Source organism: Acomys minous (assembly GCF_964271855.1).
Source record: "Acomys minous genome assembly, chromosome: 1".
Classification (NCBI taxonomy): domain Eukaryota; kingdom Metazoa; phylum Chordata; class Mammalia; order Rodentia; family Muridae; genus Acomys; species Acomys minous.
The window spans coordinates 125,712,131-125,856,309 of record NC_140483.1 but is presented as its reverse complement, the minus strand read 5'-3'; positions in this window follow the sequence as shown (position 1 = coordinate 125,856,309).

Here is a 144,179-nt window from a genome sequence, read left to right as displayed (position 1 = left end):
AAGTGTTGATGAGGTGATGAATACGTTTAAGTAATTGGTGAATATCTTGCCTGAGAATAGGGTAAATAGAAATACTATATAGTTAGATAGAAAAGATAGTTAGAACGGGGAAATACTGGAGAAAGATCAAGTTGCAGACTAAGAGTATACATCTAGGAGGAGACATAAAATTAATCATTGTACCTATATGCAAGTTTCTGGCCTAAAGGATCATGTTTCAAAGGTTTTTACATAGAAGGAGATACTTCAGTCTTAAACAGAGGAGGAAGTGAAAGAGAAAGTCAGAAGGTCAGAACACTCAGCAGTCGAAGAGCAAATGAGAGCAGGGAACTCTGACACTATGAGGAAGACTAGATTACTGAGCATTCCTCAAAGCCAATGAAAAACATGACAAAAAGAAAGAATTACAAATTATGTCACATTCTGGGAGAACACAAGAAAGAAATTGAAAGCAAGATTACCACATATTTGGTAGGTAGATATATCTTTGTTGATCTTGAGAGGAGCAACTGGTGGAGTATTGTGAATTGAAGTTGATTGAAATGAATCTAAGGCAAGAATGTGAGGTGACAGAGAGAATATTCCCATCACATGTCCCTCTTTTTAAAAGATTACTTTAACAACAAGCATGTGGGGTGCTGATTCGTTTTGTTCTGTATAAAAGGAAAGAAGCCAGAGTCTGCCTGTGCACTAGCAAGCTGATGATCACAATTGTACGGAACTGTTCAAACACCCCTAGTAGAATAAAAGGACCAGCAGGATTGAAGTGGACAAATACAGATAAGCAATGAGGCACACGGGTCCTGGCAGAAGCAAGACTACATCTTTCCTAGGTCTGAGGAAAGATGAAACATGAGGAAAAGAGATCTGCAAAGGACAGATATTTCTATCGATAAAGAGAGTAGAAGATCCTTCATGCTAATCTTTGGTGTGTGAGTTTGTGGCTTTGTGAATTTTTCTTTGCCTCAAGGTATTTCTCTGGAAGCAAAGTAGTGCTTAGTTCTATAAGGAAAAACCTAGACGTGGTCTAGCACCCTTCCTAAATCAAGAACCAAATTTCTCCCAACAGTCACTGGCCCTTTTTACCTAGCTACTCTACATGAGCAAGACACATAGGATTGGCTCTTAGATTTATAACAATGGAAAGGCAGAGAAAATAAAAAGGGTTTACTTTGACATGAGAGAAGATTTCTGAATGACAATGCTAGTAAAACTAATTAAAAGGGCTGTACTTTAAAGGGAGAGAGACACTTGTTTACTGCTTTAAGAAAATCCACAAGTGTTTAGGGATTGTGCAATTCAGGGAGACATATTTTGGAGATAAAAATTTAGGATGATAAGAGTCTCATGGACCCTTCCAATTCTAGATATTGAAATTCTATGTCACTGTGTATATGCAGATTCCTCTGGGGACAACAGTAGTAGGACAACATAACAATAATTTTAACTACCAAATTTATACCTTAAGGATATTGTATGAAGAAAATATATTATACATTATGATATTCTTTACAAAGGATTTTGAAATGTTAGTGAAATATAATTGTATTGGGGTATGATAACTATTTTTTATTGGTTGCCTAACTGTTACCAAGCATTAACATGGTGGAGCTATGATATTTTGTGGCATGTACTATTCTGCTTATTTCATTAATTAGAGAGTAAACATTTTCGGCAAGTTCAGAAATACATAGTAGGAAAACTAAACTCATAATATTTTGTTGTTGATTGGATACAGACATCTAATTTTGTTAATTTTATGTTGAAGGCCTCAGGACATGTAGAAAGAAGAATTGAAATGCCTTTATTTTCCTCCTCCCTCTAACCTTTGGAGGGTTAGTTTCTGGATAGTAAAATAATGGTGAGACAAATCCTCTTTAAAATTTCAAGATTTAATGGTTGGTTATTCTAATTACAAAGAGTTGTTTTAAAAATAATAAAATACACCTTAAAACTTATACAAATATTGAACAAACTTATAACTGAATAGGAGCAATAAACACTTTATTTTCTGTAACTAAAGAGAATAATCTTAACTCTGCTTGAGTTTTTTTTTGTGAGACCTTTTTAAATTTTTACTTATTTATTTATCTTTTTTATTTTTAATCATACATTCATATTATTAGACATATATATAAAATAAACTACCTATAGCAAGAAGAACCATGACACAATCAGAATTATGTAAATGTTACATTCTTAGTGTTTTGGCTATTTGTAGTTGTCATCCTTGAAGAAACATCTTTCCTGTCTTGGTGCATCTAAAATTCTGAATGTAGATCAATATCTATCATAGCCCTTCATTATCAATGTAAAACATCTATCTAGACCTAAAAACATCTTAACTAAAAACATAAAAAACTAAGCTTAATTATGAAACTAAATTATCTGGTCTTTAACCTCATCAGAGACTTAAGAAGGAATAAACTTGATTAACTGAGTATGCCGGGAGTGCAAGTTGGTAGCTTTCCAAATGAGAAGACAGCAGAGACATTTCACTACCTGAATAGTAACCCACAGCTCTCTATAACATTGGAGCATCATCTTCAGCCTTCTGGCCCAATATATCTGACAGACACATTTGTGAGGCAGGAATTATTGAATATTTGCTTACCCTGTCCTGGGAGAGTTTGGCCAAAGACTCTGCCTATATCCAAGCTTACCCTTTTTTAGTCAGATTTCTGTCTGTAGTAGAAATGAGGACATTTGCTCAGTTTGCCACAATTGAAGCCATCTCAATAAGGAGGTTCTTTTATGCTCATCATCCTCTTTGTGGTAGGCTGAGTGCTGCCAGGAGTTAGCCTGTCTCATTGTCAGTGAATCATTAAAATAATAAAAACATTTTAAACTGCCATATTCTGTATGTCTCTGAGATTTTTGAAGACCTTATCTAACTATTTTACCTTATTTTTCTGAAGAATCATACCTAGGATGTATATTCTTGATATAAAAATAGACTAGTTATTGATATGACCATGATTTGATCAACTTACAATTAAGAAACCTTTAATCCTTGACTAATACCTTTTGTCGTTTTTCCTGCTCTGATTGTTCCATTTCCTCACAATTCTCTTGACAAGAATGAACGACAGGACAGAGTCTAATCTAGGCTGTTTTAAGATTTCCTTTGCCAATGCACATCTCCTCACCTTAGCCTCCAGCAAACTCTTTGAATAAGGGCAAAAAGAAGCTACAGTCTTCATAAAAATATCACAAAGAATGAAAGGTAACCTACTCAAATTATTCTCTGAATCTTATTGAACAAGACCGTCCCAGGTCCATCACTCTCAGCGCCACTAACTTCCATTCTTCTACCAGTATGGCCAATGAACCTACACTTAACCATTCCTCTGGTTTCCTTATCCAAATTCCCCAGATCCATGTTGTTCCAAAAAAAAAGCATGGTCACATCTATCACAGCAATACCCCAGTTCCTGGTACCAACTTCTGTCTTCAGAAGGGTTTTATTGCTGGGACAAGACACGATGACTAAGGAAACTCCTATGAAAGAAAGTATTTAATTGGGGATGGCTTACAGTTTTATAGGTTTAGTCCACTATCATCATGGTGGGAAGCATGGCAGCGTGTAGGCAGACATCATGCTGGAGAAGGAGCTGAGAGTTCCTAGCCACTGGCATCAGAATATGACTGTATGACATATGGAATATAGCCTGAGTGTGTGAGAGGTCTCAAAGCCCATTCTCACAGTGACATATGTATTCTAACAAGGCCAGGCCATCTGATATTTCTACTCTTTATGGATCAAGCATTCACACACAAGTCTATGAGGGCAATACCTATTCAAACCACCACACTTATTTTAAAATATCTGTTAGTTGTAGTCACTTTAAAAAGTTTTACCATAAGAGTGTTATATTTACCATGATTGTACTGTAACTCAATTCAGTGATTTATCACTGTTCTGTATAACAAAACTTCTAGAGAAGTGATTCAACTAGTTAATTCAAAAACTAAGATTGTTTCACTAAATACATTGTGACTTTGTTATAGAAGAAGATGGATATAAATAAGAAAATGCATTTGAATAATGTGGATAGTATATATGGTTTTGATCAGTTGTTCAAAAATATACCAGGAAAAAACATGCCATCCATTATTAGATAAAAGGAAGATAAACCCAAGAATGATCAGGAAAAAAGAGTCTAATAAATTTATGTTGCTTTTTTAAATTAATGTGATTTCCAATATCTTGTATTTTCCCAGATCCAAGAAAATATAAGCATGAAGCTGTTGAAAATACAATTAGAGTAGTAGTTCCATTAAGCATGCCTGCTTACTGAACCACTTAAAGGTCTTTATTAGGTTTCAGAGTTATAGGCTACTTTGTTTAAAATTTAGGATAAAAATTAAATATTAGGTAGGGAAACTAATGATCTACAATATACTATAAAACTATTAAATTTTAAGGTGAATCAGATGAATTCATGAGCATATATCATGGTACATTTAATATTAAGAGGAAGAAAGAAAATAAATTCATAATGTCTTAGAAATAATATTAGCTTCAAATTCTCTGGCAAAACCATATACTCTGTTTGCATAATAAAGACCCTAAGGGAACTTCAGAGACATTTTTTTCTAAATGGCCTTTACCCTATAAAACTTTAATATCATATGTACATATATGTGTGTGTGTCCTGTATTATATAAATAGTAAGATTTATTTTTTCTTGTTTAAAACTAAGTTTTGCCTCCTTGGTTCATGTGGATGAGGAACAAGAATATACTGATGAGAATTTATGTCCCAAGCCCTTTAAGTTAATGGGATTTTTGACTTGAGAAAATAGTAGAGAATGAGCTCTGAAAAGGCTTGAGAAAACTTTACAAAAATAGCATATGAAAAAAAAAAAGAGTCAGCAAAGAAAGAAGCTAGAACTCTCTAACCAAAGCCAGATAAAACCATTTTGCACCATTGACCAGGGCACACAGGTGTTGCAGAACACCTGAGTGTAAATATGGTGCCTTATTACAATACAAAAAAAGTATACCCTTGTGTAGAGATTTAAGAAGTTAATTGTCATACAACACATGAAGTGTGTAAAATAACATGTAATAGAATAAGAAAAGGAAAACCAAGGTTGTAAAAATGAGGCAAAAAGCCCATGCATTGTAAATAAGCTTAGAAGCCCATGATAAGGCAACTTAAACCCCTCCCCCCACTTTGTTCAACAAGGTCACTGCACTAGGAAGCTTTATCCATATTCTACCCTTCTCTTGAATCATTTCTTTTTCTTTTAGTGATAAGACATTTTCAGTTTTTAATTATGTAATTTTATTTTATTTAAGTAATTTATTCAGATTACATCTCGACTGTTATCCCCTCACTTGTATCTTTCAGTTCCCCTCTCCCTCCCTTTTGCACCCTATTCTCCTCCCCAAGGACTGTGACTGAGGAGACCTCCTCCCCCACCATATGATCACAGCTTATCAGGTCTCATCCTGCTAGCCTGCTTACCCTTCCTCTGAGTGCCAGCAAGCTTCCCCACCAAGGGGAAGTGTTCAAATAGGGGGCATCAGAGGTCATGTCAGAGTCAGTCCCCACTCTCCACACAACTATGGAGAATGTGCTGTCCATTGGCTAGATCTGAATAGGGCTTCTAGATTTACTGCATGCATTGTCCTTGGTTGGTAGAGTAGTTTGAACTGAATGACCTAGATCTAGATCCGCCAGCCTTCTTGTAGGTTCTAGGACCATCTAGATCCTTCTATTTCCCTATTCTCCCTTACCTGTCTCACCTGAATTCCCAATAGAAAGTCCACCCCTTCTAACTCCTTCGTCTTTCAGTCATATAAATATATTTGAAAAAGAAAGCAACTTGCATATGAAAGATGGAGATACTAGTGTCCTATTGTTATCCACACCTGTGTCTCAGATAGCAAAGAAAAAAGGAAAACATGCTATGTAAAATCTCTTCTGTCAAATCTAGAAGAATTTGTAGCGAAACACACAAAAGCACCTGAAAAACAACACAAGATGAGAGAGAATGTTCAACTTTCCACAGAAAAACAAATGGCAGTTTTGAAAGATATTTTAAACTACTTTGGATGTGGTACTTGTCATTTAATGGAGGTTTTTTCAATAGTATTATTTGTTTTTAATAGACTTTCTTAAGACTGCAACCTAATGAAATAACTCAGAAAAATTCATATATTTATAATAAAGTTTAATCTCATAACTAGGGGTGATATTCTATTACTTTCATATTAAAAAATAGCTTTCAAAATGAGATAAGAACAGTCGCTCTCAATTGACAATACATTATTAGCTAAATTATTTTGCAAATATGGACTCTTCTAACATTAGAAAATCATGTCAATCAGAATTCCCCGAACTTCATATACTGCATTAGAACTATTCAAGCTGCACAAGAATAATTCCCACTTACGAATTTATTTTACATTTTAATATATCTGGCTGATCACCTAGGTAGTAAAGCCGACAGACACCATAAAATGCATGAATAGATATATTATGAGGAACAGGGTGCTAATTTTGGCACAAATCAAAGCCATTCAGAATGTAACTGAAATGTTCCAGCCATTTTGTACAGTCATTAAAGAAATCTGTGATTGATCGGAAGGCTAGCAGTGAGCCCAGTGTCAGATCACTGGGCAAGTTGATCCCTAGCTGGTTCTTAATGAGAAAGGAAAAGATGTTTCTATTTCTTTGCTGCTTTGAAAATGTCACATGTAAATGTCTTTGAGAATAGTAGTCGAAGACATTTGATACAATTTCTGGCATTTGTTTGATCAGAAACCTTGCTTATGAGATAGCAGAAAAGGGCAAAGCCTCTACTACACTGCTTCTGGGGATTGTTTTACTTTCTTGTTGACATTTGTCATTGTAAACTTGGAGATTGTTCCTCTGGACCTTTGTTTTCTTTGTTTCTTTTGATGTTTATGGCCAGCTTTAATGCATGCTGTTTTGATGGGATGGAGGAGGTTATTTACCTTTTCTGGTACTAACTGAGACTTGCTTTGTTTCAGTGTACGTGTTCCATTTTGGAGAAAGTTCCATGAAGAGCTGGGAAAGAGATACATTATTTTATTAGTCCATTATTTTTGTTATTAAACATTAGATAATATTTTATGTGCCTATATTAATTATTTTCCATAATATGTTAAAATTCTAAAGAAAACTTGAAATACATATTAAAATCTCAATTTTATAGGATGAATTAATTGAAATTAAAAGGATATATGAAACTTAAATCAAAGATTAATGAGTGGTTCTGACATGGTTCAAACACAAGTGAATGCACTGTTACCTTGATTATTCAACAATTCAACTCTTTTTAAAATTCCCTTTGATAATACACATTCATGTTAACTTTCTAGCAACTTTACAAAAAAAAGGAAAAACAAATACTTTTTTGTATTAAATATTCTTCTATACCATATTTAGGTCATACTATTTCTTCATAGTAATACAAAATTCTAGTTTGTACATAAATATAATTGGAAAATTCATTGATGTTTTAAATTTTAAACTCCATTTCATAGGTTGTGGCTCCCACCTGTAGCCAAGCTAACACAAAAGAATACCAAGAGTTCTTTGTCAGATTAGTTTATATAGTTAAGGCAACCCTTAAACTATAGTCAGAATTTCAGAAAAGTAAAGGCACAAAGATCAGGAAATCATGAGACCCAGTATCAACCCTATTTAACAAATTATAATAATACATATTTAGTAAATTTAAATATATAAATACTGGAAAATCTACTCTCCTAATAAAAATTAGAAAGCCTATTCCCCTTAAAGTACATTATTTAAGACAAATCATTTTATTTATTAATTTATTTAGCAAATAACTTTGAGTTCATATAAAAGCACAACTCCTGGGAATATATTGATAAACAAACACGAATACTAAACAGTTTTTGCCTATAATGCTTATATTGACTTTGGGCAAAAGATATAAATAAGCAAGCTAAATCATGATTTTAGAAGATAAAGTACTATAAAATTTTATATTTTATAACAAACATCTTGCAGATTCTCTTGTGTCTGATATGGTAGATACAAAAATTAAAAATACACAAAGACTCAGAGAGTTTCAAGGTGCTTCCTAAAATAACTTTCAATTTATTAAAAACAAGCTTATTTTATTTTATTTTCTAACAGATATATTTTAATGTTTTCTTAGAATATTAAAAGATCATAGTCTAGTAAAAGCCTTTATAAAACAAACAAAATAGGTATTCAAACTTTTTTTGGCTTCATATTCAAGATATTAATATAACTTAAGCTTTTTATTTTATATTTCATTTATATAATATAAAGAGATCATACTGTATCTCTGAGCTCCTCCAAGATATTGTATCAAAAAAAAAACTTCACTAAGATTTGGGAAAATCATTCTAAGATTACAAAATAAATAAGCTAATTCTTTGAGTGTTTACTTTATTAGATTGTACATAATCTAGGTTTTTAAACATATCTAATGCTAAGATACAACCTTTATATCTATGGTTCCATAATAAAATAGTATAATATTGATACCAGCAAGAAAATTCAAAGCTCAAATATAGAAAATAACAAAGGGACTATTTCTCACTTTTTATTTCTTTCCAATAAATAAATCACTGTTGTAATCTGAATAGTCTAATAAGGTACTTACTGTCATTGGCAAACCTGGCAGACATCTTAAGGTTATTTTCATGTTGTAGAACATAAAAAAAATTCCAGGTAGTAAATTCTTAGTCCTCAGACTAGAAAGAAAGAAAAAAGTAAAAAGAAAAACAAAATGGTTATTTTCAATAAACTTTATCTCATGAAGACTTTAGAAATAAAATCTAAACCATAACACTCTGTAACATATGGATTTAATCAGAGAGGTTGTTAGTCTTTTTAAAGGAGGAATTTATTCTTTGAACCAATCTTGTGTCATTAGAAAATTGTACATACATTACATAGTTGCCATTTACATTTATTTTTACCTAAGTAATAAATAAATTTTATATAATTTTCTATATTTACTAAATAATAAATATAATAGAATTTTAAATGCTTCATTTTCTTCTGAAGATAGATAGTATAAATATCAGAAATTTTGTAGATTTCTCTTTCAAATCATTTTAGTATCTAGTTATTAAAAATACTTTAAAAATTCTAGGTTCTTAAATATAACCACGAGAGACATCTGCCACAGCACATGTATATAACACCAGCTCTTGAAACTTAAAGCAAAAGATAAGAGAGATACAGGTTAGCATGGGACTCCTAGAAAGACTTTTTCCCTAAAACCAGACAAGCAAACAGAATGTTCCCCCCAAAACCCACAATGTTTATAATCAATGAACTTAGCATTAGTAGTGGAAATAAAAAAATTCAAAAACAGTAAGAAAACCTTTAAAATTTACAGATTTGGACTAGGTTTAAGACTTCTGGGGTCAGATTATCTGAGGGCAAAACACAAAAATCCATAATGTAATGTTAGGCTATGTAGTAAATACATTATTTGAAAATTATGCAGTTGGATAAGCAGTTGGTATCCATGTTCAGTACTGGATCAAAAGCATAACAATAATCCAGGCCTGGTCACACAAGCCTGTTATCCCAGCACTCAGGGAGGCAGAGGCAGGTGGTTCACTGTGAGTTCAAGACTACTTTGTTCTACAAATCTAGTCCAGGACAGCTCAACTACACAGAGAAACCCTCTTTCAAAAACTAAAAAAAGCTAAAAAGAAAAGAAAAAAAAAGGCGGAAACAATAGATTCCAGCAGTTCAAAAGAGTCTAAGAAAGATAGATGAAATGGAAGCAGTTGCTAGTCACTGTGTAGCCAAACTCTTCACATTGAAAGAAAAAGAAAGACAGTCAGAAAACAAAAACATCCGAACAATTTGGACAATGAACTTTGAATGTTTTACTTTCACTTAAACCACTGCGAGTCCCTAGGATTAGATTTTGAAAAAGTAATTTAAAATTAAAAACCTAGAATTACATATTCATAGAAGGCATACTTTGAACTGAGCACAATATAAGTAAATAAATAGACCAGTAAAAGCGAAGAAGCATGTCACAGGCAGGCATGCACTGCAAAGTCTGTTAACAGAACATCCTGTGAAGATGAATGATAGCAGGAGGGAGGAAACCTACTTGAAAAACTACATTCTTGACTTGGCATAAAAGATGAGACACCACAAGGTACAATTGTGGCAAAAATGTTTTAGGAGCAGACAAATGTCTTCGTATACGATTATAGCCCACTCCATAAGCACCTTTATCAAGGCCAAAACCCTATAGCCAGGTAAGTCATACTCCCAAGTGGAGGATCTATAACTATTAATTTGCTAAATGGATATTTTATTAAAACTATTCTAATGACTTTTCAATATACTCCTAAATTATCGAATTTCTTAACTTGCTTGAAGCAGATGGCAGTAAACAAAAAGACACACACCTGCTTGAGGTGCAGAGAACAAGAGACGGCAAAGTCACATATTTCACACCTATATCTGAAAACCTCAGAGGTCCATCGTAGAAGAACGGCCAGAAAGACTTGATTATGTAAAAGAACATTCGAAGTCATTGTTTAACAACTTAAACAGGATGATAGTGATTCTTAAAATATGTAATTTATAACTCAATGTGCTTGACTTTTAAAGAAGAACAATTGAAACAATGATAAATTATAATGTGCTGTTCATGAATGAGATTAAAATGAGGCTCATGAGGCTATAAGAGCTCAGGGCCATGGTTGCCATCATCTTGTAGTTGGAGCACAGCATCAGTCAGCCCATCAGTAAGCTCCGTGCCCTGGAGGGAGTCTACACAAACTATTATCTGGACAGTGGTATTTTCTTGACCAAGGCATAATACATTTGCAAGATATTTAGTATAATGTGATTTTCAGCTCTAGTGAAAGATATGCTTATGAACACTTTAGGGAAACATTTAGAAACCAAAGAGCAATTTGTCCAGAAAGTTGTTTATCATTTCAAGCAGAGTAAAATTGTTTGTGTTCATCTTTTAGTAACAAATGATATGAATTCATTCACATATCACAGAGATAGCAATATGATCAATAGAAGATACTGAATTGTGTAATAAAGTAAAGTGATTAATTATAAATTGTTAACATTGTAGAACAAAAGAACAAATATAAAGTCATTATAAAACAATGCAAAAAGCAAACAAAATAAAATATAATTAATTAAATTTAAAACTGTAAACATTTTCACTAATAGTCTGAAAGCTTCAAATGAGACAAACGTTAAATCACAACTTTACAAAATTGATTAAGGAAATACTTTAAATAGCAGGTAAAGATAATGGGAATATGTATTAAGAGAAAATCCATAGAAAAAAAATGTCATGGAAATACAATTCATAAGAAAATCAGTGTTTCTAAGAGATACTGTATGCTTTGTGATGGTAAATAACTGACAAGATGACTAAGCAATTAAAGGTACTTGCTACAAAATTCCAAAACCTGATTTTGATTCCAAAACCTCACAATATAAGGAAAGAGTAGACTATTTAAAATTGTCATTTGACTTCTCCATGTGCACTGTGGCACATATGCATTAAGTCAACCCTGACATACATACACACCCACACACCCACACACCCACACCCACACCCACACACACACACACACACACACACACACTTTCTTAATAAAGATAAGTAAATAATGAAGATAATGAAGCACATTTCAAAATTATAAGAATCAAATCCAGTTACTCTCGAAAACCCAGGAGTTGAAAATATGCATTTAACATAAGAATATCAATACAAAGAAACTGAAAAAGTTAAATGAATATAACAAATGCCTCACTATTACCTGAGCCTTGAAAAACTTCATAGTGAATAATTTGCAAGCAATACATCCCTATATACCTAACATATATAGAGTACTAGAAAACTCCTACTATCAGTTCAGTTTTATTTTAGTCAGTCAATATCTCATTGGGAATACACTGAAGACAGTGGTGTGTTAAGGAATAAGTTGCAATGAGGAATGATACTGAAGCAAATTTCCATACACAATATGCAGAGGTAAACAAAAATTTTAATAAAATATGATTCTATTTATATTAGTAAGTGAAGCAAGTTTTAATGGGTTGTACTGAGGTGACAGAGCCAAATGTCAACATCCTCGTTATAGGGACAAGCTGCCGTACAGATGAAGACAGTTCTGAAAGCCTTCAGGCTAGAAGTACAGAGATTAATTGTCTTCTAATTGATGGTGAAAGATCTTATTTTTGAGTTGCAACACAGACCTTAAGAAAGTTGTTATTAATGAACCACTAAAATCTGTAAATTGTCTAAAGAAGGTCTACATCTATCTCTAATAAAATTCCCTCTCGATTTTTTTCATGGGTGTTAATAAACAGTTTTACAGCTGAGATCTTAGAAATTATAAAAGACTCTAGATATACTTATTAAACTCTGAATTATATTCAATTGTTGCTTGATATTTGTTTCCTAGCCTCAACAGTCAGTGACACAAAATCCAATTTTGCAAATGTAACATTAGTAATAGCTCGTATATCCTCATGAACTGTATCCTGTTTATATTTTTGCAGCTATTACTTTTGTTCTCATTAATCTCACCTCAATTTATAATACATTGTTCTTCTTTACAGATAAATGAGTACATCATCAATAACACTTTCATTCATTTAGAATTGGCCTCAATATATTTCTCATGTATAAAATGTAAAAGCATTGTCCCAAATTTATTATGATCACTTATTTTCTATTTATAACTTACTGTCTTCTTACAATGCTGCTTGAAATTCTTTGGCTTTGTTTTCTGGAAAATATGAGAAATACCATATGGTTTGGGTGTCACTTATAAGATTACTAGGGGTATTTTATTCACTAAAATCAAGGATAATCAGGAAATCAGGCCATAAAATAATTTTAAAAAACAGTAGACTAGTTTGAGCGGGACCCCTGGGCTCAAACTAAGGCACCAGCCAAGGACAATACAGGCGGTAAACTTTAAACCCTTACCCAGATCTAGCCAATGGACAGAACACTCTCCACAGTAGAGTGGAGAGTGGGATATGACTTTCTCACATACTCTGGTGCCTCACCTTTGACCATTTTCCCTGGAGGGGGAGACCTGGTGGCACTCAGAGGAAGGACAGCAGGTTACCAAGAAGAGACTTGATACCCTATGAGCATATACAGGGGGAGGAAATCCCCCTCAGGAATTGTCATAGGTGAGGGGAATAAGGGGAAAATGGGAGGGAAGGAAGAATGAGAGGATACAAGGGATGCAATAACCATTGAGATGTAACAAGAATAAATTAATAAAATAATATATATCTTGGAAAAAATAGTAGACTAATCTTAAAATAGAAAATACTAAAAATATTTGGCACAGGAGAATTACACGAGGTATATATTTTGAGCATGCTTTTTCAGGCATTTGGTCCCATTGCTCTATTGTCAGAGGCAGGGATATCAACTAAAGACAGCACAAGATACATAAGACTGGTCATAATTCCTCTAATCAAGGAGGGACCGGCAAACTAGTAGGAGGAAAAGGGTCCCAAGAGCTGTTAAAAGGGAACTGGAAGATAAGAGCGAGTGAGCAAAGGGAAAACAATTCAGATGTAATTTGTGTAAATTATGATAAATTTAAAAATCAATTTAGAACAAAAAGAGATGGCTCAGCTGTTAAAGGTTAGACTCACAGCTAAAAATAAAAATGTAGTGTTTCTTAATGCAATTAATGATTATATCACATTATTATACTTCTTTCCATATATATATAAAACTTTGTAGATCAGGATGGCCTAGAACTCCCAGTGATCTGCCTGCCTCTGCCTTCTGAGTGCTGGGATTAAAGGCGAGCCACCACAGCCAGCTACTACTATTTTTGTACTGTACTTGACTGCAGAATTCCATTGTCTTAATATGAAACAAAGAGTTTGTGTTCATTTTTAATTTAGGAAGAAGTACTTGAGTTACTGAATGAATTGAACAAATATAGCTTTTTGAGTTCCACAGCTACATGTTTTCTTGGTTATGAAGAAGTGTTCTGTTGTTTTGCATTAAGTAAGTACAGGTTGCCTGCTCCCCGTCCTTGCCTTATTTTAAATGAACATTTTCTTTCTTTCTGGTTTTCTAAGCCATTCTCCACTTGCCCTTTGCTGACATTTTACTGCAAGTTCTGTAATAAAGAATTTTGTGGGTCAAAGGTTACAGCATTTATGTAACTCTCCCTCAACATTTCCAATTTTCTTGCATCCTTCTCATTCATACTTATTTGTGACCCTAGGTAGCCTCATGCCAAATTGCCTGTTAGTTTGGTTGGCTTATCTCCATAAATGAGGCTCAATACTTTGGCGGGTAAAAGCCTCTCAATAGCTTTCCAGTCTCACCATGTCTTTTTCAAAACTGGATTTGACATAATCATAAAGGTATCTGTTATATCTCATCTCCTTTGAAGATAGTACGGATATTTACTTAGTGGTATGAAGATGTCTTTGGAATTTTGATCTATTATACTAATTATACAGCCTACATTTATATATGGATTAATCATCCTTGTTATTGCTAATATAACTATGCATTTTTGTTTTCATTTGAAGCATTTCAAGGAAATAGAACTTTTGTTTCAGATGTTTTTACTTACAAGGGATCCTAAGTTCATGATCTGTAAACTCTGTCTGAAGGTTGGTTATTATTGCTTTTATGGGCCTATTTCCATGGGAGATACTTTTTATATTTATATTGATAGGATAGCCATATAATCGATAATTATTTGGACATGAACACCAGTTCTAAAAGTTTATTGCTCAGCAGTGTTTTTAACTCTTTGATCACTAGTTTCTTCTTTATTGTACTGACCTTTCACTTACATGGAAGGACATAGCATGTTTTTACTTTTAATCATGTACAAATGGCAGACTTTACCTTTTTAAGATTTTAAAAGTAGGTTGGTTATGTCCCTCAGTCGAAGAATGGATAAAGAAACTGTGGTGCATTTACACTATGGAATACTACTGAGCTATTAAAAACAAGAAAATCCTGAGATAATTGGGCAAATGGATGGAACTAGAAATGATCATGTTAAGTTAGTTAACACAGACTCAGGAAGAATCATATGGTATATACTCACTTATAATTGAGCACTAGCCCAACAGGGATGTCCCCTGAAAGTTCTCACTTACCAGGAGTTTAGAATAGGTGTGGAGACTTCCTACTGGGACTCTAGGTGAGAGAAGTATGGGAGAACAGAGAAATAGAAGGATCCAGAGGGTCCTAGAAACCTACAAGAAGGACATCATGATGGTAGGATCTGGACCCAGTGTGGTCTGCTCAAGCTACTGCAACAACCAAAGACAACACATGCAGTATATATTGAACCCCTACTCTGATCTAGCCAAATGACAGGATATTATTCACAATCATTTGGATAACAGGGACTGACACTGACATGAACTCTGGTGCCCCATATTTGACCACTTCCTCTTGGTGGGGAGACCTGGTAACATTCAGAGAAAAAGAATAGAAAGGCTGCCTATTCTTGATAGGCTGTAGACCATACGGTGGGAAAGGAGGTCCTCCTCTGTCACAGACCTAGGGGAGGGGAACAGTGTGATGGAGGGAGGGGGGAATGGGAAGAGACAAGCAAGGGGATAAAAACCAATATGTAATCTGAATAAATTAATAAAAAATGAAAAAAACATTGAAAAAGTAAATTCGTACATTTGATTAAGTGATTTTTTTTTAGGCTCAGGTTTTTCTCTCAATTTTGATAATAGTCTGTCATTTTGTCTGTTCTTATGTTGTAAAAGAATACCATTTACTTTGCAATCGGTATTTCTTAATAGAAAATTTTTTGCTCCCTCGAGCATTATTATATTTTAATTTTGCTTGTATTTATTTTCGCCACTAATTATGTATTTATTTCCCAAATATACTTTTTCTTATTTTGATGACTGAGCTCTTTGCTCTTATATTTTTGGTTGTGAGCTTAGCCTTTAAAGACTGAGCCATCTTTACAGCCGATGGTTGAGCACTTTGGATAGTAAATTACAGTATTGCATCATGTATATAATATTATGGATTATTAATTCTCATTAGCAAGTTTTATTTTCTAAGTGCAAGTAAATACAGGGGAAAATAACTTTTTTCTAATGTAATTTCTATCATTCTAAAATGTGTGGCCAAAGTAAAAGGAGATACATGTTTGGTATGACTGGGTCATTAAGCATATTCTCTCTTGTTAGTATATGATTCAATGATCTGCATTTTTTCTGTTTGTGTCTGGGATTGAACTCGGGGTTTTGTTTATGCTATGCAAGCATGCTACCATGGAAATAATTCCCTTGACAGTTCACTTTTATATTTAAGTAAGCACAGTTTAATAATGAGAATGTTATTCTCTGTTTAACATGGTTCTCTTGTAAAAAAAAATAGCATGTTTTCTCTTATATTTGTGAAGTAATTCTTTCTATGTTTATAATTTATTTGTTTGAAATTGGAAATTTCAAACAAAAATTGAAATAAAACTTCTTTATATAAACTCAATTTCCAAATTGTATATTGAATTTTTTTCTGAGGTGCTTTGTTTTTCTTTTTTTGATATACTAATAAATATTTTGTGCTCTTTAGTTTTCTGTTGTGTATCTATATACGTATGGTTGGTCTTAGGGGGGGGCCACTTTGATCCAACATAACTCAAACCCCAAGTCACCTAAAACTGAATCTTTCACTGACTGTCATATTTAGTAATCATCTTGTCTAGATACACAATATTTTAGTATATATTGCCATTGAATGAGCCTCCCTTTGCCATATACATGTTCACATGTCTCTATGTGTCTGTCTTCCGTCTCTTCCTCCTCTGTCTATTATGTTGATTTGAAGTGTGTCACAATGTACTTTTATTCCCTTTCTCCTCTCATATACACCTTAAGGATTGTTGAAAGTAAACTCCGTTCAGCAGTTATTACAGAGCACTGTTTGCTAAGCTTTTCCTGTGGCAAATGTCTCAGCAGTTTTGCATGAACACAGAGCTCATGCTGCCCCAGTTGTAGAAGATTTTCAATTAATTATCCTGCTACTGCCCTAAGGCCTACTCCTGTTTCCAGCTTGCTGACTCTGAGATTGGATTTTCCCCCCTAGTTTTCTTTTGGGTTAAACATTAACACTCCTTCTTTTCTCCAGTAGCCTGATTCTACACAGGATTGCTATTTGCATTATCCACCTGTTTTCAGTGTCATTCCCCTGGACTTACTTTAAATGATCTATAAAAACTTCAAACAATATTTTCTATCATATACTTATTTACTTTCAAACATTCCTATAGTTTTGCTATTATTTTTGTTGCCTTTTAATATAATTTAAAGATTGAAAGAGCATGTTTGAACAAAGGGATTAAGATTTTGGCCCTGAAATCCCAGTAACTGTCCTACCTGTGACATAACAAATGCTGAATATTCATTTAAATTTAGCATATTATAGGTACTATGTTTGTAATGCATAGGAGTTAGTTCATTTTACTCAAATTGAATTGTGATTGTTAAGCAGCCTTTCTTTTCCTTGCTATGTCATATTTAACATTATTAAGGTTCACAACTAATGAAATCACTTAAAGTTACTTCAAAGCATTACTTTCTGAAGCATGAGGCTTAACATAGTTTTTTTTTTTATTTTGATGTAATTAACTCAAAATAGAAAACTCTATGCAAGAAAAGGAGAAGATAGAAAAGAGGAATAAGAAGGAGGGAGGGATAGCAAAGCTACTGATATATGAGACAGTTCTCTTATTTTATTATTTTTTCTCCTTTATTAATTTATTCTTGTTACATCTCAATGGTTATCCCATCCCTTGTATCCTCCCATTCTTCCCTCCCTCCCATTTTCCCCTTATTCCCCTCCCCTATGACTGTTCCTGAGGGGGATTACCTCCCCCTGTATATGTTCATAGGGTATCAAGTCTCTTCTTGGTAACCTGCTGTCCTTCCTCTGAGTGCCACCAGGTCTCCCCCTCCAGGGGACATGGTCAAATATGAGGCACCAGAGTACGTGTGAAAGTCATACTCCAATCTCCACTCAACTGTGGAGAATGTTCTGCCCATTGGCAAGTTCTCTTATTTTATAAGCATAATATAATACAATATTTCAAAAGGGGCAGTTTAATTGGAGATACCCTCCATAAATGGATAACTTTTTTCAGATGACATATGTGATCACTCATAAGTCTGTGCTTTTCCAGTCATTATTAGAGAGTCATAGAGGCTTCCTCTGGAATCAGGTAGGAGCATGTGTATAGATTTACATCCGGACATTGTACAGAGAGAGGGAAAGGGGAAGAGAGAGAGAGAGAGAGAGAGAGAGAGAGAGAGAGAGAGAGAGAGAGAGAGAGAGAGAGAGAGACAGAGAGAGAGAGAGAGAGAGAGAGAGAGAGAGAGAGAGAGAGAGAGAGAGAGAGAGAGAGACAGAGAGAGAGGAGTTACAGCTAGCCATCATACAAAGACAGAGAGGGGTGGGGTGAGCCAGAGTCTTAATTGGAGGTCTTCCTTGGGTTCCTCCCCTGGAAGATGAGGGAACCAACTGGAAGAGGGAGAAGAAATGTTGTAGAAGTCAGAGGGAATGGAGGACACCAGAAGAACCTGGCCCAGAAAGAACTGAGAGGAGTGCGATGAACTCACAGAGACTGAAACAGTCTTAAGCATAGATCTGCACCAGGCTGTCTGTATCTATGTTGTAGCTGTTTTTATGGGACTCCTAAGAGTGAGAATGGATGTGTTGCTGACTTTTTTGTCTGATCTTGAGAATCTTTTTCTCTTATTCAGCTGCCTTTTTCCATCCTGGCCACGAACCCTATGAGGGCTTTTGCCTTGTCTTATTGTATCATGTATTGTTGTGTTTGGTTTTTGTCTCTTAGAAGGCTGCCGCTTTCTGAAGGGAAACAGAGCACGGGTGGATGTGGGGGAGTAGGTAGGTGGGGTGAGGGACTTGGGAGGAGTGTAGGGAGAGAAAACTCTAGTCGAGATGTATTGTACGAGAGAATAATTTATTTTCAACTAGAAAAATACAATTCCAGTGGCAGGTGTGCGATAGCTTCCCGAAAGCTGCTGGCCAGGGAGATCCCAGAAGCTCCTCCAAGCTCGCCAGTCCTTTGCCACCACTCCTGGGTTCCCAGAGCTCGATGACAACACCTTATGATTCTTTTGATAGTAGACCCAAAACAGTTGACAGTGCTTAAATTGGAACGATAGTTATTTTGTTTTTCTTAGCTTCTCATTAACTTTTCTTAGTAGCTCGTCCTTAAAACAGATAAGACACTTTTTTAATTAACAAAATGTGCTTTATGTCCACAGAAAAGTGCTGTACTATGAGACATGTAATAAAATAGTAAAGAAAAACTCATATTAAAAGTTACAATGCATATCTAGAAAAGCCCCATGCCAGTGGTAAGGCTGCCTTCCAAGCACATTTGTTCTAATACTGAAGTGTTTTCAATGTATAAAATGAGCTTAATGCCAGAAAAACATAATCATCGAAATGGAAGAGAGCTGAGAAGTCTATTTTCAACCAGTTTAGGCTGTCCATCACAGATACACATGAGTGGATTTTACATTCAGATGTCCATAGCTTGGGAAATGTCATGCTTTCTCCAGGCGGCCCACTTCATGATCTTATTTTGTGAACTTTTCCAAACCTTAAGAATAGGGCAATAATTGGTATTCTAGTTGAAACTGTGGCTTATTTTTCTTTTGTTTAAAACACATTTCATTGAAATTACATGTTGTACATTCAAGCTAATATTGTGCATTCTAAAACAATACCTTGTGGTCTGTTTGAATAGATTTCACACACATTACTAGTGTTATCTTCTTTTTCTCACACTTATATAATTCACACTTGGTCCATTTTCCAGAAAATGGGAATCTCAATCTGAAAGTTATGATTTTAATAACAATCCCCTCTGGTTGAAGTACACTCTTACCATAACTGAATATTGGTAAAATTCAGCTCACAGGTTTTTGGTAGCACTAGTGACTCTCTTCCTCATCTAAAACCCATGCCCTAGGAACACACACACACACACACACACACACACACACACACACACACACACACACACACACACACTTCTCCCTTGGGACTTAACCTGCACACAATTTCTTTGTTTCTCATGGTTGGCTCATAATTCTATGACAAAATATCTTTGTATGGCATACAAAATGTTTTATGACACTTCACAGTTTATCTTTCTCTACCTTGTTTAATAGTGCATCCACTAAATATATATTGATCAAATTTTATCAAATTCTCTGTCAAAAAGCAAACTGTGCAAACATCTCACATCTTCTATTTTTTACTATATGACCCCTTTCATGTACATTTCTTTATTCTTTTTAACTAATGGTGCACTAATGGAAAGGCTTAGTATATACATTAATTTCATGAAGAATTCCCTGACATTCTGTTTACTCATCTGTTAAATACAGCCTCTCTGTATACATAATTTCAGTAATTTATATCTTTTTTTAACACTTACATTTTTCATGGATTCTAAATCTTATAGCAGGAATACAGTTACTTAGAGATAATACTGCATTGCTTTGTACACAATGAAAACCTAATGTAATATATTCAACTATTGCTTTTTTATTGAAAACATATTTCTCATATAACTTATTATGATATGGTTTCGACTCCCTACCTTCTCAAATCCTACTCATTTTTCTCTCTCCCATTAGAATATAAAAAGGCATATAACAAGCAATAAAATAAGATAAAATGAAATAAAAACTTAACTGGATTTTTAAAAAGCCAAAGAAAAAGTACAAGAAACACACAGACTCTGAGACATGCATATTTGTCCATGCAGAAAATCCATAAAAACAAAATTGGAACCTTTAGTATGTAAGAAGTAGATCTGTACATTAAAAAAAAATAAAGTTGATTTCATTTTGAGTTGACCACCTACTGTTAGGCATGGGAACTACTGTTAAATGTGGTTTGTATAACAAGTATTGGAGAAAAGTATTACCTTGGGACCATTTATCAGGTGGAAACAGCTTCTGTTTAGAGTTGGTACTTGTATCTACACCCTCTCTCAACACCAGAATCCTATCTGAACTTGTGTCAGTTATGTTTAACAGATAATTGTATTGTCACAGGCAGCAGCATCCATATGCACAACAGCCATATTTTTAACTAGAAACAATGTATAATGAAAGAGAAGAAAATTCCAACCAAATCAGGAAAGTTGCTTTTCTGTTTTTGTTTTGTTTTGTTTTGTTTTTTGTCATGTGGGGAAGAGTGAAAAGAAAGAAGCCAGATTTGGGGGAGCATAGTAAAAATTCTGTAACTACAAGTACAGGCAGGTAGAGACTACCAGGATAGTAAGATTTAAACTAGGAAAATGTGGGGAATAGGGACAAAAAGAAAGCAGGGTAAAGGATGACTAAAATATGGATGTAGGAATACATGTGTAAACCTATATGCTATAAGTTAATTAAAAATAGTTTTTAAAGGGTTTAATGGAGCTGGGCTTGGTGGAGCACACTTATAATCCTAGCACACAGGAGGCAGAGGCAGGAGAATCTCTGTGAGTTTGAGGCCAACCTGGTCTACAAAGTGAGTCCAGGACAGCCAAGGCTACACAGAGAAACCCTGTCTTGAAAAACAGAACAACAAAATTTTGAATGGAGGTAACCTACATATGTGCATAATGCTAATTGCAGAAGCCACAGATAATCAAATTGCAATCCCTATACTAAATATGAGATACTAATCTCTGAATTATAAGTTGGGGAAGGCCACATTCACCCCAAAATAATACAGACAAGATGTTAAAGCCTACTGCTAAAGACACTATATACTTGTGTTTCCAAGTATAGAGAAATTGACCTGGGAGGGACTGTAAATGCCCTCCCTACTTGTTAGTATAGACAGTCTAAAAAGGGGTTGTTCAAGTTACAAGAGGAGGAAAGCTATTAACAGTCGTATGCAACTATGAGCCTTGCAAGCTATAATCTCTACCTCCAAACAAACAAACAAAAACCCAACAAAACAAAACAAAAAACCCAAAACAAACAAAAGCCAAACCAGACATGCCTGCTGGAACAATAACAGCCTTTCTGGTACTCGAGTAACTGCCAACAAACTACTCTCTGGTTTGATTAAGGTTTGCTCCACAGTAGGTAAAACATGCCTGATAGAATAGACTTTGTCTTAAAGCCATGGCTAGGGATACAGTAGTTCCTAGGAGAAAACCCACCATTTTTATTTTACTAATTTGACATGGTGTCAAATTGTCTACTAACTATTCATGTTTATACACATATTCAATTCCTTGTCTTCGGCCTTCATTGGAGAAGCTTCTCTTTGCAATAAGTAGTGATATCCGAGGAGAGTTATGGATATGCAAATAGCTGAGAAGTAGTGACATTTGAGTGTTCAGCACTAATCAGAACTTTTATACCACCCTCTTTTTTAAATTTAAATAACTTATTCAGATTACATCCTGATTGTAATCCCCTCACTTGTAACTTCCCATTCCCCCTTCCCTCCCTCTTTCACCCAATAGCCCTGCCCTATACCAGTAAGGGAAGGGGACTGCCTCCCCCATCACATGATCACAGCCCATCAGGTCACTTCCAGATAGCCTGCTTCCTCTTCCTCTGAGTGCAACCATGCCTCCCCATCACAGGGAAGTGGTCAAATAGGCAGCACAAAAGTTCATGACAGAGTCAGTCCCAGCTTTCCACACAACTGTGGAGAATGCTCTGTCCATTGGCTAGATCTGAATAGGGGGTGTAGTTTACTGCATGTATTGTCCTTGCTTGGTACAGTAGTTTATGCAGGAACCCCTGAGTCCAGATCTACCAGCCCTGATGGTCTTTTTGTAGGGCTCCAGAACCCTCTGAGTCTTTCTATTTCCCCATTCTCCCTTACCTTTTTCATCTATTATACTACACTCTTTTTCCCTTTTTAAAAAAAAGTATATTAGGGAAGAATGGGAGGATACAAGGGAGGGGATAACCATTGAGATGTAACAAGAATAATTAATAAAGGAGAAAAAAAAGAATTAAAAGACCATATGTCACTAAATGACTAAAGGGGTAACTGTTTAAACATTCATCATCCTAGAATACTTTCTCTTCTACAGAAAATAAAATTACAGTGTAACCTAGATTTATATAAAAAGTATATTTTATTAATTTATTCATATCACATCTCAATTGTTATCCTATCCCTTGTATCCTCCCATTTCTCCCTCGCTCCCATTTCCCCTTACTCCCCTCCCCTATGACTGTGACTGAGAGGAACCTCCTCCCCCTGTATATGCTCATAGTATACCACTCTTTAAGCTTCTGAAATTTGTAAAAAGTTGACAGGAAGAAGTCCTAAAGAAAAAGGAGAAGAAAAGTTCTATTGTATGTGTATGACACAGTCATTGCAATTATAGACTCATAGCCGGTCCAGTTGCTTGTACTGGACCTGCACAATATTACATCTATCAATATTTAGTCATGGATGCAGAGATATTCAAGGAATTCTCCCAGTACCCATACCTGGGGAACTACTCACTATGTATGGTTGTTATGCAAGGAGAAGCATTGTCTTCAGCTTTGAACCCAGGGGTAAGCCCACCAAACTCCAATTAATATCCTCAACAAAAGAAACAACAGAAAGTTTACAAATTCATGTAAAATAAACAACTCTTTGCTTAATTAAAAAAATGGTGAAAAGAAAAATTAAAGAATTGATAGAATTTAATGAAAATGAATACACAGCATATCCAAATTTATGGAACACAATACAGGTTTATCTAGGAGGCAAGTTCATAACAATAAGTGTGTACAATTAAAAATAATGGAGTGATTTAATACTAACAACTTAAAATTGCATCTAAAGCACTAGAACAAAAAGAAAAACCACAGGAAAAAGGACTAGCTGGCAAGAAGAAATCAAAATCAGAACTGAAATCAACAAAATAGAAACAAAACAAAACAACACAACAACAACAAAAGAGAAAAAATGGCATAAAGAAGCAATGAAACAGAGTTACGTCTTTGAAAAAAATCAACAAGAGTGACAAACTCTTATCCAAATTAAGAGATTGATGTTAGGATTAAAAATTTGATATCACACAACCTATATGAATATGGAGAAATTAATTTGGGGAAGGGGAGAGGAGTTAGATTCTGAGTGGGCCCTGAGCAGAGAGAGAAGGGGTTGGAGGGAGGGAGAGAGAGAGAGAGAGAGAGAGAGAGAGAGAGAGAGAGAGAGAGAGAGAGAGAGAGAGAGAGAGAGAGAGAGAGAGAGAGAGAGAGAGAGAGAGAGAGTCCAATAGAGAGAGGGAGAGAGGTAAGAGAATAAGGGAGGTAAAAGGTAAAAGGGTGGTTGGCTTTTCTTTTCATAGTCTGGCACACGCCTGGCAGGTAGGCAATGAAATCATAGGTTGCTAACTAGCCTAGATAGGCAGGCTAGTGAAGCTATCCACATGCCAACAAAGATAAAGAGAGAAGATCCAAATCAACAAGATTAAAAATGAAAAGAATGACATAAAAACAGATACCAAAGAAATCCAAAGAATCATAGGACCTCTGCTTCACCAATGTGGAAAATGAATATTTTTCTTGATACATACCACTTAATAAACTTAAATCAAGATAAGATAAGCAAGTTAACAAGTCTATAATTCCTAATACAATAGAAATAGAAGCAGTAATTAAAAGTATCCCAACCAAAAAGTAAAGAAAAATACAAAAAATTAAACAACAACAAAGAAACAAAAACAAAAAGACAAAAAACAACCAACCACAGAGTCCGATGGTTTTAGTTTATAATTCTACCAGACTGTCAAAGAAAAGTTGGTGATTATACTCCTTAATTTATTACACAAAATAGAAACAGATGGAACATTACCAAATTCATTTTAAGATGCCACAATTACTCTGATACCCAAACTACATAAAGACCCAATAAAAAATAAGAATAACAAATAATTTTCCCTTCAGAGCATAGATGCAAATATACACATTAAAATACTTGCAAGCTGAATCCAAGTAACCACCCCAAAGATCATGCAGCATGATCTAGACAGCTTAATCCCAGAGACGCAGCAATGGTTCAACACAAGTAAATCAATGAATACAAAACAAACTTAAATACAAAAAGGTCTCATAGCCACCTCACATTAGATGCAGAAAAGGCCCCTGACAAGCTCCAACATCTCTCTGTGATAAAACTCCTGGAGAGTGTGGGGATACCAAAACAAACTTCAAAATAATAAAGACAGTTTATAGCAAGCCCATTATCAACATTAGAAAAAAAGGTTGTTGTCTCCATATCTTCTCAATGTAGTTCTTGAGTTCTTAGGTAAAGGAATTTAATGATTGAAAGAACTCAGGGGAATAAAAATTTAAAAGGAAGAAGTCAAAGTGTCTTTATTCGCAGATGATATGGTAAGATATATAATGAACACAAAATCTCCACCAGGAAAACCCTAGAGTTGATAAAAGATTTTAGCAAAGTAGCTGGATAAAAAAATTAACTCACAGAAATCAGTAGCCCTCTATGTACAAATGACAAATGGACTACTAAAAAAAAAATCAGGGAAACCGTACCCTTTACAACATCCTCAAATAATATAAAATATCTTGGGGTGATTCCCAGTAAGCAAGTGAAGTACTTGTCTGACAAAACCTTAAGATATTGAAGAAAAAAATTGAAGAGTATAATAGAAGATAGAAATATCTGCTATGCTCATTGATTGCAGGCATTAGCATAGTAAATATTGTCATTCTACCCAAAACAGTTTCAGTGCAACTTTCATAAAAATTCCAACAAAATTCTTCACATATCATGAAAGAACAATTTTCAGCTTCACATGGAAAGACAAAAAACACAGAGTAGCTATAACAATCCTGAATAATAAAATAACCTCAAGAAGTATCACATCTTTATTATACTACAATGCTGTAGTAATGAAAAGATTATTATACTTGCCACAAAAATACTCACCTTAATCAATGGAATAAGTGAAGACTCAAGCATAAATCCAAATACTTAGGGACAGCTGGTTTTTTGATACTCACTGGAAATAAGACAGCATTTTTAACAAATAGTGCTAGTCAAACTGGATGGCTGTGTGTAGAAGAATCCAAATAGCTCACTATGCTCAAAACTCAATTCCAAATGGATCAAAGACCTCAACATAAAATGACATACATTATACCTGATATAAGAGAAAACAAGGAGCTTTGAACTAATTGTCAATAGAAAAGATTTTTTTGTAGAACTTTGTTAGCACAGGAACTAATATCATCTGTTAGTAAGTAGGACTTTATGAGGCTATTAAATAAATTCTGTGTGCAAAGGACACTGGCATATGAATGAAGTGGCAGCTTATAGAATATAATAAGATTTTTTTAAAACAACTACACATCCAAAAGAGGGCTAATATCCAAATATGGCTGATAAACAATTAAATGTTCAACACCTTAAGACATCAGGGAAATACATATCAATGCTATTTTGAAATTTTCTCTTACACCTTTTTTGAATGGCCAGAATTAACACAAAACAAAACAAAACATAAGACAGCTCATGCTAGTGAGGGTATGCAGTAAGACAAACACTCATACATTGTTCACATAAATGCAAACTCTTACAGCCATTATAGAAAACAGTGTTTTCCTCAGGAAGATCAGAATCAGTCTACATCAAGGTCCAGCAGCACCACTCTTAGGCATATACCCAAAAGATGTTTTATCCTATCACAGAGATACTTACTCAAAACATATTCATTGGTGCTCTAGTCATAGTAGAAGAAACTGGAAATAACCTAGATATCCTGCAAGAAAACAATGATTTTTCTAAATTTGGCACATATAATGTAGTATAACCCAGCTATTTTTTAAAAATGGCATTATAACATTTGCTGGCAAGTGAATGGAACTAGAAAAAAGTCATACTGTGTGAGTTATTTCAGGACCAGAAAGACAAATATGGCATGTATTCACTTATATACAGATATTAGCTCTTATGCTAATGATAACCGACTATAATCCATAGAACCACAGAGGATGAGAATATGGAAAGGCCCTAGAGGGAACAAATAGTTCTCCTTAGAACAGAGAAATAGAATAGACACTTATGAATGGATCAAGGAGGGACGAAGAATGAAGGTTCATGTGGGGAAAGAGAGGGGAGAGAGGGGACTGATGGAAGGAAGACTGGAAGAAACAGCAAACATTAAAGGGCATTTAAGGGGTGGTATGGAAACCCAATACAGTAGAAACTTCTTAAAATATATACATATATGAAGACAATCTAAACAAAATTGCCAAATAATGGGGGAGACAGAGTCCTAACTGGCCATCTTTTGTTGCCGAATGAAGCTTAGAGTACAAGTATTAGGTTACACCTACTTGAATTGTTGACCAAACTGGCCCCAAGTGAATTTGCAAATGATCCAAGCTGTTGTCAAACTATATGTTGTTCTCCACAAACTAACAGCAAGGTCCCATTCCTGAACTCAACACCTACACAACTCATCGAAGGTGGAGATGTCAAGCTGGTCCCTACATGGACCCTACATGGTCCCTACATGGTCCCTACATGTCTCCTTGGTACAGGAAGATATTCTGCATGCTATCAAAAAAGAAATATAACCACCAAGCGAGCGATAAACCCTTTATCAACAATAATGCCATGCCCACAAAATATGCTAGGGCAGCACTGACGTAAAGTTTGATGGAAGTAACCTATTGAGACGCTAATTGTTCCTGGAAATGTTTACACAGCTTTAATAAGAGGACTCAAATATCTTAAATTCTCCCATTGTGTTGCTATTTTAAAAATGATTTAAAATATATAGTTCTTATTACTCTAAACACTCAGCAGAGAATTAAGTACACTTATCTAACAAGGATAATGAGTATCATACTAAACAATCTGAATATTCTTTCTTCTCCCTTAAAAATGATGAGTTAGACGGGGAGATATGTTCAGTATAAAGGCGCTCGCTCCTTGTCAACTTTTTTTAGCCAATCTGTGCAGATCTTACTTCACTTTAAGTCTGCTGTTATACATGAATTTAACAAAAAAAAAAGCAATGATCTAAGGAAAGTTGTTTGAGTACAGAAATTATGTAAATAAATGCCAGTGAGCACATACTAAATATTAACAGAGCAGCCCCTTCTTAGACTTTTCAAAGGGCAGACCATTTTAAACATAATTGACTGACAGATAAATACTATAGATCATATCTGGGAAAGAACGAAAGCAAGGCAGAAAGCTTCTGCCTAGTTTCAGGGTATAGACCAGATTGGGCTCTATGGCTATGCTTTGACATGCAAAAAGAATAAACATGTCTTATAAGTTGAATGTAAAAGTCTGTCACAGGAGGTGGGAAATCAAATCCAAAAGTAATCCAGGGAACAAAAAACACCTGAAGGAAAATGCCCTTCGCCTTTTTGCCAGAAGCCTCTCTCAGAGTTTCCCTAGGCATTGCTCATCATGAGTCATTCTTTTGACCAAGTTCCTATAATAACCAACCAGTACCTGATTTGATTTAAGTCCCACTCTACATAATGGAACCCATACCCAACATGGTTTGGGTGACCAAGAACCTGAAACCAGATAGTCCAAGGACCTAGGGTAAAAACAAATAATACTGGTCTAATGAAAAAAATATGTATATCTAATGGTCAAATGTCTCCTAATGACATTCTGCTATACTGTCAGGTCAATACCTTCCTCAGGTGTCTTCAGATAACATTCTCCTGCTGCAGATTGAACAAATAGAGATCCATAGCCAGACATTGTACTGAGAGAGTGAGAGATCTTGAGATTCAGCCAAAATTTTATGGCTCTATCAAAGCCTTCCCCTCAGATCTCAGGGATCCCCACAGAAGAGAAGACAAGGCAAAAGGAGTGTAAAAGCAGGAGGGGATGGAGGACATCAAGAAAACAAGACCCTCTAAATCAACATGAGCAAAGATCATACATAAGAATTCACAGTGACTAAAGTAGCATGCACAGGGAGGGCCTCCTGGGTTCTGCATCAGGTTTAGTGCCTACTGGGGATGTAACACCACCACTGGCCAGGTGGGCCCAGATGGTATAAGAGAGAAACTGGAGCAAGCCACAAAGAAAGCAGTCAGCAGGATCATTTCTCTGTGGTCTTTGATTCAGTACCTGCTTCTAGGTTCTTTCTTGATTTAAACTGGTGTTAACTTCCCAACTGTAAGCTGTAATAAACCCTTTCTTTGCCAAGTTGATTTTGGCCATAGTGGAAATGATTTATCGCATCAGTGGAACACAAGTAGAAGAACAAGAGAAAAGAATATATTCAAGTTAGCAAAATCCAAATATCCTTTAAGAAGAGGAATAATCAAATGTAAGTTAATTCACCTTAGTAATTTATTTACATCTGAGGGTTTTAGTCAGTAACTAATGTAATTCAAACAATAGTGTATGTTAGATTAATTTTTAGCTCCCATGTCTAGCATAATGACATGTACAGGATTAATACAGAAGTAAGAATAATCTACACACTGTTAGATAAGAAAAAACTATAGTTGTATTAGAGACGTTTTTGACTAATAAAAGTACTCTAAGAAGAAGTATAATGATACTCATAGTTCCTGTGTTAGAGGCAAAGCATGGCTTAAAACACTAGAAGAAAATAATAGAACTGAATATAGAAATTGAGAAACTAGGATGAGTACAAAAGGATAATAGGGTTTTTAAAATGCAGCTCTTGGCTAGATCTGGGTAGGGGTTTAAAGTTTACCACCTGTATTGTCCTTGGCTGGTGCCTTAGTTTGAGCGGGACCTCTGGGCCCAAATCTGCCTATCATAATGTAAGAACATTCTCCACAGTTGAGTGGAGAGTGGCATATGACTTTCACACGTACTCTGGTGCCTCACCTTTGACCATGTCCCCTGGAGGGGGAGACCTGGTGGCACTCAGAGGAAGGATAGCAAGTTACCAAGAAGAGACTTGATACCCTATGAGCATATACAGGGGGAGGAAATCCCCCTCAGGAACAGTCATAGGGGAGGGGAATAAGGGGAAAATGGGAGTGAGGGAAGAATGGGAGGATACAAGGGATGGGATAACCATTGAGATGTAACAAGAATAAATTAATTAAAAAATTAAAAAAAAATAAAATACAGCTCTTTTGAGCTATGTAATTGTCAGAGTTAGGATTTCTAATTCTGTGATAAAACACCATGGCCAAAAGCAGTTTTGAGAGGAAAGATTTTATTTCATTTTGCAACTCTGAGTTCATACTCAATCACTGAGGAAAGTCACAAACTCAGGGCAGAAACCTGGAAGGAGGAGCTGAGACACAGGTCATAGAAAAGTTCTGTTTACTGCCTTTCTTCCCAAGGCATGCTCAGCCTGTTTTCTGTTCTATCTTATTACAAATGTTTATAGTAATTCTATATATTCTTTCCTTTAATGGACAATCATGATTTGAACTTTTACATACCAACGTTAAGAAGTGCTTTTATGTATGAAAGTTAGTCAGTAGACTGCTTCAAGGTTATTTGCAGGTTTCCTGATGAGAAAGGGGGTTTCTTCCTCTGTGTTTGTGCATGTACACATGTGTGTTTCATAGATTTCAACTAGGTAGAAATGGTAGTTTTGTCAAAAGCAACAGTAGTCGTTTTCTTTAAATACCTTGTTCAAAAGTGTTGATGTCGATTTCTCCACCATAACTGTAAGAAAGGAAGTTATGAGGAATGTACTTGAATTTAACATCATTTTACTTTCTACATCCTAAGTGGACATTTAAAAAGAGCAGCACAAAGACAGAGTTCTATTAGAGAGAACTGATTATTAAAGGTATATACTAAATATTGTACAAGTATCATCTTATAGGACAGAAGAAAATAGGAAAAGTTTGCATTTCTACGTTAATCATAAAGGTCTGTGATAATAACTTGAAATTATTTTAAAAGATTATAATTGAGTCTTCAGATATAATTTTTATTAAGTGATACTGGAAATATGTGAGTATACATATGTGAGCCTATAATGCACATTTAAAATGCATGTGTCTCTTAGCTTTGCCTTTTTTTTTAACTTCACTACAAACTGCCATGCATGTAACTATTTTCTTTCTGTTTTGTTTTTATTCTTTTCCAGGTTTCATATGTTTTGCTATGAGGTCTCACACAGCCCTGGTTTGCCTCAAATTCATTAGATAGACAAATCTACCTTTGTACTGTTTGTCATCTTGTTTCCATTTCCAAAGCGCTGGGATTACAGGTCTGTATCTCCACACCTGTTTTAATTTTTATTTTTGTTGTTGTGGTTTTCAGGGCAGGAAACTGGAAACAGGAGCTGAGGCAGAAGTCGTAGAAAATTCCTGCTTACTGGCTTTCACCCCAAGGCGTGCTCACCTACCTTGTTCAGTGCCCTTCTCCACCCATCACTATGAAAATGCACCACAGGAGTGTGTGCTGACCAATCTGGCCGGAGCTGTTTTTCAATTGATTACCTCGTCCCAACTGACTTTTTGTTGTATCAAGTTGACATAAAACTATCCAATCCAGTAAGAAATTTAGGTTCTAAACTTGAGGTGAGTAGAACTATTTATAACACTTGTTAAGTTGGGAGTGATTTTGAAATAATTATGGAGATTTTTATTTGGAAAAGAAACAGGAGAAAGGAAAAAATGCACTTAAGAGTTACTGTTGTAGTTGGGATAGAGATCATATCTGGGAGAGCCTGAAGGAAGATCTGACTAATGGGAGGGAAGGGAAAGGCAAAGGGAGCAGCATTTCCAGATGTTTGGCTTGTGTATCTTGGGATATGGTTTTTTATTCATTGGAAATGATATCAGAGGAAGGAAGACTGGAAACAATGATCTGTATTAAAATGTTAACCTTGAGACAGCTGTGTGAGAAACAAGAACAGTTTAGGTGAAGTGTGGATGTCCCATGCCAACAAAGAGCAGACAAAGTAAATGATCTCACAAGCAAGGCTGAAAATGGAGGAAAAGAAGAGACATACTGTAAGGCTCAGAGGAGTTGTCTTATTCTTATAAAATGTCTATCCATTACACAATCGAGATCACTGGCTAGCTGTGATGCCAAGAATAATCAGGAAAAAGCTTCTGAACATACACTGTTTCCAGTAGAGCTTCAGGATAAACAGAAGTTTTGTTTTGTTTTTCTTATTTATAATGAAAAACATCATAATTCCAAGGAAGATAGAAAATAGTGTATTGTCATATAAATATAAGATGACAGACAGAATACCCAGAAATCTCTGCCTTCGGCATATGAATAATTTCAAATGTTTTATGACACCAAGTATATACAGGTAGAACCTATATATAAATGGCTTTGTTGAGCAAGTAAGATTTTATGTTTCTGAAGATAATAGCAAGCTAGTGATATATTCCTAGCAAAGATGAAATTAAATTTGCATTTCAGGAAAAATGGCGAGCATAAAAGTTGAAGATAAATTCAGTTATTTTTCTTAAACCATGTTTCTGGAAGCATCATATTAGTAAGAACATAATAATTGCATGTGTAATGAAATACTTCTGTGTTCACGTGAATTTGGAGAACACTGACTTAAGTAAAGGTATCCGTGCCACAAGACTTCTCTGAGACTACAACGTGTTTAATATTCAGGATGGAGATGCGGACGTGATTATTTCTCAAAGCAATTAAGGCAAAACCATTTCCTCCCATGGAAACCTGACAGTTCGGCAATAACATCTTTTAGGGAGAAAAGCCCAAAAGCTGAACTCTTCAGCATTTCATGTTTTGGTAGCATTGCTACTTTCTCCTGAAGTTTTACAGCTTTACAAAGTAACGTTGAAATCTTATAGGAATAGAAAACTTGGAGAAGGAGAGAGGATGCAGAGTCAGTATAATAAGTCAACTGCTAAGTCTGCATTAAAGAGTCTGGCCTTCAATGGCACACTGCTAATATTTGACATAAATTAGAATAGAGAAATAACAAAAAACACAATTTTATTAATATATGTACTAGTATATGTAACTATGTTTATGTCAGGATATTTCCTAGGTGCATTTGCTATGCATAAGGGCTTATAGTGAGAGTGAGAGGCTCTCCATAGTCCAAATGTAATGTTTTAGCATCGACCAAATAAAAGCATAAACAACCAGCCACAGAGGGATGTCAAACATCAGTATAAAGTAAGGCATGGACAAATAAAACAAATAAACAGAAAACATATTTTATTGAGATAGTGTGACTTCTACTTCCTGTCAGGTAATGAATAATTTAATTTTCCTCAGGGATCTGCCTAGTCTTTCCGTTCACACTCATTTTTTTCCCTTAGTGAAGGCTCCATGTTGTTTTTTTTTTTTAATTAAGACATCCAAAATAATAAAAAATAAACATGAGACACAATCTTCATTTAGCCTACTCCTTAAGTACTTGCCAAGTCTAAGGAGTGATCTGATACAGTCATCTGGCCAACTGGGACATGAGACACATACTGGTAAATAACGGCTAGTTTTACCTTTGGGATTCCCTGAAGCACTGAAGGGCCCTGAGACTGTGTCAGTTATGATACTGTTCACACCCAAACCCCTTCCACCACGATGAGTCACCATGACCTTTGTACCTCTCAATTCACCACTCATCCTAATTCACCTCAGCAGTAAATTGACCAGCATTTAGAGGAAGGGCATCTGTTCTCTGTCCTATGTGTAACAGTCTGCTGCTTGCTAAAGGGCAATTCTTTGAAAATGGTTATTTATGTGACTGTTCATGGAGCGAGTACTTCTAGGAATGATTTCATTCATAGAATCACTTGAAGAAGGGGAACTTACTATGTTGAAACAAGTGTTCCAAATACATTCTTGAAATGTTCATTTGGAACTGTTCACTGTACCATGTCCTGGAAGACTCCTCCCATGATTGTGAGGCTTTAATTCATCTGGGCACTATATGAAAAGACATAGCGACCTCCAGTAGTTCAGAGAACAAAGAAAGTATTTCATGTGAGACTGGCCAGTGCACAGCAGCCTAGTCAGTGCTTTTAGCAAATATACTACAACAATAAGGGATATATTTAAAGAGACTTGGCAATTATACGCATGTTGTTAGAATGTGTGCATCCCTGACAGAGATATTTACAGAGTTGCCTCTTTTAATATACATTTGAAATTGCCTTTACAGCATGACTATCAGTACTATAAAAGGTTGACTATTACTTTTGTTAGCCTATAGTTAATGAGGACACACAATAAAGTTGTTCTGTGATTCAGAGGTATGAGAAAGCATTTCAAAAGAACACAGTCACCAGAGTATGTGTGAAAGTCATACCCCTGGTGCCCCATAATTGACCACGTCCCCTGGATGGGGAGGCCTGGTGGCACTCAAAGGAAGGATAACAGGCTACCAAGAAGAGATGTGATACCCTATGAGCATATAAAGGGGGAGGAAGTCCCCCTCAGTCACAGTCATAGGGGAGGGGAGTAAGGGGAAAATGGGAGGGAGGGAGGAATGGGATTATACAAGGGATGGGATAACGATTGAGATGTAGTACGAATAAATTAATAAAATAAAATTTAAAAAAAGAACACAATAAAGAAGGGTCTGTGAAAGATGTACATTTCAGAGGCTGGAGAGATGGCTCAGCAGTTAAGAGGTCTTCCAGAGGTCCTGAGTTCAATTCCCAGCAACTACGTGGTGGCTCACAACCATCTATTATGTAATCTAATGTGCACTGTACATGTAATAAAAAAATAAATCTTAAAAGAGAAAGATGTACAATTCAGCTGAGTCATACATACAAATAAGATTTGGATATGCGCATGGAGAAGGAGAGCACTGTATAGAGACAGACATGTGACAAAGGCAATGCAGGACCCTGAAAGCTCTGTGAAAGAATAAATATGTGTGATTTAAAGATTACAGAACAGATTACTAGCATCCCTTTTCCTGGAAGACATCATCAAATATCTATTCTCCCAGATCATTCACCAAAGCAAGTCAAAGAATCAGTTCTTTCCAAGTGTAGTGTTGTGGATTACTGAATTTATTGAGGTTACTTACAAGAACAGGCACAAAGGGTTATGAATATGGAAATAGGTGACTCAGGCTGCCACACCTTCAAAAATCCCAGCATGGAGGACACATTACAGCTGCATCTCTAAATGCATCCTTTCCCTAGGCAACATTTTATAGCTTATATGAGTTCAGGGAGCATTCTTATGAGCCTTGCAGCCTATTCCATATATTTTGTAACAATCTAACTACATTGCTTTCTAGGATAGTTTTATTCTAAGGGAAACCATTATACAAGAGTACCAATTTGTGGAGAGATCTGTAGTAATATGATGCTACGCCCAGAATTATAATTTTACTCCATTAAATGTTCTTGTTAACAGTTATACTTAGTATTCATGTGAATTCCATTAGCTAAGTAGAGAAAGATGCCAATTAATATTTCCCCTTCCCACTGGCACATTATTTATTAAGTATTCATGGTTAAACATATTTGGTTAGTGTTTGTTACTTTTGGGAAAATAATTATATAAGAAGTATATAACAAGTGACTTACTTCATTAAAATGTTTTATTTTTTCTGATAGTGTAATATATTTAATGATTATGGCTTTTTGACAACAAACATAGCAAACTAAAATATATATGGACTCATAGAGACTGACACAGCAATTATGGTACCAACATGAATCTGAACCCAGTCCCCTATAGATATACAATGCTTACTTTAAAATCAAAATATAACATATGGAAGTAAAGAAATATCCAAGATATCTAGCTTTTATTTTAAAAATGGGTTTAATGATTTTGGACTCAAATGAGGTCGATAATGCAAGTGTAAAATCTTAAACAAACAAATCTTTTTTTCATGGAAGTTAGAAAGTTTGTTTCACAATATGATAACCTGTTTTGTTACTTTATTTGTTTTTAATCTCTAAGTGTATCTTTCTATTATAAACCTTTACCCTAACTTTCATAATCCTTCACCTACAACAGCAATGCTTAGACCATTTTATAACGAGGAAGAAGTGCCTTTTATCTTGAAAATTCCTGTGTGCACATGTCAAAGGTCTTTGGACTTGTAGTACCTTCCTCATTACTGATCATTTATGTTCATGACATCAAACGAACTACTGAATACTCATAATAACTATAATAGATTAAGATAGCAAATTATAGAATTCTCTAGATAAGTAAATGAGTATTAGACAGAAATCATTATAAGTCTCCCACAAAGTAGAATAGAACTTTGGGCAGTGAGTCCAAAAAAAATATCTAAAATACCAAGGCAAAGGGTAGAATTCAATGAATCCTAGCAAATGGCATAGAATAGAAAATTGCTCAGAAGAGAACAAGTTGCACGTAATTCGGGTGACTTCACACAGATGTGGCTGGAATATTGAATTTAAGATATGGTGAGTGGCAGTGAATGAGGGTAGAGATGGAAAGGTCTTAGACACCACACCATTGATGCGTTTTGTCACGAACGTCCACAAAATGATGCCAATGTTAAGTTTTAAGAATGGGGTATATTGAAAATTATGAAAGTTTTAGCAACTTATCTCTAGCTATAAAGTGGGAAAATTATTAACGTAAATAACTAGAATTAAAGGATTTGGCTCAGAAGATATTTTTATTATCACTTGGAGATGATGAGGACTGAACCGGAAATGTGGCAAAGAGAGTGAAGGAGCAATGCTTACCATAATCAGATAGGCTCTTTCTAAATTTATTTTGTTTTTGCGGTGTGCAGCTTAGGCTAAAATAAGATACAATATATTTATTTAAAAACAATCTATGAAACATTATTGATAGAAATAGTTTGTTCTTTGTTACAGGAATAGAATTTCTTAGCATGTAAAACTTTCTCCCTCAAAGGCTAAAGAGTGTACAGAATGGTCTTGTAATTAGCAGAATGTCTACAATAGCCTATGTTAATTGTCTTTATCCAGTATCACTCATCAGGCAATGGCTTTCACAGTTTGATAACCCATTTGTTACTTTGTAGTGCTGGAGAGTTTCCTTGTGTAATTACTTTCAGGTTATTTATCAGGTGGTAATAGGATATATTTTATGGTAATGGGGATCCACTTTGAAGGCCGGTTCCTCCTTACGTGATAGTGAACCATCTACCTCTCCTTCCAGCAACTATGCATCAGTATTCAGGGTAAAGAGATTTTTGGTTTTGTTGTTGTTGTTGTTGTTGTTGTTGTTGTTGTTGTTATTGTTGTTGTTGTTGGTGGTGGTGGTGATCGTGGTGGTGGTTTGGGTTTTTAATTTGTAGATAAGGTTTCTCTATGTAACCATGGCTTTCCTGGAACTCACTCTGTAGACCAGGCTTGCCTGGAATTCAAAGGCAACCTGACCTGTCTCTAGGCAGGTTATTTTAAACATCCTGCATAGTGGGCTATATAACTGATATAGTAACAATATCTTAGTAAGAGAAACAAGCAGAGAATTTTATTTTATTTTTTTAATTAAAAACCACAGTTTCCTCTCCCTCCAGTCTTCCCAGATACCCCTGCCTTCCACTCCCCTCCTCCTGTTTTCCTTCTGAAAGGAGCAGGCCTCCAAGAGACAACAATCAAACACAACAAAACAAGATACAATAAGATAAGGCAAAAGCTCTAATCTTCAGCCTGGACAAGGCACTTCTCTAGGAGGAAAAGAATTCCAGACACGGGAAAAAAAAAAAAGTAGAGATATATCCATTCCCACAAAATACCAAAGCTAACAGCCATAGCATGTACATAGAGGACCTGGTGTAGATCCATACAGGCTCTGTGCTTGCTGCTTCAGTCTCTGTGAGTTCATATGCGCCCTGCTTATTTGATTTAGTGGGCCATGTTCTCCTGGTGTTCTTTATCCCCTCTGATTTATATAGTCTTTCCTTCCCCTCTTCCTGGGTTTCCATGAACTCCTATGAGAGGGAACAAATAGCAATTTCCTATTTAGATTCTCTCTCTCTCTGTATAATGTCTGGCTGTGGGTTTCTGCACTTCTTCTATCTGCTGATGTAGGAAGCCTCTCTGATAATGACAGCTATCTTGAGTATAGCAGAATATCATTAGAAATTGTAACAGGGCCCCCAGATCTTGGCACAACTGACTCCATGATGGAAGTATCAATCAGACTGTAAAATTTAGCATGTAGACAACACCACCTGCCAAAAATGACCCAACCCATCAAATTCCAAAGTTATGATAATGTCTCTAAATGTACTAACCTTGCATTTTGGCTTCTAAAGTTTTGCTTCTGGATAACTTTTCTTATTAACCGAAGTCTGTCAGCTATAACATTGTTGTTTGCTAAAAAGCTTACTCTTAAGACTTGGCTGCTACACTGGGATCCGAAGCACCCAATGGCTGGCTAATCAGGACTTTCTGTTGGCTTAAGCCATGTCTGAGCTGTCTTCTCTTGTAAATATCCCATATTTCTGTAAGTTACACTGAGATCCCAGAGACAAGACCTTGAGATACCAGGGGTCTCAGTGCCTCTTGGAGCAAGGAGGGTGCAATGGTCAGGGTGCCCAGCCTGAGATAGTCCTAGTGCCCAGGGCTCCCTTTGATCAATCACTGTCTAATACTTCTGATGGGTATGGCAGGCATCTATACCCACAAAGGAAACAAATTATAAAGTCAGCAGGTCTGTCACCTCTGGAGCTAAGTCTGGTTAAGACACTTTCTGTTTGGTCACAGAAATAGGTTGGACAAGGCTGCATCTGAAAAGTCACTGGATTCCCTTTGTTGGTTCAGTTGTGTGAATGTGTGGTGGCTAACCCTGGTGATTCTCTCTCTCTCTCTCTCTCTCTCTCTCTCTCTCTCTCTCTCTCTCTCTCTCTCTCTCTCGCTCTATCTCTATCTCTCTCTTTCTCTCTGTCTCTCTCTGTGTCTCTGTCTCTGTCTCTGTCTCTCTCTCTCTCTCTCTCTCTCTCTCTCTCTCTCTCTCGCTCTATCTCTATCTCTCTCTCTCTCTCTCTCTCCCCTTCTTTCTCTCTCTCTCCTCACTCCTCTCTCCTTATTACTTTCTTTCTAAGTTTCTGACAAGTTTGTTTCCCTGTATTGACCAGTGGATTTTTTGGTGTGAGGCTCTCCCTCTACCTGGTTTAAAGACTCATACCCTACTACTTTTGGGAAACAAAATTTGTTTATGCCATATCACACAGAGAAACCCCCATCCAACCTCCCAAAAGCCCTCCACCTATGCCACTCAGGGAGCAGGAGCACTTGCTTCTTTCGTTGTTTGACTCATGTTCACAATCTATGTTGGTACTTGGCCGGAGGTGGTCAGGGACCTGGCTTCTCACGGTCTTTCATCCAGAGCCCCCTGCATTGAAGCAGAATGTATTCAGGAAGGAGGAAATACTTTGCCCAGGGTGGGCATTGTCTCTGCCTTAAGCCACCCCAGAGAAGTGAAACATTTCCCTTGGGCATAGAGCTAAGATCCACTCCATCTCTGCCATAATTTATGCCTCTTTCTCAAACAGTGATTCCTAAAAACCAGCATTCTCTGAAGAAAAGTTAAAAAACTCTCCCTGGGCCAGGAACACACTGTTCCTGCTCCCAGGCAACACAACCTGGACAGAATTGATTTTCCCTGTTGCTCAGCATTGGCCAAGGAGACTTTAAGCCATTCTCCACTAGGTACTTTTTGGAAAGATTAAAGACAGCTGGTAAAACGATTCCCTTTGTCACTTACTTGGCCTTAGACATTAGGAAAAGTGTATAAAAGTTAAAAAATTAAAAGTATAAGCAGGTCCACGATGCAGGAGGTAGGTCAATGGTGTTTAACAGCAGAGAACTAACAAGAGTGAGACTCTTGGCATAAATGGAAAGCTGTGTTACCTTCTCTGATGGTTAAACTCAGACTTACAGATGCTCAGCAAAATGTTGTTGCCTTACCCTCTATCAGAAGAATGTCTCCTAGATGAGAGTTCTGCTTCTAATAGGAAGATGGAGGTGGGGTGTCTCTCAGATTGACAACAAAGATTCTCAGGGTTATGGAGAGAAAACAACCCCACAGGACTGGCCCAACATCAAGTTCCTACAATTTCACAACTAACTCGTTCAGACACTCTGTCTAGATTAATCAATACCCAATGACCCTAGAAAGAAAAAAGGAAATTGCAGTCCATATTGCCTTTCTCTTCAGAGACAGGTATGCTGACACCATGTCCATCACCCTGGAATATAGATACCTCACCAGTCTATGAAGAAACTGTTCTCAAGGGTCTGATTCTTCAAAAGAAATGACTGTGTACCATCTTGAACCTAAAATATGTATCTTCAGCTTCCCACTGGCAGAAGTGAGTCAACCCATCTTTTCTTGGAACACACAGACCCAAGGGAGATTACAGTGGGCAACATGCCTGGATCAGGTCGTGTGGCAATTTAAAAGACACTAAATACAGACTTCCTGTCCTTCCATCAGAGTTCTCCTGGGAAAATAGACAAAATGAATTTTAACCCAAATTTTGGAGCCATGGAAAGGCCTTGTGACATACCCAAGTGGACTGTGAAGCCAGAGGTTGGCCTCCTTGTCTAAGAGTTGTAGAGGCTACATCTAGTTTAATGGAAGATAGGTTAACCCTAGGTCAAGATCTTGTACTCACAGGACTCCATGATGTGGTTGAGGCCCTCCTCCAAGGAGTTCCAGAATGCTGGCTGTCTAATGGCTGTTTGACACAGTATCAAGATGTGCTGTTGGCCTGCCCTTTTGTCTGGTTTGAGAAGCCTACCACCATCAATTCGCTCCTGCCTGATAATGCAGGTGCTCATGCATGAACATCATGGGAAGAAATATGAAACCAGGTTTGTGGAAGCTGCACAGTTACTTCAACAAAAATGATATGGGCCCAAGACCAGAGTGCAGAACTGACTGATCTGACCCATGCTCTCAGATGGGGAAAAGAAATAATCCACCAAGAAAGTCAGTTCGTATACTTTTCCTACTGGGCATGCTCATGATATAATCCTCAGAGAAGGAATGATTCGCTGCTGTGGAAAAGAACATTAAAAACAAAACAAAACAACAACCACACACACACACACAAAACTCAGCTTCATTATCCTAGATACTATTTGGCTTCTTTTTCTAATTGCTGTCATTCACTGGCAGCCAGTATTGATCTGGTGGTCTGACAAATTGCCTATCCGTGGATCCTACTAATATTCTGAAATTCTGATATTCTGATAACATCCCCTGACCCAATGCTACCTGAGACTCCATGATAAAGGAATAAAATGGGCAGCTTAAACCTACAGGCTAATGGAGGACACCTAAGGAAAAGGTTATTCTCCCAGAAACAACTGACAGCATTACCTGTAACTGAACTTCAGCAGGTTACTCATCACCAGGATGCTGTGGTCCACAAAATGTACTAAGTTGCTCAGACCAAGGAATGCTGTTCCTAGAATGAACAGCCTGGTGCACGATGTTTCATCCAGATGACAGGTTTGTGCTCAAGTGGATAAAGCAGAGCTCCCACCACCAGTTTCCTTTCGTTTATTCCAGTGATCCTCTCTGGGTCAAACAAATAGCCAAAGGGGCATGGAAGAAAACCTGGAAAGAACCCTATGGTGCAATTCTCTCTACTTCCCAGTGGTGAAGGTAGCTGGCATTATATTATGGATCCACCACACCCAATCCAAGAAAGCAAAAGCCACAAATGCTGCTGCCAAATGCACTGTTTCTGACTATGCATCCACTGAAATTAAGGTTTCATTGGGCCCAGGGCCCTTCATAGCCTACTCCTCTACCTCCTCTTGAGTCTTCTATTTTTGACTGTGGGTAGTAATGCAGGGTCATGGTCTAACCCTGACCACCTCCAAGACTAGACTGAAAACAGAGGAAGACAGATAAAAGAAAATAATTAGCTAGTATGACTGCAGACAAGCAACCCACATTCCATCTTGAGCTTTACATTGTGATGTCTAATGACTACTATATAGTATTTACAGTTCTATTCATGCCCAGTGGCTGAGCCCCGTAGTTTCCAGGACCAAGGGAGTTCAGATTACAAGAACTGGGTTTATTAAGATGAGGCTTCCTGAAAAATTCCTTAGAAAAATTCTGACCTTGAAAAATTCCCAGGGATAGAATTAATCAGTTTTAGCCTGAAATCATACAGGGTTGCTAATTATGCTTTGATGTCTGGTCTTTGTACTACATAGGGATAGGAACTAAGAAAAATGTCAGCCCAATCACGGAAAAAAAAAAAACTCACAGTGACTGGGGAGTGGTCCAAATTGATGTTAGAAGACTTATAAGAGGCTGAAACTTTTCTAATAATCAAATTTTTAACCCAGGCCATATTCCTGATGCCTGCTATTCTGCCTTATGGGTTTTTCAGAGATAACAACAATATTCCATAGCCCCTGAGATTACTTAGTGATCATGTACCAATGGTTTAACTAAATACGCCTCTTATTGATCTTTCTAAACTAAACTGACAAGTTAGACAGGACCTAGAAATATTAAAACAGTGGTTCAATTCCCTTGCCAAAATGACCCCCCAAAGTGTCAAGACTTAGATTTTACTTCTCATAGGAAACTACACATGGCTTTGGAAGAAACCTGTTGTCTCTATGCTAATTGAGAAAATGCTGCCATGGTTGGGAAAATAATTGATATCAGTGTCTGTTCTCCTAGACTTCCTCGCTAACTACTCTGCTAGTAGCGCGGACTGAACCTTTATTTCTCATTTAGATTGGATTAACCCCAGAGCCCTACATCTTAAACTAAAGCAGAATGAGTCTGTGATTTGACTCACTTACTAAAATTGGTAGGGACTATAACAGAGTCCCTGACTGTGAGACAACTGACTCCATGATGGGAGCACCACTCAGGCTCTAAAACTCAGCATGAGACAGCACCACCTGCCAAAAAGAAAAACAAAGATCAAATCCATCAAAGGCCATAATTCCCTTTTGTGGTTTTGTTTGTTTTTGCACTTTTGTTTGTTTGTTTGTATGCTTTGAGAACCATTGAATTTAACAAAGATTATGTCTGTAACAATGACTGCCCTCCCCACGGATGTATCTCTAGTCAATAGTGAGCAGGGGGGGAGGGGGAAGCTATGTTCTCCTAAGCACTTTCCTATCCATGATTGACCATTGGTTGCCCAATCTTATGAAAACTTATTGCAGGTGGCACCCACAGCTATTGTGAGATGATGACAATGCTGATTAGGCCACGGCTTAAAGGTAATATTTCACAGTCCTTTATCCTATCTTCCAGATCTAAAATTCTGTCTATTCATGTGTTCCCAGAAACTTAGAAAGAATAGTATAAATGTGGGTCTTAGCTCTCAATCACTAGTTGGTTTTTGTGACATGAAGACCTATGGGTCTCTGAATTTACCACTTTTCATTTTCAAAGAAAGACTTCTCTGACTAAGGCCAACAGCAGCATTTATGCGTGGGTTATAAATATAAATATTTAGGAGGCAGATTGGCACCATGAAATTTATATGAACAACAGTTCTAAGTTTCCCCATAGGGCTTATGAGCTCCTTATCCGTGGAGATTTTGAAGTAATTTACAGTTCTACTCCCCGTGCAGAGCAAAGGAGATCTCATTTTTATCAGTTAGTGAAAAGTTTTAAATTTAAATGAGTTTTCCAAAGTCTTCATTTTTTATATTAAAATTAACATTTTCCATATTATGCCTTTACTTTGAAAAAAAAAAGTGTTAACCCACAATTTGAATATATCCAGTGCTTGGCACAATGAATATTAAATGCTTTTTCCTGGAAAATGTGTTTGCTCATTAAATTTGACAGTCATTGCTTATGTGGTAAGTGTTGTCAGTGCCAAGAACTATCTGGCAAGGCTGCCAGCAACAGGTCCATTATTTTAATTGTCTTTAACCTATAATCAATATTTACTGCTTTCCATGGAAAGAGACTGCAGAGCTAAGCAGTATGAAAAGTGAGTTTACTATTCTGCATCTTAGTTTCAGTTTCTCCGTAAAAGAGAATATGAAACACTACCCCTGGGTAGCACTTTCTTATCAAAAGAGCTCCCTCACACCCATTTTGTGAGATGCTCATATCCGCTATACCATGCCTATTTCAAATGAAACAGTTTAAGCACATGGCAAAATGAGACTCAATTTCTGCTTCATCATAAAGTTATCTATATTTATTGCCATTGGAAGATTTGAATTTGAAAAGCATTTAGCAAGAAATGAATTATTTCAAGCATAAAATCTCTAGATTTTTCTCTGAGAAATGGTGACGAGCTAACCGTGCAGCTTAAAACCAAATCAGCATAAGTTGGAGGAGGCTGAATGTAAAAGGTAGGGTGATGATGATAACCATTGTGCTCATGGTTATCAGCACTTTTGATTTACCAGAGTGTGTGAGTTGGATGCCCAGCATGAATGGATATGTCTCCACCACAACTCCTATACTTAAGTAAGGCTCAGGAACAGCACAGAAGAGTGGTCAGAGAGGTGATAACAGCCAGAAGACCAAGATATCTGCTGTGAAATAGCTCCCTAGAAATAGCATCGTATATATATATATCTGCAACAATACAGCTGCCTAAACAAAACCCGCAAAAGAATAACATCAATACATATGCTAACAAGAAAGGGCAAAAATATCTCATGGTATCTACTACAATACCACACAAAGAGACAAGGTTAGTGGATCTCGACACAGGAGTGCCTGTACAAACTGCTGTACCAAGCAAGGACAATGTATGCAGTAAATCTAGACCCCTTGTTCTGATCTAGCCAATGGATAGCACATTATCCATGATAGTGGCAGAGCAGGGACTGTCTTGTGCATGCATGCAACAATAAAGACTAAAAGGCCATGAATTTGAGAGGGATAGAAGGCATTATGAGTAGGAAAGGAAGATAAAAATAAACCAGGGTGGCCACTTTGGAAATCTATCTGGCACTTTTTCAGAAAACTGGGAATAGGGCTTCCTCAAGACCCAGCTATTCCATTCCTTGGAATATACCCAGAAGATGCTCCAGCACACAACAAGAAAATTTGCTCAACCATGTTCATAGCAGCCTTATTCATAATAGCCAGAACATGGAAACAGCCTAAGTGTCCCTCAGTAGAAGAATGGATAAAGAAACTGTGGTACATATACACTATGGAATACTACTCAGCTATTAAAAACAAGGAATTCCCGAAATTTGTGGACAAATGGATTGAGCTAGAAATGATCATAATGAGTGAGTTAACCCAGAAGCAGAAAGGCTCAAATGGTATATACTCACTTATATCTGTACACTAGCCCAAGGGGCATGTCCCATGAAAGTCTTCACTTACCAGGAAAGTGGGTCAGAGGGGAAGACATCCTATTAGGACTCTAGTTGAGAGAATCATGGGAGAGTGGGGAAATATAAAGACTCAGAGGGTCCTAGAAACCTATAAGAAGAATATTACGATGGGTGGATCTGGGCCCAGGGGTCCTGCACAAATTATGGCACTAGCCAAGGACAATACGTGCAGTAAACTTCAAACTCCTACCCAGATCTAGCCAATGGACAGGACATTCTTCACAGTTGAGTGGAGAGTAGGGTCTGACTTTCACACGAACTCGGGTGCCCCATATTTGACCACATCGCCTGGATGGGGTGGCCTGGTGGCACTCAGAGGAAGGATAGCAGGCTACCAAAAAGAGGCTTGATAACGTATGAGCATATACAGGGGGAGGAGGTCCCCCTCAATCACAGTCATAGGTGAGGGCAGAAAGGGGAAAATGGGAGGGAGGGAGGAATGGGAGGATACAAGGGAAGGGATAAGAATTGAGATTTAATATGAATAAATTAATAAAATATATTTTTTAAAACTACATTTTATTTTGAAATAATATTTAAATAATTATTTATTTATAAATTAGATATACATATGTCGATCATTTGAAATGTATTAAGAATCCTAAAGAGAGTCTAAAAATATGTTTATATTAATTTTAAAAATTAAATATATCATTACCATTAAACAGTGGATAACATTAGGCAAATAAGCTTGCTAAAAAGATAACTCCAATGGTAATGTGAAGAGAAACTATAGTGCTGCATTAGGCGATAGGAAATAGGGTTTAATATAGAGAAACACAGGAGCAAAAGGAATCACAGCAATATGGTATATGCAGAATGTTAAAATAGAACATGTGTTTCTCTGTGTGCATAGAATAAGATACATGAGTCCTCTTCAAGAATTTCTTCAGGATAATAAATATTTGCAAAAAAGTGATGTCATAAATCAGGTATTGGTAAAATAAATTCACTATGTGTCAGTCTTATGAACCACTACATATGGCTCTTTGAACTGTAGTTAACAAAAAAATATTTGGGACAAAAAACTGATAAAATAATGTTCACAACCCATTGCTAAGTGCAAACGTATGTGTGTGAATTATTCATTAAGTTTATATTTAAAATAATACATCTAGAAGACAACAGTAAACATTAATCTGTTCATTTTTATTTTCTTGTTTACTTGTCACATTATCTAAATGTTTACAATTTAGCATTGTGTGTATAATTTCTACAGTTGTTCACATAATAAAAATTATAGCACAGATAGAGTTAAGGAATTTGAGAAAAGACAGAATTTGGGGAGTTAAAATTTTAGTTAAGTAGCATTTTTATGACTGTTTTAGATTCTTAACAAATTTCAAATGAATGATTAAAATATTGTCACAAAAAAGCCCTGTGGTGTCATCATTGCTGAATTTAATTTATATTTTCCTTTTATATAATTTATATGTTTCCTCTTTAGAAAAAATGAGTGTATAAATAAACATGGCAATATTAGAGTTATAGATGGTAAGCATGTAATTTATTATGTTGTAGCTTCTAGCCAATGGCTACCTAACATATTACATAGAACAAGAAGAACATGAAACCAAAACACCATTCACTTTTTAGCTACAATGAAATTAATATCTCTTTATCAAATAGTACTAAAATCTTGATTTTTTCTGTACAAATTAGATCAAGAAGTAAGCAAAAATTGTCTAATATCAGGGCATCGGAAAAACATCATGTATGTTTGATATAAAAAGTTATTTTTAACCACAAACAATATGTCCCAAATAATGTTTTATGATATAGCTTAGGGAAAAATATTCTATGTGCATCATATACAAGTAACTATGTGAAATTCTGAATAACACTATGAAATTACAAAATGTACTCTGATCACAAGTAACTAGGATGAGCTGACATAACTGGCTAACTGATGGAAATTAAAGCATGTTTAATAGAAAAGAAAGATACTTAGCTGCATATTAGAACTTCTGTCTTAGGTTTTCAGAGGCAAAAAGAACAAGTCAACATTGTGTTATTTGAATGTTTGCTTCCTACTAAAATGTCATGGAAAGAAATTATGATTGTAGCAGTATTGATAGCTGATACATATCAAGATCTTTTGACCATGATGGGGGACAAAATTATTGTTAAAGAATGAATTCCTTTGCCTTTCCATCTTCCATCTCATGCACTTTCCATCCATGCAATAATAAGATTCTAGCTAGATGCCAGCAACAAAAACCTGGAGTTTTCCAATTGCCTGAACAAAGGAAATAAATTTCATCCTAAATCATCCAATAATGCATTCTCCTATAGCAGTTAAAAAGACAGGAAGGCACAACAGGTACTAAGAAGCATATTATCCAAAGTTGAAAAATGAATCATGTCTCAGAACAAGACAGGAAACCATAACATCTATTATGCCATCATTAATCTGTCATGTGTCTGAAGACAAAATGGAACCCACTTTATTGAATGACAGTTTTTCAGATCAAAAAAGTGGTATAAGGAAAGATTTGTAGAATATAATGTAGTAGATTACATTCATATTGAATATATAGGTAGCTAGCACCTGATAACAATGCAAAAAGAAATCATGTAATCTCAGAACATGTGAGATGACCACTTCTGCAGTGACCTATTCAATCATCTAATTCTTAGGAAAAATAATGTAGATTTATATTTTATTTTCATTGGGAAGTAAACATAAAGTATTTTTTCTTGTTGTTGTTGTTTTTGTTTGTTTTTTTAATTTTTAAATTTTTAATTTGTTCACTTTACATCCCAAATATAGCACCCTCCCTTGTCTCCTCCCAGTCCCACCCTTCCTTCCTTATCCCTATTTCCCCTTCCCTAGTCCTCAAAAAGTGAAAGCCCTCCTCTCCTATCATCTGACCTCAGCCTAACAAGTCTCATCTGGAGCACCTGAATCCTCTACCTCTGTAACCTTGCAAGTCCGCCCCTCCTGTGAGACGTGATAAACTGTGGGCACCAGAGTCCATATCAGTGGTAGTCCTACTCCCCATATTAGGAGTACCCACAAGGAGACTGTGTTACCTATCAAATACATATGAGCCAAAACCACACAATAGAAAAAAGATAGCCTCTTAAACAAATGGTACTGGTCTAACTGAATTCCTATGTGTAGAAAAATCCAAATAGACCTTTGTTTATCTCCATGAACAAAAGTAAAGTCCAAGTGGATTGAACACCTCAACATAAAGCTAGACACACTATACCTGTTAGAAGAGAAAGTGGGGAAGAGCCTTGATTCATTAGCGCAGGAGACAACCTCCTGAAGAGAACACCAACAGCATAGGCCCTAGGATTAATAATTAAATAAAACAAGATCTCATGAAATTGAAAAGCTTCTGTAAGGCAAAGGACATGATCAACAGAACAAAACGACAGCCTACAGACTGGGAAAAGATCTTCACTAACTACATCTAACAAGGGGTTAACATCCAAAATATATGAAGAACTCAAGAAACGAAACACCACCAAACCAAATAATCAAATTAAAAATGGGGTACAGAACTAAACAGAGTTCTCAACAAAGAAACATGGAATGGCCAGGAAACATGTAATAAAATGCTCAATATTACTAGTCATCAGAGAAATGCTAACCAAAACAACTCCGTGACTCTACCTTAGGCCCCTCAGAATGGCTAAGATCAAAAGTTCATGTTGAGGAGGAGGTGGAGAAAGTGCAATACTCCTCCATTGCTGGTTGGTGCACAAATTATATAACCACTTTAGAAATCAATCTGGTGCTTTCTCATAAAGTTTGGATCAAACTACCATAATACCCAGCTATGCTACTCTCCTGAGCTTATACCCAAAGGTCACTCCAACCTACCACAATTACTCTTACTCAATAATTTTCATAGAATCTTTGTTCATAATAACCAGAATCTGGAAACAACCTAGATGTCCCTCAACCAAAGAATGGATAAAGAATACTACTCAGCTCTTAAAAACAAGGAAATCTTGAAATTTGCAGGCAAATGGATAGAACTAGAAAAGATCATCTTGAATAAGATAACCAAGTCCCAGAAAGATATACAGATATACTCAATTATAAGCAGATATTAGCCACATAGTACAGGATAACTACACTACAACACAAATATCATAAGAAGCTAAATAGCCAGGAGTACTCTAGGAAGAATGCTTAATTCTCATTCAGAAGGGCAAATAGAATAGACACCGGAAGGGGTTGAAGAGAAGGAACAGGAAGGGAGACTACTGAAAGACTCCACCCGGTGGGAGACTGAAGATGCTGAGACTCACAGACAAACTTTGGAGTTGATGGCAGGGAGTCTTATGGTAGAGTTGGGGCATAGAAGGACCTGGAGGAGACAGGAGCTCCACAAGGAGACCAATGTTTTGGTATTTTGTGAGAAAAACTGAGTGACTGGTAGTAGGCTAAAGATACTGCTTCATTCAGCAGATAAATGTTATGCCATATGATTCAGATTGTAATTTCTCAAGAGTTCAAAGATCATGGTAACAATACTATTTACTTTTGTTTTCAATTTTTTATTATTGACAGATGTGCACTATTAGGTTATCTTTTTCAAACCCCTGAAAAACATAATTTGTTTTGAACCTATTAAAATACTTTATCATATTAAGTAATTATAGAACCTTAATGAGAACTCTTTCAGTTTTTACATCATGGTATAAAAAAGCCAGCTGTGTGCATTTAAAGATGGAGCAGAAGAAAGAGAATTAAAAATGTTTGGGGGAAGAACACACAGGGAAGGGAAAGAAAGAAATAGGTAAGCAAAGGAATATAGAGAAAACTAAAATCACGGAACATTTGAGGGTCATGTGAAACCTAATAGAGTAGAACCTTCTTAAAATATACAAATGTAGAATAAGTATAAATGGAACAAACAATAACATGACATCGCTTACCGCTAAATGAAACTTTAGGGTCAGGAATTGGTTAAATATAACTGAGTTGTTGGACAAAGGGCCACCTGGAAATCTTGAACAAAAGAGACAAGGACCAATGTTATTGGTTGCTCTCCACAAATTGATTGTAAGGTTGAAGATAACTCCTAAATAACTCATGGAACACAGACAAGTCAAGAAGCTGCCTACTAAGAGCTTTCACTTTTACTGACTAGTGGTCATGCTACTGGGAAGTAATTTGAATGCTACCAGAAAAGAAATGTGGACACAAACCCAACTACAATCCTTTGGTATATATAATGGTAACCTGCCAACAAAATGTGATGAAGCAATAGTGGCATGAAATTTGGGAGTGTATATAATTACTATCTCTTTGGAAAGAAGGTCCACTCTACACAGTGGAACCCATGCCCAATACTGTTCAAATAGCCAAAAACATGAGACTAGATAGGTCACCTACCTAGATGAAAACCAAAAACTACTATTCTGCTAAAGGAACGTAGCAACAAAATGACTCATCACAATATCCTCCTAACTCAGAGATAATGTCTTGCTCAGCCATCATCTGAGAAGCTTCTTCCTTCTGTAGACGGGAATCAATACAGAGACTAACAACTTGACAATGTTCCCAGTGAGATACCGTGGAACACTTACTCCCAAGTGGGATGTCCCCATTAAATCCAGACACACAGGGCACAGGTAAATCTATGGAATGGAAGTCATAAAGACTTTAAGAGATAGTGAGATGGGAGAAACAACCAAACAAGGCTTCTAGACACAACAGGACTGATACACATATCAACTCACAAGACTGGCACCATGCACAGGACCTGCAAAAGACTAAACCAAATAAGGTCCAGTACTGGGAAGAGAAGTAGGTATGAACCCTACCCCTAATCCAGAAGCTATCTTTAGTTGATAATCCTGTGAAAATAAACATTAGTATTTTCCTGTGGAGTCATACTAGGTATACAAACCACAGGATAGGCCCGCTGTCCATTGGTAAACAGAACACACAAAATGAACTCAGTAGCCACTTTGAAGGGTCTTTGTCTTATAATGATTTGTCTAGGCACTTAAAAAATATTACAGATCATTTGTTTATGCATTATGGTTTCTGATTATGTTTGTGAATGTGAATGTCTGTGTCTTTGTGATATATGTGTCTCTTGTACTTTTTCCTTTGGATTTTTTTTTCTACTCATGTACTTGTTTTGTCCTATTCTGGTTTGTTTGATTTTATTTAATATTATTTTGTCATAATTTTTCTTTTTTTAGAAGTCTCCTTTTTTCTAATTATGAGGATATATAAAGGATGTCAATTTGAGGTAAGTGGAAAGGTTGGAAAAATCTAGGAGATGGGGAAATGGAACTGTAATCAGAATATATTTTCTGAAAAAAACTATTTTAGTAGAAATAAAAAATAAATATTTTGGTAAAATTGTTGAATATTTAAATAAAATGAGAACAGATATATCCTTCTCGAATTTTGTATACCATTTAAATTATTCCATTGAAACAATAGTTATGTATGAAATAATATCAGAAGCCTTTTTACTTTAAAAATTTTAAAGCTTTGAAGAATCAAGAAATCCTGAATATGCCATGAAGTTCAGATAGTATACATGCTAATCTAACATGACATCCATATTTAAAGGGAATATTGGTCATGACATATATTTTTGGATTAAAATCTAAATCCACATTATTAGACTTTAAAAGTCAACATTAAAAACAGAATGCACTCTACTTATAAAATAGAAAATACAAATGAAACAGAAATATGTATATGTGGAAATTATTCCACAAAGCCACAGCCAAGCTACCAATTTCCAGATGCACCACAGTGCTCCCATTTCCTGAGACAGCTGTAGCTACCAAGAATACATTGTTTCCTGAAGAATTTACAAGAACTGGACAGCCAAGATTCAGGCTGGGGAAATGCAAATAAATGTTAGATAAGATAGTGAGAGTGACTAGGCTTCTGTAGAAAAGGCACTAGAGAGAGAAGTATAGTATGGAAACATGGAACTGAGACTAGGAGATATTTATCAGAGAATCCCTGCTCTCCACTGCTTGAGTAAGCTGTACAAAGTCATGGGGTTGTGAGGTAGGGCATGGTTATTATATTTTGATAGTCCTGACACAGGCAAGCTCAGTTGTAGGACCTCTTTAGTCTGATAGAATCTAGATCTTAGAAAGTCATGTTCCATTTAGGGCTGAGCATCCAACAGTCTCTTATTTTCATTTTTTTATTATTTAATTAATTTATTCAGATTACATCTCAATCGTTATCTCATCACTTGTATCCTCCTGTTCCTCCCTCCCTCCTGCTTTCACCCTATTCCCTTCCCTTATGTCTGTGACTGAGGAGGACCTCCTCCCCCACTATATGGTTATAGGATATAAGTCTCATTTTGGTAGCCTGCTTATTCTTTCTCTGAGTGCCACCAGGTCTCCCCAGCATGGGGAAGTGCTCAAATATGGGGCCCCAGAGTTCACGCCTGAGTCAGTCCCTGCTCTCCACTCACTGTGTAGAATGTCTTGTTCAATGGCTAGATCTGAGAAGGGGTTCAATGTTTACTGCAAGTATTGTCCTTGGTAGCTGCAGTAGTTTGAGCTGAACACCGGGGTCCAGATCTGCCCGTCATGATTTTCTTCTTGTATATTTCTAGGACCTTCTTTATTCTTCTATTTCCTCATTTTCCCATACTTCTCTCACCTAGAGTCCCAGTAGGATGTCTTCACAACTATCCCAATCTCCTGATAAGTGAAGACTTTCATGTGACATGCCTCGTAGGCTAGTGTCCAATTATAAGTGAATATATACCATGTGCATCTTTCTCCTTCTGGGTTAACTCACTCAGTATGATCATTTCTAGTTAACTGGCCAGTCCACAGAAAGTTTATTTTCATTTTTAATAGCTTTATTTTAATTTTTATTTACATTTTGAACCTTAACTGTTGGACTTTTGTGTGTATGTTTCAACTTGTATCTCACCAAGAAAGTCTGCAATAACTGCTTTTCCTTAGCTCTTTACTGGAGATATTTTCTGTATACTTATATCTCTATCTTTATACATTTTCATATCTCTAACCCAATAGTTTTACTCTCATGCTCACACTCTTCATTACTTATACATTGGTCCTTTCCTCCTAAAACTAAATTATATTTTTTCAACCAATACCTAATGCCAATATATATATATATATATATATATATATATATATATATATATATATTACATGTATGTATATATATTACATGTATGTATATATATTACATGTATGTATATATAATACATGTATATATAATGATATATATAATTTTCTTAGGGACACAAATTCAAAATAATATTCTCCATATCACAATTAATAAATCCTGGAAACTAAAATCAAGAATGTAGCTAAAATGATACACATACAAACAAATTTCAGAGCTCTATATTTAAAGAGGGTCAATTCTTACCTCTCTTTCTGCACTTGTAGGTGCAAGCACCATTAAGCTAATCTTTCTTATATACATGCTGTAGATACAAGCCAAGGTCCTCATCTTTTCACAACTATTTTACCTACTGAAATATATCCCATGTCATGGTCAATAAGTATATTTTTAAGTCTTGACATTTTCATATATGTACAATATATTTTGATCAAATCAAACATACTACCTCCTCCCAGCTATCTTCTAACTTAATGTACTCTTTTCATAAAAATTAACAATACATTAAGTATGATGAGAATTTATGTTGGCCCATTGACTGGGCATGGGCAACATACCTGTGACACACTCACTGTTAAAGTGACTTTCCCTACCTCAGAGGGCAAAAACTGTAAGTAGCTCCTCAGATATACTTGGTTTGGGTTTCAAGAGTTGTTCCTCATTCATGACTAAATCTTAACAGTTCAATCTTCTACAGATAACCAGGGAATTGTTGAAAGTTCATCTCCACATTTGCCCTGTCATGTCCAGAAGACAGCAGTTCACAGCTTTCTTTCCCATGATCTGGCTCTTACATTCTTTCCACCACCTTTCTATCTGATGATGCTTGATCCTTTGAGGAATGGAGAAGCATGAAATAGATGTCCTGTCTATGACTAGGCAGTCTAAGTAGTTTAGACTAAGACTTGGTAATTTAGAATAAATTCTAAACCCTTAGAACATATTCATTAGAAGAAATCTATGAATTAAATATTACCTACCAAAAAGAATTTCTGACCAAGGCCAAGAGCATCACAAATCTATAGTTATAAATATGTAGAAGGCAGTTTGACTAGAAGACCACTTGAAAAACTATAATTAGTTTTCCATAATGCCTATGACCTCTCATAAATAGGTTTGTGATGGTTTACAGTACTGGGCATGAAATACCCATTTAGCTTTGGCCTCAAATCTAATCAGTAAGTAGTTGATTATACCCATAATATTCATGCAACTTTTGTAACTGTAGGAACACCCTACCTGGAACATCAGTATTGTACCATGCAAGATACAGTGCTGGGTAATATTATTGGTGTGTTTTGTTCCACAACAGCCTGATTAGTACCTCCAGGCATTGTGAGAGCTAGCTGCTGGTAGAGTTCTTGGTCACTTCAAGACTGATTTATCTATATCCTTCAGCCAAAGTGCAAGGTGTCTTTGTCAACAAGTTCTTATAATCGAGTTATTGTGTGCAACCAAAAACCAAAAACAGTTTCAGTAGGCTGTCATGTTTTGGATTCCTCCAGGGTCTCCCTGACTAATAGCTTGTAGAGATGTATTCCATTTTTGCCATTGGGATTATCATTTAATAAACTACACCTTTGGGAAGCATAATTATCCTCCCATGTATGGCTCTTTAAGCACTGAGAGTATTTCTGTAAGGTTTCTTCAGACATCTTCAGTTTTGGTTAACCCATATCTTACCTCCTCTTCTCTTCCATGCAACTTCCCTGATTAATCCTGTTATCTCAGTATTCCCCCTTCCCCAGATTCTTCCATGTCACATGGGTTATACAATATCACTTAGAGTATTTCCTTGGATTTCAAGAAAAATGGTTCCCAAATAACTCTTTCTTACAACCCTCATTGTATTAAAAGGGTTTAGAGGGTTTGGTATTCTTTGATACTGCATGCCACTCAAGTCAGAATGGTTAACATCAGGAAGCTAAAATCAAGTGCTTGCAAAGATGTAGGTATAAAAACTCCTGTATATGACTATTTGTCATGTCCTGTATAGTTTTAGGGATTTCACCTAACTGAGGTGGTGAAGAATGAAGAAAGAATGACAGTGAAGAAATGACACACAGAAAAGCTGGGTAGCCTTCACCCTCTCTGATGTAGGCCTTCAACTATGAAAAAATAAAAGTCATCACTTTTCTTATGTACAGCATATAAAGGAGAGATTAGCTGGTCTGCTTTGGAAGTCTCTATAGGAGAGCAGTTTCAGGTGCAGTCAGCTAGGATGCAGAAGCTTCATTTGGTTTTATTGTACACACTGGTTCTTAGTAAACACTCATACTTGGACCACAGAAAGACTTTCCATTTCTCATAGCCTTACCCTGGGAGAACTTTGTCATTCATTGGAGTGCTTAAAATAACACAAATTCACTCATGTTTTCATCTCCTCCCCAAAATTATCAACTAGTACAACAAAATAAATCAGTAAATATGATTCTTATAAAGCTAAAAATATAACTACTATATGACTCAGCTATCCATTTCCAGTGTATTCACTTAAATTACTATAAAGCCTGCCATAGACATATTTGAAGATCCATGTTTGTGACAGCACTATTTGTGTTGGTCAGAAAATAGAACAAATCATAATGTCCACCAACAGAAGAACAGACACAGAAAATATGGTATATACACAAAATTGAACATTATTCACTTTCCAAAATGAAATCCTGATACTTGCAGGAAAATGGATAGAATTGAAAATTATTGTGATGGATAGTGTAATGTAATGCAAAAAAATTCCCAAGTTTTATCCCAATTGGACAGCCTAGATTTTAATTTGTATGTGTGTAAATATAATGTGATTGGATGTGGGTATATAGTTTGGGAAATTATGAAACATGTTAGAGTATACAGAAACCTCTATCATGTAGGGATAAGTAACAAAGTTCATAACAGACTCGGTATGTCATGAAAGCCATATAAAAATATTGGAATGAGGATGAATACCATCAACAGGAAGAAACAGGAATATCAAGAAAAATAAAGTATATATGAAAATGCCATACTGAAACCCATTATTTTGAAAGTTAATTAAAAAAAAACAGAAAAGTAGCAAACTAAAAAGCATCTTCATGGCCACATACACATTATAAATTATGTAAAAGTCTGTCTTTCACTCCTCATTGGAAAGACAGGTCTTGAAGTGGCTGTTATGACCCACAACCTTATTTACTTCTCTATCCTTTAATATAGGTTTATCAAGTTAGTTACAAGTTTCTATCAAATTAAAAAAAATAAAAATGATGTGTTTTGCTTCTATGATCAGGTTACAGAATGGTTTTGGCTTCATCTCTATAATTTTCTGTGACTTTCTATCCCATGACCTACAAGCTGCCATGTCATGAACAGATGCAAATTGACAATAGAGAAGCGCATTTGGACTAGGGAAAAGATTGTCAGAAAGATTGTGAGTTTGAAGTCTGACCTTGATGTGGTTAAGCCTAACATTACTGCCTTCCTCTATCACAGAGTAACAGACCTTCATGAAGACTTCAACTCAGCTGCATCTGTTTTATCCACCTGCTTACATAGAGACTGTGAGACGTTATGTGTGTTATGTTTCACTGCTAAAAAATATGGATAATTTATAGCACATCAAAGGATAGCTTAAGAGTCTCATAATTCTTCCACTATAAATTACAGCTTTTGGAGGAAATTATTCATACATCATATTGACAGGATTGAAGTTTAATGATGCCTATTCATGATAATGGAAGTTGGTAGTAAAGAGAGATCCTTGCTATTGCTTGTAATGTGTAAATTGATTCAGTATTAAAGCAAAGATAATTTATCAGTGTATCTAAGTTGGTAAATGTTTATTTATACTCACTGGCTCAGCAATTTAATCTGCACATCACTAGAGGAGTGATTGTATTAATTATAGTTCTCACATATAATGAAATATTCTGTTATTCCTATAAAGGATATATAATGTGTCCTCACATAAAATTATATAAAAATATTTGCTAATTTATAATATTTACTATACTATTTTAATAAAAAATTTTAAATATTTACATGTTGACCCTTGCAGAGTTTCCCACCATATTTTTTCTTGTGTTTAGTAGGATAAATTTAAAGTTAATCTGTTAATTCATAAGGAAAAGTACTCGGGTTCAATCTCTCTGCTGCAACTTCTGGAATGTCCTTACTTACACTCTGGCTAAACTTCCTCCTAAATCACTTAATTTCTGATGGAAACTAATGTTGAAAAATCCAAAAAGTAAATATAAGCTAAGATGAAAGTATTGTGTAGAATATAGGACAAAGTCCCTGGTGTTTATTTCTCTCTAAAATATTATTCACATTTGAACCCGAGCAAGTTAACAAATCTCATGAATACTCCTAGCTTCGCAACCATTGAAAAAAGGATGAGACAATTGGATTAAAGATAGAATCTGTTATTCAGTATGCAGATTGTATATTTATAGATTATTCCTAATTAATCCTAGTCCTACAGGGCTGTAAGTCCACCAGAACACCTGTACATGCATTGGCTTTGATACAGGAGAAGAAACTAAGCATAGGAAGCTCAAGTATTTTATTATAAACAATAATACAAATTCCATAAACTTGACAGAAGATATTATCTTTATAATCTCACACAGTAAACATACCTCTTTTGGGGTTCTGGAGAAACTTCTACTTCTATTAATATGGCTTTTTATATCAAACCATTAAAAAAGAGAGTCTATACAAATAGTAATTAGTTATTCCCTTAAACTTCATGAAAAACTATAAGAGATAATGAAAATCATTCTTCGACAAAGCTTTGGTAAAACCAAAGTTCAGAATGACATTTCCACATTTACAAGTGCTCCTCTAGTTTAATTAAAATCCCTAGTAATGAGTATAGTCGCTATTTAAACATAAGAGTTTGGTTCTGACAAATACATTAAATTAAAAAGCAATATTCTACTTTACTAGTATCAGTTTGATATAACTATTTGACATACTAAAATTAAAAGTTTTGCTTATAACTATCATATTAAACATAATAAAATTCAGCAAGTATTAACTTACAAGTTTACAAACATAGAAAATTATTTTCAAATAAGTAGGCAAAAATGGCATAAGCATGAGACATAGAAGGTGATATTACAAATGAAATATAGCACTTATTTCAAGCCATAGAAAAATTCTACACATTTTAAGCCATTTTAGGAAGGAAGCAAAAGTGCATTACTGAAATTACATAGATTTGCTCAGGTATCTCTGGAGATGCCTTGCTTATTTTAACAGTCCAGCTGGTATAATTGCATACAATTTTTAGCACCTTGCTGTGAAAAGATCTTAAATCACACATTCACCATCCTCCTTTCACAAAAGGCACAGTATTGTTACAAAGTGGCTCACAATTTTAAAGACTTATGTACTTAAGACACTGTGTTTATGTCAATTTGTGGTTAAAGCAAGATATGTACAAATCAAGAAAGTTATCTTTAAAGACTTTTTATTTGTCAATAAAATTTCTTATAAATATTTTAAAATGCCACTCAAAAAGAAAATAATTGAGAAATTGTAACCTATCTGTCATTTAATCAGTAATTCCTACTGTTTTATTATATACCTTCTGTAGAGATGATTTTTTAAAGTAATATACTAAAGGTTATTTTTAATGTAGTATGCCTGCTTCACTGTGCTTTTTCAAGTACAACTTCAGAAACAATACTTCTGGAAGAAATGTCTTCCTTTGGCATGGTTTTAAAACCTCTGTAGTATGTTACCTGCTCAGTTTTTTTCAATCCAGATATCAGTTTCTATCACAGGATGTACATATTATTTAGTAATAATCAATGTTTTATTTTAAAAACAATTTTTGGTCAGGAAAGAAGAAGGTAGCAAAAATTGGAGATCTGCCTGTTTTAAGTAATCATATGTGACAATTAATTGGAAATTTTCTATAGCTTCCTGCTAATAATGCTTCTTTTAAAAGATTATTTAACCTCTCTGATGGTATCATTTAATTTCATTAACTACTTTGCTAACAATAGACTTGCATTTAATTTTACAATCTATATTTGGTTTAGTTTTGATGTTTAACATTTAAATATGTACACATTTTGGATGTTAGTTATTTTTAAATGTAGCCCATGGCTGAGATCCAGACACCTTAGGTCATATTCAAACTCTGTAGCATCACTCAATTCATATAAACATGTCAAAATTGGATGCCATGATGAAAATCCAGACTTTAGAATTAATCCTCTTTTATGACTTTTTCCATTAAATGCCCTAGGCCTTGTGGCAGGCAGCTGGAACACTAGCTTATTCTAGTTTGTACAATGATATTAAGGACTTAAAAACGGGACAATCTTTACATCACCAGAGAAAAACCACATGATGCATAAACTTGATTAAAAATTTAAAGATCACAAATTTCAAGTCTCTAATTTTTCTGATTGGTAAACTGAGGCACAGGAAGGTAAATTAATGTTCAAAATCAGATATCAGATACATTTCAGAGCAGTAGCTTGGCATTACTTTTAGACCCATGCATTTCTGTGTAAAGGGATGTCTTCCTTCCTTAATAATTTTACTTGCTATCCACCATAGTGTACTATCTATCTATCACTCTGTTCACATTATCTACTGATGTATCTATGTATCATTCTACCTACCATCTATCTATTTATTCATTATCATCATCATCTATTATTTATCAATCTATCACCTAATCTAGTGTAATTATTATAGCCACCTTTTCACAGTGAAAGATTTTTCTTTATTTTAGGTATCATATTTTGATTTCTCTGTACAATGAAAACTACTATGATAACATAGCAAATGCTACTACAATGAAACATGAAACCCATTTAAACCACTGGGCATTATTTTCACACATCTTATAAAAGCAAGATTGCAATACTAATGTTTTCACTACGGTAAAATCATCTTATTCTCCCAGGAGTTAGTTCTTTTAGTGTTGCTATGGCCAAGTTACATGATATAGAAATCATAGGTGAAGTGCAGTAGGCTCACAGTTTCAAAGTCTGGTCTTTATTTCCATGTGCCTAAGCAGAATGTCATATAAGAGTAGTGAGGTTGTGGCTCTCAGAAAAAGGTCACACATACTATACAGAAAACAGAGAAGAAAGACTAGGATAAATTGATAAAAGACAATATATGAAGAGGCTATGGAGCAATGCCGCTCTCAAAAATATACCTTTAGTGGATTATTGTCTCAATCATGTCTTTCTTCACAATAGCAATATATTATTATTCCATAAAGAGAGCAATCCAATCATTGGTTTAGATCACTCATGATCCTATTGTTTCCAAAAACACTTCTCTGATGTATCCAGGCATGTCTCTACTATTAGCCACCTTTTAATCCAATCAAATTGAAAAGTTTATTCATCACATTTTACTGTGTCTACAAATTACACAAATATTATACTATTTAGTCCACTATAATATAGAAACATTATATATACAAACATATACCAACTAGGGAGGTTGAGAAATGATTCAGTCTTCAGGATACTGGCTGTTCTTCTGTAGTATGGAAATATAATTCTCAACACCCATATAGCATGTCACAATTATTTATAACTCTTCTGGGTGCCCTCCATGAGCATCAGAGACATGTCATGTATATGGTGTACATATATACATATACATATATATATGCCATATATATATATATATATATATATATATATGCAAAACATACCTACATACAAAGTAATAGAAACAAAACAACAAAAATATATGATATTTAGTTAGTGATAGCTAAGGAAATAAATGCATGGGAGGAATAGGAGTGTACTATCACCTGCATATATCTAGTAATTCTTACTTTCTGTGAACTGCATATAAATTGCACAGATTTTAAGAGATGAGAGACTTATATGGTATAAGAGCACAATATTCTCATTTGAGTATCGTGATATATAATTAATATGCACGATAAAGTTGGCTTTATCATCTCAGAGACAAAGAATGTCTATTTCTATATCCTTATATTAATAGCAAAAGTCAGGACTATAGAGATCTAGTGTCAGATATTCTTGAGTTTAAACATAATTTTGATAAATTTACATGCTTGGAAACTATATCAACTTATTTAATATCTTAAAATATTAATAATCATCAGTCTTTAACAATCTTGCTTGGGAATAGTGTAAGCAAGTATATGTAAGCAACTGAAAATTCTTTATTATCTCAATTGTTACCCTGTAATATTTCATAATTATTTTATTTCTTCACAGTTTTACTTAATAAAAAAAGAATCTCTTCTACTGAACAGCTTTCCCAATATCTCATTAAATTGAGTGCACTCATTATTAATAATTGGCCAGTTTTTATAGCAATAAATTAATTTATAAGTATTAATCCTGTGAACAATTTTATGACTGTAAATTCTTCTGAACTTCCAATTTTTATCCTTTTACTACCAGCACACCACTTTTAATCAATATATATATTGATTATATATATATATATATATATATATATATATATATACATATATATACATATATACATTATGTATACAATACACACACACACACACACACACATATATATATATATATATATAATATATATATATATATATATATATAATATATATATATATATATTGGTAAACAAAATGACAACTGATTCAGTACTTCACGGCCAGGTTAATAAAGTTTTTGAAGATAATACCTTTATTTAGCAATCACAGTTTATATGACTCTTTCTCTGTGGAATTCTTTTTTTTAATATATTTTATTAATTTATTCATATTACATCTAAATTGTTATTCCATCCCTTATATCCTTCCATTACTCCCATTTTCCCTTTACTACCCTCCCCTATAACTGTGACTAAGGGGGACCTTCATTCTCTGTATATGCTCATAGGGTATCAAGTCTCTTCTTCCTCTGAGTGTCATCAGGCCTCCTCATCTAGGGGACATGGTCAAATATGGCACCAGCCAAGGAGAATACATGCAGAAAACTTTGAACCTCTACCCAGCTACTGGACAGGACAATCTTCACAGTTGAGTTTTTATCACATATTTAAAGAATTATTTTCAGGCATGGTGTGTGTGTGTGTGTGTGTTTTTTGTGTGTGTGTGTGCATGTGCGTATGTTACTGTATACAGCCTTTATTATGTTGAAGTATGTGCCTTGTATCCTTGATCTCTCCAAAACTTTAAACAAAAAGAGGTATTGAATTTTATCAAATGCTCTCTCTGCATCTAAGAAGATGATCATTTTTTTCCATTTGTTTACATAGTGGATTACATTGATGCATTTCCATATATAAAACCATCCCTGCAAGTCTAGAATGAAACCTACCTGGTCATGGTGAATGAAATCTTTGATATGTTCTTGTATTTGTTTTGCAAGGATTTTATTGAATATTTTGCATCAACGTTCATAAAAGAAATTGGTCTGAAATTCTATTTCTTTGTTGAGTCTTTGTGAGGTTTAGGTATCAATGTGACTATGGCCTCATAGAATGAATTTGGTAATGTTCCATCCATTTCTATCTTTTGGAGTAGCTTGAAGAGTATTGGTATTAGCACATCCTTCAAGGTCTGGTAGAATTCTGCACTGAAACCATCTGGCCCTGGGCTTTTTTGTTTTGTTTTGTTTTTTGTTTTTTGTTTTTTGTTTTTGTTTTTGTTTTTGTTTTATTTGGAGACTCTCAACGATTGCTTCTATTTCTATAGGGGGAAATGGGACTATTCAGCTTGTTTATCTGTTCTTCACTCAATTTTGGCAAGTGGAATTGATCAAGAAAATTGTCCATTTCCCTTAGATTTTCAAATTTTGTGGCATATATGCCTTTGAAGTAGGATCTTATGATTCTTTGTATTTCTTCAGTGTCTGTTGTTATGTCTCCCTTTTCATTTCTGATTTTGTTGATAATCTGTCTCTGTATTTTAGTTAGTTTGGCTAATGGTTTGTCTATCTTGTCTCAAAGAACCAGCTCTTGGTTTTGTTGATTCTTTGGACTGTTCGTTTTGTTTCTAATTTATTAATTTCAGCCCTGAGTTGATTATTTCCAGACGTCTACTCCTCTTGGGTGTTTCTGCTGCTTTTTTTTCTATGGCTTGCAGCTTTGGCCTTAAGTTGCTTATGTGGGATGTTTCTAATTTCTTTTTAAAGGCACTTAGTGCTATGAACTTTTCCTCTTAGCACTTCCTTTAAAGTATCCCACAAATGTGGGTATGTTTTTCCTTCATTTTCATTGAATTTCAGTAAGTCTTCAATTTCTTTCTTTATTTCTTCCCTGACCCAGGTGTCATTAAGTAGAGAGTTGTTTAGTTTCCATGTATGTGTAGGCTTTTTGTTATTTCTGTTGTTGTTGAAGGGCAGCCTAAAACTATGGTGATCTGATAGGAAACAAGGCATTATTTCAATATTCTTGTAGCTGCTGAGGCTTGCTTTATGACCAATGATGTGATCAACTTTGGAGAAGATTTAATGGGGTGCAGAGAAGAAGGTATATTCCTTTTTGTTTGGATGAAAGGTTCTACAGATATCTGTTAGACCCATTTGATTCATGAATTGGTTAATGATGTTATTTCTTGGCTTAGTTTCTGTTTCAGTGACCTATCCTTCAGTGAGAGTGGAGTGTTGAATTTTCCCACTATTATTGTATGGGGATTAATGCGTGATTTAAGCTTTGTTAGTAGATCTTTTACAAATGTGTGTGCCATTGTATTGGGAGCATAGATGTTCAGAATTGTGATGTCATCTTGGTTGACTTTACCTTTGATGAGTATGAAGTGTCCTTTGTTAGATATTAAAATGGCTACGCAAGCTTGCTTCTTGTGACCATTTGCTTGGTATATTTTTTTCTCAGCCTTTTACCCTGAAGTAATGTCTATCTTTATGGGTGAGATGTGTTTCTTGAATGTAGAAGAATGTTGGATCTTGTTTTTGCATCCATTCAGTTAATCTTTCTCTTTTTATGGCATAATTGAGACCATTGATGCTGAGAGATATTAATGACAAATGACTGTTAAGAGTCTTAATTTTGATGTTGTTTTCAGTAAAGCATTTGTGTGGTTGTGTTTTTTTTTTTGATGGTGTAGTTATCTATGTCCTGTGTAGTTTTGGTTGTAGCTTGTCCCTTTGGGGTGGAATTTTCTTTCTAGTACCTTCTGCAAAGTTGGATTTGTGAATAGGTACTGTTTGAATTTGTTTTTGTCATAGAATATTTTGTTTTCTCTGTCAATGGTTATTGATAGTTTTGCTGGGTAAAGTAGTCTGGCCTGGCATCTGTGGTCTCTTAGGGTTTACAGGATCTCTGTCCAGGCCCTTCTGGCTTTTATGGTCTCTGCTGAGAAGTCAGGTGTAATTCTGATAGTTTGCCACTAAATGTTATTTGGCCCTTTTCTCTTGTAACTTTTAATATTTTTTCTTTGTTCTATATATTTTGTGTTTTGATTATTATGTGATAGGAAGATTTTCTTTTCTGATCTATTCTATTTGGTGTTCTGTAGGCCTCTTGTATATTTATAGGCATCACTTTCGTTTTATGGGGGAAGTTTTCTTCTATTATTTTGTTGGGAATATTTTCTGGGCCTTGGAGTCTGGCATCTTCTGCTTCCTCAGATTTCTTTTCTTCATAATCCTTGATTTCTTGGATGTTTTGTGGCAGGATTTTTCCAGACATAGCATTTTCTTTAATGGTTGCTTCAAGATCTACAATTGTGTCTTCTAGACCTGAGATTCATTCCTCCATCTCTTGAATTCTTTTAGAAAAGCTCACCTCTGTGTTTTTCACCTTCCTCTCTGAGCTCTCACATTCTCGTTTTTCTTCTGTCTGTATGTTTCCATGGAATCAATTTTCATCTTCAGATCTTGAACTGTTATATTGATTTCTATCAACTGATTGTGCATTGCTGAGTTTCTTCCATTGCCTCTTCATAGGCCTTCAGAGCTTGAACAGTTTTATTGATTTCCTTCATCTGGTTATTTGTATGTTCCTGAATTTTTTCCAGTTCCTCTTTATAGGCCTCTTTTATGTCTTCCACCTGTTTGGTTGTGTCTTCCTGAATTTGTTTATGAATTTTATTTATTTCCTCCATTATCATCCTCATTACTAAAGATTTGAGGTCATTTTCTTGTATTTCCATTGTGTTTGAGTTCTCTGAGCTGTTTCCTTTGGGATAGCTGGAATCTGGAGATGCTATATTGTTTTGGGGTTTTTTGCATATGATTTTACACTGTCCTTTAGTCATCCTGCTGTCTCTGTTTTTAGGAGATAGCTTCCGGAGTTGAGTGCAGGGAGTCTGAGGATAGATTAAAATGTTTTCTCGAATTTCCCTAGGCTAGAAGTTCTGATGTTTCACTGATCTGGAGGTCAGGAGGCCAGCCCTGTAGTTTGGATTTCTCACCAAAAGTGATCCCCAGCTCCCCTGTACTGTGGGTCCTGTAATCGTCCTAGGTCTGAGAATGTGTGCTGGGTCAGGGCAAAGTGTCCACAGCCTTCTGAGTCTCCTTTTGGCACCAGAGCTCTCCAGAGACTGAAGCAGGCTGGGCAGGAGAGGCCACTCCACTCTCTGTCTCCCGGAGATTTTCTTAGTCCTGGAGCTCTGGTGGTACCCAGTAGCGTTTTGGGACCCAGACCACTCACAGAGTCCAGATTATTGTCACGGAGCCAAAAGTGCACACACACACTGAGTCCAGTTAGCATCTATGGATCCAGCCTGAACATTGAGTCCAGTTCACATCTCTGGACCCAAACTGGTCTCCAGACATAATCCATGCACTTAGTACAGTTAGCAATGAGTCCAGTCAGGGTCTCGGGCCCAAACCACACACTCTGCTTGTCGAGTTCAGCTAGTCTCAGGGACTGGACAGCACACCAAGCTCAGCTAGACTTTCTGGGCCCAAACTGTCTGCCAAGTTCAACTAGGTTTTCTGAACCCAAACTGCGTGCAGAATTCAGCTAGGGACTCTGGGTCCAAACTGCGCACTGAGCCCACCTAGAGTCTCAGGACCCGAACTGCACGCCAAGTTCAGCTAGAGTCTCTGGGCCCAAACTTCCTGCCAAGTTCAGCCATGGACTCTGGGCCCATACCACTCACCAAGCCCTCTGTGGAATTCTTGTCTCGAATTAAGTAGTTGTACAACCTGTTGATTAATTGCAAAACATTCATTTCCCTGGGTGACATAGTCTAATGTTGATTCTAAGTAGATTCCAATAATCATTATGACTGAAGCACAAATGCAAATGGATATTTATTTTCATGATGTCCTAAAGTGGTACCTAACTAGCTGTGAATAAAATTCATATTTGATACTCTCTCCTCAGATTACCAATTGCATAATAAATCATTTGGACTTTCTCAGCTGCTTCCCTCATTCAAATTTGCGCATCTCATGGCAGAACAACTGTATTACATTGCTGTGTTTTAATGCATTTCATCCACTCTTATAAGATCTAGCGATAACTGCATATAGTCAGTGGAAACAAGATATTGCTTAGACATATGGTGATTGATTTCAAATCATTTTGGTACTCAGTATTTCACAGTAATTAGTAAATACCCTTCTATGTCTTTTTCATTTGAAAGCTCTGAAATTTGGGTAAAATATGATCCCATCTGACCCAGAACATGCATATTACTTTTAGTACCCAAATTCTATCACTGTGATTCATTTTCATTCTTTTAAAAATATTAAACTCCTTATGTAGCTAAAAATTACTTTGAATTCCTGACCCATGTCTCTATCTCCAAAGTGCTGGCATTACAGTTGTGGAGCAAGCCACTCATTTTCTATGATTCTGAAAATTGAACCCTGGGCTCTGTCTGTGCACACTGGGTACTACTAGCTAAGCTGTTGTTTATCCTTTAAAACACCAAATCTAACCATCATTTATGTCAAGGCAAAGTTTCTTTTCTGTCTTTACTTCACACATTTCGAGACATTTCTTATTTCTGTAATTTTCATTGCTGGTATAACAAAGGGTTCAAGCTTTAAAAAAAGAAAAAAAAAACCCTGCTAATTAGTCCATGGCCAAACTCTGCCAAGACAGGGTAAGCACGTTCTCAATAGTTCCTGTCTCACAGTTGTGTCTGTCAAATATATTGGGCCAGAACGTTGAAGATGATATTCCAATGTAATAGAGAGTTTTAGGTGACTGTTCATGCAGCAAACTGTCTCTGTCATTTTCTCATTGTGCAAGTGGCTACCTGCACTTCCTGTCTACTCAGGTAATTAATTTTATTCTTTCTCAAGTCTCTGATTGGGTTAAAGACCAGATAGTTTAGTCTTACAACTAAGCTTTGTTGGTTAGGTGTTAAGATGTTTTTAGATCTAGACAGATGTTTTAAGTTAATAGAGATGAGATGCAATGGATATTGATTTTTATTCAGATTTTTAGACTCAACAAGATAGGAAAGATGTTTACTTCAAGTTTGCCAAATACAAATAGCCAAATCACTATGAATGTAACATTTATATAATTCTTGATTGTTTCATGGTTGTTTCTGCAGTATGTAGTTTATTTTATTTATGTGTAATAATATAAATGTATCTCTTTAAAAAAGAAATATAATAAAAAATGAAAACAAACAAAAATCCCCCTAATTAGGTTTTGACTAGCCTGGCAGATTTCATTTATGTATGGTATAGTCTGAATATTGGGATTCTTAATCTTTTACTAAGAAATTCTGTTATTCAACAACACTTAACAGCGACAGCCTTTTACAGTCCAAGCATACCCTACCTGTACTGTTCCTCAAGGAGTGTAAAAAGGTTCATATCAACTTTGTGCTGTCTTTGTAATGTTTTTTCAGATCCAATGAAACTCATTAGCTTTTGTATGAATGTTTGTATATTAATGACCTATTAGTAACACATGTAGAATTATTGCATATTATTCCCACTATACAATATAAGTATAAATTTACTTTTGAATTTAGTCACAGGTAAAATAAAGCTTTAAAAGATTGTTTAAATATTTTTATTTATTGCCTATACATTTATATTATTACACATATATAGAATAAACTTCCTATAGCAAGAAGAGCCATGATACAATCAGAAATTATATAAAAGTTACATCCTTAGTGTTCTGGCTTTGTATTTGACATTCTTGAAGAAAACCTCTTTCCTATCTTGGCAAGTCTAAAATTCTGTATGTAAGTGAATATCGATAGCATTTTGTCAATATCAACTTAAAATATCTATCTAGTCCTGAAGACATCTTAATCCCTAAACAACTGGTCATTAACCCCATCAGAGTCTTGAGAAGGAATAAAATTGATTACCTGAGTATGCCAGGAGTGCAGGTTAGTAGATTCCAAAATTAGATGGCAGAGACAATTTGCTGCCTGAACAGTAACGCAAATTCTTTATAACTTTGGAGTATCATCTTCAGCCTTCTGTCCCAATATATCTTACAGACATTTGTGAGGCAGGAACTATTGAGGAATTACTTACCCCGTCTTGGCAGAATTTATCCATCAACTCAGGCTGCATCCAAGCTTGCCATTTTTAGGCAGAATTCTATCTGTGGTAGAAATGAGGAAATTTTGCTCAATGGCTTTTTTGCCACATTTGAAGCCATCTCCATAAAGAGGTTCTTTGATGCTCATCATCCTCTTTGAGGTAGGCTAGGTAAATATGAAATTATGCAAAGTAAAACCCATACCCATAATTTTCAGTTTATTTTCAATTATTTTAGTCATTATCAACAATTTATTACAAAGGATTCATATGTATATGTATATGTATAAGGTATAATTACAATAGTTAAAATATTTTATATTTCTCAAATTTACTGTTTTAACATTACAATAAATATTTTCAGTAGGTAAACATTTTTATTGCTGTTGTTGTTGGATATTTTGCCCAAAATGACAATATTGTAATGTAAAAGGCACTGAGTGGTCTCTAAAATCTCACTTCAAGTAGCAGTATTACTCTTTCTCTAGTTTACTGGCTTCCTGTGTCTGTATTGTGTTCTTCCATGGATTATATCACTATTAAACACTCAAAATACAATCTCAATCCTAGAAAGTTTTAATGTATTATCTGATTTAATCATCAAAATAATGTTATGCTGGGAATATCGTAATTTTTTATTGTTTTTTGAACTCTGGGTAGAAATAGTACATAATGTACCAAGAAATAAAAAGAAATACAAACCGTAGCAAAAGAATGTAGTATGAAAGCAAATTGATCCACATTGAGTGTTATATATGTTTAGAAGTTAATCATAAAAACAACTAATTCTTTGTTTTTGAAACTTTGAGTAACTGAGTCAGTAGGTGACAGTGCACAGCTATGATGGTGGTCAAATTAGTGTTGAATTTAGTTGAAATTTTTCTATTTTCTATCAATTTCCTAGCTATTGTAATATTGAATGATTGACCTATAGTTTCTCTGTCTGTATATGTGCAGTCTGCCTAACAACAAAATCACCCAATAATGTTTTTCTCAGAATATACTCCCATAATTAAGAGATATGTGATAATATTGTAAAATTAAAGTTCTTGTAAAGGCAGCAAAACAGGTAGAAACAATTCTCCACTAAATAAATCAACAGCAGTAAAGCCTTGATAATAAGAAGAAAAGCTTTCAGAGGCATTGCCATGATTCATTCATCAATGTAACTCAAATGTAAGTCTTAATATTTATTTATGCTTTATGCTTACCTATGAACACCTCTTTCTTGTCTGTAATAAAAGATGAAAATATGCTTGAATATGGATTTAATGAATAAAACGTTATGGAATGCAGAGAATCTGCTATATAATAGATTTTTAATAAATGTCAACAGTTGAGAGAATATAATGAAAAAGAATTTGAGAGTAAGGAAGGATGAGAGTGTTTACAAATCCCTGGTGAAGAAAAGGGGATGTAAACAAGATCACACAGATGGTCTACATATTGCTAATGGCTCCAGGTGTCTAAGATGCTTGTTAAATAAACCTGTTTGTAATCCATCAATAATATTGTTTAGGTTCCCTCATCTAATTCTTTTTGCAACTACCATTAGTCTAAATTATTGTACGTCTCCAAGCATTATAAATCAGGCATACTTGAACCAGGTGAACATAAATGTCCATATGGCTCTGAGTTTTGAGCCAAGGCTGGAATTATACATGTGATAAGTAGTGAAAGACACAGACATGGAGGTAAACACATCAGCTAACTGAACATCATCAAACAACAAGAAGGCACAGTCCCTAATCTGATTAGAAGAAACTTGTGGCAAATGCCACCGGTCACTACTCTGAGTGTGCTGATTTTAGAAATGCTTGCTTTAACTATGAAAGTATTGATTAGCTTTCCTATACAGTTTTCTAATAAATGCCACACATATATTATAAAATGTTAGAATATTGGGGGTGCTTCCTCATGAAAGACATTCAGTAGCATCATAATCATCAAATATGATAATGGAAAATGTATTTCACCACCAATTGCTATTTAAAAAACAGCTTAGTATTTCCCAGCTGGAATCCACAAAATGCTAATATGATGGTACTTAGCTTTCTTGTGGCAATTATATCATTTGTCTTTCTTCTGAGACACACGGAGTACTTTTACTAGAGCCCTGTCCCAGAGAAACCATGCTGTGATCAACCAGTGTGAAATATGCCAAGCTTTAGAAGCAGCAATAACAGGGAAACTTATGGTGTCTGGCCCTGCCTAGAGTGGGCTGTCTGGTACTAGCTTCCCTTCTGTTGTAGGCTGTGGCAGCTGGAGACTTCCTCCAATGGGCCAACTCTCTGAGTAAACCTACCATGTTCTTCCGTTTGGTCTCATGGTGGCTTTCATGCCAAAATTACTAGAGATGACATTAGCTTTCCAGAATTGCTCATTTCATCTTTGCTTCATAAATAATAGCTTCTCAAGCTTACCAGCTTTTCTTTTACCTGTGCAACAGACTCTTTAAAATATAACCCTAACATTTAGGGGTTCTACTTTCATAATTACTTCTTGACTTATAATAATGAAAAAAATAGTGTTTAAATTGCTGTGTCAAAAAAAAATCTTGATTTAAAAACACCTCAGAGAGAGATGTCTCTGCAAACATGTCTTTTCTACAGCAATTGCTAAAATCTCTAGTATACAGGGCTTGTGTCCAGCAAGGAAGTGTGTGCAGTGCTTCCTAACTCATTATTCCAATGAGCTATTTTCTTTGTGTGCTTTGTCTTGTATTACATGAAATATCTATGGATACCTTTGAAAAGAAAAGTTATACAAAACATTATTTAAAATATCATCAGAGTAAATATTCCTCTGAAAATTCTGTAACTATAGCGGATGAGGTACCAGCTTTATGCTTTGTATCCATGGTCATTTGATATATTTCTAGCTGTGATACCAGAAACAGACATCTGACATATTAAGGTAAAGGTAGACTGTCACAGGACATGGCTATCATCACCTTCATTTTAAGCATTTTGCAATATCATGGTGGACAACAGCAAGTTATTTCTGAAGCACCTTCTTCCTACTTGGTAATTGAATCCAGTTTGTGGAGTTTGCATCCTGGAAATGCCATTGCATTTCATTTCTAATCAAACCAATGTGGTTTGAAATGATTAAATGTTCCAGATTGAGGGGTAGCAAAAGTCCAAATGGATTCGTACAGAAATGTTATTAACTTGGAAATGGTTCAGTGGTCACTTGGCATTTTCACATTGGTGGGTTTAATTTGTGGAGTGAGAAGAGTGAACTGGAGAGACACAGAGCTCAGTATTTTTGCCACTTTAACATTTATGTCTGGCGTTTATGAACCTGAGCTGAAAATTAATTAAATTTCCGCATTGTAGCTCTTAAGTTTTATAAAATATAGAAACTTGTCTACAGTCACACACTTCTTTTGTATAATATCAGTTTTAAATATAGCCCCTGCACATGGGTATTTTGTCTTATGCAACAATAAGAAAAATAAGAACAGTAAAGATACAGCCTTGTACAAATAAACTCATGTTCCACACTTAAGTGTTCTGAAAGTATATTTAAGGTACATCTTACAGTGGTAAGATAGATACACATGAGAGGAAAAGTGGCTATTTTAATTGATGGTGTAGAGTAAAACAAAAATAAACCAGAATGCAGAAATAATTCATTGTGAAGGATGGTCCATAAAGTGGTGAGAAGCCAAGGAAACTCAGTGAACAAAGTCTAAAAACCTGAAAAAGAACACTAATACCGTAATTCCCTTCAGTAACTAAAAAGGCCATCATGGAAAGCAGAGTGCCATGTGTGAATTCTCAGCTTGAATTGTGTTATAGAAGTCAAAACATTTAAATGAAATTAGGAAGTTTTGCCAGAGTAATGAGATTTTACCCTCAGTAGGTATATTGGCTGATTACTCAACTCTCTGTTTTTATTCATTTGTTCCATAAATATTTATTATTCCCCTAGTATGTAATTACCACACTGGGTGGAAAGATTTAAAAAAGTTCATGTACAAATAAGGAGAATAAGGAAGGCAGAGACTATATGAAAAGAAACAAACAGAGAAATCATAATCAAAGCAGTTAATGAAATAGTCAGTCACTTTTAGATATTATTAGTGGCTCTGATAGTGAGTGGCTACAGACAGCATCTGTGAATTCAGTATTCTCGATAGAGGGAAGGTTAAAAGGTAAGCATGTTACTTGATTGGTTCCACAGCTAGAGCAATTGAATTATATTAGGTAAAGGGAAGTGAGTATGCAAAAGACTTCCTAAGACACCTGAAACTTTGTGTTTCATTCTCAATGTCAGGAGATTGAATAAAACAGATTTCAAGAAATTTTCCAGTCCCAAAATTCTCTTATCTGTGTGAATGAAAAGGACAAAATTAAATCTTCCAAGTAGACAGGAAATACAGGAGGATATACCAAGGACAACACAAGATGATTGATGGAATGTCTAGGGAGGAAAACAAATAATAAAAATTCAGTTGTGTCTATAATTCTAATTCTGTAAAAGCATCTCCAAAAGATAGTCCTAATTTCAGAGCCAAAATAAAATATAAAATGCATTTCACAACGTATTACCAAATTAAACATATCAAGTTTGCTATATTTCTTTTTCTTGGAATTGAAATATACAATATTCTACTGTATTCAAAAATATGTCTGTACATTATTAAATACTATAAAGTATAAATAATTTTGATTTAAATATTTATTCACCTCTACTTTCTGATTTTCAGGTAAAGATGCAGTAACTACCAGTTACTATTGTAGAAACTCACCATTTCTTTAAGTATTCCTCATTGAATTAAAATGTCTGCATTTTTTCATTATACACAAAATAAATGGCCCATATTTTGTCAGTGTAGAGATGGCATATTCCATGACACTAAAGCTGTAAGGAATTATGGATACATTATTATCCAGGAGAAAAATCACATTGTTCTACCAATAATAAAAGCCTCGACCGTTCAAATTGAGTTCTCCAAACTAAGATATTCTTTCCTGACTATTTTAACTGAAGCAAGAGGCCAGGTCTAACATGTAAACTTCTTTACCACACAACAGATGTACTTTTTCACTAAATTGGTAACAAAGTGTCATGAGGTCTTCCACTAAGATGAATTTGCTGTGAGAGAAGGCTTGGGTAGCACAAGCTGTCCAAGAAAGACCTTGATCCTAAAAGGAAAGCCTGAGCTGCTTCTCAAGTTACCTACTAGCCCTGGCTTCCAGAGATAACTCAATCTGGTACACCCAAAGAAGCATAGACACTGAGAAAAGAAGAACACTGATTCTCATAAACATTTATTTTTAAAAACATTTAATTTACTTTGAGTTTATGTCAATGTGTATCTGTCTGAATGGGTATTTTACATCACACATGTATAGTCCCTAAAAATGCAAGAAAATGCATTATATTCCCTGGGACTAGAAATGAGAAATTTCTCTCATCAGATTTACCTGTCTGTTTGTCCTTTTCTTCATTAAGGACTGATATGAGAGTGCCCATCCACTGTAGGTGATGCCATGCTTGGGAAGATGGTCCTGGACCATAAAGAAAAGCTAGCTTCTCACGCCAGGACATACAAGTTGGTAGATATCTTTCCTACCTGCTTCTAACCTCTGTTCCTGTTTGAGTTCTTGTTCTGATTTTCCCAGTGATCAACTAGAAAAGGACCAGTTGTGAGCTACCATATGAGTGTTCTTAGCTTCTGAGTGATATCTCCAAGGCCTTGTCAAAAAAATGTGATTTGATTTGTATCTTGTCCAATGAACTTTAGCAGGTATGGTTTCTGTCATGGTTTGCTTTCTATTGCTATGGTGAATGCTATAACCAAAAGCAACTTAGGGAGGAAAGGGTTTATGCAGCTTACAAGTCCTGACCACAGTTCGATCAATGGGAAAAGTCATGACAAGAACTCAGGCAGAACCAGAGGTTAGAAGCAAGGAAGGGAAGTATTTACTGCCTTGTATCCAGTGGCTCGAAAAGGTTCGTTTTCCTTCTGATCTAGGACTATCTTCCCAAAGATAACATCACCTACAGTGGATAAACATTCTCATATCAAGTTCAGTCATAGAGTCACTACTCTCTCCTCCTTCCTCTCCTCTTCTCTTCCCTCCTCACTTCTCCCCCACATCGCATCTCTTTGCCTTCTTATTCTACTCATACTTGAGTCTCCTGATTTATCTTAAGTCCTGGGACGACTGCCCAGTGCAGTTCTGAGTTACACCGCAAATGAAAATGCTGTCTTCATTTTCTGGCACAGCAGGAAAGATGCTTAGGCATGTGTTGAGTGCTGCACTGGGGCTTGGAATTTGGAAAGAAATGAGGAAAAGCAGAACATTTAGGCCATTCTGAGAAATTCTGTTCCAGAATTACTTTGATTCTCTTTAGTTGATTTGACTTTTCTAAATAGCTAAATCTACAAATCTTCAGATATTTACAAAAGGAAGTTCTACTCTCTAGAAAACAGATTTTTTTCCTATTTCAGATTATTCTGAGTTACTGTTACTAAATTTTCTGTAAAATCTTAAAATTATTTTTAATTATTTTATTGTCAAACATTTAACTTATAGTATTCTCTAGAATGAGGAGAGTTATATTTAGCTATTCTCCTCAAAAAATGATGATGGTGATGATGATGCTATATAGATTAATTATTGATAGATCTTTTTCAGTTTAATCAGAAAAGTTGATCACAAATAATGTGTTGTGTGTTAGGAGATTCAGTCGTCAGTCTCTATGGGAATAGAGGAATAGAAATAAGGGATATAATTCAACTGAAGGATCAGAAGATCCTTTCTAAAGAGAGGATATTTTATCATGGTCAAGGAGAAGAGATGCATAAAGTAGGAGAACTTTAGAGGGGAAAATCTATAGAATGTTTTAAGAGGGAGAAATGGAAAATTGGACTTGCTTGGAGACTCTCAAGTGTGAATGATGTTACTACTTGCTGAGTCAGTGGCTACTAATAGAACATCACTGAGAGCCAGAGACAAAGAGGAGAACTTTAGGTGCAGATATGTTTGTGTGTCACAGTTTAGTAGGCATGCTAGTGTGCAATTTAGCTGAAAATTATCATCTGAGATAGAGAGAGTATTATGGGCTTTCTAAGTTAATGGTGAACATTTAGGGCTTTAGCAAGTGTGCAGGTGGAGTTAACATTAGCAGAGCTGTAACTGATGCATTAGGAAAGGTCTTCTTGTAAATTTGCCTATTTGTCCACATCTGGGAACCAGGGTTTAAAAACAGTCCCCGATAAGGTTTCTTCTTTCTGGTTAAGTTATTTGAACAGTATACTAATAGTAAACATCATCTTTATCTTTGGGATTTTAAAATTTGGGTAACATCTAGGCAGTGGATGTCTTCATGAACTGTCTTCAATAAATCCTTGTAGTGCAACACCAAAATTTCTAGATATAGTTATGCTACTAATCAATCATTCTGAACATAGTATTTTCATTCCTGAGAAGGATGACGTGTCAATTGAGTTGATAACTCCTTGCCCTGTGTGTTCTTGACTGTCTCATTCTTAAATTCATATTCACTAAATAAAATATATAATGATAATTTACAGTGGACCAAACAATATTTTAAGCATTATAGATAGAAATAAAAAAACCAAACACATCTTCAGAGAATATGTTTTCTAGTAAGTGAGACAGTGTAAGAGTAACTTTTATTTGTAATTGTTGCCTCAGAGGCTTTTATTTTCTCAGACAAGGGCAGGGAATGAGAGCCATACCCAAGCTGTGCAAGTACACAGCTTGGGTTGAGCCTTGAACATTTGTTTTGCTGTTCTAACTACTCCTAGGCCTGGGCTTGGAACGTTCTCCCCTCCTGACAATATAATCTTTCAGCCTCGATCTGCTAACCTAGCTAGATTTGTGCCAGTCTCCGAGACTTACTGCTGAGTAAGTTCACCTGTTTTTAGTTCATTCTGAACTCTGGCTGGCTGCTTCAACTTAGTCAATCTGACTTAAAACTCCCCTCTAAGCTGACTAAGTCAAACCAGTTTCTTTTCACATCTCAATGAGTTGTTCTGCCTCTGAACTCCATGAACTGAACTGGACCTACTACACTGACTGTATGAAATCAACTGACTCAAGTGAACTGCACCAAACTCAACTCTTTCTTTCTCCCTGCACTTGCACTATTCTTTTTTTCCCCCTTTTTTATTAATTTATTCTTGTTACATTTCAATGGTTATCCCATCCCTTGTATCCTCCCATTCTCCCCCCCCCATTTTCCCCTTATTCCCCTCCCCTATGACTGTGACTGAGGGGGATTACCTCCCCCTGTATATGTTCATAGGGTATCAAGTCTCTTCTTGGTAACCTGCTGTCCTTCCTCTGAGTGCCACCAGGTCTCCCCCTCCAGGGGACATGGTCAAATGTGAGGCACCAGATTACATGAGAAAGTCATATCCCACTCTCCACTCTACTGTGGAGAGTGTTCTGTCCATTGGCTAGATCTGGGTAGGGGTTTAAGGTTTACCACCTGTATTGTCCTTGGCTGTTACCTTAGTTTGAGTAGGACCCCTGTGCCCAAATCTGCCTATCATAATGTTCTACTTGTAGGATTCTAGGATCCTCTGGATCCTTCTACTTTGCCATTCTCCCATGGTTCTCTCATCTAGAGTCCCACTAGAATGTCCTCCCGTCTGTCGCAGTTTCCTGGTAAGTGAAGGCTTTCGTGGGACATGCCCCTTGGGCTAATATGCAGATATAAGTGAGTATATACCATTTGAGTCTTTCTGCTTCTGGGTTAAATCACTCATTATGATCATTTCTAGCTCAATCCATTTATCCACAAATTTCGGGAATTCCTTGTTTTTAATAGCTGAGTAGTATTCCATAGTGTATATGTACCACAGTTTCTTTATCCATTCTTCTACTGATGGACACTTAGGCTGTTTCCATGTTCTGGCTATTATGAATAAGGCTGCTATGAACATGGTTGAGCAAATTTTCTTGTTGTGTGCTGGAGCATCTTCTGGGTATATTCCAAGGAGTGGAATAGCTGGGTCTTGAGGAAGCCCTATTCCCATTTTTCTGAGATAGCACCAGATAGATTTCCAAAGTGGCCGTACTAGTTTGCATTCCCACCAGCAATGAAGGAGTGTTCCTTTCTCCCCACATCCTCGCCAGCACGTGGTGTTGCTTGAATTTTTGATCTTAGCCATTCTGATGGGTGTAAGATGGAATCTCAGAGTTGTTTTGATTTACATTTCCCTGATGATTAAGGAGGTTGAGCATTTCTTTAAGTGTTTCTCAGCCATTTGATATTCCTCTGTTGAGAATTCTCTGTTTAGTTCCAAGCCCCATTTCTCAATTGGGTTATTTGGTTTGGTGGTGTTAAATTTCTTGAGTTCTTTATATATTTTGGATATTAGATCTTTGTCAGATGTAGGGTTGGTGAAGATCTTTTCCCAGTCTGTAGGCTGTCGCTTTGTTCTCTTGACAGTGTCTCCTGCCTTACAGAAGCTTCTCAGCTTCATGAGGTCCCATTTATTAATTGTTGACATTAATGCCTGGGCTGTTGGTGTTCTGTTCAGGAAGTTGTCCCTGCACTATTCTTAAGTAGCTTCTCTTTCATCTCTGATCTCATAAGAGTTGAGCACATCATATCTCTGCTTCAGTCTATTAAAATCTTTATTTGGTTTGTCACTTTCCCTGCTCCTCAAATAGATGTCATTGTTTGGGATTAAAGAGGCATACTAAAGGCATGCCGGTATTCCAGCCAGAGGGATTAAAAGTTTGTGGTGTTTCTGTAATCTAGCCAGGTTATACAAGACCTCAAAGTTTTTAAATGTGATCCATTGCCAGAGCAGCCAAGAAATAGCTTGTTGATAGCCAGAAGAAGATAAAAATGGACCAGCCAAAATAGCTATAAAGGAATTGCTAATGTGATGCTTACTGTAAAGTCATCAAGATACGGGAGTAAGGAGGCAATGGTGCATGCTGTAAAAGATTAAAGATTGCATTCAAGATCTCTCAACTTCCATGATTTTCTGAAGCACTATTAGCTGAAATAAATAGCTTCCACTTGGAAACTTATGTGAAACATAAATTTTCTCTGAACCTACTAAATCAGAGCCTCTAGAGCAGTAGTTCTCAACCTTTCTAATGATAAAACCTTTTAATACAGTTTCTTGTATTGTGTTGACCCTCAACCATAAAATTATTTTTGTTGCTACTTTATAACTGTAATTTTTCTGCTGTTATGAATCATAATGTAAATATCTGTGCTTTCCATTGGTCTTAAGTGATCCCTGGGAAAGGGTCATTAAACCCTCAAAGGGTCCATGACCCACAGGTTAAGAATTGCTACTTTGGTGACGTGGTCTTACCACATGACAAACAGTATTTCAGAGTATTTTTCCAAACTCTAGACTGGGAGATAAAATGCAGAGGAGGGAATAAGCAGATAGCTATGGCCTGATTTGTTTAGCACTAAGGAAAAATATCCCTGCTCTGTTGAATATATAAAATGACATCAATTAAAAAAATTCTTGATAATGTTGAATAAAGGGTGACATTTGGACGACAGAGAAGAATAAAAGGAATTCTGGATTTATTTTCAAGGTAATGTTGAGGAAATAAGTGAGACAAGAAAATAAGGGAAAGAGGCCTCCTCTAGATGTTGCTGAAGACTCACAATAACTGATATATATTTATTAAATATTAATTTAAATTGTCATGAAACTACTTATTACAAAAAATTATATGTAATTTATTTTATTTTCTCTTTATATTTTTATATTATCATATCAATGAAGATACATATATTATACAGTAATAACTTATTTAGTAAATCTTTTTAATTTAATCATAAATATTTTGATACTCTCACTGTTGACATACCAAGGTGGATCAAAGAAACTTGCAGGTCTTTACTGCTAGATGAAGAGCTTTAAAAGGGGAGAATTGGGGATGAGTCCCCAAAAAGTAATCCAATTCTCAGTTAGATAGAAAACCCAAATCTTTAAACACACACACACACACACACACACACACACACACACACACACACACACACACTGAGAAATACTAAATGGACTCAGAGTAATAAATTACCAAATACTGATTAATTTAAATAATTAAAGAGGTCATGAAATTGAGAGGAAAAGTGGTGTATAGAGAAAAATATAGAAAGAAAGAAAGAGGTGGAAATGATTTAATGTCAGTGTTCAGGTATAAAATTCTCAGAAAATAGTAAATAGTAAAAACTGCTCTAATGTAATAACATAATATTTGACTTCGGTGTGGTAATATCCTTGCTCTGTATACATAATTTCAAGATTACATCTTTTAGGGTACCCGAAAACTCTCCCATGATGAAATCATGGAGCCTAAGGAATGCCTCATTACCTTTTATTGAGTGGTTTGGTTCCTGTCTTGTTTTGCAACCCTAATAATGTCTTTTCCACAAGAACCATTACATCAATGATGCTTTCTCTTTTATAAATTTTATTTATTTTTGGCATATACATTTATATTATTACACTTAAGTAGAAAAAGTACATACATTAAGAACAACCATGAAATAATCAGGGATCATATGAATGTATTTTGGTTATTTGGCAACCTTGCAGAAAATATCTTTCCTATCTTGGTGAGTCTAAAATTCTGAATGAGAATCAATATCTATCCTTTCTCATCTCTGCCAACTCAAGACCTCTATCTATATACAAACACATCTTAACTGCTAAATAGCTTAGGTTAATTGTAAGACTAAACTATCAGGTCTTCAAACCCATCAAAGACTTGAGAAAGAACCCAGAGGTGAGGGTTATCAGCTTTTAGAATGAGAAGAAAAACATAAAAATAAAAAAATGCCAGAGACAGTTTACTGCCTGAACAGTCACCTATAATTTTCTATAACATTGGAGCATCATCTTCAGCTTTCTCACCAAATATATCTGACAGACACATTTTTGAAACAGGAACTATTGAAGACTTGTTTACCCTGTCTTGGCAGAGTTTGGCCATCAACTCTACCTGTATCCAAGCTTGCCAATTTTTAGGCAGATTTCTGTCTGTGGTAGAAGCTAGGATATTTCCCCCAGTGGTTTGTCTACCACATTTGAAGCCATCTCCATAAGGAGAATCTTTGATGTTCATCATCTTCTTGAGGTAGGCTGATGTTTGTCAGGAGTTAGCCTGTCTTGTTGTCATAGAATCTTTAAAATATTAAAATCTTCTTAAATACCATATTCTGTAGGTCTCTGAGGGTTTGAATACTTCATCTAACTATTTTACCTTATCTATCTATAGGATCATATCTATCTGTTAAACCTAGGATGTATAGTCTTGTGATTAAAAATAGGCTGGTAGTTAACATGATCAAGTAACAAATGGCTAGTATTACTTAATTATCCTAATCAGCCTGCAATAGCACTTCCAGGTACTTGAAGTAAGCTTTATAATATAATTGAGTTGTTTGGGTTCAGTGCCTCATATTAGAGTAGAAATTTATTTCATGTGTTAAGAAATTAGTCTTAAATTTAAATTCTATATCAATGTATCAAAGTTAATCTTATTGTGTATCAATGTACAAAGTTCTATACCAGTGATTTAAATAAAACTTTTTTTTTTGTAAGTAACAAGTAAGGCCTTAGGTTGAGGAGTAGGTTTAATAATCTACTTTTTATCCTATCATCCCTACATATTTCTATAACCCCTTCTTTATTTTCAACCTCTATCTCCATATCTATGAAAGAAAGACAGAGGAAGAGAGACATCCCTGAGTCCAACCTCGTTTTCTCTCTGAAAGATCAATCATAATTTATAAGCATCTCCCAATGTAAGCAAGCATCTGTAGGCCAAGAAAACAAACATAAATCTACCCAATACCCCTTAGATAAAATGGGGCATTGTACTCTTGGGGTTTCTGCTGGTTGATTTGGGGTGAATAGTAACTTTGTAAGGGCACAAATAAAATTGGGGACATGGTTAATCAATCCAGTAATACCATTTTGGAGTATGTTCATATCTTCTTGAAGTTCTCTGAATATGCTTATAATCATTTTTGAAGTTTTTCAAGTTCATATCATTGGAATATATTATTATAGAATAAATCATTTGAGTTGTCTTGAATTTATAGATAAAACGTTAATTATTTAAATCAATGGAATAGAATTTAAAGTAGATTATGTCAAACACAATTCATCTGAAGCCATTTTATCTTTGATTTCAGTGTGTGTGTGTGTGTGTGTGTGTGTGTGTGTGTGTGTGTTACTATTCATTGGTAGTCAAACTATATTTTATACAAATTAGATAAACATTTTCTTCCCACTTAATGTTCCTTGAACAAAGCATTGGGTTATTGATTCAGAAATTAATAGCTAGGTAATAAAAAGGACAAGAGACAGGTTTTTGTTAAGTGTACTTATGACCAAGTTAGGCAAGTTATTGTCTTATTTTTGGAATCTATTGGTTACATGAGTTTTTACATAATATTAAAGTCAATTATTTTGCTATCACTATTGCAGTGACTAGGTAACACCAGAACATTCAAAGGGATACTAAATCTTAATACCAGGAAGAATTCTTAATGTGTTCTAATATTTCAACAACTAATTATTGTTGTTAATATTATACAACATATTAAATAAAATGGGCACACCTTCACAAATGCATTTAGAGATGGAGAAGGCATATGTGGGCTATACTTTTCCATGCATTCCTATAAAAGCATGTGGTACTATATCTTTATTGTCATCATTTGGATTTCTTTACCTATTTTTCTTTTTACTATTGTTAACTATTTCTCTAAGTTGACAATTGCACAATGCATATAATGGGCTCTTGTTACTGTTTCACTCCCTCTCTCCCTCTCGTTCCTATCAAAGCCACTGATAGCTCCTACTCCCCTGATTTCTACCTGTGGTGATTTGAATGGGAATGGCTCACATTGCTTCAAATTTTGAATATTTGGTTCCCAGTTGGTAAAACTGTATGGGAAGTGGTAGGAGGTTGGACTTTGTTGGGGAAGGAATAAGGCCTTGAGGGTTTCGAAAGACTCTTGTTATTCCCAGTGCTTTAGCTCTATGTCTTGTTTTTGGTTTGAGATATCAGTTCTCAATTAATTCTGCTGCCATATCTTAGTTCTACCATCAAAGGTTCTATCATTTTGGAAACCTAAACTTGACATTTTCTTTTATAACTTGTCGTGCTCATGGTTTTTATCAAAGCAATAGAACAGTAATTAATATACTACCAGTTCAGATATGTTGGCTCTGTTTCTTAACAATTAGACTTTAGTATAAAATCCAGGATTCCTATACAAGAGGGGAAAAGGGTTAAAGGGAAACAAGAGTAAACTTTCCAGTATCTGTTCCACTGGATGGGTCCCCAGGTGTCTCTGGGCTGCATGCCTGTAAGCTGGTCTCTCCCCAAATCCATGTGTGATACTGCTCCAAAAGATGCAGCCTTCTCCTCTCTCCTCTGCCTGCATCTCTCTCAGGGCTGTGCAATGTCCGGTCTAGGTCAGTATCCCTGACCCCATTAATGTTCAATTAGAAACACAATAAATGGGCTGGAGTCCGGTGGTCCACTTCCTGAATTTCTGGTCTAGCATGGCTCCATTCAGTCTATCTGTGGTGTTTCCAAGGGGCAAAGCCCACCAAGACTGCTGTACCTGGGACAAAGTTTACAATCCGTTCCTGCCATATGTGTGTGTGTGTGTGTGTGTGTGTGTGTGTGTGTGTGTGTGTGTGTGTGTGTTTGCATGTGTGTATGTGTGTGTATATGTATGTGTGTAGTAGGAGTAGTAGCAGTATTAATATGTATATTTATGTGTATGTGTATGTATATGTATGTGTATATATACTAGCTGCTTGCACACCATATGTGTGCAGATGCCTGCTGAAGCTGTCTCAACTCCAGGAACTGGAGTTAGAAATAGTTGTGAGATGGTTGGCATGGGTTCTGGGAACTGAACTCAGATATTCAGTAACAGCAGAAACTTCTCTTAATTGCTCGGCCCTCTCTGCAGCCTGTCCTGTGCCCCAGTACTTTCCACAGATGCCTGACATTTGATTTATTTAAAGAATTTTTAGTTTAAGCATGGGTATTAGTGTACATTAAAATGGAACTTCCTCTTGGAGCCTGATGGAGTCATCAGTGTATAGAAAATGAAATCAATGAGTACCTCCCACCTTTGAATTTCTTTGTAGCAGATAATTTAATAACTACAACAGCTTTTCCTAAGCTCCTCATTGATACCTAATTGTTGATGTGCCTGTTCTTCTGAAGACCTGCTGCGGGTATCCATAGATCCTGAGTTCATGATTAGAATGGCTATATTGTATCAAAAATAGCATTTTAAAGCACTTCTTCCCTACTTCCAGCACAATACTTTTTTCTATACCATATTTCACATAGGGAGAATATTCTAAATGTCTCCTTTGGGGCTAGGCTCTCATCGTTCATTATTCTCAGCATTTTGTAGTCAAGAGTCTTTGTGTTTACCATTGACTGGAAAGAGAATTCTCCAATTAAGATTGAGAGTACTACTTTTCTGTAACTATAAACATAAGCATGTATTAACCAACTAGATTCTGCGTTGATTCAGCTAAACAGCACTATTCAATTCTAACAATGGCCTATTGTCTCTCCTGTCATAAATTTGTGAAGAGTTTTACAATGCTAGGGATGGAGTTTTCTTTTGTGGAGTGAATCTCAAATCTAATTCACTATAAGCAATAGTGTACTTTTGCAGATAGGGTACTTACCTTTGATTCTCTTTTGCATCCAGCAGTCTAGATAGCAACACCTGATGCTATGAATGATAGGAAACATGGAAGACATAACCAGATCAGTTACAGATTGATTTGTCTATATCATGTAATGAAGATGTGGCATCCTTAGCAATAGCACCATATCATTTAGATCTTGGGGACAAGAAAGACTAAAGGCCAAAGCTTGTCCTGTTTCAGAGGTGTCGGGACCATCCCTGAATAAACTGACTTGTAGGTTGCCTAATCCTGGCACCTAAGTTTCTGCTTAACAATTAGTGGCTTCTACAAACAATCATCTAACCCCCAAGGGTGTCTCCTTTAAAAGCCTTTTTGATGTAAAAATTTCAATAAAATCTTACAAGATTTTTTCAAATGGTATTTTCACACACATTCCATTTTGTTTACTCTTTCCCCTGCTCCCACATTTCTCTATATGCTACCCTCACCATTTTAACGTTTGTATGTTCAGTATTTCTTCCTTATACTTTCATACTGTTCTATGATCCGCTCTATCTTAAAGCATTCCTCTCCCAATGGCTATAAATCTTTCTAGTTTTCTGGCTTCTACTGGTATTCTGTGTTGAAGAAACAAAGTCATATATTCAAGACTATGATCCATGTCATTCAAATGCTGATGGAACATTCAATGTTTGCTTTTTTTATACCTGGGTTACCTCACTTAATATAATTTTTTCCACTGTCATCTATTTACCTCTATATTTCATCACTTCTATTCACACCTTCTTCACTGAATACTCTCATGATTATATCATAATCTGTCACTTTAATTTTGTCATAATATTTATGTATCTTACATGAAGTAGTATAATAAAACTTGTACAGACTGTGCACATGCCTAATGAAACATTTTTGGCACTTTCTACGTAAATAAGTTGGTCTTAGCACCTTCCTTCCTTAACTTCTTTCTACGCATATATTCTAAAATGGATTTTGGGGTCAAGGTAATTCTTCTCTTACAAAATTGATGAAATACATACTTTTATACATTTACCCAAACTTGTTTTATTCAGTCCCATCATTTCTTCCATTCTCTATGGTTCTTTTGGTAGTTCAGAACCTTACTGGAATTCATCTTATTGTATCAAAATGAACTTCTAACTTGCAAGATTTAAAGGTGCCTGGTCTGGTTCTTCCTATGTACTGTTGAAAGTACATGTGAGATAGTTTAATGATTGCTTGGTATCCGATGAATGACCCCAGATTTACTTGAAAAGTGTATGAGACTCTTACAGTTGTGGCTTTTTCCTTTTAAACTCCACATATTCTGAAACTCACATTTCACATTCCAGCATACTGGAACATGTGAAAATGACACCGTCTCATTCCCTGAACTTATATTTACATGAACATGCTGACTCTACTCATGTTTCTTCCTTCCATAAATTGAAATTTCTGAGGAGGCTCAGCTGTATGATTACTGTCTCTGTCATGAATTTCTTGATTGATGTATGGAAATGCTATTAGCCCCCTCTTTTGTACCATGACAGAATTAAACAAATGAGTTAATGAGTTTTATTAATATGACAACCTTCAAGTGCATCTCCTCTAAACTCTATGCATCTGGGTGTAGACTGAGTTGTGTGTGTGTGTGTGTGTGTGTGTGTGTGTGTGTGTGGTATTTTGTTATTAATAGTTTTATGCTTCATCATCACCTTTGGTAAAAAAGAGGTAAATGAATAAATGGATAACTTTAGAATATATTTTAAAAATATAATTAACCTTGACAACCTAGTTTCACTTGCTAACAATGAATAAAGCAGATGTTTTCATTTTACAGAGTACTTAAATATGATTGTGATACTATTTCATGGTTAATAATAGAAGAAAAAATATTTTCATATATCACAAAAAATAATCTTTTACTCAAAATGTGTCTCTACAGGAAAAAAAAAAGGACAACTAAAATGCAGTCATTCTAAGGTTAGGAGACTGTCTATCCAGTTAAGGGCAGAGGTTGCTCTTCTGGATAACCAGGGTACAATCCCTTGCTCTCAAATTGTTGTTCACAAAATCCTAAATGTGTGCAATTCTAAAATAGTTGGTAGTATTCTGTCTTTTTCTAAGGATATGGGTACTGTTACCTGAGTTGACAATAATAAACAAAAAGGGTCTTAATTCACAGGTATTCCAAAAGAATGTTTAAATAAAAGCTTTTCTTTTGTTTGAAATAAGTGTTACAAAGCTGAAAAATATTCTTTCTTGAGTTAGTCAGAACAAAACAAGCTAGGAGGAAATTCAGGTTACACGTGTGAACCTCTGCCATATTGCCAAACATACACATAAAATTTAATAATAGAGAAAATAGCAGGCTTTAAAAAAAATCTTTACTTCATATAAGAATAGCATAAGATATCGCTTCAAATCAGAAAATGGCATATAAAATTTAAAAATATTCAATGTACATCTCAGAAACAAAATATGGTTTGGTCCTCATTCTATTCTTTTCTGTGTCATATTTCATGCATATGTTCACTTCCAAATGACACAACCTTTATTTTTTTTCAAGTTAAATTGTATTGTTTAGTTTGTTTAAAAGGGTGGTTCCCACGTAGTTCTTTTATATCAGCTCCATTCTAGTTTGCCGTCTTTTTTCACCCCTGTATGTGTGTGTGTGTGTGTGTGTGTGTGTGTGTGTGTGTGTGCGCGCGCGCGCGCGCGTGCACACGCTCCCACAACTGGTGGTGGTGTTCTTATTTGCATTCTGAATGCCTAAACAATAGTACCATTTCCATTAGTTCAAAATACATGTAAATCAAAGGCTGACTAATACACACACTAGCTCCCAATAAAGACATGGAGACATTCTATTTATTAATAATAGCTTTGGACACTGTAGCTTGGGAGATTCTCACTTAGCCCAATCTAAATTAACCCAACTAATCCTTACATTGTCCTACTTCCCAGCCATGTGGCCCCTTACCTGCCATCTTAATCTTGCCCCGATGCTCCTGCTCAATCTGTATCCTCACAGTGCCTCCTCTCATGGTGACTTTTCCATAGTGGCTTTCTCATCTCTCTGTTCTCCACCTGGGACCCTTTGTGGGGATTGGAACTGCCTTAAATCTCCTGACCTGTTAAAGGATGTTCAGTTCTTTATTAACCAATCATAGCTGATAAATACAAATTTTACACAAATTAAGATGTTTTACAGAAATGACAATGCCAACATCCTTACTGTGACCAGATTTCTGGATAGAGAAATCAGTATTTGATTACACAGTGCACAAAATATCCTCCACCATACCCCTTAGTCTAATAAAAGGTTCTTTCTCTTTCAAAAATAAACTATATGCAATAAGCTTTCATATAAGTATAGGAAAGCTATCAGGTAAGAATTATATATATATATATATATATATATATATATATATATATATATATATATACATATATGTATGTATGTATGTGTATGTGTATGTATATGTATGTGTATGTATATGTATGTATATATATAATGTAGAAATAAATAAGTTTTTGGCTTGTTGAACACTCTTCAGTTTAAAAGTAGATTCAGTAACATACCCTGGTATTTTATCATTTGTATATCCTGTCTTTTTTCTTTTCATTTCTTCTTCCTCCTTTCTATTTAACAATAGATAGAAGAGTAATAAGGATAGAGGGTAGAAGAGTAAATGGAAAAAGAGATCCCTGAATCTAACCTACTTTACTTTGTTATCTCCCTGACCAAGATCATAAAGCTTGCAACCAACCCCCCTTAACTGACAACACATATCCATCACCCACCAAACACTAAAATCCACCTACCCATTTTTTGGGAATAGGGCATGGTTCTCTTAAAATTGCTTCCTGCTGTCCTGGGGCAATGTTCTCTTTTGATGGCCCTAAGACCTCCTAAATAGCTATTTAATTAAAAATCTGTCCATTCTCTATGTGATGGGAAAGTGCAGTACTTAAGTGAAGTTCTGGCTAGAACAGACTGTGAAGCTAAAAAACCTTAGCTAGCCGTTTAGAAGTTGTTCTTGTGCTAGAGGGCCTGGTAGTGATTGGATATGTGATTGGATATGTGTTATATACAAAAGCAGATCTCAATTTCTGATCACTTGTTGTAGTTGAATGAATATTAAAGTTTATTTTGAATCATCCTGAACAAGTTTAGCAGTTGCTATAAGCAAAATAACTATTTCTGCATATTGAGAGTCAGGAACTATATTAAGGAAAATAATTGTATAAGAATAACATACAACCCTCATACTTAAACTGATATGTAAAGACTCTGAGTCACTTTGTTTTTTATTATTTATAACCTTATTTTCACAATTTATTTGCATCAGTATATAATGTAGGAGGCTCCAGAAATTGGTGTCACTTTTACTATATGATAGAAAATGCAATTAGTTCCTTTTTATTGGTGAAGTCTCTTGCTCTTGGGCTATTGGTTGTTATTTTCTCCCCAAAAAATTACTGAAATCTCTTTGTCAATGTCAATTTTCTGCCCATAATGAGGCAATTTCAGCATTAGTGAAAGGTAACACAATTTAGGTTGGGTCTATTCTTGCTAATTGATGAGTCTCATTTTTTCTCTCAGAATCAATTCAGAAACTTTTTCTATACTGGTCTTCAATTATTTACTCTGTGTGCTAAAAATATTCATTCTATGATATTACCTTCTCTCTGCATAAAAATTCCTTGAGAGGAGTAAAAATCAAAATAACTAAATACACCCCATCTTTAAATTTAAATGGTCTACATGTACATCTTGTAATTTCTTTTCTATTAAAGCAATTTCTCTTTCACCCTCTGCTGGTAATTTTCTTGCACTATTTAAGTCTTTTTCACCTGTAAGGTTTAAATTAAGTTATTTAGCTTTTTTGTAGTTAATCCAATTATAGGCCCTATCCAATTAATATCTCCCAAATTTTTTTTAAAAATAATTAAGGGTTCTTTCTTGAGGAGTGGGGACATACTTCTACAACTTTACTTGACATTCAGTAGGTTAATTCTAATCCATATTGACTGTCTATAGATTTTTAAATCTGGTAACAGGCACAGAAGTTACAAATGTGTAAAGCTTGTTTAGTGAATATTCATTTTCATTATGTTTTCCGGATGCAACATAGAACATTCCTTATTACTTGACACAGGCAGCTTTATTGACTCCTGTATCTATAAAAATACTTGGAAGTCCCCATCTCATTCAGGGCAAATTTTTAAATTTATTTTAGTATCCGTGGAGATCACTACTTGAAGCCCACTCCATGGATGTGTTTATGAATGTTGATGACATATCCTTAGGTCACTACTTCCTTGATAGGAGAATAGCCCTTGTTCTCACTGCCCTTCTGTTCAGGAGCCATTCTCCCAAGCCCAAGTTATAAGGCCATTAAGAGTATTCACTTGGTCTTTTCTGTTTTGAACCACATGTGGACTAATTTTTCTGTAGACCTATCTCATATCCTATATAATTAATAGAATCTCCTCTTTGTGTTCTTTTTGAGGAACAATTTGTAGTCCCCAGCCAGGCAAATTTTTCTTTACTTCATCAAACATTCTTTTCTAAGGTATCTCTATATGAATCAGCCAGGAAGATATAATCTATATAATGATAAATTACAGATTGGGAAAATTGCTTGTTAGTTATTTGTAATGGCTGTTGCACAAAATATTGCATAATGTAGGATTATTCCACATTCTGGTGGAAACACTTTTCAATTATGCCTTTTATTGGACAATTATTATTATAAGTAGATATTGAGAACGTGAACCTCTCCCTCTCACATTCATGCAAAGGGATTGTGGAAAAAACAATCTATAGTAAATCAATCACTATAAAGGTCATGACTTAGGTACCAAGAAAAAGGTAGTGGGATTACAGGCAGTAAGAAATACATTGGCTGAATGATTTTATTGATTCTTTTCAGACTTGTCAACATCCTGCATTTGACAAATTTCTTTTTAATGGCCAATATAGGAGATTTCCAAGGCCGGGAGCACTTTCTATATGTTGAGCTCCAAGCTTCTCTTGAATTAGCTTTTCAAAAATTAGCTGTAATTTTTCTTTTGTCATAGACCATTTCTCTATTCAAACAGGTTGTTCAATCTTCCCTATATAAATTCAGCCTCTGGTGCATGCTGCTTATGGATAACTTGGACAGTCTGTGACTGTTCTTAATAATATTTGTCAATACCTTCTGTGGGGCATGTAGACTTTGCCACTGGGCTATATGGTATACAGCTAGAGCAGGATGGAGACATATCCAAACCCCAAAATTTCATTCTTTAGATTGCCAGAAGTAATGATCACTACCTCCCTGTTCGGAGCCAGCATGCCCAGGCAGGTGTACTCTCAAGCCCCCGGCTCTGAAATTCTTGGAGTAGTCACATAGCCTGGCACCTAAGATTCCTCTCTATATAAATAAACCCTTGCCAGCATCCCAGCACCAACCAATGATATTCACCCATCCTGTGATGCCTTCCCACTTCTGCAAGGTAAATGCTATAACACTTGAATAACTGCTTCAGAGAAGGCTTTCTCCCTCTGAACCTTCTGTGCTGGGCTGGGGCTCTTGGAACCATCTGCCCAACCAGGCTTTTTTCCCTCAATTCTGGTGTTGGTATGCTCAGTACATGGAAACCTCGAAGGGAAGAAGCACACCCACGTGGGATGGCTACTCTCAAAAGAGCTGTAACACTGACCACTGTGGAGGACTTCTCCCCGTTGCACTCCCTCAGAACCAGGATTATTCAGACCCACTTGTTCTGGCCCCACCTTATCTTTCCCAGACTTAAGTACAGTAAAGCATGGATGCTCTGAGGGAGGAAGCAGAGCATAGAACCACATCTTTCATCAAGAACACCCCCTATTTTATGGCTTGTCCTCGAAGTTGGTGAACTACTAGTCCATGTTTCCCTTTGTTGCAAAATATCTCTTCCCTAAAAATTCATGGAAATATTAACCATGTATGGCTTTAATTTTCCTAGTTAACATTCTGGTCTTATTCATTATAGACATTTTACACATTGCTTTACCTGGAGTAAAATTCCAGCCCCTTGAATCGAAGAGCCAATCGAGAGGCCAAGAATTTGGTGAAATTATTGCCACATCTGCTTGTGTTTCTACCATACTTTTGAATTCATTATTATTTATAAATACCTTTAGTTTTGACCTCTGATTGTCTATAGAAGTTTGTCACAACTTGGAGTGTTCTTTCTTTGTTTTGATTTTGGGGTTTTTTGTTTGTTTGTTTGATTGATTGCTTTTTTGTTGTTGTTGCTTTGCCCCCTCTGGCTTTATTGTATCTATTGAAATTACTAACCTGTACTCTCAGTGTATCAAGGTAATCAATTTTATTCCTTCTCAAATCTCTGAAGGGTTGAAGACCAGATATTTTAGTTTTACAACTAAAGTTAGTTGTTTAGGGTTTAAGATATTTTTAGGACTAGTTAGATGTTTTAAGTTGATAATGATGAGATATGATAGATATTGATTCACATTCAGTAATTTAGATGCACAAAGATAGGAAAGATGTTTTCTTCAAGGCTGTGAAATACAAATATCCAAAACACTAAGAATATAACTTTTATATAATGCCTGACGTGTCATGGTTCTTCTTGCTATAGGTAGTTTACTGTATAAATGAGTAATAATACAAACATACAAGTAAAAAATAAATAATGTTTAATAAGTAAATCTTTCAAACAATAAAAGAAATTAATCTGATTTGATATCTGCTTTTTTAATGTCTATCTTCAGAGCAGTATTGCTTAATTGTTCTTCTGGTAGTTTCTTTGCTGATGGCCTGATATGGATTATTTGAATCAGTATCAGGGATGGAGAGAGGCCCCATCTTGCATTTCCTGACAAGTAGTTACTCATTTTGTTTCTTGTTGGTCTATATCCATTAATCCAATGCTGGCCTTTGCTACATCTTTTGCAAATTTTGAAGGTCTAGGTCTTCTTTTGGAATTAGCTTAGTCTTCCTACAATTCCTTTTGGAATGATCTTGCTTACCATAATTAAAGTATATTGATTTTCCTAAAACCTTTAGAGATCAGTTCTCTTAAAGTAACATCGTATGAATGAGATTCAATATCAGCTGTATTCTTAATCAATTTAATCTGTTGGTTCTGATCTTGCCTTAAAAGGCCCGATCACCTTCTTGCATTCAGCATTAACATTTTCAAATGCCAAAGATTTGGGTAGTGCTTTCTTAGCTCATGAATCTGATACATTTCTATTTACAGATGAAGTCATTGAGACTATCAAATTTTATTATAAAATAAAATAAAAATTGTTTATCTATCTTATAAGATGTTGAAGTATCAAGAATTTCAAGACATAACTTCACATGTCTAAAATTTGACTACTTTCTCAATACCAAGCCATGTTTTAACACTAAAAGCAAATACAAACTCCTTATTTCTCTATTTTTTAAAATAGTAGGACATACTTTCCCTTTTTTTAGATGAATCAAGATAGATGTTCATTGGAGGGATAACAAAAATTTTCAAACAATACATAAAATATCTGACCATACATTTCAGATATGAATTTTGAATTTTTATTTGAATGTTGATGTCATTGCTGTACATTTTTGATACTTTATCATGTTGTAAAAATTATTATATACAGAAAAGCCCATCTAGGTAATAAAATCATCGTTGTTAGTGCACCTATAAACACTTTCAGGACACATGTCTAGGATGGAAATTATAGATTGCCTCGTCTTCACAAACTTCATCCAGGTTTGCAGGCTATATTTAATGTTCTCGTCATACTCTCAGTGGTAATGCTTTCCACATACTATAGAGTGAAACTCTTTGCAAGCTGTGGAGGCACTCGAGTTACTTGATAAAGTGTATGCCTTAATCCTTTTGCTTGCTTCACTGTTCTTATTTGATTTCTTTCTTTCTCCTTCTTTTACCCTTCCATGACCTCAAGTCCCTTCATACATCTCTTTTCTCAGGTATTCTCCACTCTATGAGCCTGCCCACCCATTTTTTTTAATTCCATGATTCTAAATTTCTTCATTGATAAAGCAACTTCTGACGAAGGCTCCTTCTATCCACACAAACATCATTCCCTATGATTCGATGGCAAGCACATACCTGTAATTTGTTTTTAATTTAATTTTACGGTTACTTTATGAGTTAAGTCCATTCCACAAGATTTGTATCATTATTTGCAACAAGAGCTCTTCTAAAATATATCATCTTCAATAGTCTCCTGGAAATTTTCAGCACTGAAACTATCGTCATATTTATTCACCATTAAATTTTAAGCTCACTTGCTTCTGAAAACAAATTTCTAATCGTCTCTAAAATATTCACGAGTAAGAAAATTCTGTATTCCTGATACTCACTTCACAAGGCCTACATGGCTGGAATTGAAGTCTGTTGGAAAAAGTTACATTCACCCCTTGGAGTTGATTTACTTACACATGAAGCATCTCACTTTGTACCTGCCACAACTATTGAAACTCTGGTGACTTTTGAGTTGGGCTGAGGATTTCACAACAAAAATCAAGAAAAATTTAATCAAGATTATGAAAGAAAATAAATATAAGACATATGTTTCTGTTTTGAGTTCTACTACTTTTAACTCTCTACCCTACATGATTATTATTGATTATAATCTTATTATATTTCCCTTCGGCAAAATAAATATACAGTTGCCAAATATCTATTGGTTAAAAACAAACAAACAAAAAAAACAATACAATACTTGCCATCAGTTGGTTTGCTTGTTGTTTTATTTACTCTGGAGATTGATGTTTTTTCCTTGGGATTGAAGATATTCTGCATGCTTAGGAAGAGCTTTATAACTGGTCTAAACTGCTAAAACTCTTTGGATACTTGAATTATTTATATTTTTATTATTGAAAAATCTTCAGTATAAACTTCCTATTCTGAGTAAACTTAGAAGACATTTTCTAAGATTGAGATGCATAAATATTAGTTATTAATTCTTTGAAATTTTAGGTTGTGAGGAAAGAATTTTCTCTTCCTGCTAGGACTGTAACTCAGACTATCTTTAAGAGCAGCCAGTACTATATTTTAAAAAGCAATTTCTAATTTGATGGACTTAAACATACAGTTTTACTTTTAATTTTTATTGTGGTTTCAAATTTATCTTGATCATGAATATTCATATTTGTTAGTATGCAATCAGTTATAATTCTACTTTTGTCAATATCCTGAGAGAAACATTCCTCAAAGAATAATAACTGAACATCTGGTACTTCATGATCTGTTATTTCTTGTTACACACATATAAAGTAACTAGAACGGGGACTTAGGAATTTATTTTTCATGATTAAACCCTAGCCCACTGGTTTTATACAATATATAGAATTTTGCTTTCTAGGCTAAAGTTTCAAAGTAAAAATATTTGTTGGAATAACATTACTAAAATAATACAGGAATACTTAAACATAAAGTTTTAATACCAGGTGATTCTATTGACACCATCACAAGGACCATAAACTGCGACATGTCCAGAGCTCTTGAATGACTCACACCAATAATTAATACATACTTAAGAATCAGGAAATATTAAAAGATGTTCATTATCAAGAATGTGTTTAGGTTGGGAGATGTGAAAATGTCATAACAATGTAAAGCAACATAACATCTGCAAAGGTAAGTTTTATTTAGAAGGAAGGAAAGCTGAGAACAAACTATGAAATTCAAATATGATGCCTAGAAGGTTACATTAACTAAGGACAAGAAAGGATAAAAGTTTTTACTAAAATATCAACATAAATAGTTTTGTGAAAGGTCAAAAGGACTAGATTATTAGAAAGAACTCCAAAAGCTGCTAGCAAATATTTTTTAGAAGAAGCAAAATAAGAAAATAAAATATTAGCATAGGTGTTGTATACTTCATTGTGCCTTTTCCGAATATATTTCCAACTATGATTGGAGCTGAGAAAAATTAAAGATGTTACCAATGTAAAACTAATTTCTGTGTTTATGTCTTTATAAGGATGGATTAGAACAAAGACACATGTAGAAAGAGTAGCATAAAAACACATGTAGTCGATGGCAGTCTGCAAGTCAATGACAGAGACTTTCCAAGTGCACACCTGCAGAGACCTTGACTCTAAACTGGCACTGCTTTAAGTATAGACACTGCTAGTGTCTCATATAACCTGCCTGTGAGTTCTTGGTATAGAATCCCTTGCAAAGTAAAAAAAAAAAAAAAATGCAAGAAGCTTTTAAATATCTGGGCAGATGGGTAGATTGCTAAATCAGTAAATTGCATGTGATTTAAATAAAATCTGAATTTGTTTTCTTAGAACTCATATTAAAGCCAGGCTGGTGCTACAGGTCTACATCCCGATACTGTGAAGGTGGAGAAGGCTGATGCAGGTTAGTCTTTCTAGACCAACAAGAAATGAAGGCATAAGGCTATGATGTAGTTTAAATGCTGATTTCTGTATATCCTCATGTTTGGTTGCAAGCTTTGTTCTGAGAATTTACTGTCTAAATATTGTGTAAACTCTGCTTCTCAATTGTCCTCCTAATATATCAATAAAACAGCTTACAGCCAATCACTGAGCAGGAGAGAGAATAGGACTTATCTTCCTGCCAGCCAGGGGAGGAGGGATTAGAAGAGGATGCAGCTTCTGAGATCTCAAGGAATAAGCTGAAGTCAAGGAAACCAATTAGCTGCAAGTATTTGCTGGGATGTTTTCTGGGAATAAGACAAAATAGCATAGAGACTAAGAACAGACTTAAACTGCTCATATTGTGCTCTGAAACCTTGTATTATAAGAGTCTCAATTATTTGTCTTATAGTCAGGTTAAGAGATAATCTAAGAGAAACAGATGCAGTTTTATAAAACAATTTTAACAAAAACCTCTGCCTTAACAAGCAAGATTATGAGTGCTTGAGAAAAAAACAACTAAGGTTGTCCTTTGGTCACCATGTATGTGCATGCTTATGTGTATACACACACACACACAATCCAAACATGCACACAAATAAATATTTAAGTTTTCAAAAAAGTTAAGAAATTCATGCAAATCTGGAAAAAGAGCACTTAGGGTACACAATTTCAGAAAAGGGGATTTATCTTGAAATTATAACTTGAAGTACATTATGACTCAGAAAGACAATTAAATACAGAATATGTGTATTCTAACTTTTAAAACTTATTTACATATATGTTATATGATTGTTTTAGCATAGATCACATATAAATATACATATATGTGTGTAATACATTTTATACATACATGCATATGTAAATATACATTATGCACATACAATATATAAATATACATGTGTATCTGTGTATATATGTACATATGTGTGTATGTGATGTACTGATTACATTTAGTGATGCTTATATGTACATACCTGATCACTTAAGATTGGATAATAAATTAGGGAATTTATCCCTGGATAAACTGATTCTCCTTTCAGTAGCCACTGGTAGCTTGTATTTTTTTTTTCATCTAGGATGGGGCCTTGTGAAAATTTTCCTATTTGTACTATAATTATGCAAATTCTACTTAATCAACCATATTGTCAAGGTTTCATTGGTGCAGCTTCCCTGCCTTGTGTGGAAGACAATATCTCATAAAATTTATTGTGGTCCTTTTCCTCTTGCAATCTTTAAGCTCCCCTTTGTGTGATTTTCCCTGAGCCTTAGGTGTAGAGGTCCTTCTGTAAATGGTTAAACTGTGCTTGGGAACGCCACAGTTCCTTGCTCTGCATTTTAAACAGCCTTGGATCTCTGGTATCATCTGCTAAAAGATTATTTCATGAGGGCTGAAAACTACAGTTATCTGTGTAAAGATAAATATTTAGAACATGGTTTTAAATTATATTTGTTTAAAAAAAAACAGCAACAGTAAGTTCTCTTTTAGGGTCTATGACTCAATAGCCATGGGTGTTGGCTAGTGTCCAGTATAAGCTCTGAATTATTTTACATTGAGCAAGACTTAGGTCCAGTTAGCTGGTCAATATCCTCAATATAAAAGTACCATTTTGCACCACTGGTTATTCTCTGAAAGCTACAATTAGATCAAACATACAACCTTCCTTTACCTCTGCTTAGCATATGCATATACCCAAAATACCTGTCTCGGCTATGTTCACTGCTGCTGTATCTGTAGTAGATAGGCAATAAAAAGAACCTAGATGTACATTAACTGATAGATGGATGGTGAAAAGGTAGTACATGCATATTATATTCAGTAATAATGAAAAGTAAAATCATGAAAATTTTATATAAATGAATGATATCGGAAAATACTATACTAAATTTATTAACCCACTACCAGAAAGAAAATCATCATCTGTTCTCTCTCATCTATGGATTCTTGCTCAAATTATCACATATGAATATATTACATGAACTAAACTGAGAAACCAGTAAAGCAGAAAGGGACTCGGTCAATAATAAGCTCTAGGAAAAGAAAAAGTTAGTCAGGGGTGCCATAAAGGGAAAATTAGAATAGCAAGATGTTCTTTAACTAGGGATCAGAGAAATACACAGAAAGATGAGAGAGAGTTAAATAGTGGTAATTATCTTTGAAAAGGCCATAGAGAAATACATTATGTTTACTTAAATATATTATGTTAATATATAATCAAATATATAATAATATTAAATTCATATTAAATATAAATAATAAACATAAGTATATGTTAAATAGAAATATTAATGAAGTTATGCCACATGGAGTTAAAATGGTCCCATTAAAAGCCATAGACTGACCAAAACTCTAGTGTCAAAGAAGAAGAAATATCCCTTTGAGTTCTTGTTCAGAGAGGATCCCTGAGACTCCCAAAACAATAAAAGCAGTTGCTATTGCCAGACTCTGCACAACAGAACTTGAATATAAGATTTTATTTCTGAAAACAACACAGTTGGGACACATAACTTCAAAGAATCAACCTTAACCATACCTGGAATCCTCTTTCCTGAGGACTAGTTGTATTTGTATTTGAAATTGCCATGCAAACTGCCAAGGGAGAAAACAATAGTCCAGCCCAACTGCAAAGCCAATGAAGCACATCAATGTCCCTCATTTTTTTGTAATGATTGTCATTATGACTGGGGTGAAACAATCTCAAATAAGTTTTAATAATCATTTTCCTGATGAATAACAATGCTGAACAAGTTTTACAATGTTTATGGGATATTTGTATTTTTCTCTATTAAAAGATTCTGTTCACAGGAGATCCAAGATGACACTGGACTCTAAAACTCCAGCTTCTGTGTTTCCTTGGTGAGAGGAAAGTCCACCGTGAGGGAAACAACAGGTCTAACCTCAGGTCCCCCAGAATTTGATGGAAACAGATGCAGAGGCCCACAGCTGTACAGTAAGTGGAGCACATAGAGTCTTATGGAAGAGTAGGGGAAGCACTGACAGAGCATAGGGGTCAAGGACACCTCAAGACAACCTACAGAGTAAACTAAGCTTGGGAGTATGGGGGCTCACAGAGACCGAACCACCAACCAAGGAATGAGCATGGCTAAACCTAGGCCTCCTACACATACGTTGTAGATGTGGAGATTGGTCATCATGTAGGTCCTCTACCAATTGGAGATCAGAGGATGTCTCTGACTTTGTTGCCTGCTCTAGATTGCTTTTCAGTCATTGGGTTGCCTTGTCTGGCTTCAATGGGAGAGGATGAACTTAGTCCTGTTGTGACCTGATATGCCAGAGCAGGTGGTACCAATGAGGGAATTTCTTTTCTCTGAGGAAAATGGGAGGCAGAAATGTGGAAGTGAGTTTGAGGGTGAGACTGGGAAGAGAGGACTGAGGCAGCTGCAATCAGGATTTGAAGTGAATCAATAGATTAATTAATGGGAAAAAATGTGTTCAATAGTCATACCTTCAAACAATCTGGGTAGAGATGTTTTTTCTTTTTTTATTAAAAATTTACATATACAATTATATTACTATACATATATGAAATAAACTACATAGTGCAAGAACAACCATCAAACAATCAGGAATTATATTAATGTTCCATTCATACTGTTTGGGATATTTGTGTTATTTCTACTCTAATATGAGACATAATCTTAGTTGAAGTCCTTTCCTACTAATATAGCTGTGTCACACACACACAAACACACACACACACACACACACACGTGTGTAATATATATGGAATATATGGATATGGATATATATTCCAGGACAGTACTTCTCAAGTAACTTTGAAACAGATAATAGTAAAGAACCATATTATTAAAACATTAAAATGTAAGAAAAACAAATAGGCACATGGTAAGAAACATTTATGAACAGAGTAAAAATTTGAAAGGAAAGGAAATGATACATTCACAACTGTGGGCCAAGTGTATGGACTCCCTCATCTAATCAGGAAGAGATAAATGTGCCTTTTAAACAACGTATTTGAAAGAAGTATGACTGTTCCTTAAGGACATGATTAGTTGCCATTTAAAAACAACTTTTTCTTATGATAGTCATATAAGATATATTAAACGTAGTTGACAAACCTTTTAAGTATGTGTTTATTGATTGTAATCACAACTTTCCTGTTGCTTGGCAGGGTTTTTGGTATATGATGTATAAGGCAGTCGTATGGTTTTCTTACAGTGAGGGCATGTTAATATGAAGCCATGAATTGAAGATATCAGGTAAAAGTATGAAAACAAATAGTTTCCATTTAGTTGGGGCTCAATTAAAATACCTTTCTCATGAAATAGTTAGTAAGTTAGGACCTCAGCCTCCCCTGCAGTTTTGCTTTGCCTCATGTGGCCTTCCGTGGTTTTCTTGCTCACTAGATCATCCTACTTGTACTGTCCATGCTGACTCAAAAAAAGTCTTTGCTTTTGTTAATTCATTCTTCATTTACATGTTTCCTTTTCATTCACCACACACAAAATATCACACCACAGATAATATTATAAAGCAGGTGAGTTTCAGGAACATCTACTACCCCATCCCTCATTCAGTACTCAACTTCTTATTCCACTTATTTCATAACTCCTTTTCCTATATTTTATCTGAAAAATACAAATCCACACATCATAGAAAGCATGCCTAATGGATACCCGCACACTTTTGTCTTTTGACCAGTGAGTAATAGACTTTTAATTGCAGTCTCATAAAACAGAGACATATATTCATGAATTGTAGTTATAAACACAATGGAAAAATAAATAGCAGGAACTTTGGAAACTAAACAAAAGGCATGGCTCTGTTTCTAATTGTGTGTGTATAAATGCCTGGGCTATGTCAGTATCTTTCACCAACATCAGCTATAAAACTCTGAAGAATAATAACATGAAATAAAAGTCTATTAGCAAAGGTTTTAAAAGTTTTAATTGCAATATTTTGCCAACCTATTTGTTATTCAAAAGTTAATAATTCAATTGTAAGTTTATTTCTACCTCAGTTTCTCTGTCTCTCTCTATACCCCTTTCTGTGTATGTATGTGTGAATGTCTGTCTTTATAAGTACATATGTGTTCACCTACTGTAATCTCCCTACACATTTCAGTGTTTTAACCACTGTGTTTACAAGAAACTATAAATCAATTGTAAAAGAAAAGTAGAAAACTACATGGACATTTACTCCTTACATTAAAATGTTTTTGGTAGAATTAATTATAATCTAGCACACACACAGATGAAGATGACACATATAAATTTATTTAGTTGTACAGTCAAGTTTAGTTGGTTAGGGAATAAGATCTTTTTAGATCAAGATAAAGGAGTTAAGTTAATAGACATGAAATAGTATAGATATTGAATTTCATTCAGAAATTTAAACCCAATAAGACAGGAAAGATGTTTACTTCAAGTTTGACAAATACATATAGCCAAATCACTATGAATGTAACATTTATAGGATGCATGATTGTCACATTGTTCTCCCTTTTGTATGTAGTTTGTTTTATGCATGTGTAATAAAATAAATGGATGAAAAAAATTATTTTGCTTAGCATTGTCACTCAAAATAATAATTGATACTGATTGGATAGTACTGTTCAAATGTTGACAATTATTTTATTTTATTTTTTTATTTTATTAATTTATTCTTGTTACATCTCAATGGTTATCCCATCCCTTGTATCCTCCCATTCTTCCTTCCCTCCCATTTTCCCCTTATTCCCCTCCCCTATGATTGTTCCTGAGGGGGATTACCTCCCCCTGTATATGCTCATAGGGTATCAAGTCTCTTCTTGGTAACCTGTTGTCCTTCCTCTGAGTGCTACCAGGTCTCCCCCTCCAGGGGACATGGTCAAATGTGAGGCACCAGAGTACGTGAGAAAGTCATATCCCACTCTCCACTCAATTGTGGAGACTGTTCTGACCATTGGCTAGGTTTGGGTAGAGGTTTAAAGTTTACCACCTGTATTGTCCTTGGATGGTGCCTTAGTTTGAGCAGGACCCATGGGCCCAAATCTGCCTACCATAATGTTCTACTTGTAGGTTTCTAGGACCCTCTGGATCCTTCTACTTTACTATTTATCAAAATTTATTCATTTCTATTTACTTAAGTGCAAGATCATGTTAATAAAATACTATAGTAGTCTACTTTTAACACTTAACCAGTCTTAGAAATGTTTTCTTCTGACAGAGCATTTGCTTAAGCTCGGATTACTAACAAGGAAACAGTAAAGGAAGGTATGAAGTAGTGTATTAGAAAAACTGCAGAAAGTGCCTTTTTTCTATAATAAAAATGTTACAACTGATGGTTCTCTCTGCTGCCATCTCTGTTCATCTTCATGCCTATTACTCAAGATCAGTCATCTTGAACATATAAATTTTATTCCAATAATGTGAGATATGAGCCAAAAGAAAATTTAACAAACATCCATAACTTAGTAAAAAATTTGATTTGGCTTAGGGAGGAAAGCATCAAGGGAAGAAGAATACCTGTGATAGTAATTCTGGGAGTACAATATGCTTAGACTGTCATTTTTAATGATTTCTGTTTCTATATTTTTTAATCAAAAACCCTTCAAAGCACTATCCATTCAAAATAATAGCCTAACCTCCATAGAATTACCAAGTCTATCATTTGTCATCCCAGACCTACATGTATGGATCCCCTCATACCTCCACAAAGAATTTTCTGGCATCATCCATTTTCCAATATACTAATAGGCTACATTTTCAAGATAGTTTTACATTAAATTTGAATTTTTATTATTCATGATTATATAGACAGAATTTGATCTTAAAAAATCTCAAAATGAATTTCTGATTGCCTATTACAAATCATACAAAAACCTGATAGTCAGGCATAAAGAAGCCCAAATATGGTACCTTCTTCTTGCATGGTGTTGTGGCCACAAGTGAAATTTCCAGAGGATGACAAAGGAAGGGCACTGGCTTAAATAAGATGACAGACTTCTGCTGCAATAGTCCTACAGTGGCATGGGATAGCATATGATGAGAATTAGGTATCATGGTATCCATTTGTATGTCTGGTTTCTGTTCTTTGCATTAAAGAATTGTGACTAATATCTGTAGTGACCTACATTCACAAGCATTTAAATGAATGATGACATGTTCAAGTTAGTTTTTCCAAGCTACATTATCATAAAGAGACTCAATGTCCCTCACAAATTTACTTTGAGAAGAAAAAAAAGCTTTCTTGATTGTTTTTTCTAGTGTCCTGACCAGTGTATTCATCTTTATGCCTAGTTACATTGTTGTACAAAAGGATGAAGGAGAGAGGGAAGGAAAACAATAAGGAAGATGAGGAAGAAGACAGGAAGCTGACAATGTGTTGTTTACATTTTCTAATTTGGTTCCTTGATAAATTTAAGTATTAATGCAATTAATTCTCATTCATATTTCAGGTTAATTAGGTCTATCATTATTTTCTTGATAGTAAAATATGATATTACTGAGGTATTGGTCAAACTCATAATAGCAGTGATTGTATTAAAAACTAAGTCTACTCTAGGTTGTGTAGTCTATACCATTGGCCATGGGTGGATAGAACAGAATACAAGACAACACAAACTTTCTCCAACCTAGCAGTTCTTTACAGAAATCAGATTATACTTCCTTACAAGGAACATGAAGCCTAAAAAAGAGTCCAGTGTTTTTTGTTTGTTTGTCTGTTTGAGACAGGGTTTCTCTGTGTAGCCTTGGCTGTCCTGGACTTGCTTTTCAGACCAGGCTGGCCTCGAACTCACAGCGATCTGCCTGCCTCTGCCTCCTGAGTGCTGGGATTAAAGGCGTGCACCACCACACCCGGCTCCAGTCCAGTGTTTTTTGTGTGTGGTAGTTTCAATGTAATTGTTCTCCATAGGTCCATAGGCAGTGACACTATTAGGAGGTGTTACCTTGATGAAAGAGTTAATAGACTTGATTATTGAAGTGTATTATGGGGAGGGGCAGGAATCAAGGTCTCATATGCTCTAGCTGCACCTAGTGTGACACACAGTCTCCTTCTGCTGCCTGCAGATCAAGATCGAGACCTCTCAGTTTCTTCTCTAGCACTATGTCTGCCTTCATCCTGTAGTGTTTCCCACCATGGTGAAAATGGACTAAATCTTGAAAATTGTAAGCCAGTCCCAAATAAGTGTTTTCCTTTATAAGTGTTGCCTAGGTCGTGGTGTCTCTTCACAGCAATAGAAACACTTAGTAAGACAGTGTGTTAAAACTTCTAAAACTCATTCATTAATTCTTTAGTCAGAAATGATGTGTGGATAATTGAACAAAGCTTACATATTGTGTTTCATTGCCACAAAGGAAAAGTCCAATTACACAACATAGTCTTATTGTGTATGTTGATCTTCAGAAGAATGACATAAATGCAGTATTTAACACTTTTAGTACAATAATATTTAAAAAGATGTATCCATGAATGAGTAAAATATTATTTTTGCAAAACTCATTTATTAAAACAAATATCATATAGAGAATAAACTGTCCCCAGTGCAATCAATGTTATATGTCTGATTATAACAATTGTCCAGGGAGATATTCATCATCTCACTGTGTCTTCCTATCTAAGTCATCAATTCTGTTGGATCTTTGGAGTAAAGACAAATTTAAGAAAGCAATAAAGTCTCTCTTTCACTAACCCTTGCTGTAAACAAGAACACTATTATGCAATTTAAGAGATAACCTCTAGCACAGGCTGGCCTCTAAATTGTCGTGGAGCCAAGGATGTCCTTAAACTTCTTATGGGCTGTGCATTCAGTCATTTGCAAATGAATATTGGTTTATGCAATGCTGGGGACTAAACACAGAACCTGTGCAAACATTCTACCACTGCATTATACCTCAGCTCATGTTGAATGGTTCTTGATTTGGGTTCATTTCGTAAATGAGTCAACAGTAATCCTATTTTCTATTGAGAATGTATTTAAAAAGAGATATAAGTCATAAATGAGTACAAATGTCAATGTTCTTAATACTTCTTTGTACATTTTTTTCAGTGCTGAGTAAAGATACTAGGCCCTGCTATGTATATGTCAGCTAAGGGTAATATTACTGACAGTGTGCAGCATATCAAAGCTGTCACTTGCTAGAATGTGTGAGAGCCAAGCTTCTCTTCCTGTACAGCAGTGAATTTTCTCTTATACTCCATCATTATTTTTCAATAAAATTAATGTAAGGAACTATTTGAAAATATTTTACCCAGGGCCCTAGTAATAGTAGGAAAAACACAAAAATGTTTTACCCTATGAATTATTTTTAAGACCAAAATGACATTAAAATGTGCTAAGCTATTAGGCTATGAGGCAGCTTAAATAAATTTTTATATAACAATAAAGGTATCCAGAATGTGATTAATCTTTTTATATTTCAGAGTATAAAACAGTTTTTCTTGTTTGTTTGTTTGAACAGACTCTGATTATGTAGCCTTGGCTAGCCTGAAACTCACAAAGATCAGCCTGTTTCTGCCTCCAGAGTACTGATTTTAAGGCACATGCTGACATGCTTGGTTATAAAGTACTTTCTTCATTTTCAGATGCGCTTTTAAAATATCACACATATTGCATTAATAATTGCTCATATTCTTGGCCCTTAGATACTGCATATATTAAGATTATTTCTTTTGTTTTGTTTTCTTAGATTAGCCTGATATTTACATAAAGTAGGTTCTCAATATGTATTCTTTAAATAAATATTAATAAAATCCCTCTTACTAGTCTGATTTTCCTTACAAATTATATTTTTTAACTGTAAGGATAACCCAGACCCAAAAAGACATGCATGGTATATATTCACTTATATGTGAATTTTAGCCCAATTTGAGAAACTCTACACAGCGGAGGATAGGGACAGTTACCGAGACTCAACGCTGGACAATGAAAGAGTGCTGAGAGTGTAGGGTAGCCTTGCCAGGCCACAGAGGAAGAGATTATATGGAGTACAGGGGACACTGAATAAGCTGACATCTGATGTGAAGGGACTAAGGACTAGGGGAGGGAGGGAAAGGGGATGAGGGAGAGGATGAGATCAGGAGGTAATGAAAGGAAGGTGTGGGATCAGGAGTTGGTGAGGGAGGGGGCTACAATTGGGATGTAAAGAATTCAAACTGCAGAACAAGCAGGTAATTTATGTTGCTAATCCCACTACATGGGAATAGCTCTGATACTGGGAGAGATAAGAATGTTCATGCATAGAGAGGCTTCATGTTGGCCACAGATTATCTGTGAATTATTACTAGAGGCCATTCTTAGTATGGCATGAAGGAAAATTTGCAAATATCTTACTTCGGCTCATACAATGAGCAGAGAATCAGCCTTAATTGCTCCGTACATGCCACACACCCTCATACAATTATAATGTTAGAACTGCATAATGCTTGTGAGAAATTATGTTTTCAGAACAAAAGAACTGGACACTGATGCTGGATCAGACCTGATAGGATTCATTCCTCACAGCATACTGGATGCTGACATCCTGCTTCCTCCTTGTTCCAGCCCCAGACTGCTGCTGTTACCCATCAGAATTGGACAGCATCCTAGACAGCACTGTAAAAAGCTTCTGATTCCATTTGGTCCAGCATTTCAATCTGTCCCACACAGAACTCCTACTAAGCCTAGAATCTCTCAACATTTAGAAACTGGTCCACAAATGCAGTCCCTGGCTTGGTTAACTATTCTCCCCAATTTTTTGGCCCCTTCTAAGGTATTGTTCACTCCAAATCAGCCTGAAGAAACCTTAAGAGAACAACATCCTATTCACTCCAGGGGGTTGGGTAGGTTTCTGTTGCTCTCCTAGTCTACAAATGCTAATTTTCATCAGGAGGAAGTTATAAGTTATTATTGGTCTTATACAGAAAGAAAACCAGGTTGAACTAGGGTTATCACTCTTTTTCTTTATCTTTCATCCATAGGTACATAGATAGGGGCTGAAAAGAAAGAAAGGGGATATAGAAATATAAAGGGAGGATAGAACAAAAGGTAGATGTTTGAACCTACTCCTTAACTCAAGGCCTTAATTGTTACTCACAAAGACAGTTATTTATAAGTCATTGGTATAGAATTTTGTATATTGATGCAAATCATGGTCATGTCAAATACTAGTCTAATTTATCACAGGAATATATATCCTAAGTCTAACAGATAGATGTGATTCTATAGATATGATAAAATAGTTGAATAATGTCTTCAAAAGGCTCATAGACCTACAGAATATGGCATTTGAAGATGTTTTTATTATTCTAAAGATTCTTTGACAACAAGACAAGTTAACTCCTGGCAACACCCAGCTGACCTCAAAAAAGATGTTGAGCATCAAAGAACCTCCTTATGGAGGTGGCTTCAAACGTGACAAACCAGCCACTGGGCAAAATGTCCTAATTTTTGACACAGACAGAAATCTTCCTAAAAATGGGCAAGCTTGGATGCAAGCAGAGTCAATGGTCAAACTCTGTCAAGACAGGGTAAGCAAGTCCTCAATAGTTCCTGCCACGTGAATAAGTTGGGCAGAGATATTGGGCTAGAAAGCCAAAGATGTTGCTCCAAAGTTATAGAGAGAGTGTTGAGTTCAGGCAGTAAACTGTCCCAGTCATTTTTTCATTTTGGAAGCTGCTAACCTACACCACCAGTTCACTCGGGCATTTACGTTTTATTCCTTCTCAAGTCTCTGAGCAGGGTTCAAGACCAGGTAGTTTGGTTTTACAATGAAGTGGAGTTGGTTAAGGGATAAGATCTTTTTAGACCAAGATAAAGGATTTAAGTTATTAGAGTTGAGATATGATAGATATTGAATTTCATTCAAAAATTTAGACTCAATAAGATAGGAAAGATGTTTACAAAAATCAAGTTTGACAAATACAAATAGCCAAGTAACTATGAAGGTAACATTTATATAACTCATGATTGTCTCATGGTTCTTCCTGCTCTATGTAGATTGTTTTATTCATCTGTAATAAAATAAATGTATATATTAAAAACTGTAAGAGATTAAATGTAGCCTAAATTTTAAAGCAATAAACATATTATATTTAGTTCTAACACCATGAATGATATATGGAATGTAAAGTAATTCCCTAGTATATAATGAGAGATTTAATTTTCACTGTGTTTTTTCCTAATTCTTTCAGAAAACTATGTGACTGTTATCTTGCCTAATACAAACTGAAATTCCATGTTATAAAGGATAAGTTTTAGAAATATAAGAAATGTAAAAATATAAAAGCAATCATTAGTGTAAATTTAAAACTAAACCCATTCACTAGCAATTAACTTATATTGTCTCTTTTAATAATTTCCCTTACATATGTGGAAAAGTTAATAACACAATGAATTTCCAATCAGAACTATTACTCATCGAAATGTTTAGTCAGCAAATTAATGCCCATAAAACAAGAGTTCTGGTCTCCATGAAATATTTACACATGTCTATCATTGATTCATATGCACGTGTTGATTTTGCAAGTAAAATTGTCATTTATTAAAGAGTGAATGTGACTTGCCACATGCTATTCACAATTCTAAAACTTGTCTCTGATGTAAATAGATTTTAGTATTTTGAACGTCACTTATTATATGAAAGCTTAAAGTGATATTTACTTCTTAAAATATTTTCCCACATGTGCAAGTTATAGGCAGTCATTACATTAATAGAATAGTCCTAAGAAGCAGTAATGAAGTTAGAATTGGTACCTATTATATTACCAGTGAATTGTGTAAATAATTACTTTGTCATCAATAAACAGCAAAATTTAAGTGAAATGTCTCCTATAGGTTCAACAGTCTCAGTAATAGAATCATTTCAGTTTTTAACTGGCTGTAGAGTATTTGCACTCATTATGGAAAAATATATGCAATTAGTTATAGGACATTTTGGTCCTGTGGAGAAGATATACAAATCCATTGGCCTTTGGCAAGTAGGCAGAGCCATCTGTATGAAAACTTCCAGGTGGCACATTAATAACCATTAATATCCAAGTAAATTACTGTTTTTATAATTTTAAGATGAAGCAGATACTTAAGCCTTGGCAAATTTGCCAAACCAAATAATCATTTAGAAAACTATAAGATTCATGAGATGATGAGGAAAGATCTCCAAAACGCAAAGTGGCTACAGCTCCAAGCAGGCAGATGGTTCTACAAGATGATTTCTCCGATTTTCAACCTTACTTATTTTTCTGTCTAAGAATATTACACATTGCCAATGTTCCAAAGTGGACTTATGAAACATTATGATGTGTTTATCTTGTATTCTTTTTGTGGGCAGCCCTGTTCTCTTAGAACTGGTAACAATGATGTTTTGTCTTTATGGGGGAATTTGAGAAGATTTTAAGGGCAAATTCTGTAAGAAGACATTCTCTGGAATTTGAACTAAGAGGATAAATGATAGCAGATTGCTAAAGTAGTCACTTTCCTATAAGTAGGAAGAAGGAGATTAAAGGAAAGTAGACGAGGAAGTCATAGACAAAAGAAGGCATTGTCCATTTAACATACATGACCTAGAAGCCTCTCTAATACCTCCTGAAATTCAAACACTAGTGTTCCCATTTACCTTGTGAATTCATTTCTCAGAGAAGTAATCAATTGTCTAATAATTTTGTTATCCAGTAAACATGGTGTCATGGCCATTTTGTACACTGAATATATATATATATATATATATATATATATATATATATATATATATATATATATATATATATATCTCATTTCTATCCTTTATTCCTTCCTACAATAGTAAGCCACTTCACTGTTGCACAGTAGTATAGCATATCCCAGGAATATAGTAAACAACTGATAAAGCAAAAAGGCTATGTATGCTACTCTTGTGTCTGAATAAGAGAAAATAGACACTGAAATCTGGAAACTATTGACAAAACTAAAGAGGTTAGTCAAACCCAAGAAAACATGATAATTACATGAGACCAGCAAATCAAAAGAGGGGTGCACACACACACACACACACACACACACACACACACATGCACACACACACACACAAACACACACACACACACATACACACACGCATACTCACCATCAACTACCAACAACTACTATAAAATAATGGGAATCAACAAACACTGCTCGGTGATATCTCTCAATATCAATCAATGGTCTCAATCCCAGACCCCAAATGTAAAACAAGCATAGATGAACAAAATGGATGTTACATGATCCACCCTTCTGCTGCACTCAATAAGAACATCATGCATAGGTATCACTTCAGGGTAAATAGATGAAAAAATATTCCAATGAAAGGGCCTAAGAAACAAACTTATGTAGAAATTTTAATATCTGACAAAATAGAGTTCATACAAAAACAAACCAGAAGATATAAGAAAGATCACTCTATACTGATCGAAGGAAAAACACTTCAAGAGGAAATTGAAATTCTAAACATCTATTTACCAAACACAAGGACACTGTAGTTCACAAATGAAAGAGTAATACAGGAAAAAAAAACACCACAAAATGATCATCACACGGTGATAGTCAATTAATTCAATATCTTATTGACACCAATAGACAGATCATCTGGGCAAAATAACTAAACATAAATGCAGGCGCTAACTGACACTTATAAATGAAATGGACCTAATCGATATTTATAAAATATTTTACCCAAACACAAGATAACACATCTTTTCCTCAGTACCCCATAGAACTTTCTCCAAAATTGACCAAATGCTCTGATACCAAGCTTGTTGATACCAAGCAAGTTCATCAGATACAAAAGCACTTGAACTAACACCTGACATTCCTACCTGACCACCAGAGAATAAAGCTGGATATCAAGAACAATACAAACAACTGAAAGGTTACAAATGCATGAACACTGAACAATTCACTTCTGAATAAAATAAGTTGGGCAAGAAAGAAATAAACAAAGAAATTTAAGACTTTGTAGAATTATACGAAAATGAGTGTGCCCTGACATATGAGAAATAATGAAGGCAGTTCTAAGATGAAAGTTCATACCATTCAATGCTTCCATTAAAAAATTATAGAGATCTATTAACAACTTAACAGCAGATTGGAAAGCTCTAGAACAATAAAAGATTTCAATCATAATGAAAAGGAATAGATGGCCAGAAATAATCAAACTCATGGCTCAAATCAATAAAATGGAAAAAAATCCAAAGAACCAATAAAACAAAAGGTTGATTGTTTGATAAAAAATCTATAAGACTGACAAACTCTTATACAAATTAACTAAAAGATGGAAAAAGTGTATTTAAATTAGCAAAATTAGAGATAAAAAGATGACAAAACAACATCCACCAAGGAAATTCAGAGAATTATAAGGATGTTTTAAAGACCTGTAGTCCACCAAGTTGAAAAATCTAAAAGAAATGGATATTTTTTCAATATATATACCACTTACTAAAAGTTAAATTCACATCAGATAAACAATTTAAACAGATCTATAACAGCCCAGTGAAAGACAAGCAGTAAATGAAGTCTACAGCAATAAAATTCCAGGACCAGATATCTTTATCACAGACCTCTACCACACTTTCAAACAATTCCAAAACTCTTTAAATTAGTCCACAAAATATAAAGAGAAGAGTTATTGCCCTAATTATTTTAGGAGGCCATACTTAGCCTGATACTCAAATGACATGATGATCCTATATGTTAGTGTGTTTGGTACTCCACATGCTACCAGAGAAGAAAAATAAATACCAACCCCAAAACAAACCCTTTGATCTACAATGGTGTCCTGCTTGCAAAATATGCTCATGTAATATTGGCACAAATTTTGTGGACTAACCAAGCAATATCTGATTTGACTGATTGGACTTAAGGACTATTCTACTTGGTAGAACCCATATCTAACACTCATTGGATGACCAAGATTCTGAGGTTACATAGCCCAGACTAAAGGTAAAATCAGTTACTACTGGTCTACTAAAACTACAAAGCAATAAAATGACTATTTTTTAAAAATTTGTTCACTCTACATCGCAATTGTAGGCCCTCCCCTGTGGCTTTTCAGTCTCCCCTTCCCTCTCATCCCCTCTCCCCTAGTCCTCAGAAAGAAGGAGCACTCATCTTCTATCATCTGACTTCATCCTATCAAATAGCATCTGGACTGCCTGTATCCTCTTCCTCTGTGGCCTGGGAAGGCCACTCCAACAGCGGGAAGTGATCAAGGTGTGGGCACCAGAGTTCATGTCAGAGGCTGTCCAGACTCCCAGTATTATGGAGCCCACAAGGAGACTCTGATGCCTATCTACTACATCTGAGCAGAGGGTCTAGGTCTTCACTAGGCGTGGTCCTTCATTGGTGCAACTGTATCTGCAGCATACCTGCTCCCCAGCTAAATTTGTTGGCTCCATTGGTCTCCTTGTGGAGCTCCTGTATCCTTCAAGTCCTTTTATGCCCGATTCTGCTACATGCATAGATCAGTACCTTGCTCAGTCACCATAAGAGAAGCTTCCTCCTTCAGCAGATAAAAATAAATTCAGAGACACACATCCAGACACTATGCAAAGAGTAAGAGACTTTAGAACACTTCACCCTAAGCAGGATGCTTCCATCAAATTTCTTTCATCAGGGCTCAAGGAACCATGTGTAACAGGAGCTTGGAAGAGTTTAAGAGCCGTGGGAGATGTAGGACACCAAGGAAGCAATTTCCTTAAATCAACAGGATAAACACGTGTGAACTCACATTGACTGGTGCAGCAAGTAAGCATACATTCAGCATGAGCCTGCACCACATATAGTCCTAAAGCTGAAAGGAGCCATGAGCACATGCCTTCACCCTCACACGGGAGAAATATCCAATTGATAATCACTTGCAAATGAAATTTAACTTCCTCTGAGGGATTCACACTCAGGGAACACACTACTCTTAAGAGTAGGCTGCATACCCAGCAGTAAATGGCAAGCAGAAAATGAACTGGATGGTATTTTGGAGATTCTTTGTCTCACAATGTCATATGAGAGGTTTTCCTTTTATGGGAAAAGTATTTTACCAACTCCAAATCTCAAAGGGCTGAGAAACAGTTAAAGAAATATTCCCATCAGGGAAATGCAAATAAAAATGATTTCCAGATTCCACTTTACACCAGTCAGAATGGCTTAGATCAATAACACAAGTCACAGTTCATGTTGGCATGGATATGGAGCAAGGGAAACACTCCTCCATTTATAGTGGGAGTGCAAACTTTTACAACCACTTTGGAAATCAATGTGGTCTTTTCTCGGAAAACTGGGAGTCTGTCTACCTCAAGGCCTAGCTATAGCACATTTGGGTACATGGTCAAAGAATGTGCCATTCTGCCACAAGGATGCTTAACCATGTTCTTCTTAGCTTTATTTATAATAACCAGCAACTGAAAACAAACTTGGTGTCCCTCAACTGAAGAATGGATAAAGAAACTATGTTACAGAAGATGGCTTGTTCAGGTTTCATATCTCCTGTAACTAAAAGTCTTAACTAGGGTAATTCTTATAGATCCCAGGGAGTTTCCATTGTACTCATTGCACTAGGTATTTAAGTCACCACTAAAATGCCTCTCATTTCCAATTGTCTCTCCTTGTACACACACATTACCCCCCCCCACACACACACACTCCCTCTCTCTGTCTCTCTTTCTCTCTGTCTCTCTCTGTGTGTCTCTCTTTCTCTCTCTGTCTCTCATCCTCTGTCTCTCTTTCTCTGTCTCTGTCTCTGTCTCTCTGTCTCTCTGTCCCTCTGCCTCTCTCTGTCTCTCTGTCTCTGTCTCTGTCTCTCTCTGTCTTTCTCTCTGTCTCTCTCTCTCTCTCTGTCTCTCTCTCTCTCTCTCTCTCTCTCTGTCTCTCTCTCTCTCTCTCTCTCTCTCTCTCTCTCTCTCTCTCTCTCTCTCTCTGTCTCTCTCTCTCACTCCATCCCTCTCTTCCTCCTTTCATCCTCCCTCATTTTGGGAAATTCTGACTCTTTTCTTTTTCTGCCTTAAGAAATAATCCTTGCAGTTAAATGAAATCATTTTGTTTGTTCTAGTTTCTAAAAGTCATACAGATTTATTATCAAATATTTCAAGAAGCAGTTTAAGTTCTTTTTACATTTATTGGTTGATTTTTCATATTGTTGGGGACATGGTGCATATGCCAACACAAATTTGTTGGAGCAAGTATCCAGTGTCTGATCTGGCATATACGTTCTAGATTCAAATTCTAGTTTTTAGGTTTTGTAAAAAGGTCTTATGTCCTACTGAGAAAAAGACAAATAAGTGAAATCTATTCATGTCTAGAGAGCATGATACATGAACTAAACCACACAGAAGGACAAATGTTATATGTTCTCACATGTAGAAGGAGAAATATTGACCACACATCATTTGAAGTTACAACAGTATTTATCAGAGACTGATGACCACAGGAAAGAGTGAGAAATGTGGATTTGTAATGCATCCACATTAGAGATAAGGTCTGGCACTCCATAGCTTAGATTCGGTAACAGCACTGTATTGCCTCCTGGAATTTGTGAGTCATCTTTAATATTCCTTTCTACTTTATCATCAGTTGGGTGAAAGTTAAAAATTAAACTCAAACTTTATACTTTTGGACTTAATACACATTTATGTTTCCTATTCTTTTCAATAATGGCAATGATGAAAATAATGATGATGTACAAAGACGATGTGTTTAGATTTGAAAGTGAAAAATGTGTTAAGTCCTTGAAATAACTTCTTGTTTGGTCTCTTTTTTTTCCCAATTGTATGTTGTGCTCCTAATAACACTTCATGGTGCCTTACAATTTCAAATGTTGAAATTTCCTTTGGTTCTAAATATATTTGTCAGTATCAACATTTTCTGTAAATTATAAATTGCCCTCCTTTCAACCAAGATTAACAAGTGACTCTAGAACAACTTAGAATCATATATCTTTTACCTATTAAGCCATCTCACCTGACTTTAATTACAAAAATAATAAGGATCTCCTGGTGTCGGCCACCCCTCTGCATACCACAATGCTCCTTTCCTCCACATCTTTCGCATATTTTTCTGGATTTTTCCTAATGTTTGGCTGTTGGTCTCTGTATCTGCTCCCCTCATCTTCCCCTCAGAAGGAAAGATTTTCTGAAGACAATTAGGTTAAGCACTGATCCTATGAGTTTATAAGACTAAACTTAGGAATCATTTCACAGAATGATTTTCTTGTTAGTTGTGTTTGGCTCTATCCAGGTCTCTGTGCCGCCCAGCTTCCTGATCTTGGCCATCTAGGTAGTATGGGGCATGGGCTCCCTCTTATGGTGTGGCCATTGAGTTAGACCAGTAGTGTGTTGACACCTCCCTCAAGCTCTGGGACATCTTTGCCTCACCATATCTTGCAGGTGGAGAAGGTTGGGGTAAATATATTTTATGGCTGGCCTGGTGTCCCAGTCTCACCACTGGTAGCCTAGCCTGGTTGCAGAAGATGGGTGGTTTAGGCTCCCATTACTAGGAGTCCTTGCTAGGGTCAATATCATAGGTTCCAGGAAGTTTCTACTGCATGAGGTTTCCATATCACCCCATCAATGCCCACCCCCATCTGATCCCTCCTGTTTCCAACCCCACTCATCTCCAGTCTACTCAAAAAAACTATACTATATCCCCTTCGCAGAGAAATCTATGTGTCCCCCCTAGACCTTTTTTTATCTAACTTCTCTACATCTGTGGATTATAATGTAATTATTCTTTACTTAACAGCTAAAAATCCACTTATAAGTGAGTACATATCATGTTTACCCACAGAATCAATTAATCAGAGTTAAGAGGGGCTTACAGAGACAGAAGTGGCAAGCCCAGATCCTGGATGGGTCTGCACCAGGCCCTCTGCATGCATGATGTTGTTCCTTAGCTTGGTGGGCTCCTAATAATGGAAATAGGTGTGTCCCTGACTCTTTGGCTGCTCATGGGACCACTTTCTTCCCTAGTGCATTGCCTTGTCCAGCCTTGATATGAGAGTATGTGCCTAGTTGTATTGCAGTTTGTTTTGCTGCATTTGATTAATATCACTGGGAGGCCTGCTTTTTTATCAATGGGAACAGAGGAGCAGTGAATCTGCCAGAAGACCCATTCCTTATGAGGTCAAAGAAAAAAAGTGTACTACAGTACAAACAGCCTTTGGACATCGCTTACTGTGTACTAAAATTAGACCCTTTTTTTATTTAAGAAAATTTGTTTACCAAGCCTTTTTGCCAAACATGTAGATATTTTCCATGAAAATATGAGTAGGAAAATAGGAGGTTTTTAAAGCCCTTCCCTTCCTTATCATTGATATTATTTAATCAAGTATAAAATGTAGTTGACTTGCAGTACATATAAAATCCAGAACATTCTACAGAATGATTTATTATCCTTTTTTTAATTCTTTGCCCATATGTGTTCCTGTGTGTGGGTTTGTGCATATGAGTACCAATGTCCAAGGAAAGCAGAAAAGAGCCTTCAGTGCCCCAAGGTGGTTAAAATTACAGGTGTTTGTAACCTATCTGACTTGGATTCTGGTATCCTAATTCTAGGCCTCTGAAAGAATGGAAAGAATTCTGAACCTCTGAGCTATCTCTCATGCCTTAGAATGAAAACTTTTAAGAGTGAGGAACTTGGGACAAAAAATAAAGTTAGAGCAGTATTTCTTGAAGGGAAGTTTGCTCAAGAAGAGTCCTCTCTGTGATCTATTTGACACATTCCCAGAAATGATGGGCCATGCTCTGCAGCAGTTTGAAAAATCCAAACCCATCGTAGATGCATTTTGTTTGCCCAAAGAGACAGACTTCTGAGTTTGTTTAGTAAATTAAGTGCTAAAACCTATACAAAGATAAAGTATAGTCCTGCTTTATTGCACAAGCTGGATAGAAAAAGTAATGTTAGTTTAACCACCGACCTCTTCAAGAATTTATCAGCTGGGATAAGATAAATTGAACCCTCTCCCTGGTTCTCTACAGTTTCATTTTCTCTATTCTGTTTAGTGTTTCTCTTTGACCTTCATTATTTAAGGAACTTTCAGAAGAATGATTTTTCAGCCAGGGGTGGAGAAGTGTGAGGAAAGTGTGTGAGATTGGGTCTAAACTCTGGACCATTCAAGGCAGACAGAGGAACTTTGGGACAAAAAAAAAAGCTAGTTATAGCAGTATTTCTTGAAGGGACATTTCCTGAAAAAGAGCCCTCTCTGTAGTACAATTTTCATCTATGCTTTTGTTTATAGAATGCTTGAATGAAGCAACTACTAGAGCTGTCAACACATTAAGACTATTGAAGAGGGAATGTTCCGTGTATATGGAACCCTTAGCTGCCAACTCATGATTAGTCATGTAGAAAAAAAGCTTAAATTTACTACATTAGCAAACATGATTTTCATATTTTTAAAAAGTAAATAATTTTTAAATAAATATTTTATAATATTATATATTAGCAAGTGTCACTGAACTCCAGCATCTGAATATCTTTATCTTCTTATAATGACCACTATACATGTGCCTCTGTTCATTTTCAGGTAACACATATTGCAATAATATGTATATACATACATACACACACATATATATACATATGTATATATATACATATACACACATATATTAATAAGCAGAAAATATTAAAAATGGTTTAATAAAAGTTTTTTAAAAATCAGTCACTTCAGACACTTGTGGAGTATTTCTTTATGTGACAAGAATTATCCTAAGTTCCTGACATTGTTGATTTTATTTTCCCTTTATAATAATACTGTGTATAATAGCCTTTATTGTTACACTATTTCTCAAATGAATACTAAGGTCTCAAAGCTGTCAGAAATTTAAACAGGAAGGGGTCAGAGTTAATATTTTTCATATCAAGATGTCTCCCTAGAGAAAATCACATAGGCTGGAATTGATAGAAAGCCAGCCAGCAAACAGTTTTGCTTCACAGATGAGGGCAATAAATACACAGAACTTTTGTCATATCTTGATGTTTCACTGTCTACATTTCCAAAGAGGACCTCTTGGTACTGAGAGTTGGCGTTTCTGACTCCAGGGTTATCTGATTTTTAGCAAATCATAGTGGATTTTATGAAAAATAAAAGTATCCATTCATAGACTGAACTCAGCTTGTACCACTGATTTCATTCAAATGTAATTAATGGGTAAAACAGTAAATTTCTTCGTCTCACACTGTTGGAATTAAAATTACCTCAGTATTAGGTATTTTAATCTGATGCAATATAACATTCAAGAGTTCTAATAAATTTGTTCCATTTTTTGTACCCAAACGAATAAAAATCAGTCTGACTACTTTTGAATTGAAACAAGGTTTCAATATATTGTTCAATATTCACTAGGCATTTCATCCATTTAAAACCATATCTAAGTACAGTAAGTATACATTTATAACATCTTACCTGCTTTCAACATGCTAAATGCAAATATCTTTTGTTGAATTGTAATTTCAGCAGATCATTTCTCTGCATCAATTTTGGTAGAGTTAGAGGATGGCATGCACATTCTTTAAGACTTACTACTGAACACTAAGGACACTGAACAACCAAGATGTAGACTGTGCATTAAAAAATATTAGGAGATTAAGTTATGTAGCTTTCTGAAGAGTGGGCAGATACCATCAGCAAAGGAGCCAGAGTTCTCTAATTACCTGCTTTTGGCACCATAGGATCAATCTGGTCCCTGGACTCAGTCACTCTACGTTACATATCTTCTCGGTCTCAAGCATCTCTTTGTGCAAACTTAGGCAATTCAACTGACCTCTACCAAGTTCTATTCATACAAATGAAGAATTGGAAAAGTATAGGGGCTCTGGGGTGAATATGATAAAAAATGCATTGTTTCTTGGTAGGTGCAAGATATGTGTGTACATACATACTCATTACATATGCTATTTCCTCCTGCCTGATTTTTACAGAAAGTGAAGAAAAGGCAGTACCCCTCAGAACAGAGTTTATCAAGAATCTATAGTTACCCTTCCCAAAAGCATGAGAAAAAAAATAATATCACCTGAAAATGGTACTGTATTCAAGTGCAAAGAACAGTCTTCCCAAACATTAATATTAACTCTGTGTTTATCACTTCCCAGTTTGAAATCACAAGCCAGTAAATCATGACTGAAGGGAAGGATGCCAAGATTTACTGTGACATTAGAAAAGAATGGGCCACAGAACATCTGGTCAAAATAAATGTGTATAAGACCTCGCCAAATAATTCAGTCTGGCTTAAAATTTCTGTAGAAAATTTTCACCAAAATGACATTTATGAGCTATTTCTCAGTCTCTGTGCTCTGTAGCAATGAAGATTCTGACCATGTCAGAGTAAGTGCAGCTCTAGCAGAAACTGAAATGAGGATTTTCAATTACACAAACTTAGAAAGCTATAATTTAGATGAATATTGACCACAAGAAGAGCCAGTTTCCTGACAAGATGGATATTTTTCAAGAAATAATTTGTTTGAAGTGTTTACTTTTCTACATACGAATCTATACAATTTTCATTTCTCAAAACTGCTTGGCACAGCACATGCTTGATGTTGTTGCTGGCTAATGTTGGGGAGTTTTAGTTTGTTAATCCTAGCTGCTCAGTATATTAAAGACTACTCATCAGAAGTGGCTAGGGTGAGTCTACTCTTCATTCATTCTGATGTTCAGAATATTCTTATTGTGCTATTACCACCATTAATATAAAAAACCCCAAGGATATAGCATTTTCTATGTAGAAAAATAGATAGTTCAATAATGGCACAAACAAACATGTGCTGAATATCATGTAGTCTGGCCAGGTATACAGGTATAAGATTAAAAATGGAAGTGCACATAGGAAAATTGCTTAAGAGATAAAGTTCAGAATTCAATGCCCTTATGTTTTACTTCATGTCTAAAACAAAATTATTTTTCAAATCTCTGTATAAAACAGTAAAGAGTAATAAAACTACTGCCAGATTATTTGTGAAGTAAATAAAATAGCATAAATATTGGTAGATTGTAGCTATAGAATCCAAAGTAGAGCAGAAAATTCCAAATATGTTTCAAACCTTTTAATCAGAGTATTAGTCCTAATATCTATATGTACTTGAATAGAGAAAACAATCTTTTGACTACTTAGAATATAAATATTCTTTTATTTACTTTTGAATATGGCTACATTACCTGCATGTGTACATACCACATGCTTGCCTGATGACAGCTGAGGCCAGAGGGGATTATGTCCCCTCTAGTGGAGTTACAGCTGATTGTGAATCCCCATGTGAATCCTGTGAATTGAACCCATGTCCTCAATAAGATAATCCAGGGCTATTAACTACTGACCTCTCTATTCTGCCCCATAATGGTAAATTTCTTAAGGATATACATATTTTAGCAAAGAACATGTTCTAAATATTATCCTATGCAGCACCTTTGATTCCATGAGGACCTAATTACAGAAGGCTTTCACAGAACAATCTACAGATGTCCAAGCACTGTGTTTATCTATAAGCTAAGAAAGTCTCATACATTGAGGGACTTCCTAACTCCCAGTGTACGTGTTGTGGACCCAGGTAGGTAAATTGTGAGGGGTTACCAATTTAGAAAAAGAAAAAGAAAAGAGTAATAAAAGCTTATCCAACCAACTCCAGATGTACAATTCCCAGTGCAAAAGCAAATAAAACATAGAGAAAAAAAGACAACATGGCTTCAAAAAATGTTATTAATCCTGTAGTAACAACTCTCAGTAAGAATGATTTAGAATACAAATAATTAAAAAGATTATCATAACTATGCTGAAGCAACTCAAAGAAGAGAGGGATGCACTCTAAGAGAACACGAGCAGTGTTAAATGATGCTAGAAAGGAAAAAGTCAATGGAGTTTGAGTAGAATTGCGCTGCATGTGTGGACAACGTCCATTCCAGAAGACCTGCTTCTTAAGTGTAAATCATTGTACAAGGAGCAGTATAGGAAGATGCCTGTGGACTATTGGTCAGTCAGTAATCTTAATTTTCAAAACAACATAATCTTTGGCTATTGCTCTTAGTTACCAACCATAACTATATGGTCAAACCTTTTTCCTAAACACACCACATCTTTGATTGCACACTATAGAGAGAACATTCCCAAAGTTAATAAGAAACTTCCTCCCAGCTTGCTAGCTTTCATAGTATCACAGAGGGCTCCCAGGCTTCTGAGAGAGAAAAAATATCAATGGTCTTGCCTAGTATGGAACCCATACTGTGCAATATCAACTGTCACTACTGTAGGTGTGGCACATACATTGTGGGGTAGGTAACTATTTTACAGTTGGAATTAAGACCTAATGCACAGGAGAATATTCGAGCCTGCCACTGAAATGTTGGGCAATGTACAGTGGCTGCAGTAGTCATATAGCCTAATATGGAATTTGGTTTATTATTTGGCTAATCTTACGTTACTAAACATGCTTGAAATACTTGGGTTTATGCCATAGACTTAGGCTACTTGTAACCTTGGTCAGGGAAGCTTCTTTTGCAGCGACATCAGTAAATAAAGAGATAAAGAACTGATTCAAGTGCTGAGAGTGACTGACTGTGAGTGCTAGGCCCTAAATGAGATCTCTTTCTCTCCCCTCATCTCTCTTTCTATTCTCTCTCTCTCTCTCTCTCTCTCTCTCTCTCTCTCTCTCTCTCTCTCTCTCTCTCTCTCTCTCCTTCTCCTTTTTCTCTCAGTTTGTCTCGCGCACACACACACACACACACACACACACATACACAAACACACACTGCAGCAAGGTTAATAAAGCAATGTGGAAGAAGTGAAAGAATGTAAAACTAAAAGATTAGAAGTGATATAAAATTCAATCATGTGAATACAACATGGCTATCATATTTATTAATCACAACAGCAATGCTTACCTGAATAAGACTTGAACAAATATAACTTTCAATATTGAAGGAAAGAGGAATTTGTGAGACCCTATGAGACTCCATCTCTAACCCTGGAGCTACTGGAAGTTTCAAATATTAGCAGAATTGGGAATAATTGTTTATTAAAGGGTGGCCACTGTTTGATTGGCCATAATTCATTGGAAAGCACCAAACCCACTCAGGAACATATGGACACGACTAGCTGGACTTATTGGGTGGGTTACTTTTAAAAGAGAAAAAGGAGAGGGCATAAAGTTGGAAGATAGATATTTTGGAGGAGACCCATAGAAATTGAAGGTGGAAAGAGGGAGAGGATATGAATAGATTCTACTGTATCTATCTCTGAAATGATTAAAATATAAATAATGAAAGAACATCTGATGCATAAAATGGAAATTTTATAAGGCAAGATATGTCACTAATAAAGTTTATCGCATAGATCATGATAAATAAAACTATTTCAATATTTTTAGAAGCTGGATATTTACCTACAAAATAAACTTTAAGATGAGAACAGATAAAAGATAGCAGGACATAAGCAAAAAGACTGAGAAATAATTGATCATCATCAGCGATAGTAAAGTCCAGACTTACATGAGTTGTCAGAGATCAAAGGAGATGGATGAATAAGGTAGTTAGAGAGAGGACAGGGAAAAGAAAATAATGTAATTATACTTGAAGTTTCAAAAAATTATAAACACAAAACAGTCGTAATCAAATATTTTAAGAAGAAAACCTTTTTATCATTAATATTAGTAAAACACAGCAGTACGAAAACCCAAAGATTAAGAATATAAGGTATTAAAAATGTAACCTGCTTTTTCCCCTAAATGAGCTGCCTTGTTTAGCCACAATAGGAAAAAGTATGCCTAGTACTGTTACAACTTGATATGCCAAAGCAGGTTGAAATCCATGGGAGGCGTCTCTTTTTCTGGGGATAATGGGAAAACTGGAAGATGGGAGAGGGAAAGCCTAGAAGGAGCAAAAGGAAAGTAAGCTGTGATTTGGCTGTGAGGTAAATAAATTATTAATTTATTTGAAATAATATATAAAATTGCTATTTTATTTGCTAATAAAAATGTAAGTATATTGATTTCTCTTCTTCTTTCTGCTTTCCAATCACCATCAGACACAGGACACATGGCATGCTCAGAGAGAGGAAAGTACAGCTCAAAAAGGCACACATGTACCTGTAAACCAGATCATTAAAAACAATTTTACAATCTCTGATATTTTTTATTTTTTACGGCTGATAAGGGTGAAATAAAATAGAGAATTCAGGGGAAAGGAAAAGAAGATAGAGAAGAAGGAAGAGCTATTAATCTCATTTTCTTCTTGGTTAAAGTGGTAAACAGCCATGGAAATGTCCACACACCACTCTATTTTCTGAATTGGAGTCATTTTTCTATTTTTTCTGTATCTTTAGTATTGTTGTAGATATCTTTAGACAGTGTCCTATTGAAATATAAATGATCACATAGCAATTTATTTTTTCAGTGTCCTTTTTAAAAAACCTATTATGAGGAATTAGTGTCAATGTCAAAGAATACTTGATGTATTGTATTTTTAAATAAAATAATGGAGACAAATAAAAGATATTTCTAAAAACCTCCTTTCCTGACTCAGCTTTGCCTGGATTCTCCTCTCCTCTGTTGTAATGGCAGATTACCTGTCAACAATGTATTATTAGGAACATCAAAGAAACACTGTGCTTCATGAGTTCACATTTATTGATTGTTGATCTTAGTATCTGAGCTGTTGGAATTCTCTTCAAGAAGTTGTCTCCTGTGCCAATGAGTTCAAGGCCATTTCCCACTTTCTCTTCTATTAGATTTAGTGTATCCTGCTTTCTGTTGAGGCCTTTCATCCACTTGGTCTTGACTTTTGTACAGGGTGATAAATTATAGAACTGTTTGCCTTCTTATACATCCATACAACCAGTTAGACCAGCATCATTTGTTTAATATGCTTTATTTTTTCCATTGTATGTTTTTGGTTTCTTTGTAAAAAATTCAACTGTCCACAGGTATGTGGGTTTATTTCTTGGTCTTTGCTTGATTCCATTGATTGCTTGTCTGTTTTTTATCCCAGTACCATGCTGTTTCTATAACTATTGCTTTGTAATATATCCTGAAATCAGGGAGAGTGATATTTCCAGAAGTTCATTTATTGTAAGTGATTGCATAATTATACAGGGTTTTTTTTCCATATGAAGTTGAGAATTTCTCTTTCCATGTCTGTAATAGATTCTGTTGGAATTTTGATAGGAATTGCATTATATCTTTAGATCTTATTGTAAGATGTCCATTTTCCTAGGTTAATCCTACCTATCCATGAGCATGGGAGATGGTTCCATTTTCTGATATCTGTTTCAACGTCTTTCTTCTGTCTTGAAGTTTTTGTCGTACAAGTCTTTCACCTACTTGGTTAGAGTTACATCTGACAGAGGGCTAATATATAAAATATATAAATAACTCAAGAAATTATACACCAAAAAACCAAATAACACAATTGTAAAATGGGGTACAGAGTTAAACAGACAGTTCTCAACAGAGGAATACTTAATGGCAGAAAGCACTCAAAGAAATGTTCAACATCTCTAGTCATCATGGAAATGCAAATCAAAATGACTCTGAGATTCCATCTTACATCAGAATGAATAAGATAAAAAAACTTAATTGTAGGTGCAGGTTACCAAGAAAAGACTTGCTATCCTATGAGCATCTACAGGGGGAGGTAATCCACATCAGGAACAGTCATAGGGGAGGGGAATAAGGGGAAAATGGGAGGAAGGGAAGAATGGGAGGATACAAGGGATGGGATAATCATTGAGATGTAACAAGAATAAATTAATAAAAAAATTTTAAAAAACTTATTTGAGAGCGCATGCTGGAGAGGATACAGAGCCAGAGGAATACTCTTGCATTGATGGTGGGAATGAACCCTTGCACAACTATTGTGGAAATCAATATGAAGATTTCTCAGAAAACTGAGACTAGATCTACCTCTAGGCCCAATGCTACCTTATCACAAGATCACTTGCTCAACTATGTTCATAGCACCTTTATTTGTAGACAAAAACTAGAAAGAACCTAGATGTCCCTCAACTGAAGAATGGGTAAAGAAAATGTGGTACATTTCCACAGTGGGATACTACTCAGCTATTAAAATCAAAGACTTCATGCAATTTTCAGACAACTGGAAAAGATCATTCTGAGTCAGATAACCCAGAAAGACCTGCATGGTGTGTACTCATTTATATGTGAATATTAGCCATAAATATTTTCCGTAATGTACATGATAACCATGCTACAATCCATATACCCAAAGAAGAAAGAAGTTTCCAAGGGAATATGTCTGAGTCTTACTAAGAACAGGAAATACCAATAGACACCTGAAGTAGAGAGAGGGAGGGACCTAGGCGGGAGAGGAGATGGAGAGGTAACTGGGATGGGATCAGATTGGCAGAGAGCAAAGAATGGGAGGAAGGGGAAGACTGAGGGAAAGAACCAAATCAGTGGGTGGGCATCTCTGAGTCAGGGGAGGCTCCCCGAAGACTATGGGGGTCGCCCCAGCTCAGATTCCAGGAAGTGAGTGTTAAGGAGCATGAAGTTGACACTTCCTGCAGCCAAGTGGTGCCAGATGGGTCAAGGACACCACAAGAAGACATGCAGATTCAGCTAATCTAGGTCCATGGAAGCTCACAGAGACTGAACTACCAAGCAAAGAGTATGCACAGACTGGACCTAGACTCCCAACATATATACAGCAGATGTGCAGTTAGATTAACAGGTGAATCCCCTAACAGTGGGAATAGAGGCTGTCTCGGACTCTGTTCCCATAGCCCAGTGGGAGAGGATGTCATTAATCCCCCAACAACTTGAGGTGGCAGGGTGGATTGATATTCCATAGGGATCTTCTCTGAGAATAAGGAAAGGGAGGAATGGGAGGAGAGAAAGGTGGGGGCTGGGATTAGGTTGTAAACTGATTAAATAAAACCAAGTGTAAACATTTATTATAAAAAGATGTAACAAAAAATGTAAACAAAGAGTAATCAACCTAAAAGACTATACAAACTAAGCATGTTCTACCTCTTATTTAGATCCTTAACTAGGGCTGGGACTTCACCACCCCTTCCAAAGCTCATGTTGCAGTTTTGTAGAGTTGTTCTTGAGCAAGCTGGGGATGCAGTCTCAGCTCTTGTTTTCCCATTGTGTTGCCCTCCTGCCATGTCCAGCAAACACTGTTGTGCTATAGATGGCCACCTCGTATGGCTCTTACAGCCACTGCACCTCCTCTTCCACGATGAAGTCTAAACCATGAGAGAAAGTATAATATAATCTATATATTTAGAGCAAGGATAGCATAGTCCTTTACTCTTCTGCATGCTGGCAAATCGTAGTTTTCTGTACTAACCACTCTCTAATGCAGGAAGAAGCTTGATGAGGGTTGAGAGACCCACTAACCTATGAATCTAAAGATGAGAATTTAGGGAACAACTTATCTGAAGTCAATTTAGCAGAATAATAATATTAGCAGTAGTAATAGGTTTTTCTCCTAGTAGAAATAATTTTCAATTGGGTATTACCACAGGCAATATTTATTTTATGAGCTTGATAATACCAGTTTCTCATTTAAAAAAGAAATACTAAAGCATGTACCTGAAAGAAAAAAACTCTTGTAAAGGACTAGCATGGCAATCAGTATTATCTATTAAATAAATAGGTTTGCCCCAAATCTTGAGCTTAGTCATTCATCTGATATTCATCCCTATCATTTGCAGATGTATCCCCAAGAAGAAGATGCAGAATTTTATGACCATTTTTCTTTCCCAAAAGAAATGTAGTTGGAAGGTAAACAAAATTAACATATAAATGTATAACTGAAAATATGTTTAAGCACTTAAAGTTGCAAGTTTAAGGCTTTACAAGTAGCAATTCTGAGACAGTGTGGAAATAGTTTTCTTCTTTCATCTAGAAACACTTTTCAATAAAGAATCACATTAAAATATAAATTTAGCATAGTTGACGTTTTTATTCCGCAAAAGGTCACTAGGAAATCGGCCCCACCCTACATTCTTTTCCCCCCACTCCCTTCCTTGTTTGGTGGCTAACCTCTCTTCAGTAGAGGCTATGAATTTCCTCAAACATGGTCTAATGGGGACTGAAATGTGACAGTGGGCAGCCAAAAGATCAGAAACCAGCTAAAGTCCCATGCTGCCTCTTACTGTGCCTCTCAATCATACCTTCTCAACAGTAAGTAGCAGAGTAATAATACTTGTTTAATTTACCACTTCTCTTTTCAGATATAGATCATTAAATTTCACTCTGAATATTTTACTTATGTAATTATATAATGCAGTTACGTGTTTTCTAGAATTGTGAGTTGCTATTTCAGAGTAAAGAAAGATTTGTAAGAAAGTAGCATATTTAAAAGAATATAGAATCTGTCAAACACAAACTTGGACCTTTAATTTCATGTATTTTTTTTTATAATTTATTTACTTTATATCCCACTCACAGCTGCTATTCCCTCCTCTCCTCCCCAGCCTTCCCCTAGTCTTTCATTTACCTGTAGTCCTCCATTTCTCCTCAGGAAAGGGGAGGCCTCCCATGGATATCAAGCAGCCTTGGCATACCAAGTTGAAGTAGTACTGGATACATCTTCTCCCGTTGATGCTAGACTTGGCAGGCCAGATATCGAAAGGGATCCAAAGGCAAGCAACAAAGTCAGAGGCATGTCCGTTTCCAGCTGTTAGGAGTCCCACATTAAAGACCAAATTGCATATCTGTTACATGTACACAGAGGGCCTGGGTCTTTCCCACCTATGCTCTATGGTTGATGGCTCAGTCTCTGTGAGCCCAGGTTAGTTTACTCAGTAGGGTTGTTTTTGTTTGGTTTGGTTTGGTTTGGTTTTTTTGTTTGTTTTTGTTTGTTTGTTTGTTTGTTTGTTTTGTTTTTTGTATGTGGCGTTCTTGACCCCCCACCCCCACCCCCAGTTCATACAAACCTTCCTTCCCATTATCCACAGGATTCCACAAGTTCCATCTAATGTTTGTCTGCATTTATTTCCACAAGTTGCTTTGTGAAACTTCTCTAATGGCAGTTTGCTAGGCTTGTGTCTGCAAGTATAGCAGAGCATCATCAACAGAGTCAAGAATAAGCTTCCTCTCATGGCATGAGTCTCAAGGTGGGACAGTCATTGGTTGTCCATTCCCTCAATTTCTGCTCCATCTTTAACTCATGCACATCTTATAAGCAGGATGAACTGTGGTCAAAAGTTTGAGGACTAGGTTGGTGTCCCAAGCCCTCCATTGGAAGTTTGGCCTGGTAGCAGAAGATGGCCCTTTCAGGCACCATATCCTCTATTGCCAAGAGTGGCAGCTAGGGTCAGGCTCATAGATTCCTGGGAATTTACATGGTTGTTGGCTTCTAGCTCACACCACAAATATCACCTCCCATTCCAACTGTCTCTCCAGGTAATCCCTCCATTGGTCCTCCCTCAACATGATCCCTCCTGTTCCCATCTACACTCCTTCCCCATCTAATCCTTTCCCTCAGTCTATCCACTATGTCTATTCTATTGCTTCTTCTCAGTGAGATTTGAGCATTCCTTTTTGGGCCATCCTTGTTACTTAGCTTCTTTGGGTATGTGGATCATAGCATGGCTATCCTGTACTTTATGGCTAATATCCAGTTATAAGTGAGTACACACCATGTGTGTCTCTCTGGGTCTGTCCTACCTCACTCAGCATGATATTTTCTAGTTCTGTCCATTTGCCTGCAAATTTCATGATGTCATTGTTTTTAATAGCTGAATATTATTCCATTGTGTAACTGTACCACATTTACTTTATGCATTCTTCAGACGAAGGACATCGAGGTTGGTTCCAGTCTCTGGCTATCATGAGTAAAGCTTCTGTGAACATAGTTGAACACATGTCCTTGTGGTTTGGTAGCGTATGCTTTGCGATATGAGCAGAAATAGTATAGCGACGTCTTGAGGTAGACCTATTCCCAATTTTCTAAGAAAAAGATTTCCAAAGTGGCTGTACAAGTTTATATTCCCACTGGTAATGAAGAAGTATTTCCCCTCTACATTGTTGACAGCATGAGCTGTCACTTCAGTTTTTGATCTTAGCCATTCTGAAGGATGTGAGATGGAATCTCAGAGTTGCATTTCCCTGATGGCAAAGGATGCTGAACATTTCTTTAAGTGCTTCTCAACCATTAGAGATCTATCTGTTGAGAATTCGGTTTGGATATGTAACCCATTATTTATAATTAGGTTATTTGGTTTGTTTATGTTTAGTTTCTTGAGTTACATACATACATACATACATACATACATACACACACACACACACACATACACACACACACACACACACACACACACACACACACACACACACACATATATATATATATATATATATATATATATATATATATATATGACAGAGGCAGAATTTTATAAAGAGCAAGAAATTTTCCTATTCTTTAAAACTGTGTATTTCTCTCCCAAGCAGCCTTTGTCTAGCATAGTCAAACACTTTTCTGTCACAGTTAATCTCAATTGTGTCAATTGAGAGGATGCTATTTTTTGAAAATGTGTCTAGTAGGTCAGTTTGTTTAAAATTGTTACTCAGGACTACAAGATTTTATGCAGTTAAAGTTTTGTTGACTACTCCTGATTGGGAACCTTTATCTTTATTTTAAACTAACCATAATATGACATGCCATTATGACATAGCTGTCCACTTTTCTCATGAATAATTTAGGCTTTGGTATGCTATTTCATACATCAGTTAAGTTTTCTGGCTTTTTTATATTGTCATTTAATAAATGCTTAACTATAATAATAGTTTGTGTTCATTTTAATAATTATATTTTGAACATGAGAATTTAGAGACTGATTTTTTTACTTAAGTATACACTTAACAAAAGAAAAAGAAAAAAAGAAAAGGCAAGATGCCTTTATACCAGTTAGAAAATAAAAAATGATGCTTGTCGATTACATTACACCTAGAATAAGGAAGAAAGCCAAAATATTCCCTCTTTCTACTATTTAGCTGTCAGAATAAAGCAAAAACATAGTGAATGCGAGTGAGATTAAAGCAGTAAATGGTAGAGCCAGAGAGATGGCTCAATAAGTAAGGACAACTTGCTGCTCAATTACAATGTTCCAGTCTACTAGCCACATAAAAAGGCATGCATGCACATGCAACCATGGTGCCATGGAGGGTAGAAGAGAGATAAGAGGATGACTAGGCTTGCTGGATACAGACCACACAAAACTAGGTCCAAGTTTAGCAGGTGATGCTTTCTCAAAAATAATAAGGCACAGTAATAGAGTCAGAAGCCAAAAGCCTCCTCTAGTCTCTATCTGCACACACAGGTACACTAACACACACATACACACACACATACACACACACACACACACACAAAGACATACAAACACACAGATTGATTGAAAAGAAATAATAAAGTTGCTTCTGTTCAGATATCATGTAATTTTTATGTAGAAATTCAGTAATAAAGTATAGTAAGATATGATAGTCTTAGTATACACATCTTGAGAGTTATCTGTGCCCCATTTGCTCATTGTTTTCACCATTGCTATAAATAGCCTTTCTTCTATATTAAATATTTTTTCAGAATTCTTCTAGTGGCTCCAACATCATTTCTTCATAGAATCTGTTACGGTGTGCTAAAAGACTTTCACATTTCAGCCCATATATATGTACCATGTTGTTTCAGTGCTAACAGTGGTATAAGGCTCCCTAGAACAGAAATAAAAATTGTTGTGAGCCACTATGTAGGCACTCTGAGCTGAGACACTCTTCTGTGATAAGAGTAAATGCTCTAATGGCAATGTCACTTTACCACCTGCCTCTTGCAATATTTTGTGTGTGTTTGTGTGTGTGTGTGTGTGTGTGTGTGTGTGTGTGTGTGTGTGTGTGTGTGTGTATAGTTATATAGTTATCAAGGTTCCAGTACTTAATGAGAAAATTGAAAAATCATCTTCGGCAGCAATTAAATCTTATCCTTCATTTAATCTCTACCATTAGACCCAGTACTGTGCCAGTTACTTAAATAGTCATAATAAATAAATATTGAACCTTCTTTTAAATTTCATCTCTCTTTTACTGAGCAATTAAATTATGAAAATGAATTACTAAAATTGATATGTAAGTTAGATAATGCAGTGATTCTATAGGCATTGAAAGAAGAGAAATTGTCATAATGTGATTGATTTTTACTTTTCATGCATGAATTCATGTTCATTACTGAGAAAAATTTGAGTTGAATATAGTATTTGACATATTTGTTTTTAGGCTTCCTAGTTTATTTTTTTAAAAGATAAAATTCTATTATAAAAGAAAAATACATTTAACCTTCTTTGCTGTAGTATCAGCACTAGGAATTAATTATATTTAAATATTATTATTAGAATACCTTACTCAAAACTTTATTTTTATACCTATTTAAAGTACAACTTAATAAAATCTTTTCAAAGATAGTGATGAAAGCATAAATAAATACTTTCCTGGAGAAATGTAATTTCTTGAACATAATTCCATTGGTTTTGTTCATGTGTTTTCCAAAAAAGCATACACAGTGTCCATGTTAAGATGTTTGCTTATATTGCTGAATAAAGGGAAAAATTAGGCAGGTCATTCAAGGGTTATCATCAGCTTAACATTGAGCCTTTTTGGCTCCACTTTGCAAAGGAACTCCCAAACTTCTGCTTTGAGATTCTGTTTTAATGTAGTTAAATCCACAAAAAGTAAAAATTAATAACCATTTAAAAGAGTATAATGAAGTCATATTTAGTACATTAAAAATATTATATGATCATTCTCACACTTTTAAAACACTTTCAGCAAACTTAAAATCATTCCATCCAGTCAGTCTTGACTCTATCTCTGTGAGTTCAAGACCAGCCTGGTCTACAAAGTAAGTTCAGGTTAGCCAAGGCTACACAGTGAAAACCTATCTTGAAACAAAGAAACAAACAAATATCCTAACACAAACAAACAAAAACCTTTGGAGTTTCTGGTCCTCTGAGGTCAGAAATCTAGCTATGAGTAATAGCCATGAGCACCAATAAAGTAAAAGATTTGCTTTATTGGGACAATTGATTTGATAATCTGGTGCTGAAAAATACTGTGATTAATAAGCAATCAGCACAAACAAGGTAAAATATCCTTTATGTATTTCTTCATGGATAGCACACAGAATTTGTGTTCTATGGAGGCCAAGGATATATCTCAAGCTGTAAGCAGAATTTGGCCAATAATGTGTAAAGGTTTCACATGTGGTGCTGGGTTTGAAGGTATGAAGGCAATCATGGAAAGAAGTTTGTTTGAGGCTTTCATACTATGTTCCAGATTTAAAGTGTTTCCGAGAAGCAGGCAGAAGAGCCTATTGGCTAAAGATGCTGCTTTGTTGTAGTGCAGAACCCAGGATTAAAGGTTTTATGGCTAAAATGAGGCTTGGGGAACTTTGCATATGTTGTATGTCTTTCCTTCTTTGGCCTATACTGATTCCTTCTAACTTGTGTATGCATTATGAAGAAGACAGCAGCTATATGGCTAAGGAGACTGCTGATAAAATACCAGTGCTGAAAACTTCATATTGCTCCAAATGTTTTTTTGTTACTCTTTTCATAAAATAAAGACCTCAAGAATCAAAGCCCAGGGCTAGAGAAATGGCTCAGCAGTTAAGAACACTGACTGTTCTTCCAGAGGTCACAAGTTCAATTTCCAGCAACCACATGATGGCTCACAACCATCTATAATGTGACATAATGGCCTCTTCTGGCCTGCAGGTGTACATGCAGGCAGAGAACGGTATACATAATAAATAAATAAATAAATAAATAAATAAATAAATAAATAAATCTTTTTAAAAAAGAAAAAACCAAAGCCCAACAATACTTGACAGTCTTAGTGTTAGCTTTCTTTAAAAAAATGTATTTATTATGTGTATTTACAGAAACACACACAAATTGTACATGTATGAAGATAAAAAACAATTTTAGGAATTGTTTCTCTCATTCTACCATATGTTCTAGGGATAAAACTCAGGTTATCAAGCTTGCATTGTAAATACTTTCATCCAATGAAACTTCTTCAGCATCACCAGTATTGTCCTTCTACATATGGACATGTTTCAGACAATTGAAAAAAAACAAAAAGAAGAAAATATCAGTCAATTCCATTCAAATGAGACTCACATGTTTTCTCCCTATCTTAACACATGAACATACACACACACACACACACACACACACACACACTCACACACACATGCACACATATGAAAATGAACTGAAGCTAATGCAGACTCAAGTGGAAACACAGACTTTGATACTTATTTTTCTTAAAATAACCTTAGTAAAGTCTGTAATATATTTTCCTTATCCTCAGATAGGTATGCATTTATTACAGCTATCATTCCTTTATTTTTTTTTGTAAAATTCATTGGAGCAAAACAATGTGGAGTTGTGGCAGATCACTTTCTGAGTAAACATGAGGTACGTTATGCATGCTTCTTCAGATTCTTACTGTACTCTAGTCTGACATTAACCATCTTGGATCTAAAGGAAATTTATTAGCACAGACTATATTTTTAATTAAAAGTATCCCAAAGTAGGTCACTTATGAAATCTCCTCAACTGAGAAATGATCCAAAAAGAACAGGAAAGCTACAATTCTTTTGAAGAGAAGTGTACCAATTCCCACGTGTGATATTACACATTTCAGTACGTCAAAGAGGATACTCGTTTTAGTCTAGTGACTGCACCTACACATCACCCTCTAATCATTTCCCTTTCTTTCACTCTTTACACAGAATTTAAAAACTGAATAATTTTCATTCTATTATACGTACGTTTAGCTTAATAATGCTACTGATCTTAACCAATATGAAAAATTCTGCTGTCAACAAATGCCATTTTTTACATAGTAATAGTAGTGTTTAATTTCTCCTACTATTTCCACTCAATTTGGACACCACTGGAAGCACAAAGCATTCTGAACTGATATTCTCTACATATTTTGCAGAACATGAGAGAGTATAAGTGGAAGTTAAAAGTTCTTGTATTTCTAAGTCATGTTTTACCTTTTTTTATTATTAATTTATTCTTGTTACATCTCAATGGTTATCCCATCCCTTGTATCCTCCCATTCTTCCCTCCCTCCCATTTTCCCCTTATTCCCCTCCCCTATGACTGTTCCTGAGGAGGATTACCTCCCCCTGTATATGCTCATAGGGTATCAAGTCTCTTCTTGGTAACCTGCTGTCCTTCCTCTGAGTGCCACCAGGTCTCCCCCTCCAGGGGACATGGTCAAATGTGAGGCACCAGGGTACGTGAGAAAGTCATATCCCACTCTCCACCCAAGTGTGGAGACTGTTCTGACCATTGGCTAGATCTGGGCAGGGGTTTAAAGTTTACCACCTGTATTGTCCTTGGCTGTTGCCTTTCAAAAGATGACTAACCATAGTAAGTAAACTGATTTATTTGAATTAAATAGTAATGGGAAGCAATAAACACATACTTGTGGTTAATCATTACCTGTTTTTCAGTAGATGCCTACTCAGTCTTATATGCAGCCAAATGTCATTCTGTTAAATTTTCCTTAGTAGCCTTGAAGCACACCAGTTTGCTTGTTCTTTCTTTCTTTCTTTTTCTTTCTTTCTTTCTTTCTTTCTTTCTTTCTTTCTTTCTGGCTTTCTTTCTTCTTTCCTTCCTTCCTTCCTTCCCTTTTTTCATTTTCCTGGCCTACAGATTCAGTATTAAGTCACATATATGTCATCTTAATCACCTCCGTGTTTCATAGAATCTCACCTATAGTAAATAAATAGATCAAATAACCAACCATGATTTCTTAAACATGAAGATACCTAGAAGCCACAGTATTCAGGGCTAAATCTAGGACAACACAACTTGAATGGTTCCTTTCCTAATTAAGCTTTTACCATATACAGGATGTTTTATAATAATTATTTCTCTAGCATTCTTCACTGACAACTCTCAGCATCAAGTGGCGTTTTCTAGGTATTTAGTCAGTAAACAAAGAAAGGTACAACTCTCTGATGTTTTCTTTCTAGTCAGGAATATTACTATTTATTTAATAGAAAGGAAGTAATTGGTAAAATTCTGATCATTGCTGAGTAGTGGGCTGTGTTGCTTTAATGACAAATAAGGCTCCATTTTACGCCATGGAATTAATATATTTCTTTTATAAATTTTTCTAATTTTATTTCACTTTATTAAGAACATTAAGCATGTAATCTGCTCTCATAACAGGATTTATTTTTGGCACATTATTATTATCAACAGGCATGATATTATATAGTACATTTCCAGAACTTATTTTAATTTTGTAATTTAAGCTTCATGTATATTTATAAGCAATTCTTACTTCCACACTTCACTGGTGAGTTCCCTGAAATCACCATTGTTTTCTTAGCTTTTATGAAGTTGACTGTTTTGATATACTCTATAAAAGGAATTAGGAGTATGTTTTGTTTGACTGGTGTATTTCACTTGGTATATTGTCCTTTCGTTTGCTATATTAAGAAATGTTTTGAGATTTCCTTCTTTTTGAAAGTCAAATGCCATTTTATCTTTCTCTTAATGCATATGTATGAAGAGATTATGGGACTATATGTATATATGTAGCAAGAAGCATCTATATACACACATGTTATACCACTTTTTAAACTCAAGTTGCTTATGCATCTTGGCTATTATGATGCTTAAATGAACATGAAAATATTTAAAAATCTAATTTCAGTTCTTTTGGATAAATACAGAGAAGTGGAAATGGTGGATCAAACTGAATCAGTCATATTTTAATATTCTGAAGAATGTCTTGAAACAGACATTCCATGTAGTTGTTTCCATAGCAGTGGCACCGCTTGGCATCCTCGCCTGTGGTGTATAGTAATTCTAATTTCTCTACATTGTGGAAAAAAATCTACTATATGTTTTGTAATAGCATTACATATGTACACACACTCATATATATACATATATATATATATAATTGTATACATGTATATATACGTACATTACATTGTATATGTATATATTCTATATAATTACACATAATCTTACACAAACCTAATTATAATCTTATACATGTATGTAATATATCTAGGTAATCTACAATAAATACATCCTGCTTCTTCCAAATGTTATTCACATGAATATGTTTTTAGGGCTAACTATTTGATATTGGATAACCAATCAAGTTTGCTTTTCCTTGGGGAGGGTGTTAAGGTGATATCTATTGGAATTTTTAAATGCATTCATCTGATTATTAGTGATTTTGAGCACCCTTTAATACAACTGTTAGTCTTGTACATTGTCTTCTTTGTAGAAGTTTCCATTTAAATCTTTAGACCATTACATAAATTCCTCTGCACTACAGTGGAGTTGTTTCTTATAGGTTAATCCTGCCCTTGCCACACACATCCCAAATACACATGTATACATGTAAATTTACAAAGCATATACGTATATGACTATATCAATAGTATCTGGCACATTTAAGAATTGATTTTGTAATATTATTAATATCCATTTATTTCAAGTATTTCAATAAAAGAAAAAATTTCATGACCATGTACTTTTTTAAATGTCCACAAAACTGGTCATAAAATATACTTTGATATCAATGTTTCATATCTATTATGAAGTTATTCTTTCCTCTTTACTTTTTAATCTTCTACTACCTTACTCTTTGAATTATTTGTTTATCTTTTAATATAAGTTTACTATGGTCTTTAATTTGTTTCTTTTTTCCTATAGTACATTTTAACCAATATATTCTGATTATAATTTCTACTCTACCATCTATTTCCAGTTCATCCTCCTGTTATCTGTAACCCATCAGAGAAGACATTTCAAAAACACTCTATTGTATTTATAATCTTTTACCTTGTATTGATACATACCCTGTCAATAAAAAGCTAATGGGCTGTTAGCTGAGGAAGGAAAAAAGGAGGTGAGGTGGGAGTTCTGTCAGAGAGAGCTGAGGTATTTTCCTACGGACTCTGAGAAGAAAGGACACATGAAGTTGAGGAGAGGTGACCAGCATGTGGCATACATAGTATAGAACAAGTGGGTAATTTAAATTAAAAGTTAGTCAGGGAATGAGCAAAAGCTTATGTCCTAGGCATTTATTCATATTATAGATTCTCAACATTATTATTTCTGGGACAAGTGTGTGGATGAAAAGAGGGGTTACAGAAAACTCCTTCAACACTCCGTAGTTGATTGAAAGTGTTTATTCCAGCCAACTGGGATTACACTCAGATATTTTGGGCACAAACATAGCACTGAGCATTCAGACCAATGCAAAAGAATCTTTTATTCACTCCATACAATTCTCATCCCAGATGCTTACTGCCTCCATCTGCTATCCTAGTCCTAGTCCTGGAAGCTTCTAGCCATTGTACAGGCTAATCTAAGCCTAGAATGTTTTCAGCCTCTGATACATACTGCTGAATAGGCTCACCCTTTCTAGCATTTTCTGGACCCTAGATGGCTTGTTCATCTCAGCTACCTTGGCACAAACACCTCTCCAAACTAACTGATTCAAACAGGCCTTTACTTGCTTCTGACTGAATTGCTCTGCTTAGCCTCAAAGTAATTCTAGCAATCTGTCCTACCCTTCTGTCTCCTTCTCGATATCTGGCTTTTACTGTCTTTACCTGTGTCTAGCTTGTTCATTCTGCAACCTGTCTCTGTAAAACTGTCCTGGTAAAACCGCCTTCTCATACTCTCTCTGCACTTATCTCTTAAGTCACTTCTTTTTTTCTCTCTGTTCTGATGCCTGCTGAGAAAGGCACTGAGCTATTATGTATATCAAAATGTCATTATGAGTCATTTTATATCTATGATCCTACAGCAGAACAGTAATGCTTGGTTTTTACCCTAGGTCCCTGATCTACCTAGCCTCAGGATCTTGGCCCCAAAATCAGTGTTTATCATGGAGTGGACCTTATATTAACTCAGATATCAGTTGGTCATTCCCATAAGCACTGAGCCATGATTGTACCAGAGTATTCTTTAGGCAGGTCATCACTGTAGACTGCAGGGTTTATGGCTAACTTGGAGTCTATCTTTTTCCCTTGGTAGTGTGCAGAGTACTTTCCAGTACCATGTAAATATAGAGTCTCTAGGTAGGAACCAGCTTGATCTGTACATGTTTAATGAGTTCTTTAGGTGCTGTTTTCATCAATAGGGCCTTTGCCACCAATTTGTGTAAGGCAACCAAAAGCTACAGCCATAAAGGTGTTTTAATCGTTCAACATGCTTGCTTCAAGGGATCATATCCAAAGACCTGTTATCCAGCTGGAGTACATAGATGCTTTGTATTACAGTATGATCTGAATGAAATACAGACACATTGTTAGTGCACTCCTTTAATCTCAAATAATAAGAGCAAGGTCAGTTTATATAAGGAAGTCGTCATGTTTGGGAGGGAGTGAAGAATGGGAGGATACAAGGGATGGGATAACCATTGAGATGTAACAAGAATAAATTAATAATGGAGAAAAAATAAAAATTAAAAATTAAAAATAAATTAAAAATAAAAGAAAGTGACATCCTATTGAGGGGCAGACAAAGTGATGAGTCAGAGAAAGACTTGACAGAATAAGCTGGAGATAGGATACACCTAATTTCAGGAAAACAGGACATGAAATGAAGCTACTTAAGAGTAACAAAGGAACAGATATGAGCTTATTGACCAAGGGTTCCTCACTGGCACAGTCAGGGAGTTCTAGCAATTAAGTAAGCCAAGAGAAGCCAATTTGAATCAGTCAGCTCAAAGAGGAGTTTAGGCCAGAACAACTGAGTTGAATCAGCCAAAAAAGTCTCAGAGTGATCTAGAAAGGCTTAGGAATGCCTCTCCTATCATTGCCACATCTGAAGAAATAAAAATATTTACACATGTCAATAGTCAGGGTTGTTTGAAGATTCCCATGAGGCTGTTTTGGCAAATAACTCAATTAGCTGTAAGATATTCCCTGTAATGGAAGTTTTAGTCATTGACAAGTGATGTTCGGTCAGGAATCTGTCTCCTTTATTATCTGACAATTTTGTTTAGATCAAATTCATTCTGACACGAGTGGGGATGGCTTTTAAAATACTATATAGATGTTTTGGGGTTTTTTGGTTTTGTTATTTTAATTTAATTTCAATGTTTCCCCACTCCCTTTACTCATTCCAAAACCTCTCACATACCTTTTTAAATTCTCTGTCCCATTCCTGGACACTTTTGAAATCAATTGTTGTTCCATATATTTATATATGTATATGAATATGCATGTACATTCCAAAATACATCCTGTTGAGTTATTTCAATGTTAGTTATATGTATGTTTTTTGTGCTGACCATTTGGCACTTAACAACCACCTTGGGTGCTCTTCCCTGGAGAGGACAATTCTTACTACCAGCTTTACTCAGTTACCACTAGTTCTTTTTGTGGAGTTGAGAACTCATAGGCTTTCTTCATCCAGTTTACCATCTTATTGGTATCATCCTTGTTGATCTAATGTTTGGGGACTCATGTTAATGAGATATTATGAGTATTCTTATATTAATAGAAGAAACTTAACTTTAAAGTCTCCATAACATTTTTCATTAAATGTTAAATTTTTCATTAAATGAAAAATGTTGCTAAGTCCTAATGAAATAGCTTTCTCAGTAATCAGTAGAAATTTTTGTTTTGGTTTGGTTTAGTTTGTTTTTTGTTTTGTTTTGTTTTGTTTTGTTGTTTTTTGTTTTTTGTTTTTGTTTTTGTTTTTGTTTTTGTTTTTTGAGAAGAGGTTTCTCTGTGTGTAGCCCTGGCTGTCCTGGAAATTTTTGGTAGACCAGGCTGGCCATGAATTCACAGAGATCCATCTGCCTCTGCCTCATGGTGCTGGGATTAAAGGTGTGCACCACCACCACCCTTAATTCCTCACTTCCCATTAAATGACATAGTTACTGATAATATAAGATATACTTTTCAAATATCACACTAGTCAAAATGAAGAGTGATAGAATTTCATTCACCAATTGATAGTTTCCATCATTTATCAATTGAGGGAAAGAGATGATACCTTGTGGATTGTTAAGAGATTATATAGTGGAGATCCAAGATGGGAGCACCAAACATGGTCCATGTTTGATAAGCAGTACAACATAGACTGCACAGCAACCTAAAAACAGAACTGCAAACTACAAAAAAACAAAAACAAAACCAAAAACAAAACAAACAAAAAAATAGTGTGGTAATACCCAGGTGAGAAGGGGCCATACCATGTGGAGCACAGATGGGTCCAGCCTTTAGCCACTCTGCTAATCCACAAAAAATTCACTGGGTGCCTCCAGGAACAGGTCCATGCTCCAAAGACTGGCTTCTGAGCTTAGGGTCTCTGGTGGAGCTGTGGACCAAGAAAACACCAGTGTCTGGGCCTTTGATCCCACAAGAGACACCACAGTGTGTAACACGGGTGGATCTGACCACAAGTCAACCAGCCAATCCACTGAGACTTCCTGGGTCCAGGCAGGCAAGGGCATGGCCAAAAACTACCACCAAAAACATGGACAGAAAGACGACTAAGGCCAGCATAAAAAACAAACAACAAAAGCAAAAGTATTATGGCATATCCAGAACCCAGTTAACTCAAAGCAATCAGCTCTGGAAACTCTAATGCATCTGAAACACAAGAAAACAACCTCAAATCTTTCCTAACTTAAGTGATAGTGGATTAAATGAAAAAAGTCTGTAAGCAAATAGAGAAAGATACAGTCAAACAAAATGAGGCCTTTAGAAAGGCCATGACAGAAGATTATAGGGAGAAAATGAAGAAATCAGTGGAAGAAATTCAGGAAAAGGCAATTAGGTGAAGGTAATCAATAATATGATTCAGGATCTAAAGATGAAAATGGAAATAATAATAAAAACACAAACTGAGTTAAGCCTAGAAAGGGAGAACTTAGAGAAGAAACCAGGAACTGCAGAGGTAAGAATTGTCAACAGAATACAAGAGATGCAGGAAAAAAATCTCAAGTGTAGAGGATACAATGGAAGAATTTGATGCAACCATCAAAGAATATCTAAAAATTTCCTGACATAAACCATCCAAGAAAGAAGGACACCATGAACAGATGAAACCTAGGGATAATAGGAATTGAGGAAAGAGAAGATGCCCAGCTCCAAGGCATAGAAAAGATTTTCCACAAATCATAGAAGAAATTTTCCCTACCTTAAGGAAAGAGAAGACTATAAACACACAAGAGGCCTACAGAATACCAAATAGAAATGAATGGAAAGAAAAACCTTCTGCAATATAATAATCAAAACATTAAATGCACAAAACAAAGAAATAATATTAAAAGCAACAAGGAAAAAAGGCCAAGTAATGTACCTATTAGAGTCATACACAACTATTCAGCAGAGAGTAAAATAGCCAGAATGTCCTGCGCAGAAGTTTTGCAAAATCTGAGACATCTCAGATGCCAGTCCAGACTACTATAATCCACAAAACTTTCAATAAGTATAAATGGAGAAAACAAGATATTCCATAACAACAAAAAATTTAAATAGTACCTAGCCACAAATCCACACTTACAGAAGGTACTAGAAAAAAAACTCCAACATAAGAAGGATATCTACACCTAGAACAACACAGGATATAGATAACTTCACTTTAGTAAAACAAAAATTAGACAAGCACACAAACGCACTACCACAAACAACATCAAAATAAAAGGATATAGTAGTCATTGGTCATTAAATTCTCTCAAAATCAATGGTATCAACTCTACAATAAAGAGACATAGAATAACATAATGGATGCATGAATAAGAATCAATTTTGGATGCATTCAAGAAACATACCTCAAACATAAAGACAAGACATTAATTAAAAATAAAGGGTGGAAGTTCTTCCAAGCAAATGGACCCAAGAAACAAGCTGGAGTAATCATTCAAATATCTAATAAAATAAACTTTGGGGAGGATTCCAAGATGGTGGCGAGTGGTGAAAACTATGTCTAGAAGCCAGAGTAACTGAGTCTGGACTGATTTCTTAACCAGGAATACCAAGCTTTCCCCTCACTATAGCTGGAGAACTTCATAGTTCTAAAGGAAAAAACTACGGAAAACCTACACTCCCCCAAACATGGGAAGAGCCTATACCCCTGGGGAACAGACCACGCCTGGCAGAGGAGGTGTGCAGTGGGGAAATGTGGGTAGCTGCCAGAGGTGATCAGGATGGCATCCAGCTGAGACTGCCAGGGGCTGCAAGGGACTGAAGGTGAAGTGTGGCTACCAGCAGTCTGGCTCCGCACACCAAAGCAAGTGAGAGAACCAGCAGGCTGCTTTCCAAAAGACAGGCTTAGGGACTCCTCTGTCTAAACAAATAAGGAAGAAAAAAAGAAAGCCCTACCCACCCACCTCCCCAAACTGTCTGTTCTTCCCATGGGCTTGGGAATCACAAACTCTGAGCATAGTGCACTCTTTAGAGAACTGGAGCATAGTGCCCCTCTGGCAGAACAAAGGATTAACCAAGTGTAAACCACACAGCATCTGGCATACAAACCACAGGTCTACTGTGTGGTAGACTCCTCAGAAGAAAAGAAGTAGCCAAAGGAACTGTATAAAACCATGGACCCTAGGTTCCAGAGCTTAGATGAATATAGATACAGGAAGACCGAGTCTATGAAGCCAGTATAGGAAGCAGCTGCCTCCCAATGGTACTCATCCCTGTGAATTCCAGCTCAGAAAGCCCATTGCTCTCAGCAGATGTCTAAAGGAAAGAATAAGAGGTCAAATAACAAAAACCAGGTCATTATGGTGCCACCAGAAATACCAGAAACCAACAGATACCCTAATACAGCAGAATTACAGAAAAATAATCACAAAACCATGCTTATTCAGTTATTTGAGAATTATAAAGAGAAAATAAATAGATCCTTCCACAAATTCCAGGAAAATACAAACAAACAAATAGAGGCCATCCAAGAGAAACAAGAAATCACAAGCAAACAGGTGAAAGGATTAAATAAAACAGTTCAAGACATGAAAATAGAATTAGACAATATTAAAATATCACAAATTGAGAAAAACCATGAAATTGAACAATTAAAGAAGGAAGCAGGAATCCAACAGACAAGTATAACCAACAGAATCTAACATATGAAGGAGAGAATCTCAGGGGATGAAGATACAGTAGAAGAAACTGATACATCTCTCAAAGAAAGTATTAAAACAGAAAAATTGGTGACACAAAGCATCCAAGAAATTATGGACACCACAAGAAGGCGTAACCTCAGTATTATAGGAGTGAATGAAAAGGAAGATACAAGGTCTCAAGTACCAGAAAATATCTTCAGGCAAATCATAAAAAAAATTTCCCAATTTACAGAAAAAGATACTCTTGAACATACAAGAGGCCTACAGAACACCAAATATGCTTGACCAGAAAAGAAATTCATCCTACCACGTAATAATCAAAACACTGAATCTGCAGAATAAAAAAAAGATATTAAAGGCAGCAAGGGAAAAAGCCAAATAACATATAAAGGCAGACCCATCAGAATTACACGTGACTTTTCAATAGAGTACATGAAAGCCTAAAGAGCCTGGGCTGAGGTCATGCAGATGTTAAGAGATTACAGATGCCAAGCCAGACTACTGTATCCAGCAAAACTTTCAATCACCATAGATGGATAAAATGAGACATTCCATAACAAAATCAAATTTAAACAGTAAACACCAACCCAGCTCTACAGAAAACAGTAGAAGGAAAACACCATTGCAACAAGGTCAACTACACCCAAGAAAATGGAGTATACAGATAATCTCATCAGCAAGGCCAAAACAGACACTGTCACACACAATCACCACTAACTCCACAATAAAAAGACCGAATAATGATTGGTCACTAATATTGCTCAGCATCAATGGCTTCAACTCCCCAGTAAAAAGACACAGGCTAACAAAATGGATGCAAATACAAGATCCATCAATATGCTGCATTCAAGAAACACATCTCAACAACAAAGATAGACATTACCTGACAGTAAAGGGCAGGAAATTTTTTCCAAGCAAATGGACTCTGGAACCAAGCAAGAATAGCCATTCTAATATCTCATAAGGTAGACTTTCAATTAAAATTGATCAAGAAAGATGAAGAAGGACACTTGGTTCTAAGCAAAAGAAAAATCCACCAAGAGGACATCACTATCCTGAATATCTATGCCCCAAATATTAGGGCACCTGCATTTATAAAAGAAATACTTTTAAAGTTTAAAGCACTTATTGGTCCTAACACAATAACAGTGGGAGACCTCAACACCCACTATCACCAACGGACAGATCCTCAAGGCAGAAATAAAATAGAGAAATAATCAAGCTAA